At 42.5% G+C, this 134,415-nt stretch overlaps 3 protein-coding genes across 3 annotated transcripts; 1 reads left to right on the forward strand and 2 right to left on the reverse strand.

Moving 5' to 3' along the window:
• The first annotated feature begins 10,163 nt into the window (after positions 1-10,163).
• Positions 10,164-84,339, forward strand: EPAS1 (endothelial PAS domain protein 1). The gene is made up of 16 exons (XM_061367212.1): positions 10,164-10,486; positions 51,527-51,717; positions 60,979-61,130; positions 61,726-61,810; positions 62,314-62,432; positions 62,540-62,742; positions 71,322-71,428; positions 76,279-76,426; positions 77,184-77,392; positions 77,721-77,908; positions 78,785-78,895; positions 80,517-81,001; positions 82,109-82,232; positions 82,321-82,438; positions 82,969-83,145; positions 83,863-84,339. Exons 1-16 carry the CDS (start codon positions 10,461-10,463, stop codon positions 84,012-84,014), a joined length of 2,595 nt encoding a protein of 864 aa, XP_061223196.1. The 5' UTR covers positions 10,164-10,460; the 3' UTR covers positions 84,015-84,339.
• Positions 84,340-124,713: 40,374 nt separating this feature from the next.
• LOC133219741 (transmembrane protein 247-like) lies at positions 124,714-128,001 on the reverse strand. The gene is made up of 3 exons (XM_061367250.1): positions 127,521-128,001; positions 126,701-127,003; positions 124,714-125,163 (listed from the first exon to the last, which is right to left on the reverse strand). Exons 1-3 carry the CDS (start codon positions 127,596-127,598, stop codon positions 124,954-124,956), a joined length of 591 nt encoding a protein of 196 aa, XP_061223234.1. The 5' UTR covers positions 127,599-128,001; the 3' UTR covers positions 124,714-124,953.
• Positions 128,002-129,924: 1,923 nt separating this feature from the next.
• LOC133219742 (transmembrane protein 247-like) lies at positions 129,925-133,205 on the reverse strand. The gene is made up of 3 exons (XM_061367251.1): positions 132,725-133,205; positions 131,913-132,215; positions 129,925-130,375 (listed from the first exon to the last, which is right to left on the reverse strand). The coding sequence occupies exons 1-3, from the start codon at positions 132,800-132,802 to the stop codon at positions 130,166-130,168; spliced, it is 591 nt and encodes a 196-aa protein (XP_061223235.1). The 5' UTR covers positions 132,803-133,205; the 3' UTR covers positions 129,925-130,165.
• Between the last annotated feature and the right edge of the window lie 1,210 nt (positions 133,206-134,415).

A 134,415-nucleotide genomic window follows, 5' to 3' on the forward strand; every position in this document is an offset into this window, starting at 1 on the left:
TGAATGGATGTCTTGGATACTGATTTCTTCCATAAATAGCTATTTGAAACCATGGAAAAGATAGAGATTTGACCCAGAATTTAACATTTTAGCAGCAGTTTTAGAAGAATTATAGCTGTATTCTGGGGAAGATAATGGAACAATTAATATGAAACCTTCTAAAGAATGAACTTAGCAACACACAATAGTACTGTGGTGTAAAATACACACCACAAACCAAAATCTATTTAAGTAATGGGTTCTGCTTCCTGTATAACATTTCAACTGATGTCATACACTGTTTAAATTGGAAACTTGAGTGAGTTGATTTAGCAGAAGATCCTGAGTACTAAACTGGATGTTGAGTGTAGTAAAACTACATGACTGACAGGTCTCAAAATGTAACAGGGACAGGGAGCTTTATAGAAAGGTTTGGCAAAGCTTAGTTCTTCACCCAACTTTAATTACTTTTAACACATAAATTGCTCATAGTGGAGTAACAAAAAACTAGCCAACAAGCCTGTGCAAAGGCTGAGGAAGCACAAGGTGATGGAGACTTGCAGCACCTGAAGGAAGGACACTGCCAAGCTTAGTCTTGCTAAGTAGTTACACAGTGAAGTGAACATGGAGTCTGTTTGCCAGGTGCAGTCCTGGAGCAGTGCAGTGCATTAACCTGGAGTTTAATGACTTTGGTTAAGTTCCTGAACCTCAGTACCTAGTATGTTTGTAACTCTAAGTACTAATGTGGTCCTTAAATTTGTGAACTGAAGAATTCCAGCCAATGTTACAAAGCAAACCTATTCTTGCCTTGTATTTTACAGGGCAGATGCTTTTATGGTGTTTTCCAGTTATTCCAATACACAAATTTCAGGAGATCTATCTAGGAATAATTAAAAGAGCAGAAAACCACTTGTAGAAGGACACAGGGAAGAAAAACCTGCCTGAGGAGTCAAGAAGCAGGATGGAAGATGAGGCAAAGGGGAATGAAGTTGATAAAACTTCTTATTAATTGTGAAAAGCCTATCACATTTTATATGTAGTAGCAGTTCAGGCTGTTTCACATTTAGTGTAGGTTTTCAACTGGGAGGATAAAACATGAGAGTATTTATCAAGAGTTGTGATGGATTCTTGCCAAGAATTATCTAAAAGATACCAATAAGCTTCTCTGTGATATGCTGTTTTATTGGCTTATATCTATGGCTTTATGACAACTGTATTTAACGAGTCTTTAAATGGAGCATTTTGAGTGAAAGTGATCTGTCAGTTTGAGAAAGAGATGGAGTGACCTGGGGAAAGAGCTGTAAAGGGGGAGTCCGGGATAGGTCTGTTGGCAAAGATGGAAAAGGAGGTAAGGATTCAAAGGACAGTAAGGATCTGGCATTTCATCAGCAGACTCCTGCAAGACAAAAACTAGTTAAGAAACAACACTGACAGTGTCATATGGCAGACAAAAACATGGGAGCCTTTATATTCCACTGAAGAGTGCTTTGCTTCTTTCCAGCTTAGGTACAACCTCAAACTGTTGGAAATCCCACTTGTCTCTTCTGGAGTAACGGGAAAAACATGTTAGAGACTTCCCAGAATGGCAGAACTACCTTTTTTAAAGAATATTTTTACGAACATCTTCTAAAGCATGAAGATTAAAAAGAACTTTGCAAAAAAAAGGAGAAATTCAAAGAGAAAAATAACCCAAACCCCATTTACAAGGCATGGATTGTTTTGATAAATCAGAATAGTACTTTGTGGACCTCTCTCTTTTTTTTCTTTCCCCCCATCATCACCCCTGTGGCTGAAGTTTCCATATCACAAAAGGGGTATTTCACAGCCCTTGCAGCAGCTAATAGGAACTAACAATCTATATTATTTACAGACCGAAAATCTCAGCTAGAAAGTGAGAAGTCATCCCACGTAAGTGCAGGAGGAGAACACATGCTAACCCCTCAGCTCAGTACTTACCAGCCCTGCTTTGTTTCTGGTACTTGCCAGTAACACCCCATGCTTCACGCCAGAAGCTGAGCAGTACAGCTTCCAACCTCAGTGCTTTCATCTCAATACTTCATAATCTGTCTGTTATTTATTAAATAAATGTAAAAACTTCGACATAAATTACTTATTTATTCATCTCTTGGGAGATTCTCTCATTTGTTTGCCAGGTTTTACTGGAAAAGAATTCAAAGTTGCCTGACAGAACAGATAGTTCAGGCTTGTCTTTCTGTTTTCATTATTTTAGGTTGGGTGATAGGGATGTTGGGTATTTTCGGGTCAAAATAACTCTGAAAAGTATTCAGAATTTTTAATAAGAACTAGCTTTTAATTTAAATACAAGATTCTTCTGAAGTTGCATACACTCAGACTGCAAAAATTCCTGTTTCCATCAAAAAGCATTTGTTTGCAAGCATCTTCCCTTCCAGAATGTTTTTAAGAGACAAAACTATAGGACATCACCATAGAAATGAAAACTACCTAAAATATGGATTTAGATACCAAGTAAAAGTGGTGGTAATAATGTGAACACTGAGTTAATTCAGCTTATTAAAGAGCTCTGCTGAAGTCATCTTTGTGCCTGTAACTATGGAAATACGCCAGCACCCTGTGTTGAGCCAAATAATGAGTATCCAGCCAATGAAGGACTTAAAACTTCTTTAATGTGTTCAGATCAAATCATGGTTTAATTAACTAGGACATTGATTCGTGGCTGTTACCTTGCCTTTGGACATAGCTACAAATCATTAATGTCCTCTCATTTTTCAGACCGTGAGGGATGTGCATGTTTTCTGGTGTTTTTCTGAGGCTCAGATGCATTGCTTGAATGACTTTTAATGAAGCATGCATCTGTGTAACCAGAAGAAGCTCTGTGCAATCAGTGTTTGGAACCATGTCGGTTTAGGGAAAAGCTTTGATACCCAAGGTTGCTTTGAGCTGAATTGTTGTGATAATAAGAGTAGATGCTGTGATTTCAAAATCCTGCTGGTTTTATTGGAAACTGGTGTCAGTGGACATTTTAGAACATCCCACCAGTGATCATACAGCAGAATGAAAGCAGCTTGTGCAGATGGTGGGAAATGTCTCCAACTGCCTGATCCACGTGCCGTTAATGTTGGTTAATAGTTGAGAAGCAGGAGGCCCTGTTTTCAGTTTCATCATTTACATGGATGTTCTGTAGGATTCTTGCAGCAAAACTTCCTTCTGTGCCTTTGAAAACTTGAGAGTGGTGTTCACGTGTTGCTCGTTGTTCACTCCTGATGCAAGGCATGCCTGGGACTCTGCTGTACTTGGCTTGGAGTTGGTGACACAGCTCAGGCAGAAAACCTGCTGAGCCTGTCAGGCTGGCCAAGATTTTGGGCCCTACTGGCCTAACATGCTCCACTATTTGAAAAATGTAATTGGAGGTTTTGCCTACGTTCCCAAAGCCGTGCTGTCTGAAGAGAAAAATAGTTCTAAACATTGCTCTTTCCTTGGGCTGCTGCACTTAACCTCGTCTGCAGGGCATATCATATAAAATCAATAAGTCAACAACTCCCATAGCTTGAGCAAACACTTTTGTTGCAACTGCTCTGAAGCAGAGGGTAGATGTAGAGCTCTGATAAACTTACTGGAGATGGAGATTCAGAGGTTTTAGCACTTTCTGAAAGACCTTTTGAAAGGCAGTGTGAATCTCTGAACCAGTTGCTTTGTCACTGGTAAAGAAAGAAAGAAAACCTGTATAATAGTGTCTCAGATTCCGAATGGGATTTTTTCAGGTATTTGAAATCTGACTGCAGCCATCTGTAGCAATCTAAATGAAGGGTAACCTGGAGTCAGTGTCTACATAAGGGTATTCACATGGTTCCCAACTTTGGCTTTGTGCAATTATGAGTACATACCCTTGTGAGTGGTGTTGCTGCTTAATGTTTTGGGTATGAAAAAAAGAGATGATAAACTCTTATTTGAATGTATGTGCTGTGACCAAACTCACTACTAACTTTAATTATCTTGGGTTCATCATTAATGCTAATTTGCAGCAAGGTGTAGTGGTGGTTCTTGGTTTAATTCTAATAACTGCTGAAACCAAAGGGTTAAGGGTTTGGAGAATGTTGAAGCATTCGTTTACCAAAGCAACTTGCAATGCAATTAAATTTATTTCCCCACAGAAATAAATGACTTGGGATATACTTGCAGTTTTCCCCTAATCTCATTCTTTTCTTTCTCAGTAGAAATGGCATATGTTAGCATAAATTATATATTACAGTGTAATGAAGAGGAATGTCTTATAGTATGCACAGCCAGGGTCATTATTGATAACAGGTACCTCACACAAAGCATGCAGCACATAGATGTGGAAGAAAAATACAAAGCACAGAGATGGCTTTGGGGATAAATGGGGACAACTCTCCAACTCCTTATCTGTATATGAATCACTTGTATTGATACCATTTTCTTATGTTATCTCTCCTTAAGAGCCTATAAATATTTCCAGGAGCAGATTTACTTGAGAAACAGATGTCAGGCCCCGTGCCTGGAGCGGTTCTCCAAAATAGAACAAGTTTCAGGGCAAAGGGGAAAAAGGCAAACTTGACCAGTATTTTAAATAGTCAGGTTGCTGTAATCTTGTGGTTATTGAGGCAACTCGTGAGTAGTTTGGCTGTCTGGGCAGTTGGGGTGTGCAAGGTAGGTGAAGGCTGTCCCAGATGTCTCCAAGACCTGAGTTATACTCTTGCTCCAGGTTACATCCTCATGGAAGTTGTTTTCATCACTGGCTTAGAGCTAGGGAAGACTTGGTTATGGTCATCCACTGTGAGTATCAGTGATGGCCTCGGGTCAGTTAAGGTTTTAGAGTACCCAGGATACACGTGGGAGTTGTACAGCAGTACCTTTGGGCTGGGATTTCAATTACCAAGAACCTTGTTCACTAAGAACTAGCCTTTCTTTAGGACAAAAGAAAAAGATCTAGGTGTCTGAGAACAATACCATGTTATCCTTCCACAGGATGCAATGGTAAGGAACTGATCTTTTTATGGCAGTTTTCTGCTTCCAGAAAAGGTACTATTTTTTTTGGCAGGGATTTGGCATTTAGTATTGCAGTGCCTGAAGAAATAGGATTTTTTCTGTAGTTTTACAGTAATTTGTCACTTACTTTAAGTGACAAGTGTCTGCAGGGTTAATATGTTCAGTGGCCTTGTTAAATAGCAGTAATTTATGAAGGACTGTTTTAAACACTTTTCAAGATCTTCATTAAAGTAAATTAGTCTTTGGTGGGAAAAAAACAAACCCCAAATCTGTTTATCTGGATTAAGGCTAAATCAGCATTTAGTGCTGGCATTAAGAGAGCTCATTGCTTCAGTTTCATTCTAACCTGAGTTTTCATTGGGAATTTTACTGCTATAGAGAAAGTCATTGTATGCTTGAGCATCACCCATGTGCCATGCAAACCATCTAGAGGAACTGCTAGAGATTAAAAGATTTAAGAGCTGCATTTCCTGTGGTATGAATGTTCCTTTAATAAAATGAGAAATATATATATTCCAGAAACATTGCATTGTTTCAGGCTTTATTTTCATTACATTGGACTATAATATATATATATATATAATATATACCAAAAAAGCATACAGTAGCAAACTATGTTCCTAGATTAAGCTCACCCCTCTCCAGTAGTGTTTTAAATATACTGGAGTCTCACACGGTGCCCTAAGTCTTTAAGCTTCTGAGTGGTTGCCCTGGCTGTTGCGCAGTTGTTTGTATTCTAGATGATGAATCAGGTTCCTGCTTAGCAAATGCGTTCAGGCTTTACTCTCCACAGGCCAATACAATAAAAAAGTAACTGTGAATAATGTGTTTCTAGATTCTAAGCTATTGAAGGTCAAGGGGAAAACCTGAAACAAAAGACCTCATGTAACAAGCTGTTTGCTCCTTGGTTTCTTGGTTGAGCTCTCCCTACATTTTAAAGCGAGTTTCCAGCATCATATCAGGAGTGTTTCTATGTACTTATTCATCATCTGTTTTCTCTCTACATGGATTCTATTGCAACACATTGCTATGTTAATTAGACTTCTTTTGGTTTACCACCTGTCCTTGGGATAGGCCTAAGACATCCCTAGTATGTCATTTTGAAAAAGGCTAAAAGATAAGCTCAGTAATTTTAAGCCTTCTAATACTTACAGGTACATTCTCAACATTTTGGCCATCATGTCTTTTCTTTTTCTTGGGAGTGTGATGGCTGAAAGGTCTGGAATGTGTCTAACTAATCAATGGCTCAAAATGCTAGAGCTTATCCGAGAGCCTTGCTTACAGGTGTGCGCTCAGTGTTTGGAGCCTCTCAAAGACATCTTAATGTAGTTCTTCAAAATTACAGTTTAAACTGGCTGGTCCAGTGTTGCATATAGTGTCTGTTGCTTTCTGCCTAGGGTAAGAGGGAGAATGCTGTTCTATCTGTTCTTGTGTAAAAGCAGTATCGTGCTCTTGTGTAAGAATTCTCTTTCTAGTGTGAATCTGTAGCAAGAGGCAGAGGAGTCCTAAAGAGTCCACAGGTGTGCTAGCTGAGGTGCTGTTTCCTACCCTGGCAAGTGGTTGGTGCCAGTGTGTATAAAGGGCTTGGCTCCTGATTTTGCAGAAGGTACATTTATGCTAAGGTACAGGCACACACCTGTAATTAGGAATGAAGGTGTGAATGAATGGAAGTGACTGGTTGCACAAGGAACAGGACTTCCTTTTTAACGTATTCTCTTCACCATGTTTCAGGCATTGTTTTTTCTATGTCCATCTGAGCATCTCTGCTTTGTCCCATTGACCTTTTCACACAAAGTTTTGTGTTTTTTCTGTCTTATTTGCTGTCGTGTGTAATAACTGCTCTGTGGCTGTAGCTTTTTGGTCTAAGTGGAGAATCCTCTTTCCTTCAAAGGATCAGCAGTGTTGCACTAGCAGGGCTCTCCTTTCTCCCCTGCTCTTTCCTGTAATATTATCTGGTTTTGCAAGCATCAACTTTTTGCTGTCATATTTTCTCACAGTATTGAGGAGCCAGGAAAAGAAAGAAACCAACCAGGGGTTATTAATGAATCTGGAACACTTTGTCTTCTCAACTATCTGTTTTTTAATAGCTGCTTTTAATTTTAATAAGGATGCCTCCCCTGCAAGGGATGCAGTATTCATGTTTTCTTCTGACTACTCTGGAGCTTTAATTGCTGAACAGCATTGAACTCGTGTTTTACCAGTACTCTTCAGTCAACACAGGTGCCAGTAACATGCATGCGCAAACCAGAGTACTAGAACTGCTTTCACTTCACTCACGATAGCTATGTGCATTCAAACTGGTGTAAGCACTGATTTAGAGGGTTGATTACATATAGATGCATATCTGGTCCTAAATCAGTAGTGTGTTTCAGAATAAATGGCAGTGATCAGAAGCTTCCCTGTATCTTGCTTGGGTGATGGGGTGCTCCTGTCCAGGAACCCCAGGAGGGTGAGCTGAGCACCAGGGGCTCAGTCACTATTGGTGTGTATTTCCTAATTTGCCAGTGTAGTTTAGACTCGAGGTTGGGTTGTAAAAATTGCTCACACACCACTGTTTTAATGACTCTTTTCAAATACCTCACCTGAAGGTTGCTTTTAGGAAATCAAAGTCTTTCTGTTACGATAACATCTCTGGAATAATTCATATAGGAGCAATGTGGGTCATCTGTAATTCCCAGAACAGAGCAGATGCTATAACAGCTTGTGTTATCTCTAACCACCAGAAGCAAGGAGCCCTGTTTGGAAACCTTGCTGGATAGGGTAGTAGGAATAGAAGCCAACTGCTGCTAAGGTCAGCTCATGAGTTTCCTTAAGTACTTTTTCCCCTTTCACAAGCTTTTCTCTGAGCTATACCTACTAAGCTAAGTGTAGCAAATGCAAGATGAAATGTGAGGAGTAACATGGGAATAAAAAACAGAAAGAGCGTTTACAATGGTGGTAGTAATTGAGAGGACAAACTGTGCTTACTGTGCGTTTGAGGTTTTTCTTGCCTTTCCTGGCAGTTGTCATCTCCTGCAGGGTAAATCATGCATGTTCATAGAGCAAATGCATTCACAGTGTGGCTCCTATGGGAACTTCTGAATAGTCTAAGATTAGAGAAAGTCCACCTTAGTGTGGATGCTGCTGTTAATAAATATTGACTGACCATAAAGGAGATCAAAGCAGTCATGAAGTGCATTTAAGAATAAAATTATGTGGTTCTCTTTTTTTCTTTTTTTCTTCTTGGTGAAGAACAGTACTTTCTGCTGTGGGGGTCCTTATTGTCGCAGAATGTGTTCAATAGAATGGCAGAGATATAGTTGATCTTTTCCTCCCTGAATAGTCATAGGAATAAAGGGGAATTAACAACTGAAGTCAGCTCCGGAAGACAGGCCATTTGTTTTCATCATGGTCAAGATGGGGAGCTCTGCTGCAGGAAGCAGTAGTATGGACAACTTCAGGAGCTGGAGTTGGAAGGGAGCTGTAAGAATCACTTGTTCTTGCTTGCATCACCTCCCAGTGCAGCAGCAAAGTTCTGGTTTTGTAGGGCATTGAAGCTTACCAGTTGCTCCCCATGGAGGAGGGCAGGTGGTGGTGGTTCTTGAGTGACACTTGGATGTGAATTCTCCTGTTGTCAAAGCACCTTGAGGCCTTGCTGGTCAACAGTTTCCCTCTGTTTAGACTGTTAATCAACTAACTACATCCCTGTAGGCAAAGCCAACAAGAGTCAGGCCAATGGACTAGATGTGCAATATCTGAAATTTACCAAGTGGTTTAGGTTTAGTTGATTCGAATGCTTTCCTTGTCTGATGCTTGAAGGCAAGTTGTTTATCCAAGTGAAGTGCTTTAAGATACAGCAAGAAGCATTGACATAGCAGAGATCAATGAAGGATGAAGAGGCCTATTTAATCTAGGAAATGAGTGACTTGGCTCTTTGATCCTGTTGCATTCTTGTATTCCCAGAAGGTTAAATTTAGTCCTGCATACACAAATTCTGTTTGACTGAGTTTACTTGGGTTTTAAATAGTTGTGGGTTTCTTTTGTTTGGGTTCTCTTGTATAACAAGAAAAAACCCCCAAGTGTTACCACATAATTAGGCTGTTGCTGTGTAAGCATGTGTAGCTCTTTTTAGACTCGAGAGCAGAATATGCAAATCCAAACCCAAATGCATTTCTTCAAACATTCATATTGTGTAAAAGAAGAAAAAAACCCACACTCTCTGACCCATTGTACACAAACCAGCCTACGAAAGGGCCTGGGGAAATCGCTCACATTTGGATAAGCAAGAAATAAATCTAGTTTGGCTCATTTTGCCTGCAGTAATACCATTTTTCCACAAATACAGGACACCTGGTGCAGTGTAATGCAGAGGTGTGCATTTTGGTTTGAGATGCAAAGCCGTAAGGTAAGCCTTAAAACATGAGGATAGGACTAGTTTCTACAGTGATGAAAGATATTATCAGGAAAACCGTGTCTGCTTTAGTGTAAAACAAATGAAAATCAAAGTCGAGGGTTCCTTATTTACTGTTATTATTTACATTGATCTTAACCAGCCAACTACAGCAGATGCTGGCGTGAGATGAGCTCTGGCACTTCTTGCCCCTGTGAGTTCACTGTGCGTCGCCAACTACGGCTCTTAAAAGCGCAGGAGTTGAAATACGCGGTGTGACATCGAAAATGAAGCTGAAAAACCAGGCAGAGGAAGGACGTCCCATCAGGGAGGCAGCAGCGCAGCCGCTGCGCTCCTTCGCGCATCCCTCCTCCGCGGCCCTGCACACGGAGCTCGCTCCGGCGCGGCCGGTACTGCGGGTGCCGGTAGCGCTTGGGGTGACCGGGATGGCTCAGGGGGGTATCCCCTTTCCCCGAGCGGAGCTCCGCGCAGGGGCCGCCTCTGCCCGAGCAGCTCCGCAGGCGCGGTGCAGGTGCCGCGGTGCTCCTGCCGCTGTGTGGTGGAGAAAAAAGTACAGAAAGTTGTCAAACAACCAAAACCGGGACAATTCAACCCAAAGCGGCGCCGGCGGACACCGCGTCCCGGCGTCCCCGCAGGCCGCTGCCCGTGGGGCAGGAGCGGCCCCGCTGCCCCCCGCGGTGCCGCCGGGCAGGCCGGGGGCGGGGAGGCTGGGGCGCGGCGGCGGCGCCCGGCTGCCCCCATTGGCGGTGGCGGCGGGGCCGGGCCGGGCCCGGGCCGGGGCGGAGGGGGCCGGGCCTGCCCCCGCGGCCGGCGGCGGCCCGAGGTTTAAAGTGAGAACTTTCCGCGGGCGGTGCCGAGCCGCACAGCCGCCGCCGCGCTCTCCTGCCCCGCAGCAGCCGCGGCCGCCGCCTCCCCCGGGCGGGCCGTACAATCCTCGGCAGTGTCCTGAGACTGTACGCCCGCCTCGGGGGCGACCCGGCACAACCGGATCGCCGACCCCCGACCGCTCGCTCGCCTCCGCCGCCCGCGGAGCCCCCGAGTCCCGCGGGCAGGTGCTGAGCCCGCCCCGGCCCGAGAGGCGGCGCAGGAGTCGGCAGCCGCCGCGATGACAGCTGACAAGGAGAAGAAAAGGTGAGGGGGCCGCCGGAGAGGCTCCGGGCCGCTTCGTCTTCTTCCTCCTCCTCCTCCGCCGGCTCCCCCCTCCGCCCGCGGCAGGGCCGTCCTGGTCGGGGCTTTGCGAGGGCTCGAAGCCTTTGCGCGGACCAGCGGCAAGAGTTCGCCCAGCCCGGGCTGCGGCTGGAGGGGAGAGGAGCGGGGGAGCAGCGCCCTGTCCGGTCCTTGGGGCCGCCGGGCGGCACCGCGGGCAGCAGCGCCCTGCGAGGAAGCAGCCGCGGGTCCCGGCTGTGCCCGGTGGGCGGCGGGCAGGTGCGGGTCCGCCGCGCTGCAGAGTGGCTCTGGTGCGCGGTGTGGCAGGGCTTAGCCGCCTGGTATGTTAGGACCTTGTTGTTAGGAAAACATCTGTCCCTTGAGGACGGGGGTTTGACGGGTAGCACCCTTAGCAAAACGCGTTTCAGGGTTAAAACCTTATGGATGTAACTGCCCGCTTGTATAAACCCGTGCTGATTGCTATAAAACTGACACACTGGCACAGATCCTCGCTCCAGCCCAAGAAGCTGGAGGTCGCATCAGATGTGCGGCTCGCGGAGTTCCTCAAGTGCCGGCGAGCTTTCCTAGACGGCTGGCAGCTCGGGAGCGCAGGGCGCTGCGCCGTGCCAAGGCCTGCCGCCTGGCCGGGATGCAGCGCTGGGCATTGCCATGGGGGTCATAAGGAACTTTCCGAAGGGAGGAGAAGTGACTCGCTAGTTTTGTGTCGCTGCCTCAGTGCGTTTTCCTGTTGGTTCTTGGGATTGAACGTCAAAATAAAACTGAAGGATCCCTAACGCAGAAGTTACAGGTGGAGATTAATAAATCTCCAGTCGTGGCTTCAAGCCTGTAAGCATTTCCTGCAGATGAGCGAGGGCACTGGCACGGTGGAGGCTTAGCAAGCGAATAAAGGTCCACCAAGGCTCATAACAGGGTATTTGTTGTGTCTGTTTTATACAGCAGGCACTCACAAGGCTGAATCTATTATTGGCTCAGGTTGCCGGTCTGACTACAGATCGTGTTCATAAACGATGTGATTTACCGGCTAAGAATTTTATCTTGTTATTTGTCGTGTACTTTGCAGTTGATGGTGCACTAAACTTTAAACACTGTGTTTTGGTTTGTATAATAGCTTTTTTTTATTGAGTCACCCTATGACAGTGTAATGGGGGAAGTGTTGCAGTATAAACCATGCATTTTCCATGTAGTTCCCTCAGTTTATCAAGCACTAATGTGTTAAGGTTAAATAATTGCCTCAAGTATATTTTGTTCTAGGCATTCATCCTCTGTGCAGGCTATAGAATAGGGAAGAGGTTTGTGTCCTCTTATGTTGAACAAGGGAGTAAAAAATTATAGCACCGTATAATATAGTTATGAAAATGAATTATAGGAAGGAGAAGAACGAAATAGTGTGCATGTTTAAAAAAACACTGTTTGTGATATAGCCTTTTTTAACGGGGTGCTCTTAACCTCTTCACTTTTAACCTCTTATTTTCAAGCACAGTGAGGGGTTGGTTGAGTGCTGTCTAATCTTGCAGGACAACATGCTGGAGTACTTTGTGGAAATGCTCTTCTGTTGCAACATAGAAGCTTCACCGGGCTGGTTTGAACACTAATCCCGACCCTGTCACTGATTTTACATCAGTCTCGTGACAGTCTTGTGATGGTGTTCCCCTGACCGTTTTCTACCTCTTTGAGGAGCAGGGGAATGGTTATCTGGCTCTTGGGATTGTTGTGTAAATTAATGTTTGTGGAAGAACTGGGGGAGTAGCAGAGGGGGGATTTAAGATACCGTGCTTGTGTCTCCCTGTCTGTGAGCATATGTACGTCCCGAATGGGCACTTACCCTGTGTAGCTAGTGAAGCAGGGTTATTTATTTATGGGGTTTTAGATTTTCCAGTACTATTACAGGATAGATTTATTGCCTTGAGTTCACCAGTTGTCGTATTATTTGCTTGATCTTTATCCAGATACGCAGCTATGAAATCTAACCTGACTCACTAATAGCATTTATAAATCAATTTTGAGGAGAAAAGGTGGTGGGGGTAATCTGGTTTACCAGCTTTCCAGGCAGCTCTGGAACATATGTTTAGAGGAGCAGTTCTTTTACTGTTAAACAGATGCACTGTGGAAGTTAATATTTGATTCTTTTAATGGTCCATTTAAGTTGAGGAGCATCCTCAGGTTCTCATTTGAAGTGCTGTCAATAGAAAAGAGCAGTTGCCTTCTTTGGAACAAATGTTATAGCACTTTGGATAGGCTGTTTTCCCACATTTAAAGTCAGTGCAAGACACTGACCTGCGATTAATATGGTTATTTTAACTCTAAAAAAATCATTATCTGCACAGTGTTAGATACAAAGTCTGTTTCTTAGAGTGCTAATAAATAGAAACTGCAAAAAGCAGGAGTAAAAGGGTAAAACACGCTAGCAAAATAATAAAAGCTTAGGGAACAGTATCTGTGGTTAATGTGCAGTACAGCAGCTAGTGGATAGGTCCCAATTGGGGCAGGTTTGTAGAATATCTTGATGTGGTTTTGAATTATTTAGTCATCATGTGTTTTTGAGTTATTTGAGGGATGTAGTTATTTTGTTAGGAATGGATGGTGTGTCAAATGGACTGTTCTAGGTGGACAGTGTGTGTTTGAGAAGTCTGAAACCAGGCTCAGGACAAATCAGATACCACTGAATATGATTTACTGTTTGGCTTCACCTTTTCAGTTGTGGTGTTTGAGGATTCGTATGTTTGTTGCCCAGTTGTATGAAAAGCCAGATCTGCAGCTCAGGCAGGTTCTCTGCTAGTCCCCATATAATTATACCAGGTTTGACCCCAACGGTGTAATGCTATATGGGCTTGTTTAACTTCTCGTCCAGATAGAAACAAATGGGAGTCCCCCCAGTTGTTGACTAGCTAAATGACTGCTTTCAGTTACCCTTCACTTGGGGCTTTATTAGAAGTTGTGCCCCTCTGAGCAGATGCTCTGTGCCTCAGTTTCCACTCACCTCTACTTCAGGAGAGGGATCTGCCAAGCTGGGGTCACTCTTGTCAGCTCCTCCTCTGGGCGAGGAAACAGCCCTGATGGCACCGCTCTCCAGAGCTCAGAGTAGTCAGTTGCTCTCTCTTAATGGGTGCAATTTGGGTGCCTGGAAATGCAAGCATTTGGATGTGCCAAGGTGTTGAACTGCAGATTGCAGGAAACTCACTACAGGTCTGCGTTGTTCTACCCAGTGACATGTAAAGAATGTCACTATTGTCAGGTGTACTATCTTGTTCTGCGATAGTGGTGAATTACACGACCTTGTCCCTCCACTTGCCAATGTATGTTGTTCCTAATATTCTTGCAAGCCTCGCTTTATGTACTTCAAACCATGGAGCTTTGAATACTTTCCTTTGTGGACTATTGCAAAGGTTATTTGACTTCATAGAAAAATAGATCAAGTGTTGTTACTGCTGAGCATCTCCCCGCGCACAGCCCACATGTTTAATGTAATCCTATTTGCCTCTGTGTTAACATCTGCCCTTACAATTTTTCTTATTTGGAGTTGGCAAAAAGAAATGTAATCTCTTGAATTCATGTTGAAATTGATTGGTTAGCACACTGCTGTGGTACGGTAACATCAAGCAGCTTGGACTTGCATTTCAGCACCAAAAATGCAGGCGCTTCACAGCTTGCTGGGCTTCGTGAATGACTCTGGTCACTTCCTCCAGTCATACATTGGTTTTGCCCCTTCTGGGTTCTGCACTCACTGCCCTTTCTGTATTTCTGCAGATGTGGAAAGGGCTTTTGTAGATAGGCTACGTGAGTGCCTTGATGTTTCCCTTTCACTGCAATAGCACATAGCAGAGGTTGGGCTGAGCTCTGATTTGGTGTTCTGGCCTGCTTGGAACAGCTTGACTTCCATGGCTCAGCTGCTGTGGTTTCACCTCTGTGGAGCTAAAGCATTTGAGCTTAATTTGATCAGTGTGCAATACGAATGCTTTCTGCAAGTGCCATCCTCCCAAACTTACCTGAGCTTCTGAGGATTTGTGCTTTGCAGGGATGCTGCAAGGGCTGGATTGGCTCTGCTTTGTTTAGCACTTAGATTTTTAGCTGCTCTTGAGCTACCCCCCCTTAGTATACAGCACCTTTCTGTGTCATGTCCCTTTCACTTCTGATGTTGATCATCTCCTGTCATATTTATCCTCTGTGCTTCATTGGGAATATCTTGCATATCAGAGGTAGTCTGCAAATAGGAGTTTTGGGATTATGCTCCTAATTTAGGAGACGCATCACAAGTGTCAGAAATTGATATCTCTGCCTTCCTATAGTGTTGTTTGTTATGGTGGATTCGTAAACGTTAAGTATGTTTGTTTTCAGGTTCCAAGGAGGAGCTGCTGTTAGCTGTGGTAGAAACAGAACTTTTAGAGCATTGAACCTTTTCCCATTATTTTCAAATGGGATAGCCTTGTTAAAACTGAGAATTAGGGTAAGCATTAGGATAAGGGAATGAGCAATACAAAGGCAGGTTTTATTTACAAATAATAAATACATATAGAATGGTTTTAGTCCTCTAAAGCTATTTGTGAAATGCTATTCTGTTAACTACTCCAACATTGAGAATGTCTTGTATACCTTAGTAATTATGAATACCTTGGTGCCTATGTGCTGGCACAAGGTTGACAGAACCCTTCTCTTAAACTAAGGGGAAGAGCAAGTGTGGTTATAGTGCAGCTGGTGGGATTTTTTTCTCATGTATTGTTCTTGTGCTCCGTTTGCTTAAAAGGCAATACAATGAAGTAGTTATGTGCTGAGGATAAAATCTGGACTGCTTATATAAGAAAAAAGTAACTGTTTTCTTGAATTTACAAGGCTACCTTTAATGGATAATCTTTCTGAAGTATGTAAAAAGGGAAAGAGTCTTTTACTGTGTGCTTGGAAAGTAGATTAATGGAGTAGGCCAATTGGCTGATAAATAACTAATGTTCCAAAGTAACTCTCATTTAATCATGCTATTTACTTCTTGAGCTGAAATCTAATTCTGATTTTGGTTCTTTCCTCTGGGACTTTCTTCAGGTCTAGGAAATCTAGCTGAAACAAAACCTACCATAATAAACTCTGATATACATGGGCATCTTTAGGCCTTAAAACAGTTAGGCTTGTAATTTAATTTACTTGACTGTTATTACAAAGAGTTTGGTGTTGGATAATGTATCCACTGTGCTTCTCTGTCAGTTGCATTGTGTGACACAACAAATAGTCTATATTCCATTCTACAGAAACTCATCAAATGTGTTGCCAGACAAGAAGTGAAGTAGCTTTAGCTGAATTTTTATATCTGAGCTTCAGTCAAAGAGATGCTCTGGTCTTGACCCTTCCTCTGTGTACGAATATGTGGAATCAGCAGTTTTCTTGGATTAGGGGAATGTTTAGGGTGTTGCCTCCAAAAAGATGGTCTGAAAAAATCAGGAACTTTAAAGTTTTATGTTAGCGTGTGGTTGTGCAGTTAATATTGGCTTATTGCAGCTTTATGGACAAGTTCTGTGCATCTGGGCAGGAGGGCAAACCACTTTCTTACTTTGTTTCTGCTCTCAAGTGGGGAAAAAACCCAGGATAATACAGCTCCATAGCTTCTTTTGCTCCTCATACAAAACCATTGAGCCATCCCCCAAGTTACAAATGCTTCTTCGTTCTGCTGTGTGTGTATTCATACAGTGATCTCTTTCAAGCAAGCGTTAAGTAGCGTATGTTTTAATCTCAGGAATTTGTGGAGTATCTGTAGAACCAAACTGACAGTTTTCCAAAAGCATCTCAACAAGTCATTGGTGTTTCCAGCAAGGATACAGGAGAACCCAACACATCTCTGAAAGTGCGTCTTGCCTGCGCCTGACTTACCCCTCCAGACCCTGTTTATTCAGACCAGTCCCTAAATCCCAGCTGAGACCTACATGAATGAAAACCCAAGGCTATAATGATTCTGATGGGCTGTAAAGCAGGATTGGGGTGGAGAGACAGCAGGGATGTGGCCATTTACGGGATTTGGCTGGGGTTTGTTTGTTGGGGATTTTTTTTGTTGGTTGGTTTGTTTTTTTACTATATCATCAGTAAGCTTAAGAGGGATTTTATCTCGCAGCTACTATTATGTCTCCTCAGCTATTTTTAATCCCAACTAGTTGTTGTGGTGATTAGGTCACCATTTACTCTGTAAACACAGTGCTGATTTAACAGTGCACCAAGATGAAGGTGAGGTTCAGAGAATTATGATTGCCCCCTGAGTATACACTTCAGTCCTTCAGAGCTGTAAAATGAAGGCTGTATTTATTAAATAGGTGGTGGACAGAAGATGCTTTTTCTTACTGATCTGGGCTTGTGTCAAACCTGCCGCAAGTGCTGGGAGGGTGATATATCTGACCAATATCTATATTATTATATATGTTAATATTATATATACTACTATATGCTGTTTCTCACCTTCCATGCTGTCATGTCCGCAACCTGTTTAACATTTTAGCTGTCCTCTTCTTTTTTTGCCTGGGGGCTGTCCCTGGAAGCTGAGGCCATCGTGATGGGGGACATGGTGTGATGGTGCATGCCTGGCTTAGGGTCCTATGCTCTAGAGGGTTACCCTTTTATTGTTTTCCTGCAGAAAATCCGTGAGTGCCAAGTCTTACAGTGCACATTGATGCCTGCCTCAGCTATTCTGGTTTTTATTCCAAGAATAACTCATTGCCTTTTGCTTTCACCTCCTTCCCTGCAACCCCAGCAGAACAGGAGGCTGGACCACTTTATATTTGGATATGAAATACTGTGTTTGTTTGGCTACTTTCACAACTTAACATTTTGGTGCTAGAGGAGCGAGAGCAATCTGACCCTCTCATTTTGTTTCGGGAAATTGTCTTATCTAAGGAGAGGCTAAAATTAGAAGGGATATGAGGAGGGTTGTGTGTGTTGGTTTTATGGTTGGATGTTTCGTTGTGTTTTTAAACTGAAAAACTTTTCTAGCACATGAATCATGTGGGTGTAACTTATGGCGCTTGATAGCAAGCAGCCTGTCTGAAGGTGTATGTGAAATAAGATTACTAGGATAATTTAGAGGCTATTTGGAACTACTGAAATGTGAACTTAATCTATTGTAAATATTTGTTACTCATTATCGAATATACCAAAATACATTTGGTTAGAGTTAGGCAAATGACGGGAAGATACAAGGTGCAGGTTTTGAAGAATGGGTTAATGAGCAGTGGAAGAGCTGCAGATGCAGTTGATAGAACAAGCATTTTCTGTAAGAATAAGTACTTCATTGGAAAAGAATCCTTCCAGAGCACCAGTGAGACACAGACCAGTGTAAGACCAAAGTGAAGGGATGGGATTGAGAAATGGTAAAAACGTTTGGAGGTTGCTGAAGCATTTGGACTCCTGTGTTGCACATTGTTAATCTAAACCTGGATGGGTTTCCTTTGGATGAGACTTAAGTAATCTTTTGTCTCCTTTTAATTAAAAGATTTATTTTTTTTCCTCTGGTGTTTGACTCAGTGAGTGATTTGCTTTCCTCCAGATCTTTTTTTGTTTTACCAAAAGCTATGAGACACATACATGAATCTGGTTTGGTGGCTTGACCTCAATCAAGTTCCTGTCTTCCTTTCAGGGAGACTCTTATATGTTTATCTGCTAAACGAAAATATCAGGCATTTCTTTCACATTACTCATGAAACCCTCATCACTTAAGGCCTTGAGCTGAGAGCAGTCCCAGTCTTTCATGAAATGGAGTTGCTTAAACAAGTTACCAGGTCCGATGAAAGTGTTTTGTCATCTTTGGATTGGTTAGGGCAGGAAGTGTGATTTGGCAATAACAAAGGTCTCCTCTAGTTCTGGCTATGTGAGCAGCTTTTTAAAGACCATAGTGTAACTGAAAACTCAGCAATACCCTCCTGACCCCTGGTCAACATCACTGGCCTCTGATGGGATGAACAAAGTCAAAATGTGGGAGAGATGAGAGCAGCCTGTTGCAGAATTTCTTACTTGGTTGTTCTCAAAGGACTGGTAATTTCAGAGTCATGTTCCTGAAAACCTGCCTACGTATGGTGAGAGATAGAAATGTTTGCCTTTCCCAGGAAAGCCATTGCTTTAAATAACAGAGATAATATATCATGAAATATAGTGATCCCAAGTGATACCCACCTTTGGCCTAGTACATGCGTTTTCTTTAGGTAGTCAGCTTCCGATTCCTTTAGTATGTATTGTTTAATACAGAGTAGGTGATTTGCTGAATGAATGAAGAAATCAGTACAAGGGTCTGAATAAGCTGCATACAACCTAAAAAATGTTCCCTATTGCTCGCTAGTTTATAGCATCAAGAGGCCTTACTAACTTGCCTAAATCTTTGCATGGGAAAAGGCCATTAAGAGCTGAAAATTTTGGTGCAAGTTGTTTAATAGTGTTCAGAAGTTACTGCATAGTGTTCTTCCTTTAAGATACACACGTGCTTGTAAGAGAAATACTTGTTTAGGTAGTAAGCTGAAGGAAGTATGAAGTGGGATGGTTATTATGCAGTTTTTATAAAGGTGGTAGAAGTAAGCTTTAAAGAACATCCCTTGTATTTTGTTTTAGCCATTAGCATATCTAAGGACTTTACTGCAATAAAAAGGTACTTCAACTCTTGGTATCCCAGTTGTGGTTCGCACTTGCATTTGTATGATAAACTACAAAGCAGCCCCATTCAGTCATTTGGTTTAGGACATTCTTGTGGCTGGTGCTGGTCTTTGAGCCCTGTCCATTGATTCACAATTGTATCGCCCTCTGTGCCGGTAAATTCCTGGTGTTATTGGGTACTTGTTGTCACAATACTTCAAAGATCTTTTGTGACGTTAGCACAAGCTAAAAATCCCCCACCCCTCTGCATTTCTACATTTGTAAATATGGAATGCTGCTAGGAGGTTGCTAAACCTTAAGCTGTCGTGCAATTTGTATCCAAAATTTGTTGCAAATACCAGAGCGTCTTCTGAGATCGGATGTGTTGCTGTGCTTGGTTAGATTTTTGTATGCTATTGTGATGTAGTAACATACTCACCAGCTGATGGCAATGACAGTATCTTTATGCTCTTAGGTAATTATGGAGAGCCTTGACTGAAGCTGATATGAAGCTTGCTTAGAATAAACATGTTTTTTGAATGAGCTATGGTCCTCTTTATTGCTTAATGCAGCACTTTTACATGTGTCATTTGAAGAAAGGTTTCTTTGACTGACGGAATGTAGCCTGGTTCAGCTGTGGGTAGGCTGTTTATGTGCTGCAGCTGTAAGGTTATCGGTTACTGTTAGCAATTCCAGTTCTTGGTTTTTCCCCTGAAAATTATTTGAAGGATGTGTTTATTGCCATTACTGATCAGAGGGGCATTTTTATGGGAACACCCTTTTCAAGCTCAAGTTGTCTTCACACTGCTACTGGGTTTTACATAACAGCAAAGTCATATTTATGTTCCCAGTGATTCACAAAAGGGTACTATCCCATTCGCTTCGGCTTGTGCTGGCTTGAAAATGAGATAGAAGCAAGATATTTTGAGGGATGCTTACTGCTGGTGTTTTGAAACACCCATTATTTCCCATTTAAGAAAACAAACCCCCCAACCCCACTTCTGTTTGTTAACTGTGTGGCCGGCCCAGGTAAAGCCTCTTTGGTGTGGAGACCCATGCCAAAGCATGGTGAAGCTGAATAAAATCATAGCTTAGGTTCTGTCTCTTGAGTTTGTACATTGCTCTCAGTAGAGCTGGCTGATGAACAGCTTCAGCAAGTGATTCTGGCCTCTGCAATTGCTTCTCCCATTGCCTTTACTCTCCATACCCTCTCCAAAAGCCCTTCTCACTCGGTCCCAGATCTTTGTTCTGCTTGGGACGGGGTGCACTGGGTTGGTAACATAGCCTAGACAGGGTGGCTGATCTCTGTCATTATCCTTGCTCCCCAGTCTGGAAAACTGGGATGGTAATATATCCTTCCTTCCACCCTTTGTGTGTCTTATTTATTTAGACTGTAAACTTTTTAAAGTAGGGACTTTCTATGCTTCAAACAATGCTGTAGCGATGTTGGCAAGAAGCTTGTATGATAAACCTAACTTAAAAAGTGCTTGAACAGGGGGTTGTCAAGTGGAAGGAGTCTGGTTATCTCTCGCTCTTCTTACATCACTGGTTAATGGCTTTCTTTATAGTACCACTTCATATTATCCCTCGGTATGTAGCTTACACCCATGGGTGACCTTGCTTCACCATTGAATTTGGCCTTCCTGTTATGTAAGATCCATGTGTCATTTAGGCACCTTGAGCAACTGAGAAATGGGATGATGGTGGCGGGGGATTGGCAATGTCCTGAAAGTCTCAGGGAGATCATAAAATGCAGTATTCTGTCAGATTTCATCACAAAGCAGGCAGGTGAGCAGCCAATTGGGCAATAAAAAAGAAAAGGAGGGTCTGACCATGGCACCAAAACCAGTTTTGTCAGCAGATGGAGAGTTCATTAGGGTTCCAGTTGGCAATGATTTGCTCTCAGTTGCTTTAAACTGAGTGCTGTAAGAAAGGAAAGCGGTGCTGAATTACAGGGTTAATTTGACATGGGTTTAGCAAGCTCCTTCACATAGACCACATAGACTGAAACCCGTGCATCTTCGTTTGCATTGAGGCTCCTCCTGTATACAGGTGGCAGGGCAGGCCTGAAGAGGGAGCAGGCATGTTCTTCTGTGTGAAGACAAGACATTGAGAAAAGCCTAACCATTTATGCAGGCTATAAAAGCCTAGCATTTTTTGCTGGCAGCTTTGCATACTGTATACACAGGCCCTAAGAAGATAATGCGAGAAGCGGTGTTATCTGTATAGCACCGTGCCTTTTTCCCTTTGCCTGCCACATCTTAGGACAACATTCCCCACCCCCCCCAAACCTAAACACCACCATAAACACAGAGTAACTAAATTCCAGCCTCTCCACACGCAATCATGAAGCAGCAAACAACAGTAACCAGCACTGCTGCTTTCTGACTGCTTCCTTTTATATTTATTTTAAAGGAAGCATCTGACCACAAATGGTGCTTATTTTCAGCACCACAAAAAGTGCCTTTTCAGTGCTCTTCCAACCTGGTGAATAAAATGAGCAGGGAGCAAAGTCTGTGCTGCAGGTCACAATAAGGATTTCAGGTGCAGTGATTGGCATCTAAAGATAGCTGAAAGAAGGGTACCTGGTGCCTGACCTGTTAAAACCTTCAAGAAGAAATCATGTCAACATGAAGTCATTATAGAACATCCCTTCAGAGGGAGTTGATGTGATGAACACAGTGCACACATAAGGTTGTTTCATGTTGGATTGTGTTTTGAGTAGGTTACAGCTCTGAATGTGCCTACAGAATCACTTGTACATTGAGCTATGTGCTGCTGTTGGTTGGGTTTCTTATTTTCTATCTGTACCTTATTTAGATTAAGTGCTTTGGCTTTTGTGCCAAAGTAACTCCAGCTCCGGAATCTTTCAAGTCTAATAATGTATTTAGAACTTTTATCATATTGGGGTTCAGTTATAAACTGTGTGTAATGTGAACTTTTATCCTTCTTAGAAGGGAATTTCATAATCATTCTACTCAGGTTCTGCTGCTGTTAGCCGATAGATTAAGCAAATAAAATGTTCCAACAGTAAGGCATAAGGAAAGCAGAGTAAGCATCTGTTCTTATACTATCACATGTGTAGGGAGTCAGTTCTGATTAACAGAGTTCTAAGAAGGAAATATTTGGTGGCTGAATCTATTTCCTTATACTCTATTTTGAAAGTGTTTAGTTTGCTTACCTATCAGGAGTAGGACATATACTGCAGAATATGGAGCTACTGTACTGAAGGAAAATAAAGAAAAGGCCTCAACCTAGTGATGCACTAGCTGTTGAGAGTCAGAACATCCCTTTTCACCCCAGAGAAAGCAAATGCTTTATTGCTTGTGATGGTATATTATGGTTTTCTGTAGCTGAATGTGACTTGCATACAGGAAATTTGGAGCAGGATTTTGGCTGGGTGAAATACTGAGAAATGCAGTCATCAAATCTTAATACAAGATTTATTTTTCATAAAAGGTGAGACTGATTTCAACAACTATCCTCCTCTAGCTTATTTTCCTAAGGAATCAAGACTTACACTGTTACGCTGTGTTTCTGTCCCCATTCCTGACAGAGCTGTAAAGATCTCAAGGATATTAGATGCTTGGGAATAGGGGTTCAGAAGCAGTGTTGAGTGCTTCAGGGAAGGGCTACAGCACAAGTGCATCCACCTGTAGAGTCCAGGGACTTCCTATGGCTGAAGAAGTCACAGGGACAGTAATTCCAGCCAGGTCCATGCTTGCAGCTCGCTGCACCACAGGTACCAGGGTCCAGCAGGAATCTGCAGAGCCTGGGGAAATGCAGTTTGGGTAGTGCCCTTGTTTGCACAACTCCTGGCTTTTGTGGCATTGTTCAGTAGTTAACCTGTGTGGCATTTTAAATACTCGTCGTGAGATATTTGGTAGAAATAGATACAGATAAAACGGCTTTCCTTACTCTGGGCATTTCAGTGTGTTTAGACCTTACTGGTTTTGGATGAAGAAACTGCTGTGCAGCTATGATAATGCTAATGCTTGATATTGCAAGGTGTATTAGACTGGCCACATTAAGATCACCAGTGGGTGATCTCTGGCCCTAAGAAGTGCATCTGGACTTCTTTCAGGAAGATAGGCATTGCTGTCTTCAAATGGAAAAACAGCTGCACTCCTGAACAGCCATAACTCTGGATCCAGCTGTAGAAAGGTCTGTTTTGGTTGGAGAGGCCCAACTTGTGTGGGTTTGGTGTTGGTTGTCAGGTTCGTGATTAATCTGGGGCATTGTCATACCAGTGGTAACAATGAAGGCATTGTCACCACTGACTTTTTCACTTTCCTGTGTTGCTGTGGTATTCGTTTAATTATTTTTGCAAAAGCAGTAGGTTATGGGAACCTTCATATGTGCAAAACGTGGGGAAGATGGGAATCTCTTGTTTCGAATTTGTTGTTCCCGTAAATGATGGTCATGATGAAAACTTGACTCATTGGTGCTGATAGTTGGTATCTACTGGAGATCTATTATACTTCTCAGAATCACTTCCCCCAGGCAAGGCAGTACTGCTGTTTGGTTTTTGTTTGTAGCGTGTATTTGCTGGAAGGAGAGCACTATTGTGTGTGTTTTAAGGGCGATTACAAACATAAAATAGATTCTCTTGAGAACGCTTTGTCTACGCGCATCACAATTGGTAATTGTTTTGTGTTGTGTAAGACTTTGCATGCTGTGCTTCTTACTTGGCTGCGTCTGTGTGAACCTCAAAACGGATTCCCACCTCCAACCTTTGATCATTAATGTTTTAAAGGTGAATGAATCCTAGAACAAAGCATGAGACTTACCTGAACTCATGTGTCGCCAGATAACGAATTTTTGCCATCTTGAGGCCCATTTTTTCAGCCATTTTGGAAACAAAGTTGTCTGCAACTTAATGGGTGTCTTCTCCACATAGAACCTCAATGAGGTAGCTCTCAAAAATGAGGAGAAAAACCTCAAACCCCCAAACAAAAACCCAACGTCCAAACCAATTATTTTCCGCATGTAAGCGGATTAAAATAGTGTATTTGTATGCGAAGTGGGTGTCATCTTTTTGTGCCAAGTCCACTTGCCGTGGTCATTCCAAAATGCCAAGGGAAAAGGAATCCATAACCCTCACATATCTTATTAGCAGAGTGCCTTGAGGTAGAGATGGGCAAGACGCGTGGAAAAAATGAGGCTTCTGCCAAGTACTTTCTTTGTAGGTCACTCATTGTAGTTGAAATTACAGGGAGCACAAGAGCAAGCGGTCTATTAGCAAAGCCACGCAAACAAACCATTCGCCACTTCTAACAAACGCTGAACCAAAAATACGCCTCGTGTTTTAAAAATAAGCCAAGACTTGGCGAAAAATAAGACCCGGGTTTATCTGCATTTCATCAGGTACATGGCGTCCTGGAGCCTAGCCCACTGGCAGAAACATGGGGAGTGTTATCCTTTGCAGCACTGGGAATGTTCTCTGCTGAATTTGGCGCCCATGACCGAGCTTTGCTTGTTAGCTGAAGTTCACACAGACTCCTTGCCAGGCCTGCCCAGAATGCTGTCTCCTCTGACTTCCTGTGCTCTTGCATAATATTTCCTTGCCGCTTGTGTAACTGCGGCTTGCTCTGGTCACTGCCCGGTTTGTACGGTTCACTTTTTAAAAGGCCAGTCCCGCAAACGTGCGGCTGAGCCATGTCGGAGGCGGGAGGTGTCCCGGTGGTGACGCCGATGGAAGCGCCTTTCCAACGGGGAAGCTGCCGGCGATGGAGGGGGGTGTGGATGGAGATGCCAAAATGTCTGAAGGCAATAAGGTTGCCTGCCGCAGCCCTGTGACCAGATAAGCGAGCGGCATGACTTCAGATCAACTGTGCTTTTGTAATATGCACTACTGTGCTCTGAGGTTAAAACTTAAACGGGGGAAGTTTAGATTGGATATAAGGAAGAAGTTCTGTACTGCTAGGGTGGTGAGGCACTGGAATGGGTTGCCCAGGGAAGTTGTGAATGCTCCATCCCTGGCGGTGTTCAAGGCCAGGTTGGACAGAGCCTTGGGTAACATGGTTTAGTGTGAGGTGTCCCTGCCCATGGCAGGGGGGTTGGAACTGGATTATGTTTAGGTCCTTTCCAACCCTAACTATTCTATGATTCTATTTCTGTAACAAATATAAGTGTTAATTAGTGTGTGTGAGCACCATGGGCTTTGTATCAGTGAGAGAGCATGTTTTCAGAGCACTATGAAGTTCTGATTATTGCTAGTAGTCACTCAGTTAAGAGTCCTTACATTTGCCTTAAAAACATGCTCCAGGTATCTGGAGTACTTATTACAGCAAGTCAAGGCATTTAAGGAAATAGTGGTTTCTTTCTGCTGGTTTTAATGCTTTCACACAAGGTGCTTCTGCAGTCATCTATGTTAAAATAAGCATCAGTTTTGTGTTACTGTTGAAGCAAGTGTATGTGCTGAAGCTTACCATTGATTACCCTGGATTATTTGTATATATGTTTTGGAAGTGAATTTCATAGCAGTTTGTGCCATCTAACTGCATTTACACTGATTGTTTTTCAGATACTTGTATTTGCCCCTGTACTTATACATAAAACACTGCACATAATCCCAGCTTTGTCAGTAACTCATTTTCAGAAGGACTCTCATCTACCATGACACTTTCTGGAACCACCTTTTAAATGCAGTTTTCGAGCTGTTACTCTTGTTCTTTGGCAACCCTGTTCCTGGCATGGCTTTGAAAAGCTGAAGAGGAGGGATTACAGATAGTTGCTTCCGTATGTTTGTAAACTTTACCCTATAGACTGTACTGGTTTGTGTGTTAGAGTTCTCAGATCCTGTATGTTCTTCCAGTTAAATGCTCCTTATCTGCTGTGAAGAAACAAAAGAATCATTTTAAAGGACAAGCATTAGCATTGACTTAGTCATCAGTTGTGCGAGATTTGTTTAAATCATCATACCATAATCTCTTCCATGAATCCAGGTTTCCAGTTGTCATAGTAACTTTGACATCAAAAAGTTCATGCTGCCTACACATGACTTCTTGCAACACTGTATTAATCTGATTAATTTAACGGAAAGTACACTTTTACTGGTTAATGTGTGTTTATGAGGCAGGTTTTCTGGTCATTTAAAAGTGGTTTATTACCTTGTGTTCCTCAGATCAACCTTTTAATGACTGCAGTCTAGCTAACACAGTGTTTGGAAAATTGTCCAAGTTATATAGTGGCGATACTACTGACACCTAGCAAACTGTTTTATAGTATTGTGAGTACTGGAGCTTCTGGGGGGCATGCATTAAATATACTGCATTTGACAGATGCAAAGCCAGAGTTCCTAGAGTGGCTTGACCATGCAGCTCTAGCAACAGAGATGCCAAATAAACCAGGTTCACCTCAACATGTTTTTGCCGGTGATGGAGGATCCACTTTATGTGCCAGCATCAAGCTTGCTTCTCACTGATGGGTTTGGAGTCTTGGATAAGCCATACAAATATGAATTGCATGATAGAAATAGAGTGGTGCTAGGTTGGCCCTAACATGAAGCAAAAAGCGTGAGTATTACAGAAGGTGTTGGGCTGAGCATTGCTTAGCCATCTAGAGAGCACAGTTCGCAATCGTAGAAGAGAGATTTCCCCTCTAAATGGAAGCAGACATAAATATTAGGACCCAGCATTCAGCTTCTTTTAAGAGTCTTTGTCCCTCCCATGTAAATAATCTGTGAGCAATTTTAACAGATTTCAGGGAAAAAAAAAAAGCATTGTCTTATAAAGACAGGGAGCTGGGAGTTTGCAATTTACTCAGCACATAGAGTAATGAGGTTGAGAAACTCTTGTTCAGAATAGATAGGATGAGTCGCTGTATGGGTATCGGCAGTGGTAGAGGCATACATGTTCTCTGAATCCAAAGGTAGCAACTGTTGAAGAGGTCCACAGTCACATACATGGGCATGTTCTTCTTGCTCTTCTCTTTTACTTTACTTAGGAATGTGAAAATGGGCCCTGCAGAAGGGTTAGGGGGTTAATCCTCAGCTGCACAAGCAGGCACATACCCACTGCATTCAGTGGGGTTTTGTCTGAACTAAACAGCTTGGGATTATGCACTTGTACACATGTCTAAATACAAATCTCTGTCAAGTAAACAAGGGTGTAGCTGTATGCAGTAATCTGCTTTCCAGGCTGCAGAACACCCTGTGTAGCTTGCGTAGCTGAGTACAAGGCCACGTCTTGAGCTCCATTTGAGCTCACGGTAAGGGCACTGATCACCAATCCACATGCGTCTCGCTGCAGGAGGGGAGCGATAGGTATCTCGGAGGGGTACAGCAGCCTCCGTCACTCGGCTTGTGGTGGGGTGAGATACCGCTGTCCTTTGAAGGACATGTTAGGGGCAGATACACGCTTTCAAAATGCCTGTGCTCCCAGATAAAGGCAGAAGGGAGCAGCTTGCCTAATGCTGGATGTTTTCAGCCCTATATGCCTGCTCCTTCCTCATGCTGAAGAACTTCTCTGTGTTTCTCAGGCTGAACTTTTACAGGAGCAAGAATAAACCTCTTATCTGAGGAAGAGACTGTGTAAAGGCTAACTAGAGCCACCAGAAACAGGGTTATGCTTACAGTGCCAAAGAGCATTTGTCATGAGCTGCGTTCTGGAGCTGACAGAAACATCTGTAAGCGTCTTCATAGGTCTTGTGTAGGGGGGAATGGGAAATATGCCTGCCTTTATTTGCGTACTCCTCATATAGCTATCACAGTTGAGAGTGCTGGTATTTGTTTTATTTTGTTTTCTTCTTGTAATGTGAAGTTGTTCAATGAAAGCTGCCCAGAGGCTGTAGCCTGGCAGGAGGGAAAGCCAGACTTGTGATGTCGCCACAAAACGCGCCATGTCTCACGCAATATTGTGACTTGTGTGCTATAATTAGGGAGCTGTGCACATGAGGCAGTGCTGTAGGTGTGTAATAACAACTTTATTGTCTGCTGTAAAACCCAGTCTTGCTGAGTACTGAGGACCTCAGGAGTTTTGGAACAGCTTCTCCTACTGTCTGAAGTAGTAATCCAGCATGCTTAGCTTCTTAGAGGATAGGTCTAGTAACAGTTGGTACATTTGTGTTTGCTTAAAAAGCTTTAATGGATGTAGTTTGAAAAAGTGAAATGAAAGAATGGTAAAATTAACATTAAACCCCAGCATATGCTGTGGTGAGGAAGTGTAGTCTTAGTTGTGCTACAAGAAATAGAGATCTGAAAAGCTCTCTGGTTGTCAGATCTGCCAGACCAAGCAGAAGTGGGTATTAAATGTTACCGTTGCTTATGGTGTGTTGGGTTTTGTTTGCATTTTTCAAAGCGTTAGGGAATTATGGGGTGTGTGTGCTTAAAAACAGTGACATTTCCAAAAGCTGCATTTTCATATGAAACAGAGGATGAGAAGGATGCTTTTCTTTTGCTGGTGCCAGTGCTCCTGCAAGCTTGGTGAGCTTGTCTTTTGGGTGGAGGTGGTGTATGCAGCACCAGTGCTGCCTGGAGGCTGGGGAGGAACAAGGGGGCTCTGCCCTTTCTTCAGAGCCCTGTTTACCAGCATTAATTTCTCCTGAGGAGGCTGCTGTAGGTTACCTGCTATACATGGAAGGGCTGGCAGGACAGGACTATGGGCTGTGAAGGAAGCTGATGAGCAGTTTCAGCTCTGAGTGTCCTGGCCTACCTCAGCATGTATTTTCAAAGGGGTTTGTTGAGGGTTGAGTATATGCTAGACTTTAGTCATCAAAAGCAGCTTTAGCCGCTAGAACAGACTAGGGCATTGCAGAGATAAGATGCTAGCCGTGGCTAGCATCAGTTCCTGATCACCTGGAGCATCAGTAGGTTGCAGACTTACAGCCCTGGAAGGCAGAGAAAACAGCATTTAGAGCTCTTTGAAAGTCTTGGGGATTGAACAGCAATCACAAGCAAACAGGTTTTTGCAAGGATGACGGGGACCCTCTTGTTAATCCTTGCAGTAATGATTGAACTGTTTTCTTATTGCTTAAAAATCGGTGCTCTCATTTGTTTGTCACTATTCAATCAGTGAATAAAATACTTTATAACAAATTGCAGCACAGGGAAATAGTCTATTTCAGGCAACATATGAATACTGGAAACGCAGGCAAAATGAAAGGTGAAGGTTAATGATTTAATAACAAGGTCCTGGGACTGTGCAGTGTATATAGAAAGCAGCAATTTGCATTTGCTTCCTGTAGGGTGACTTTACTGAAGAACTGAGGACATTTAGCATATGCTGATGCTGAGACTCTTCTATACATCTCTTGTTATTTGGAAAGTGCAAAATCTGTGCTAGGGACTTGCAAGATGCTGCAGGAGGAGTGAGGCACTGACAGACTGGAGAGCACTGGTGTAGGCAGAGTGTGATGAGGAGAGGAGATGCTTATAGGCACTCCATAAAGCTGGGTGAGGTACTGAGTGCTTAACGATGGCAAATAAGCTCTGTTTGGGAAAGGGGTGTTTATGTGCTACATAGAATTGCATATACAGCAAACAGCCTTAAATATGTTTTGCGGTTACCACTACCTATATACAAAGCAAAACCATAATTACAACGCAGTTCTTGCTTCTGAAACATCATCGTGTGCCAAACAAGTTGTGGATACTTGTAGGGCACAGTAATGTAAAAGATCTCCTGAGTGTGAAGAGGATAGGTTTACTGGTGCCAGTGATGCTCACAAAGCCAGCTGAAGCTGAATTCTCATTCGCATCATACTGTGAAGACTTTGACTTTCAGGTGTTTGACGATGGCTTCTGCAGCACCTGCATGCCCACAGCAGATGTTACAGGTGGTGGGTGGCTGGAGGTGGGGCAGCTGGTGGAGCAAGAGGCTTGCTCTTCCCTGAGCCTAGTAGGGCTGTGCAGTACCTGCGATAGCATCGTTAATGCCCCTTTGTTCTCCCCCAATGCTGTGTCAATAGCTGGGGGCACAAAAATCTCCATTTAAGGGAAGTTTTAAGAGTTTGCTACTGATGACAATGTCTCAGTAGTTTCTCTTTGCTTTTTTGACCATGCTGGTGGTTCTTTCTGGAACAATCTGCAGTATATTGGCTCCTTTATTTTTAATTTTAAGCATTTCCAGAAGTTTTAAGGAAAATATTTTTTCATGTATATTTGTATTTTTATTTTATTGGTCAAATTGAGACAGTTTTAGAAGAGTCAGAACTTCAGTTGGACAGACGATTTCCTAGAGAGTTCAGGATGCTTGTTCAACGGCCTTCTCCCTCCTACCAATGTCCCTGCTGTTGTTTAATGATAAATTACAGACATGAAATAGCATACAGGTCAAATGCCTAATGTCAGAGCCAAAGGCTTCAACTTTGGCAGAGCGGCCACACTCCCACTGACTGTATGTCCCCAGGTTAGCCATAGGGTATTGAAATTGCTCCATTTACTCAAATTATTCATTGGACTTTTACTCAAAACAGAAAAAGTGAGCATTCCCAAGCCCCTTTGTAGTGCTTAATAATAGATCACTATCATTTAAATGCGTTAGAAAAAAATCCACTGTTTATGACAGTGTGTCCACAGTGAAGGTTTTGTTTTGTCATCCTTTCACAGCATTAAAGAGTGTAAGAAGCACTAGCTTTTGCAGGCACCAGTAAAGAAACTAACTGAAAATATGGAGAATTCATGCTTTTGCCTGCCCTGCTTGTGCCCTGTTCAATACTAATGGGACTCTATGGGATGTAGATGGCCACAGGACTTTTGCTGTTATATATAAACCCAATTTGGGGAACTTTTAGTGTCTGTTATGTACAGTGAACCTCTGGGAAAGCTTCAGCCTTTGACCTCTGTAGTGGGTTATGACAGGGAAGAATCGTAAGAGCTTGATTTAGACTCATCTGTGGAAAGCTGGTTAAAAATACTCAACTACCATGTTCTTCCTCCTCCCCCATCCCGGTACAGGACCTCTGAAAATACATTCCCTGTGACTTCATTTTTATCATGACTTTGGGAGTCCTGTAGCCAAGCCTGCTTGTAAGGAAATGATTACATTATGTTCATGTTTGTGCTTTGGAATCGCCTTGGTGGTAGTCCAAGAAGTATTTTCTTGCTCTTCCAAATTTCCATGTGCTTTAATATTAATCTATTTTCATCAGTGTGACCTGCCCCAGCAGTAAAACTTGTTTGTTGGTGGTCATGAACTGATTGCTGAAGGGACATATAAATCGGACTACATTTATTTTGGGCTTTTAAGAAACTTAGTTGAAGACAAATAAGCTTTTATTAGAAAATGAAATGGCATTTGACAGTATCAGTGGGCAATTTGTCACTAAACTGGATGGTCATTAAGGAAATTGTGGTAGCAGAGCTCTTTAATTTTGCTTTCACAAACCAGAATATTCTCTCTTTGAAATACTTTGTCACTAGCCTTTAATTTTGCATTATATGTTAATAAATGTTTATGCTGGGGTTGTGGTGGCAGTTTCAGACTGAGCAACCAGTAATGACATTATTTGTTGCCTTTGAGAAAGAACCCTTTTATGTGGTCTTTGTATCACAAATGGAGACTTTCCCAAATATCTAGAATTATAGAATTCCTTCTTTTCAATGATATCACAGGCTGTCTTCGGAGCAAGCCAGAACATCTGGCTGTCAGTTCAGACTGAAATTCTGGCTTGCTGATGCTTTTTTGTTAAGTAAAGGTGAAAGAACATTTCATGCAAGAGCAGAAGTGCTTTTATTACTGAGTGGAATGGCTGTTACTAATGACTATTAGGTGCATTTTAGAGGAGTCAATATTTTGTTGGTTTTCTTGCAAAATAGATTGTAATCGAAGCCATTATACTATCGCTTCAATGGCAAGGCCACTGTTTTCCCAGAACAGCTGTGTAGTTAGATTAGCTTCTGTAAAGAAGTTTATTATTTTAGGTGAAAGTTATAAAGCAATCTGTTTACCTCTACTGGAGTAAGCAGAATAGCTGAAAATATGCCTTAAAAAAAGGATGAAGAGGAGAGTTGGAACAACATCCTCCAAGGGTTCTTTATGCATAGTTAATCAAACACAACTTCTTTGTGGTTTTGTGGTCTTAAGAAAAGTGGATGGAAGGAAAGTGGTATTTCACTCTTCAGCTGACTGAAATGTAGTGATTTCCTTGTTTAAAATACTCATTCTCCCCAGTTGCCCCGAGATGTTTTTGGAGGCAGATAGAACCAAATGGGGGAAAATTAAATACAAAAATACAAAAACTTCCATTAACGGTGTGGAGAAAATAAAAGCATTAGCATGCATTCTGTTCTCCTTTAGAAACAAATAGTGGTGAGATACAGGGGGTTCAGTACCATGTATGCTGAAAATGTGGTCTAAGAGCTTTAATTTACCTTTGTCTGTCAATGTTAATGGACAGAGCAAGTGCTGGAGCTGCTGTAAAACAAATCTGTTTTCCTTTTGTCTGCTGTGCCAGATAATGAAATAAAAGCTAAATTATCACTGATAAAAGTAATTTGCAGAAAAGCAATGATAAAAATATAACAGCAGAGCCTTGCCATTAGCAGTTTAAATGGATAATGTTTGCTAGTGTTTGTTAACCTACTTCTGTCCTCTGGTTTCTGTTGTCTTCCTCCCCTTCCCATGCTAGCAAGGACCTTTTCATAGGGGTTTAAAATCATAGGTATGATAAATCCTGGCAGGGTAACTATGAGAGATATCTGCTGTTTTTCTTTTCCTTCTTCTGTACTACAACATTGCCAAGTCAAAGCATGTACACAGTTTCAAGTGCAGTTATCAGTATAATTTTATCTATCCCAACTTGAGGAATGTATCTACTAATGATGAAAACCGAGAAAGTGGTTTATCTCATTGCAGCCCTGGTAACTCCTATCATGAGTTATATGATATTTACTGTGAAAGCTTTAGTTCTCTTGAGTTGTGTTTAGGTGAGACTCATATTTTCCTTTCTGTCTTCTTTTTATGGTGGTTTTAAACTTTTGACATACAGAAATTTGAAGTCATGTCCCAGTTGCTCACAAAAACTCAGAAATGGGAAGGCAAATGTACAGCTTCTGAGCCCTGTGTGTTGGCGTGTGTGCATGTATAAATGTACACACACATGCACAAACATTTAAACTTTATAATTTCCTTGTCAACCAGCCTTATCTCTCTTAAAATTGAGTCATTCCTTTTTTTTTTAAATGCTTGGAATTCAGATAACTTTTATGCTGGGGAAGCCAGTGTCCAGGCCACAAAATGTTGGCCATAGAGTACTTTGAATGGTAATGGTTTCTTGTAAGAGGTGGACAAGCTCATTGGTACCTTTGTAGCTTGTGAAAGTATTTATTTAAAGACCTTTAGCTGTGAATGACTACATGGGGAGCAACTGCTAAACTGTAGCTGCAGTACCTAAAAGTATTTGATGTTTGCAGCCCGAACGCTGCTGTACAGTGCTTGCCAGTTTGCAAATGTCAAGGGCAGTTGCCCTCTCACATTCCTAAATGGTTTGCCTCTGACCATCCTTCAGAAAACTTGCCCTTTCTCTGGCACTCTTGTCCAGCTACTGCTGCCAACTGCTGCTTTGTTGTGCAGCTGCAGTGGTTGTATTCCTTGGGAAAGCTGGGATCTGTTGGTCCAAGCAGTCTGGGAAGGCACATGAACTCCCTCTCCTTACCCCCAAAAACTAAACAACAACAGCACATTGAAAGCTGGGGAAACTCTTTTTGTCTGTGTAGCTATGCAGAGTATTGGCTAGAGCACAGTCTTGTTGCTGCTGGTTGGACAATTCCCTGTAGGCCCATGCTTACATGATGTGCAAAGGTACTGTTACTTTAATATTTTATTGTGCATGAATATCTTGGGGTTTTCTTTCATGTGTAACACGGGAGAAAATATCACATGTATGAACTTTGTAAAGTACTTTTATCTGACAAAAACCTTTTGTGTTAATCTTGTAAGTGATACGGGTCGGTATTGTTCTGAAGTGCTCTAATATTTATTGTGCCCGAGCAGTGTTGTTCCGAGTTTATAATATTATAATACTTTGAGCTTTGCTTCTGTATTATGTCTGTTCTTTGTGTCCTGCTTTATTCCCTCTGCAGCTTCAAAGTGCTTAGGAAAAATAAGTGTGCTATTAAAAGTATGTTTATGGCAGAACAGATAATTAAGCTGGTCTTTTGCAATACTGTTCAAATGGCTCCAAATGGCCTTCAATGATGCTTTTAGTGGCATAATAATTAGGTATTAATAGAATGTAATAATAATAATGCCATATTGGAAGAAAGTCTAAACTGTAGTTTGCTATAAATTTGGGATCATATCAGCAATAACCTGCAAGCATGGTGGCAGAGGTCTGCTTGCCAGTGTAGAGTAGCAGTTGTACTCTGGCTTTTAACAGGCAGGCAAGCCATGATGCACAAGTTGATTCTGTTCATGGCATGTTAAACACAACTTCACTGAAGTAAAACCTTAGTGAGTAACGTCAAGTCTATATCACCATTACTGGATGGCAGAGCAGTGTAATGTGTTGGCACCATGTTTATGTACTGGTTAACAAACATCAGTGAATAAAATGGAGTAGCAAAACAGATGCTTGCATAGAAATGGCCAGAGTGTGAATGGCAATGGACAAGTTGATGTACAGGTAGCTCTGCTGTTTCTTGTATTTATGTATGTATTTGTGATCTTGTGGGTGCAAATGGATGTTGGACAAACTTCACTGCAGAAAATGGTCCTCTATTCCCTTCTGAGAGTGAAATAGAGGTGGACCACAAAACTACTGAAAACATGCATGAAAAATTACAAGCTTTAGGAAAATGTTGTGTCTGCTGAAAACTGAGTGTAAAAATACACATGGAGATGCCCACGACTGCAGAATTAAATCCTGTGGATGGCTGGTCCTCAACTAAGCTCGTTTGAACTTTCAGTCTGCCTCCAGGGGGTAAGTTGCAAGTGCTTAACACCTCTTGGCCTGCAATGTGAGTGTCAGAAGCATGCTAGAAAGTGAGCCATTTTAGGTAAGTTAGGTGAGCAGTCAGACCCAAAATGTTTGGGCAGCCAGCCATGAAAAGAAGTTGGTTGAGGCCAGAACTGGAAAAGACAGTGCAGAAGGCGTTTTGGTAAATGAAGTTGTCTGTGCTTCAAGGGAGAGTTGTCCTCATCAGGAGAGTTATCTACCTTTCTGAGAAGGGCTGGGAGTGGTCTTGCATGTGCAAGTGCTAAAATGTGGGTAACTAAGCAAACAGTGATGGTAGTTTCAGGTGAGGGAGGATGGTACAAGCTGGTGGGCAGCGGCATGGGGAAAATATTTGAGCAAACAGAAAATAGATCCTGATGTAAGGTTTATTCTTAGAGGGTTTTTTTAAGGACTGAGTTGTATCTGCACAGCCATAGTCACGTATGTTGGTATGAAGGTGCTGCTTAATAGAAGGTTCTTACCCGTTCTATAAAGCTTTTATGCAGGAACTTCTCTTTTTCCCAGTATCCTTGTGGGCAGGAGGAGTGGCTCCTTTAAGACTATTTCTGATGCACTAAGTCTTGGTACATCAGGCTGATCAAGCTACTGGCAGGCTGGGCCCTTTTGTTCTTGAGAGCGTTATTCATGGAGTTAAACAGAATTAATCTTTGTCCTTGTGACTGCTCTCAAAGCTTGGTTAATTAAGATGATCGGCGCTTGCATAACATTAACAGAGCCCAGATGTTCCTGTATTTCAGCTGCACTTGCACCTTTTACCCCGTGTGAAGCAAGACACGTAGGGTGAGAAGTTCTCCACTTCTCTCTTTATCTAATTCTAGGTCTGCACTTGGAAATATTTTCCATGCTCTTAAAGTCTTTCTACACCCAAAGGAATTTTTTTGGTTGTCTGCTTTCCCTTTCCTCTCCCTAAATCTGCTGACGGCACTCCCAAATCTTTCTCCCATTTTCTGAATTGTGTTATCTACTTCCTGCAGAGATGGTTTGATAAAAATCTGGTTTCCAGTTCTCTCCATGCTTTTGGGCCTCTGTGTGGTAGAGAACATAATTTAGTGAAGCTATGTTAGTGGCCCTTCTTGCTTTCATGGTACCCATTTCAAATGCTCCTCAATAATTGTATTAATTGTTTTATAATGAAATAGAACTATATTGACGCATGAGAAATTCTATATCATAGACTAGCAAGACATTCATTCTTTCTTGGCTTACTGAGTTCTGTGACACTTCCATTTTCTACAGGTCTCTTACATCAGAGTTACTTTTTCTGTGCAGACCGCTTGTCTTGTTTTAACTTCCCCTGAAACTGTTGTTTTTACCTGTTTTCTTCTTTAAAGTTTTACCCTTCTCTCTTGGTAGCCCTTATGTTCCTTCCCATGCCAAACAGTCACTGCCTACTAGTAGCTGGTCTCGTGTGATATGTCCCAGGAGAATCTGAGAGCAAAGTATTTCCTGTTTATTGGCATTGACATAAGGAAACATAAAATAGAACTTACTTTGAAGAGCTGTGTTCTGATCTCCCATCATGCAAGTCAGGGTAAATCCATTTAGGTTAATGTGGTGAGGTGAGGATTCATACCAGGGACAGGTGTGATGTGGTTCCCCTAGAGGAGGACTTGGGGAGAGAAAACTTTGTCTTTGTCCTGGACTAGCTGTGTCCCCACTGTCCTCCCTTTTGTACCATAAGCACCATTGTTTGGATGGTGTTTCACATGTTTTTTTGATGTCTTTCATGTGCTTGGGTTCCCTGTTTGAGTTTATGGATGAGTGTCAGTACTGGATCCTTGAGTTGGGCCAAACACACGGCATCCCACTCCCCAGGTCAAAGATGTTTTTCCCATCTATTTAGTTGCCCTTTTGGTTTTAATTCTAGAATGAAGAAGTGAAAACTTTACCATCTCAAGATAATAACTTAAATATCTGCAACACCCAAAACCATGGGAAAGACACGTTTTGAGACTGGCTTTGCAAAACTTTAGTCAACCTAAATTGGAGGGCATGCTCCATGGCATTCAGCCCTTCCCATGTAAAAAATAGGGGAAGGTCACACAGCAGCAGACTTTGCAGCTGCTGCCTGTAGCCATTCTTTTGATTTTTACTGTCCAGAGCAACTTATCTGTAGAGGTGTTCATGCACAGCAAAGTCGTGTGAGGGCGAGTACTAGTGAGTGAACAGTGTGATTCTGAAGGCACTCAAGGGATGACTTGCTGTGCCTGGTATGTATGTAAGGGAGGAGGAGAAATGACACTCACAAGAGTAGACCCAAACACTATTTTCTGGGAAGTGGGGTGTGTGTTGTGTGTGGAGTTTCTTCTCCCCAGACCCCATAGCTTATCTTGTTTGTTTCTCTTGTCTTTCCTCTCCCATCTGGCCAGCCTCCAGTTTGTAACTCTGCATTCTTTCCTGCTCAGCTTAAAGTTTTCTCCTGTTAAATGCTTGGTTTGAGTTTGCACTTTGGTTTTGCACAGAATTTATCAGTGATGCAAGACTTGCTGGCTAGGGGATTTTCTAGAGTAGAAAATACAAGCTGAAAATTTAGTGGTGTTGGGTTGGCACATTTATGTGCCCCAAATAACTTCAGACCTTTAAAAAGAGGTAGTAAGAAATAAATTCTTATGGACAAAAAGACAAAATAGGTGCAAATGTTTTGATAATAAAGGTGATTGATCAGTAGAACAACCCACTGAATGTTACAATGGGTTGGTTCTCCATCCCTGAAAGATGACTGGCCAGTAGAACAACCCATTAAATGTTACAATGGGTTGGTTCTCCATCCCTGAAAGATGACTGGCCAGTAGAACAACCCATTAAATGTTACAATGGGTTGGTTCTCCATCCCTGAAAGATGACTGGCCAGTAGAACAATCCATTAAATGTTACAGTGCATTGGCTCTCCATCCCTGAAAGATGACTGGCCAGTAGAACAACCCATTAAATGTTATAGTGTGTTGGTTCTCCATCCCTGAAAGCTGCTTAAATTGACTGGAGTATTCTTTTAAAGAAATGCTCAGATTCAAATTGTATTATTCCAGGTGAATCCTGCAACCTCTGATCTACAGGTTAGGCAGGTTGGTGGCATTCTTCCTTTCTGGACTGATGAGGTTGGATGCTGTCATCCATCCTTCTCTTAGAGCTGTTAGTAATCCAGGCCTTTGGGGAAACATGTCTTTATTCAGGATTTAAATAAAACATGCTGTAATCCTAGTGAATAATCCCTGTGTCTGCAGAGCACAGGCCTACACCCTACCTGCACTCTGACTTGAAACCTAATTGGAAATACAGCACATCAGTGGGGTTTGCTGTTTCTTGTCTCATTGTGGATGAGTTTTACTCGGCTTTCAGGAAGTTTTTATCCAGCTTTTGTTGGTGAAAATGAAGCAACCTCCTCAGCTGGAGCAAACATGTATTGGTAGTTTTATTTATTGGTAGATAAAGCTTTATTGAGTATTATTAATGAAAATTGCCTCTTTGAGTCCTAGTTAATGATCTGAGGTATTGGACCCCTTTAAGTGGAGAAACTGCAGCTGAAATGCTTGCTCATGTGGGTTTGTTCTGCTGATGACTGTTGTTTCTTTAGAGTCCTTGGAGATTATTTTTTTCCCCAGTGTTTTCAAGTTTTCTTCAGACTCATGGCAGGGTCAGCAATGGTGGAAGTCCATTACTTGTATGAGGAAGTGAGAGCAAAACCGAGGGTGAATATTGATACTGGCGACACTTTCATCCAACTGTAAGATTTTGCTTTTTAAAAACATCAGGAATAAAAAATAGGATGCATATAAAGTGGGTGTATTCATCTGTCTTGTGTTAGCGTTGAATCGTATTGGTGCAATTTAGGACTCCACTTGCTGTGCTGTGCCTTGCTCTTTTATTATTACTGTTGTTTTCCATCTGCGTTGCATTATAAAGGTTCCTTGGTATTTCACATCAGTGTACAGCTGTTCAGTAAGAGAGTTAAATATTTATCCCTGTGCTGTATTCTGCATGAAAGTACTTTGCCTGTTTTCCTTTTTTCTTTCCCTGTCTGTGAAGGGATAAAAATCCTTTTTATGCCTACTCTTGGCCATAGCAGCATGATTTGTACAAACATAGCCAGCTGTGCTGGCATACAAATACAATTCAAAAGAACGCAACAAGAGATGTTACCTTTTGGATTCAGGTTTTATCAGCAGCAGGTACATGGTGCTCTCTGTGCCTGCTTCATCCCTCTTCTGCGCCAGAGTTTAGGGTAGGGCTGTGGTGTGGTTGTTTCTCAGTGTACCTCATCTTTGGCCTCCGTACCCATCCCAGTTGTGTTTTCTAATAACAAAGTCATCAGGTTTGGCAGTGATTGCATCTTCTTTTCTTTTCTCCCTTTTCTTTCTGCTTCTCCTGAGAAAGCCATCATTTTTCTGAACAATTGTGCAGTTTGGCTGATTAAGTTATTTAATTTAGCAAAGGACAGGAAGAATAAAAATTGTGTTTTCCAAGAACTGCTGTAGAAAGGCACAAGGTGTCCTTGCAAAACAGCGTTGGTAGTTCCTGAGACTTTCGGCTCTAAGTGGCTGAGAGCAACCTTGCCCCTGCCTTGGGAAGTACCATCTGGTTTTTGTAACTCTTGTAACCCCTTGTGCATGTACTGACACAGTTGCTTGCATTTCAGCATGTGTACTGTGGGCTTTCTTGTCAGAACTTTGGCCGTTATACAGCTAGAATCAAAACAGTGAAATATTGAGGTACCACACCCTGACAGATGCAAAGTTCCAATAGATGGCCAAGATCTTCGTGATTGTAATGTGTTTCTTGTTAAATAAGCTTCACAAGCTTGTGAATTGTATCAAGTTAAGCGAAAAACTCTGGAAGAACTGAGTTTCACCTACCTACCTTTGTCATGAACAGAATTTATTACAGTTATTAGTCTTTCGCCTGCTGCCTTCCTGGGGTGATGGGGACATGATGGGAGCATGAGAATCAGGCCCAATATATGGCTATGTGCCTTGTTTGCTTAATTTTAGGGAGAATAAAAGCTCTAGCAGGAAATATGGCAAAATACTGATAAGTTCATTCACAGTTCTGAAGTAAAACCCTGAAAATACAAAGAAATGTGGCCATGAGATTTTGACTTTGTACACAGAGTGCTTCCAAGCGTTGCTGCTTCTCATTTATCATTGTCTTCTGTCTAGAGTAACCATCCTTCGGTTGTAGATACGTAGGAGTTGAAGGAGCGAGTAGGCAGTAGCAGGACAGGAAACAAGAAACACCAAAAGAGAAAGACTGCCTCCAGTGAATTTGTATTACACCACAGGCTGCCCTTATGCTAGTTCCCTTTGAAAGGTTGTGTTTCGCAAGTAATTACTCAGGTGATGTCAGAAGAACTGGCGGCCATTTCCCAACAGAACCAAGCCTTCATTTTTAGAATACTTGAAATACTGCAGTTGAGTGTGGAGAGGCCACGACTGTTTCCTCCTCAAGCACCGGAGTTTTGATGTCCCTCTGGCTTCTGCCACAGCAGCGGGTGCAGACGGGCAGGGCAGCAGCAAGAAGGCTCCTCAGGGTTTTGCTAGGAGCTGAAGGTAGGAGACTGGGGGTGGACAGAGAAGGCAGTGATTTCCCCAAGTTACATCACTCAAGCCTCTGATTTTAGCTGTAAATGTAGAGGGATTGCCTAACTTTGCTGCAGTGACTGCTGGTTTTCTGGGTAGGCGGCTGAAGCACCCTGACCATTTGCTTCAATCCTTTCCCTCGTAAAAGCAGAATACAATTTACCCCAGTTTATGCTATAAACATTCAATTTTTCATTGACCTAAGCTAGTGACAAACTTGAATGTTACTGGGAACTTGGAATCGCAGCATGCAAAGTTATCGCTATTCCAGTTTAGCCAGTAAGTTAATTAAAGGGAGACAGACAGTTCAAAAGCTACTGTATAAAATAGCAGCCCCTTGAAAAGAAAGGAGGAACTAAGAATGAGCTATGTCCACGGATATTTGCACAGACAAAACTCGCACCCCAGAGGGCAAGAAATGTAGCCTGACTCTCATGGTCTGCACTTGGTCGTTGTTGCAGGAAGCGGAGGAAACTGTCTTACATGGAATGATCAAAATTTAGAGTGTCTGTGTTGTTATTGTCAAGAATTATTCCCTGCTTGCCAAAGAAACGGCTGTTTAATCTGTCTTTCTTTCTGCATATCCTCCTTCTTGCTGTGAATGGCTACAAGTCACCAAGAGATGGAGATGGAGAAACCATAAACTTCCATTATAACCAAGCGCACATTAAAATGATTGAGGTCCAAAAAGTAAACCAGGGTCAACATTATTTCATAAAGCCTTTATTTATCGCAAGGGCTGTTTTCTTAACTGTATTATTAGAAGATCTGGCACTTTGGGAGGACAAGGCTTGGGTTATTAACAGGCAGCAGCACAAAGTAATTTTAGTGATTGTTTTGAACATTCTCTAAAGGTGACAAACGGTTAGAGTTGATGAGTGCTGCCACTGCAGTCTTTAGAGCATCCAGCAGAGGCCCTGTGCTTGAAACAGAGTGGCACGAAGTGGCTGTATTTCCTTTGTAGATGCTCTGCTGTCCATATACTGAACTTGGTGGCTAAGGGCATCATCACAGAGCAGCCCACAGCCTTAGGAGAAGGAGCTCTCTTTGTGTTCCCAAGGCTGGCGGGAAGGTTACCTGCTCAGTTTCGATCTGTTGGTAAGCTTGCTGGTTGTGATGGAGACAAGCCTGGGTGAAGGTATGGCCTCCATGCCTTCAAAGACTGGCCCTCCACTCTTCAACTGTTTGCTGATACCAGAGACCCATTTCATTATGGATTGTCTTTATTGCTCTTTTTCCTCTGGCAGCTGTTGTGTATTAAATATTTTATTAATTCTAGCTAGTGTTTTAATTGGCAGAATTAGGAAAAAAAACCCAAACAAACACACAGCTGAAATGCACTGTGGAGGACTGTTGCTCTATATAGCAACTTGTTTAATTGTGACATTATGTTTCCTTTATGATCCCTATAAATACTCATTATCATGTATGTATCAGCCAATACAGTTTTAGTTTTTGATGAAGTTATCCAACTGAGTCAGCTGGAAATGCATGCGAGAAGAAAGGTGGTGATGGAGGTTTCAGTGGATGCATGCAGATGTCTTATATGGTCTGTTTGGTGAAGACTGCGGCTGCTTTATGGCTTGCTGATGTTTTCGTGGGGGTTGAAGAACCTACAACACATTGAAGGGTGGGCTGTTTGTTTTCCCTGTGTTGTTTTTATGTACTGAAACATTGTAGTGAAAACAACTGGGTGGGGTGTAATGAATGTTTTCAAAGACCTTCCTTTGAAAGAGGCTTTTTTCCAACCCTTGGTGGTCACCACCCATTTTCCTGTGCTGGTGCGCGCCTCTCTCATTGTTCCTTACCCACAAAGGCCCCTTGTGTGAACCTGTCAGCAAATGTGCCAGTGCCACAAGATGAAATATCCCGGGATATTGGTCCAAGCCTGGCTGAGCATGGGGGCTTTCACCTGCAGGTATTGGTGGGTATTGCCTAAGGTGTAGCATAACCTTAAACTGTAAAACTCTGGGTTTGTCAGCAGTGTTCAACGTGACTCTTTCAACTGTTTACAGCTGAGTGGGCTTGAGGCTGAAGCGTAGGTGTGCATACCACTGATAGTGAAGTCGTGTGATGGCAGCTTTTGTCCCTTAGGCTTGAAATAAAGCTTAATTGAAAAATGGTCCTCGTTTACCTGCAGTTGTGCCATGCTGATAAATGATAAATGGTTGTGGTTTGGTGTGGGCTGGGCTGTGGTTGCTGCCCCATCTGAAAAATGGGGCTGCTTTTGAGGTTAATTTCTGCGCTTCCCCCCCACCCCACCCTGGCCTGCAAATTACACTTGGTTCACCTTTAGCTTTAACCCGCTGGTGAAGAGATAAAGCACATCCTTTGGTATGTGTTTTTTAGAGTGGGTAAATAGTTGGGTTATCGGAAAGCAGATCTTAGCCATACCTGCTGAGCTCCTGAGCAACAATATGTAGGGATCTCTAGATTAGCTGTCAAAACTGACTGATTGCTACAAGTAATGCCGCAAGATAAGGATCTCTCAAACACAAATCATTGATAGAGATCTCAGGTTGTGCATTGTCATAACCTTATCCCCACTTCTGTGGTGCTATTTTAGCTCTGGCTGTACTGCAGGGACTCCTGGATGTGTAAGTGGAAACTGTGGAGAAAATCAGAGGGGTACATTTATCACCCCCAAAAAAGTGCTGATTTGAGAGCAAGTTCAGTTTTGTCCAACACTGAAACAATCCTGTTGTATTGTTTAGTGGGTTTGGTGATGGGCTTTTTTTAGTCTACAGGTTATCTCTGAAGGTTGCGGTATCTTGGCTAGTATCAAAGAGTCAATTGCTGCAGAGAAGGAATCCATCATCCTGTGTCTTGATAGAGTAGAGCAGTGCAAAACCAGTCTGGGAGGGAAGGCTTGAGTTAGATGACTTTGTGCTCCTCTGAGACTTAACTGTCTGCTGGGCTGCTTGTTTATCTCCAAATGTCCTCATTATTTGAGAAGATGGAGGGGACGTTTTGCTGGTCTGTTTTAAGTATGGGCTGCAGCAGCTTTACAAGGGTGATCCAGAGCTGTCCTGACCCTTTCTGTGACCAGCACTGGGGCTTGCTGGGCATGCCTTGAGGCAGGAAACTGCTCTGCCTGAAAATGAAGAGATGAGAAGTCACTCAACCATCTATCCCTAATGCAGGGAATGGGTTGAAAAGGCAAAAAGGCAATGCCTCTATCTGCTCCAACTGCTGATCAAAGAGCAGGCTGGCACCTCTGCACACTGTGAGCCTCATGCGGTTCCACAGGGCTGTGCCTTGCCCTGAGAGCAGCATGTTTGGCACGTCTTTCCAGGTACCAGGCTCGTGCTGGCGTGGTGACTGCAGGACAGGCTGCACTCACAGCATCGTAAAATAATCCAGGACCAGATTAATGGCTGCTGAAATCCTAATACTTATCTTTCTGGTTCAAGGTACTCATAAAACTAGAGGAAAAAAATGGTAGAACATAAATCCTGTAGATGCTGTTTTGCTTACTGTGATTAAATTTATCAGGCTCTGGTGACATACTGTGAACCTAAATGCTTTAAAAAAAATAAAGCACTCCTACAACCTCTGCAAGGTTTTCAACATTGAACTCCCCAAGTACTATTTAGTTGCTGTGACAACTTTAGTATTCACAATGATACTTTAAATTACAGGTGCAAAGTGGGTTTCTTATAGCAGCTACATTAAATGCAGCTAGTGGTATAAAAAAGATGCTAGTGGTACAAGCATTTCAAAACTATATAGTTTTATATGATGCTTTTTGTCTCAGCACCACCTTCTTTAAGAAGTAAATGCCAGGAATGTTCTTGAAAAGAAATAAGATACAAATCCAGTACAGCTTAATTAAGACAAAAGGTACATCAGAGCTTCAGACATTGGAGAAGTTAGTCTTACATGTGGTTTTAAAGTTCTCATGGAATTTACCCTAACGAGCTTATGTGTTTCCTACTCAAGAAAACATATTCCTGACTGTTTACCACCAGCTGTGGTGATCCTAGGGTGATGTGGACTTAGTGAATTATAAATATGCCCGAAGACACCACAAGTTTGGTATTCACTTAGGCCTCATATCTTGATACTCTAATTGTACTAGCCAAGTCCATTATCGTTGTGCCAAACATTCTTTGAAGAGGCCTAATAAGAATAGAACTGAGTTTCTTGCCCTTAAACAAGAAATCTTCCCTCATCTGTCTCGGAGATGCTCCTATTCCTCATTTTCCTGCCTCTTGTCCAGCCTTTGGTTTTAAACCTGGAGGAAAGAATCGCATCACACGTTGATATGGCAGGAGATGCCACGCTTCATTACCCTAGCAGTGATTTGTTATTTAGTTGGTATGTACAGAAACACAAGAAATCCCCAAATCAAACCAAGGAGTTGGTGGGGAGTTACAGTAAGTTAGGGCAGCGTTAAAGGAAGGGTGGAAGGTATTTCATTTCCTTATTTTTGTAATAGCCCTTTCTGTTAGTAGCTTTTCTTGTTACCTTCGAACTCTCATTTCCTCTATTAGCAAATTCCCCATTTAGGCGTCGTTTGTATTTTGTCTGTGTACTGGGTACCATATCCCAACATTCTCAGCTTTCATAGTTTGGCCCAAGTTCCTGATGAGTGAGTAAATTGCTGTTTCTAGCACTTTATTTACCGATGGTCACTTCTGTTCCTTGAACGGAGGGGGCTTTCAAAAGCGCAGCGTGCCATCCAGAATAAACTGCTCGTCAGGTACAACAGTTACAAATGATTTTTAAAGGAATCTTAAGGCTAAGTAAGCATCACTGCTGGCTGCTTGGTGTCTGTGCAAGCACATCCCTGGGGGCCATTAGGCAGTGTGGTTCTGAGATAGCTATGGAGTGCCTCACAGGCAGCAAAGCTCCTTTTCAGTTATCGTCCTGGTTCAAATCAGCAAGGCATTTGCTGAGCAGAAAGTGGAGCAAAATGTAAACATGCAGCAAAAAAAGCATTTGCTAGGTTGAAATAAATCTTTCTTTGTTGTTATCCAAGATAGTGCTGCCTGTAAAAATATTTTTATTGAGTTTTTACAGGCTTGAATTGGAAAATGTTTTTTCTGCTGAGCATCTGATTTTCTTTTTTTTTCCATTTACTTGTACTGTAAAGTATTTTCTTATCTTTGCCTCCTTAGAATGTATTTTTCTTGTCCTGCAATGTAGCATTTGAATCTTTACCTGTTAAACCATTGAAAGTGAGCATTCACTAGGAGTGAATGAGAAATTTCATGTGGCAGCTGAATTAATTATGGATTCTTGACTTTCAAAGTGCCAGAGCTAGAAACATTTAATAACGAGCCGCTGGATATCAAGTAATGCGCTGGTTGTTTTACTAGCTTGCATACATGGCAGTTTGAAGCAAAGTCCAAGGGTCACCGGAATAGTGAAGTAAACTCAAGCGAGTCAATCTGAGCTGTGTATTTCAAAGTGTACGGATGCGTTGTGCAGTACATACATACGAGTGAGGGCTACCAGGTTACACAGAGGGTGTTTTTATGCAAGGTGTGGATTAGGATTCCTCTAAAAGCTTCTGTGATCTGGAGCCTGCAAGGTGGGAGTGTAATTCAGTGCAATTACTGTGCTGCCTAGTCTTAAACAAGCAAGTGTGTGTGTACACAACCAAGGCATCGATCCACATGGACTTGTTGAGAGCAGCGAAACCCAGAGCAGAAGATTGCTGTCTTGGCAAGCTTAAAGGAGGCCCACGATGTCCTCAACGGAAGAGAGGATTGCTGAAGCTGACCGCTCGGTACCAAGGGCTTTGATGGGGTAATGTGTGTGGGAAGGACCAGGGAGATGTATGGGTGGAGGTGGCGGGCAGGGATTTGTGATGGTAATGAAGTACTGGCGGGGTTACGATTGCAGAGAGTATGGTCATAGTTGGTGGAAACTGGACTGAGACCTCAAGTCAGTCCCTGTCTGCTGCACCAAGAAGGGTTATATGAGTGCCTGACTGTATTCCAGACCAGTGAGTGATGCCATGGGTTAGGGTGGTCTCTTCACCCCAGTGTTTGTGGGGCTGATCCCTGCTGTGTCTGGGTCATGGGTGCCCAGGCAGCACAGTCCCCGGTCTGGCCTGGCTGCCTCAGCATATCTCCCAGCTGCCAGAGTCTGAAGCTATCGCAGCAACGAGGACTATAGACAACCCCTATGCTGTCATGATAGCTTTGCAAGGTTGTTTAAGCCAGATCAGTTATGTGGGGCCTCAAGGTTTGCCAGTAAGTTGCTGTGCCTGGAGTTCCCAGTCCTTCAGTAAGAGAGGCTTCAGAAAGCCAGATTATGATCTTCACCCCAGGTGTGCCAGACCTTCCTCTTCAGGCATTCCTGCCTATTTCAGTGGAGCTGTGTCGCAAGGGGCTGTTGGAGATGAGCAAGGGGATAGGAGTCTGACTTCTTGGATCCATGCAGGACATTCCAACATACCTTTGGATGCTCCCGGCAGATAGGATTGCGTCCTCTGTTCCTGTTATTGTTGTTGGGACCAGTTTGTTGTTTGGGTTCTTGGGTATGTTGTGGAGGGCTTTTGCTCCTGAACTTTTGTGAGCTTCACCTGAGAGGGCAGATACTTGCCTGTTGTTTGTCATCTTTGCTCACATGTGTTGGCCCGTGAATTCTATTTTCAGAGCGCAAATTAAACATGCCAGGAGGGAGTGGGAAATCATGTAAACAGCTGTCCTGGAGGTACAGTGCCATACTTGTGTTCTGTGGTGGCCAAGTGCCTGCACTGTCTTAACTCTTCCATTCCCTATAGCCTTCATGTGTGTAAACACTGTGGCCTTGGAGCATTATCCAGCAGCCCTCAGAGTTCTTGCTGGGAATTGGCATCTTCCTTTTCGTTCTCCTTGAGCTTCCCAACTACCCTGTGCATAGCCCAGTCCTGGATGGAGTCCCCAGTCTCATTTCTTAGCTCGATCTCGCCTTTTTCATGGATATTTGAGCTTTTCTGTTTCTTTCTTGTGGTTTTATTGGGAAGGGTCATGCTGTGATTGCAATGTAAGGGTGCATTTGTGGCCAAGTGGGGTCTTACCCTGCCAGATCACAGAATGGTTTGGCTTGAAAGGGACCTCAAAGATCATCCAGTTCTAACCCCCCTGCCCCAGGCAGGGACACCTTCCACTAGAGCAGGTTGCTCCAAGCCCCATCCAGCCTTGCCTTGAACGCTGCCAGGGATGGGGCACCCTGTGCCAGAGCCTCGGCACCCTCATAGTAAAGAATTTCTTCCTTATATCTAGTCCAAATCTACCATCTTTCAGTTTAAACCTGTTCCCCCTTGCCCTGTCCCTGTGGGCCCTTGTGAAAAGCCCCTCTCCAGACTTCTTGTCAGCCCCTTTAGGCACTGGAGGTGCTTTAAGGTCTCCCCTTATGGAGCTTTCTCTTTTCCAGGCTGAACAGGCCCAGCTCTTTCAGCCTGGCTTCATAGCAGGGGTGTTGCAGCCCTCTTGTTGGGATATTTGGATTGGGGCTTGATCCCAGGACTCCTGAAGGAACGAGTGTTGGGGAGCTCCCAGGAGGATTCCCCTGCACCACCTCCGAGCCTCACACCAGCATGCAGGTGGCTTTCTCATGTCTCTCCCGTCTGACCCAAGTTTGGGTGAGTGAGGTTTCTGCTTCTGCTTGCATCACTTTCCCTGAGCAGTGACGCACATGTGTGCTCTTTTTTGCCACGTAAGTGGGTGGTTTATGTGCTGGGAGGGAATGATTCATGAATTAGCTGGAACCTGGGCCTTTTCTCTGTTGCCCTAATGATGTGTGGAGTCAGTATCCTTCTTTCTTCCTGGCCTTCAAGAGGGCAGCTCATAGTTACGTTTTCATGCTATAGCTGTGGGTTAATCCTGTAGCTACAGTAGGGGCAACTGCAGAGAGTTAATGGCCTGCAATATGAAAATACTGCTTTTAGCAGATTTCTGTCATTTGATTCCAATTTCTGGAGGCTCTTGCAACCAGGATGAGTAAGCACAGAACAACTATCTTGGACACGGGTGTCCTGGGAAGGAGAGCAAGCAAGCGTAGATGTCTTCTGACTGTGGCAGGGGGGAGAAACTGTGTGGGGCAGTCCCTCCTTGTGCTTGTACTAGGCTGGCTACACTAACAACGTGACCTGAGGGTGTGCTGAGTGAGGAAAGGCTGGGAGGGAAACTGAGGTGCAGGAAGCCACGGGGGAAATACTTAACAAGCAAATTGTTTGTTTGCTTTGGACGATAATGGGTGAGCAAGAAAGTCCTTTGAAAGCCACTGGGCAGCCTGATTCCTCCCCTTGTTTTCTGATGTGAGAAAGCTCTTGTGTGGTATGGTATGTAATGAAGGATGCTGTCTCTCTGCAGAGAAACTGAGCATGGCAGTCAGGAGTGAGTGGAAGCATCTGCAGCATGGGGGGGAAAGCCATTCTCTACTCCTATCATCAGTTATTAGAAACCTTGAGCATCCCATGGTTAATGAAACCAGCTTGTCTCATCAGCCGCACTTCAAAATTACATCTACAGAGTTTAGCAAAACCAAGTATTCTTCTTTGTGGCTGGAGTGGTGTTATGAGACCTTGTCTTATATAGCCCGTTTTTACTGCATGAGTTGTGGCATGTCTTTGGCCTTGGTAACCCAGGTGTTGTATTTAAATGAGGAGGGATTGGATCTTGTTCTGTCCAGGTTGGTTCTAATGTGAAAATTGTGGGCTCCAGATTTAGAGCAGAGCTTGAATGTTCATGGGTCAGGTTAAATTTTCCAAGCTGCAATAGGGGTTTCCTGCAAATCTTGCCATCTAGGTTTTGTTCTGTTTGGTTTGGTTTTGTTCCTACTCTTTTATCTCCTCAGTAGAATTAGAAACTGAGAAGATTGGGAGGGCATGGGGCATTTTCTCTTGTACCTTCTCAGACAGCTGTATGAGGGGACTTCTTTTTTACATGGATGTAGTATGACTTTCTCAGCAAAGAGAGAAGTAAGGTGTTAGAGTCACCTTGTAATACCTGCTCCATTAGATTCAAGCTTGGGTGGGTTGGTGCCTACTCCAGCAATGCCCCTGAAGTCATTATCGAAGTTGGATCCTGCTGTTATGTCCTGAAGTGTGTGTAGGTCTCCTCATGTGCATGCCTCCTGTAACAGATGCAGTGTTAGAAAATATCCACCTCAGGCAAAATCATTGTGAAAGAGGTCGCTGAGGGCAGACCATGGATCTTGAGGAGATACTATAAGCATTTATGAGGCCCTTTGCCCTGTTAGCACACCCTCTGGTGAGCACCTATCTGATCCCTGTGCATATGCCAAGCTTCACGTGTTTTGCAGCGTGAGGGCCCTACTGATGTGTAGTGTGCACATTCCTGCTTTGGATGATGATGTTGAATGCTCAGCCTCACTTGGGCCCAGCAAACATTGTACTGAAACTTTACTCTTGGCATTCAGCACACACCCTGGATATTTTCCCTTATTCCTAATTTATGAAGGCACCCATGGTTTCAATGCTAGAAGCTTTTGAAGGCAGTCTAACTCTTCTAGAAATGGTGATCTTGCTCAGAGTACATTGCTATGTATTAGTACTCTTCTTCTATCTTATGCAGAATGAGACCAGTCATGATTGGAACAGTTTCTAGTAATGTGATGTTTTCTTCATCATCTTCACACACAAGAGTATATTTATTGAAATACCCTGTTTTGATAGGACTTTGTTGTTGATTTGTTTTTAGTTTATAGGCTCTTTTTTTATATACTGACATTGAAAAAAAGCAGGTTATAAACTGCTTCAATTTTAGGCAGCCTTGAGAAGGGAGAGATGCTGCTGGTGATTTCTGCAAATGAATGTGCAGCCCCAACAGCAAAACCAGCAGGGCTGATCTATTCCACACCCTGTTCTGTGCTCATTCTGTTCGCATTGGTACAATATTGCAGGAGTCTGCCTGAAAAGAAATATATTCTGTGTTGACATAACTAAGATGCAAAACCGCAGCTCATGCAAGTGAAGGACACTTGTATTGGCAGAGCTGCATGGGTTTGATATAGCTGATGGTTTTGAATGGATTCAGGTTCTTCATGTTCTGAAATAAGAATTGTACTTGATAAAAGAACCTTAAAGTCAGTGAAGCACCCTCTTAAAACAGTCCTGTCCCAGATCCATTATAAATGTATCCCTTGTGTATCTTGCATGTTAAATTTAGCTGTATGTCTCTCAGTGGCTTAATATTGCGTGCTTGCTTTGTAAAATGTCTTCCCCTTCATTATTTTCTGCTCTTATGTCTTCTGTGGACTTTCAAGACTGCTGGCTCTATTGGTCACATTATTTTACTCAAGAAGGAACCTATTTTCATAGACAGTGGAGAGCAGACGATTTAATCAGAATATCCTTCTACAGAGGAGGGGTTTCTTGCGAGTAGTAGGATTTTCTCTCCCACTTGGTATCCTTCATGGTCAAGAAAATGTTTTTCCAGAGCAGTGTTGGATTAATTGCTGAGAGAGTTGTATATACAGACACAGCTTGATACCCTGTTATTACCTTGATTTTAATGTGGGGTATAGCCATTGAAACTCTCTGACACTGAAATAACTATGACACATCCACATGTATTGTAATTGTTCCAGCTCTAAAATGGATTGTTATCTCATCCCAGAAGATTTGTCAAGTAAATTAATTTAGATTAAACAAACAAAACTTTTATTTTTAATATTTCCTGAATTCTAGGAGTAATACGATGCTATTTCACATTGAAGCTCTCACCTAAAGCAGATCTTGATCCTGTTACACTCAATGGTGATTCAGGGAATCCAAAGGCTGACCTGTGTAGAATTGGAGCCCTTTGCAGCTGTGGCTGTCCTCTGCTAATTCCCATTTTTAAAGGATCAAATAGATATTAAAGTCTGGTCCATTTATTTAAATCACTTGACATAATGGATTCATTCATTGCTGAGATTTACTCTTGTAAATTCCTCTCTTAAGTCATGAATTGCACTTGAAGAAACGCTTTTTCCTCTCTTCTTTACCTACCAGGAGCAGTTCTGAGCGGAGGAAGGAGAAATCAAGAGATGCAGCAAGATGCAGAAGAAGCAAAGAGACGGAAGTTTTCTATGAACTGGCACATGAACTGCCCCTGCCCCACAACATCAGTTCCCACCTGGACAAGGCATCCATCATGCGCCTGGCAATCAGTTTCCTGCGCACTCACAAGCTGCTGTCTTCAGGTAAGATCTGGCCATAAGAAGTTATTATTGCTAGCTGATGGCAGCCTGGTAAGATTGTGTATGTTTTTCTCTCAGTACAGGGTCCTAAGGTGAGAATAGGACATAACTGCTTGTGTTGTAAGAAAACAACTGGATTTAAAGATAGGTTGGTGGGGTTTTTTTTTCAACAAAATTATGCGTATTTTAATTGGGTTAGAAAATCATAGAATGGTTTGGGTTGGAAGGGACCTTAAAGCTCATCCAGTTCCAACCCCTCTCCCATGGGCAGGGACACCTTCCACTAGACCAAGTTGCTCCAAGCCTTGTCCAGCCTGGCTTTGAACACTGCCAGGTTTCTAAGCTTCTCTGGGCAACCTGTTCCAGGGCCTCATCGCCGTCATAGTAAAGAATTTCTTCCTTATTTCTAATCTAAATCTCTCCTCTGACAGTTTAAAGCCATCCTCCCTGGTCCTGTCACTACATGCTCTTGTAAAAAATCCCTCTCCACATTTCTTGTCAGCCCCTTTAGGTACTGGAAGCTGCCCTAATGTCTCCCCTTAAGGAGCCTTCTCTTTTCCAGGCTGAACCAGCCCACCTTTCTCAGCCTGTCTCCAAGCAGAGGTGCTCCAGCCTTGGAGCATATTCTTGGTCCTCCTCTGGACTCACTCCAGCAGGTCCAAAACATCAGTGATATCAGTCATATAAGATCTTCATTACCAAAATAACAACTAGTGCAGTTTTGTCTCTCTAAAATAAAACCTGTCAAAACTCTTGAATGTGGTTTATTAAGCTCAATTACAGGATTTTAAGCTTTTAAGTTTATTCAGAATTCAAACATATGCCTTAAGCTTCAATGCTGAAACAAGTAAAGTTTGATTTGGTGTGGCAAGCGTGTTTGTGCCAGCACATTCAAAAGGCAGCTGGGAAGTTCTGAAGGTCCAATACTTTCTTTAAAAGAACTAATTGTTCTTGTTATATGCTGGCAATGAGTAGTAGGTGCTTATGACATAAGGTAACTAAAGCAAACAACTTTTAAAGACTCAACGTGAATGGGTACCATGTAATCAGAATCTTGCTCATGTTGGACTAGTAAGAAACATGAACCAGGGAACCAGCATCATTTTCATGTGAAAACTGGCAAAATTAACAATATTCTTATTTTGCACCTGTATTTGAATAATCACTTTGATGGAAATCTATGGTTTGAGTAGCCTGTAAGATCAATGAAAGCAACTGGTGTTTCTGGCAGAACTTTGACACAGTAAGTATCAAGAATACGTTAGCCAAACAATGCCTGCATTGTTTGAGGAAGGTAACCCCCAAATTTCATCTTTTCCTTAATTAATGGCAAAACTCCCAATAAGGTTATGATTGCACTTCCTTTCTTTAGAAAAGTTGAGTCATAACATAACAATTACTGTCATAAGTGTTATTAGGAAGTGTGTCATTTTGTGGACAGCTATGCTGTTGGTTTGTTGCTGGTTAGTCTGTAAGATGTGACAAACTCAATCCTCTTTCTGAGTGCTCCATAGTTTTTGTAGTTTTTTTAGCTTCTGCTAAAACTATTGTATAAAATGTGTGTGTTTCCATCTTAGCTTATAGAATGTGGCTTTTTAACATTTCCTTCTGTGGAAAGAAAAGTTTATTTGCTGAGCAGTGCTTGGAAATCATCTTTGATTTCATCATGTCATTAATACTTGAAGAAGTTGCGTAAAGAGGTGAATGTTGTTGAAAGTGCTGTACACCAAGCCAATGTGTTGTTAACGTTCTCAGAAAAACACAGCTTTGGCTCTTCAAATATTTATATGGTATGAATTAGGGACTGACAAAGCCCAGGAAAAGCAAATTTATGAAGGGCTGTAAAAAAAAAATGTATATAAATGTGTGTATATATACATATACTAGTTTGATGCTGTCATCATTGGGAAAATATAATTGCTCACCTGCAAACTGCTAAGATTAAAGTGAACTTTTCATCTACATGTGTATTAGTGAGGAAAAATATCTACAAATAGAACATTTGTTTTAGTGCTTCTGCAGTGGCTTAGGGTCATATCATTTAATAGTAATGACAACTCAGGATATGTATATAATATGCACATAGTTACATGATTTTTCTGTGGCAGTGATTGAAGAACAATGTGATTCATGTAGCTGATTTATATTTTTTTGGAAGTACCACCAAAAGTTATTTCCTCAGATGTAAATCTGATGCACTTCCTCAGCCTGAATATTAATGTGGAGTAAGTCCTCTCATTAAAAGTTGTGGAGTTAAACAAATGCAGATTTGTCCATGGGTACATGGGGATGTAGATAAGGGTTTCAAAATCTTCAGCGCTTTTATTCCAAGGAATTGAACTTAAGGTACTTTAAAGGGATTGATTATTCTGGATGATTTTGGTATTATTTGCTCATGAGAATACACAGAGATGAAAGAACTCAAGCCAGAAAACCTCATCTGCTATTTGTGTTTTTCTCATTTAAATTAGATTCCATATCTCTGATTGTGGGCTTCTGAATTATGTTGGCCTTTAAGGACACTGGCTTTCACTACAAGGCTATCTGATTTAATTTAAGGGGATAGGTTTTCAATACAGCTTTAGTCTCACAGATGAAGGTGTTTTGCTGCCCATGCATTTTGAGGAGAGTGTGGAGCAATATGGGAACTCTGCTTGTGTGATGCCTGTCCATGCAATTCTTGCTCTTGCTCCTTTCTAAGCCCCAAGCAAAGCTGCCCCCCATTCCACTTGCAAGTTTAGTAGACTACAATCTGGCCATTAATTCACTGTTGCATTTGAGGAGCCTCATTTGACTGGTGAGGACCACAGGGGGTTACTGTGTCATCTCTGACAGGTGAACTGGGAAATGGGAGGTGGAGGATTGTAATGTGCATGGGAAGCAAATGTCTGCCTCAGCCTGCAGACCCCCTCTTTGCTTTATGTTGTCTTCGTGGAAATGGTTTTGGTTTATTTGGGCTACGTACTTGGTGTAAACTGGAGTTAAGTGGGGGTATTTATCATGTCATTAATTAGGACATTAAAATAACATCTTCTATGTTTGTATGTGTATATGTACAATGTCATTAAATAAGCTTGCAGTACAGCTTGGAAAATGCTTTGAAGAGTAGTAAAGAAAAAGGTTACTCCTTGATTAGCACTTTCCTCATGTGTTATTTACGCTATCAAAACCTACTGGTAAACCAGGTTTTATTTTATAGCACTGTTTGGCCATGATTCTCAAATGTGAGCGCATCTCTTCGTTTCATGGCAGTTTTGCTTGCAGTGGAGAGGGCAAGGCCCTTCCCAGGACTGCATCCTCATCTTTCTGCAAGCTGATGCTCCAGATGGGATTTCAGAGATGGCCGTAGGCAAGGTGCCAGCCTCAGTGCACTGGCATTGAGTGTCTCATGCCCCTTCCTATTATTCCCTGACTCGGAATAGGGCTTTTCAGTTGTGTAGCTCAGGCTGTTTTACTAGCTGTGTCTGCATAATGATTATTTATCTGTCAGGAAGCCAAGACCTAGGGAAATCTATGCCCACATTCTTCCAGCAGGTGAATGGCAGAGCCTGTGAATCTGAGCCTTCATTGAGAGCTCTCCTGCTACGTGCCTCTGAAAATCTCAGCTTCAGGGTTGCAGGGTGCACGTCTCCTGCAGGCATTGCAGGGCCTGAGCTTGGCCCTTGTATCCTATCATAATAGGAAATAGCTGGTTGTATATCTCAGAGTTCAAAAGGGTAAAAAATACCAGGTTTTGCTTTATAAAAGTTGTTGCTTTACTTAGTAACACGTTTCCCTTTGATTTTCACAGTAGGCAATTCTGTGTGGGAATGTTGGAGAGGAAGCCTTTAACATTTAGAAATGCAGGCTGTTCGTCTGACGGCCTGATTGAGATTAGTATCGCAGGAAGCAAACTGAAACAATAGCTTTATAATACTGTTTCCATGTTGTGCACAGAACAGTACATGGTACAATTGGAATGCGAAGTAGAAATATCACTTAATTATGCTCATCTTAAATATTTTTCAAGATGTCCTCTAATTCTGTTGGCATAATACATTTTTGCCATCATGACATTCAAATGTTCGGGATAAATTTAGAACTGATCTTTGTTTCAAGGAAAGGTTTTGATCCCATAAAGTTGCTGCTGAAAATAGGCAGTTTGATGCTTATCGCTAGTGGACCTTTTGAATCTTATGTCCTTTAGTATAGTCAGAAGAGCTGATAGCAGTACTTGTTGCCTGTTAGTCTGTAGTCTAGCTAGTAAATTAGCCTAATGCTTTTTGGGGGGATTAATGGGAAGAGAGAAATAACTGTCTTTTGCTGAAGCTGTCTTAGTTAACAGCTAACATCATGATGGTTGTTAAGGCTGCCTCAGGTAGTCTCTTTTTGTCTGGATATGAGGAAGAGAATTCACTTTACGAAGCCTGTATGGGCATTAGCATGTGGTGCCCATAATTTGAAGCGTTCCTTTGGACCACATTGATGCTGAAGGCATTACAGGAACCAGAACCCTTTGGTACCAGTGAGTTTCTGTGTGCAAGCACTGCAGCCTTTTTTAGTCAAGCTAATCAGGCAAACATAATTTTATCAGCTCTCTTTCATCCATCCCAGTTGTGTGGTCACCAGGGTGTCTTTTCTGTGCAGAGGTCCAGCAAAGGAAACTGGATGGGAGTTGCTCCTGTGCAGGCAGACAGCAGCAGAAATGGGGAGGGAACAGGGAAGCAGACGGGAAGTTGTTTGGGAGAAGGGAGGCCATGAGGAAGCCACTGTGAAGTTGTTTCAAGGGAGGGAGACAACAGAGCCGGAAAGCCAGCAGGGAGCAGAAGGGAAAAAATAGCTTTTCTCCAGGCTTTTAAGGGAGAGGACAAGCTACAGGGAGAAGTGCTGTGGGCATTGTTTTTGAATGTCTGGACAAGCTGCATCTAATCTCAGACCATTGTGGCATAAAACAGTGCTTTAAAAATAGCATGGCTACTTGTTTGCTTTTATTAAATTGGAAAAATAGCTTTGTGCCAACCGTGCTGCCAGGAATGGGAGTGGAGCTGGGTGCTGAGTGCTTCGGCTGCTTAAAGTGATGTCCCTTCTTTGGGAAGCTGTGCCAGAAGTTCCCACAAGGTGCGGGAAGCCTGGTCTGATGGGGTGCTGTGTCTTGCCGTTCAACACCGAAGGCTGCAGGACTCAAAGCAGGTTCCCGGGAGCAGCATCTGAATGATTTGGCTAGATATAAACTCTGCAATTAAAACAACACTAACATAAGTGTTTTCTTTATCAAAGTTGCTTGTGCACTTGGAGATAAGAGCTCTTCAGGAAGCTTCAAGTTTAAGAGTAGCTTTTTCTTGATGTATCTAAACTGAAAGCTGTTATTGAACACATTGAAAATATCCCCTTGAACAGGATGTACTGCCCTGTCAAGACAAGAAGAGAAAGGAAAAAAAAATCAGTCGCTATCCTTTGATGGAAAACAAGGAACCAGGAAGAGACAAGTCTGGCTCAAGGCTGCTCTCTGGGGCAGGATGGAGCTGCTGTTAGATATTCCCTAACTTTTGCCTGCCGGCATCAGGCAGTGTTTACAGCCCTCTGTGGAATGGCAGCCGTAGCCTGGTGTCTTTTATGCACAAAACATAAGGAACTTTCTGGTATTTGTAGGATCCAGGGTGAGAGACAAAGCTATGAGAATACTGCGGATGAGATGATGTGACCTCCAGTAGAAACCTTTTTTATCACTCTTTACCTGTGAACTGACCAGAAGAGGCCCCTTTGAGTCAGATCAAAGGTGTTGAGGGGAGTATAAGCTGTTTGCTAGAGGCTGTTTGTACCTGAGCAGTTATTCCTTGTAAGGAGAGCCTGAGTTTTGAGCCGCCAGGCTCCTTCCAAGAGGTTGGACTGAAGGAAATGAGCAAGCATCTACGGAAAAAGTGTTCTTAAACTTGGGAACAGTGCACATCCTGACAGTGGGAATTAATCAAAGCTTGTTTACAAGAGCTATTTTTAGCATAAAAGGTTATCATAAACACTGCAATAAGCATTTGCCATTGCAGTTCAAAGTTTCTTGATGCTGAATAAATTCCACTTCGGGGGTTAGAAAATTTCTCAAAGTGGAATTTACCAAAAAATACCAAAATTTAATACAGGCAGGGACATGGACTGAAAAATACTGCATCAGAGCTTGATGCAGACTAAGAAATGCTGCCTTGGGGCAGTATGAGTAGCAGGATGACCCATCAGGCTGGGACATGGGCACAGTTGCTCTGTTCTTGGTTCTGCTGTAGCTCTGGCAGTCGCCCCAGGGAGGCCAATGCACTTGTGTGAGGTTCTCTGGCGTGTTTCAGCATCTCCTGAGCTCACCTGGGCGGAGATTCTTCCTCCTTTATAGGCTTCCCAGTACTACATGAGCACAGTCTTGGCCAGGATCCATAAATGTAACTATAACATGAACAGTAATATCACAGCACTTCATTCTGCTGAATGTGCTATTAATATAGAGTTAAACTGGCATATTTGAAGTCCGGTCTCCCTGCTGTGCTGTTATGGTGCCTGCACTGAGATATTCCTATTAATAGAGGAGCGATGGAAAAAGTTGTAGGGAAAAAAAGAAGAAACATGTTTTTATTTCAAAATTTAGTTAGCAGCTATTGGGAAAAGCAGTGCTGACAAAAGTGAAAAATAAAAATGAGGGTAAACAGAATCTACAGTTATCTTCCTTTAAGACCTGGAAAATTCCAAGCAGTCTACATGGGGTGCTGTTATCTGCCCTCAGACCTACTGGAAGACTAAAGTTCTGCCCCTACCTCCTCATCCTGACCTGCTTCCGTTTGGTCCCAGCTTTCTCAAATGTTTTCCCTTTGAAGCCAGATTTTCTTGTGCTAGCGCTGCAGTTCAGCTCCGAGGTGAATTAATGAAGAAAATTGAAAGCAGTGAAAGACAATAGGGATTTTTGGGAGCAGCCTGCATTTGTTTTTTATGCCTTTATTTGTTTTTCTTCTGTGAAATAGGTTCTTTCTAAAGCAAACTAGGCTTTTGTGAGTGGCAATGACTGATGCGTATCGGTCTCCTAATGTGCATATATCCTCTATGTATTTAGTAGCTAGTGATTTTCACAGCAAGGGGACAAGCTATAATGCTGTAACTGCAGCCATATAAAAGGTTCTTAGTATAATTATAGTAATATAAATAATAAATAAGTTACCTGACACAGGGCGTTCTAGGGCTGCCATGGTGATGCCCAGCATAGTTCTGTGCTGTGGACTAAAGATCTTGAGGTAGCTAATACGCTTTAAGGGTTTAGCACGGATGATACCTTATGGGACTGAGTTTTTGCAACCACCACAAAGAACCTGGACGCAGCAGAAGCTGTGAGCACTTCTGGTGCATCCCCCAGTGCTTGAGCATCCCTGGGCAGGCTGTGGAGAGATGCCGATGAGGGCCAGGCAGGGAATGGATGGGCAGCAACAGCACAGTGGTCCCTGGAGGTACTTGTCTTCTACCTTCATGTGCCTGATAGTGCCTACAGTTTCCTCAGTGCAGCTGCACTGTAATAATAGAGCATCATCTACGAAGTACTACAAGAAACCTTATCTGCCAGCTCCCATTGCCTGATGCAGATGGGGATGCTGAAGGGGATGCAGTGGGGTTACCAGTGAAGCTGGAGGGTGTCTGCAAAACCTTGGGTGTTCTTTGGGGTTATGCAAGGGGGGTGCACAGCAGAACAAAACCTCTTCCCTCCCTCCTCCCAGTTCACATTATACATAACTCTAGCTGGACAAAGGTAATCTTAATGGAAACAAGTTGAACTCTGATCCCACAGAACCCTATAACCCTGTGCTTTAAAGCTGGCTGTATCTTTAAGTGCTGTGCTCAGCTAGGACATTAAGGGTTTGAACCTGCAGCCCTGATGTGAGTGATCCTATGTCCTCTGCCTGTATTTGTGTAAGTAATATAATTTATATGCATGGAAAAGCAAACTTTATCATCTGATAATACAAGTAAAGTGTTTGTCTTTCACTGTTGGAGGCATTGAAGAATACAAATGCTTTCAATAGCCTTCCTGCCTTTGAATGGTCATGTTTTGTTAATGCGAGCTTAATGAGCTGGGGGGAAAAATGAAAAGGAGGGTCTGGGGTTAGAGCTGAAAAGTCATTTTTTTTCTTTGAACCCACACTTGGCTGATTGTCTTGGGCTACAGCCATGATCCCTGCTGAATAAACCATTTGTTTGCTTCCGGAAAAGTAAAAAAAGACCCTTGACATTCTTTACACAGCAGAAACAAGCTTGGGAGCAGATGGTCACTTACCTTCTTTTTTTTTCCTCCTTCCCTAAATGTCATTATGGTCAAAGTGCGTACTATTCAGATATATTATTGTGTATTTTCTGCATTTTAAATGCTAGCTCTGATGTAATTTCCTGGAGTCAGTTGCTTTGTACTGAGGAGGAACTGGCTGTTGCGTTTGTAGTTAGAAGTGCAGCGCAGGGACACGAAATGATAAATCCCCAGCCTGTGGTGGCCATCCCCAGAGAGCATCTTCTCTTCCCTGCTAGAAAACAGTTGCATTGAGAAGCAAAAGGTGGTAAAACAAGTGCTCCCAGTGGCGCTGGGGCTGAGTCCATTTCTGCTGCTGGGGAGGAATGTTGAGATGCAGGGTGAGGATGCAGCAGCAGGCAGCATCATTTGTCACTGCTCATCTTTTCCAAACAGCGGCTTGGTGGGTTCTGCACTGCAAGTGCTCATCCCTCTGCATTTACTCACTGCCCATCCTTAAGTACTAGCAGATGGAATTCCAGGAGGTTTCTAGATTGAGCTCACCTTTTAATCATAATTCATTAATACTTCAAAGGAAGAACTGCGTTTGTTTGGCTCAGCCTCTTCCCTACCCCAAAAAATACCAACCCCAAACCACTTCTAATAACGTTTTACAAAACAATACCCCATTCCTTGTTCTAGGCTTCTTCCAAAACAAGTATTTCAACAAGGAACATGAAGGGAAACGATGAACGTATGGCCAAAAGAATGTGCACAAAAGGTTTGCTTCTATATTTAGGTATCTAAGTGTTACGTACTGAAAACAAGTCTTGCAGAAAGACACTAAAGATGAATAGAGGGTCTGTTGTACTTGCCAGAGTTCAGAAAGGTATTTCCTGCCTTGCTAGTGATAAAGGCATCCCTTTTGTACAGTGTTCAGAAGGGGGTTGTCTTGTCTTGGTTGCCTTGTACCTGGACGTGTTTGTGTTGAAAAAGGCTGGCTATGGTGCTGAAGACTTTACATGCTTTTTTTTTTCCCCCCTCAGTATGTGCTGACAACGAGAATGAATTAGAGGCAGACCAGCAGATGGACAACTTGTACCTGAAAGCTTTGGAGGGATTTATTGCCGTGGTGACACAGGATGGAGACATGATCTTTTTGTCAGAGAATGTCAACAAATACATGGGTCTTACCCAGGTAACTTGTTCCGTGACACTTTCCTGTCTTTGTAATGCAATTCCTAGAAACGAGTCCTATGCCTAAATGCAGAAAGCCAGCTGTGTCTCATTGCAAAAAGAGACTGGAAATAGAATGTCTCATTTCTCAGCAGGTACCATGTACACCAGACAACGGTGGGGGGGTGTCCCTCTCCCTTTCTATCAAAGTCATACTGTCATTGGCAACTGCAGACTTGCCTTCCTAGATATTACCATGGAGAGGAGAATGGGAGTTTATTCAACTTCTGCTTTAGACCCTGAGTCATGGGGATTGAGCTGCTCTTTTATGTACCCCCCTTTTCTGCTTTGTGGATTGGGGGGGGGGGTTCTCCTTCTGTGTTGAAAGCAACCAGTGGTGTTGGCTGTTAACTGCACTTGCACATGCAAAGATAAGGAATTGTTCTGGGGAGAAAATGAAGTTATGCATGGGATAAACAAAGGGAGGGTCACAGGATTTGTGTCTGTGAGCATTCTGGTTCTAATGACCAGTTTTATCTGAATACGTGGTATTTAACACGAGGTAAATATCATCAATTGTTTTTATTTGGCTAAGTGTAGTTCTTACTTCTGCACAGGTGGAATTAACTGGACACAGCATTTTTGACTTCACTCATCCGTGTGACCACGAAGAAATTCGAGAGAATCTAAGCCTGAAAAATGGTAATAACAAAAATACAAGAGTCACTGTTTGCTTTTTAAGTAACCAAATGAGGCAACTGGCTAGCAGTAGAGATGTTGGTCATGGTAAAGGGGATTTTCATTCCATTCCTAGAGTAATCATTAACTGTTATTCACTGCTTTGCAGATTTCTTTTGTTTTGATAAGTATTGCTTAAAAATGATAGCACCAAGAACTGTTTGTTCAGTGTTTTCTTTTCATCAAGTTAAGGCAGGCATAACGTTTTCACTTGTAACGCTTGGCAAAGATTTATGTGCTAAACCTAAAGATAGGTTTAAATGCACAAAGTCCTACTGAAGTTCCACTTTAAGTTTTAGGTCTGAGCTCTATAAACTGCTCTTCAATGGTCCATGCATCTTTGATGGTCTCTGCAGGTAAATGATCTGAGAATTAGTCTGTTTTTTCTATTGAATCCTTCCTGCTTGTGAATAGAAGAAATCAAGAAGCAAAACTGAGAAAATCTATTTGCTATTTTCCTTATACAGGTCCAGGCTTTGGGAAGAAAAGCAAAGAGATGTCAACTGAGCGTGACTTCTTCATGAGGATGAAATGCACTGTTACCAACAGAGGCAGAACTGTTAACCTCAAGTCTGCCACATGGAAGGTACCATATTTGAGCCATAATAAGTGGTTTTGATTTGAAAAAACATATTCTCATATGGAGAAAGAACATTCTTAAGTTTGTTTCTCATTCAAAAATCATTATTTCAGGTTTTGCACTGCACTGGACAAGTTAAAGTATATAACACTTGCCCTCCTCACACTCTGTGTGGGTATAAAGAGCCTCTTCTCACCTGCCTTATAATAATGTGTGAGCCTATTCAGCATCCTTCAAACATCGATATCCCCCTGGACAGCAAGACCTTCCTGAGTCGCCACAGCATGGACATGAAATTCACCTACTGTGATGACAGGTAAACTCCACTGACTTTCTGCTTTCCATGTGTTTCCTTTTGCTTTCCATGGGTGTTTCTATGTTTTTGACGAAAATAAGTAGTCCTTCCAAATGTCCTCCTGCGTGGACCTGGTAAGCAAAGAGTAGGAGAAAGGACAGTCTGTTACCAAGGCAGCTATTCAGTGGCTCACTTAATCCATCTCAAATCTCAGTTTAGGCAAAACGGTATTCCTGTTTGTTTCCTTCTCGTGCTGGGTGAAGAATTCAAGTTCACTTGCAGAAGACGAGGCAACTTAAAACCATAAGCATTAGCTTCTTGGGCTTTAGCAAACTGAAGGATACACAGGATTTCTGTTGTTGTTTTTTTAGGGAATGTCTGAAACGACAGCCTTATACAAGGACTGTTTTACAGTTGGTTTGGTCCAGGATGCTGTTAGCGGTTAGCTGGGAAGTACTTTATGCTCTAGATTATCTGAGGATTGCGAAGGCATCCGGAGCATCTGCAGCTCTGGAATGGGCTTGGAGCCTCTTGCTCAATGAAAGCAAACAACCTTTGCTGGTTATCTGCTCCGTTTAGTGGCGAAATGAAGGGGGGAGGAGGAGGATCTTGGATCAAGCAAGGGGCTGTGTGTCTGTACTCCTTGTGGGTTTGGTGTTTGCTGGTTATTTTTTTTTAAGTTTGAGGTCATTTCTGAACGTAGTATGCAGTTTCCATTTAATGAAACTGGTTTCCTGAAGTTCAGAGCTGCTCACAACCACGGAGGTCTGCAGGGTTATCAGTGGGATTATACGTACGCTGCATCTTATGCAAAACCTCACAGGATTGAGATCTTGGTTGGTTTTTTATCCTTCAAAGTTTTGGTTTTTAAACTTGTGGTAAGCAAGATTTATGATTTCAGAGAGTGATGAAGCAATTGTATCAACTAGCAGTGTATAAACTAGCAGTGTTAGCAGCTGTGGATGGAAACAAGATGACAAGTGTGAAGCTTGACTGACCTTCTGGCCTTGTTGAGAATACAGCCACGAGTGTGCTGTAACTAGAAATGCCCTCTGATGTAACTGCAATAAAACAGACTGTTTTTTTCTTGTTAATACTTTAAGGTGAAAGTATTAACACATCCTATATAAATATATAGTATATATTAATATTTACTAATATTTATTAATTGTATATACTGTAATACTAAGCAAATCCCATATAAATAGGATTTGCTGCTGGAGGAAAGGAAAGCAACAATGTGGTAGTAAGTTGTTATTAAAGGCAGTGTACCTCTGAATTATTAGGGCTATTCAATGGCAGGCTAGAGGATTTTGTTGCATGGCAGCATTCACATGCATAAGCAATTATAAATGAGAATTAGAGGAACTGAGGCTATCCCATTAAAGATACACGTGCTTATTTTAAGAAGAATGACATATTATGCCCTGGCTTAAATAGTGGGAGTTGATTTACAGGGAAAGCGTTTCACATGGTGGAGATACACAACAGCTTCCTCTGGAGGATTTAGCTTGAAGGGAATTTCAGAGATTCTTCTTTAAAAGCAGGCATCAGAGCAGTACATCTTTGACTAAATAGTTTTGGTTGGATGGTTGGTTCATGTTTTATTGAGATTATGATAAAGCTGTAAACAGCCAGCCAGACTGGAGAAGGAAGAGACCTCAGAAACCTTCCAGGTTCTTCCCAGCAGATCCTCCTGGCTCTTGCTTCCCTCCCAGAGGGATGTTGATTTCTCTCCAAAATGTGACACATCAGCAGACACATAAAAATGCAAACACTCAGCTGTTATTATCAAGTTTGGTGCTGCTAGACAGATTGCATCGAAGGAGCAGTTAGTGCCAAGAACGTAAGTCCAGGCTGAGGAGAAGCAGCATGTGCCAGTCAGATGCCTAAACCCTTTTTGACATACTCTAGCCTTTCCGCAGCGAGACGGCAGGGCTGTCACAGCTTGGTTCTTCACGAGGGACTGTGTCTTTCCAGTTCAAAGCTCATATCGTTTGGGGCTGTGTGCCTTCGCTACACGGCTTCTGCAGCAATCTGAGTGTCCTCTTTGCAGTTCATCTGGTGTGGACAGGTCTGCTTCCAAGGGGCATTAAGTTCTTATTGCTGAAGCATTCAGGTAAAGAAACTTTAGGATTTCTGAGGAAGTACCTTAACAAATGGCAGCCATATGAGATCTTGCTAATGGAAGCACCCGCTTTCAGTGTGAAGCTGAAGTTGGGTACAAAGGAGAGCTGCCCTTGTACATGAAGCTGAAATTTATCCTTGCAGAAAATGAGGATCCCATCTGTCATCTCTTTAGGAAAGCTCAGTAGTCTGTCACAGTGCAAGATGCAAAATATAAGCTGGCTACCTTTCAACACTTCATAAGGGAAGCTAGTTGGCTGGCATGAAGGGCCTTGATTCCCTTGGCTTTGCCTCAGGAGCATGCAGAACAGATTCGACATGGAGTGGGCAAGTCTGGCATCCCTCATTTTAAATGTGCAAGACGTTACCACCATATATTTTGCCTTCCAGAAATAACTGGTATATGGGGGCCCATGACTTGCCAGTGGTTAGGTAGGATATGCTTGTATTCTTAAAACAGCTTTTGCAAGGCGATGAGCCTGTAAAGAAGGGTTTGTGAGGTATAAACAATGAAAATAGGTTGCTCTGTTAAATGCATGCTTCATCCATTACTGGAGAGTGGTTTAAAAATGTTCCCTTGTTCCACTTATCTTGGCTGAGTGGTTTACAGGATTATTTTAGCTGTAATACAGAAGTGCTGATCAGTGGTACAGTGCAGTAATCCAAGTGAGGGTTTAGTTTAGCTGCACAATGCTTTTGTGTTGGGAAATATCACCAGTGAGGGTGTTCTAGTCAGAAAAAAAGGCAAGTATTTGTATGAAGGCAACTTTGTTAACTGGGTGGCATAGCTCATTCTATGGGGTCATGGGGCTGATGAGTAGATAGAAACAGTGGCTCTAGGGTCCTGTGGTGGAAAAATCCACAAAACAAAAGCGAAAACTGTATATGAATTGGATAGAAAGCCCCAAAACTACTTCAGCATATTAAGTCTTGGCCTTCATGGTTCATACATAACAAAACAAACCCATATGTGGTGTTTTGTAGGGGACCAGTGTATTGAAAAAACAGTGAAGGGAACATGCCATTGTAGGTGACAGTGACTTTTCACCTTCATCCCTGTGACCTCTTAGGGAGGGTGGGGAAAGGAGAGGGATTTGCTCTTTGCTCACAATTGCTGTGGGTAGCATGAATCAGGTGAGGGAAGGATAAGGGAACAAATCTGTTCTGCATGGGGGAAGATGTGCAGGCGGCAGCTCTGGAGGCTGCGTCACATACCAGCACGCTGGCACCGGCACACTGAGAAGCGTATGTTCCCCATTACTTTGAAGGCATGACTTGCTTTGGGGAATTGTATGTTCCTGGTTACAAGAAGCCAAATTAGTTATACTCTTTATTGTTTTTTCTTGAGTGGAACTTTTTAATGGAAGAGATGAAGCAGAAAAAGGCGTGATGGAGGATGTACGGTGATTCAGAATAGGGTGGTGCAGGAAGATCACAGAATGGTTAGGGTTGGAAAGGACTTGAAGATTATCTAGTTCCAACCCCCCTGCCATGGCCAGGGACACAACCTGCAATGTCCATCCCTTGCAAAGATGCAGTGCCAATACTGTTGGTCCCAGTTAGATTTCTCCTAATATGAGTGTGTTACATGTGGTATCCAGGCTGTGACCAACTGAGCGGAAACTGAGTTATGTCCCTGTAAAACAGAAATGTGCAGGCCTCAGAACTTCGGTGTGGATTTAAGTCAGTTTGTCATTTGACTTGTATTTAGGGAATATTTTTAAATCAGGTGAGAATGCCAAATAAGCATCTGAAAGGACCCTCCTGTCCCTCCATCCCTGCTCAGGGGGGAAATGCAGTATGGAGACAACATCTGAAACCAACGAACTGCATTGACAAAACTGGCTTTTGGTTTATGTCCTATTTAAGAACAAAACATGACCAGCTTCTTTTGTTAATAATGAAATTTAGCTAGACCAAATGAGTAAGAAAGATAGAGTCCTGGTGAAGTTTTTCATGTACCTATCTAGGCTTTTGCCTAGCAGGGCAGCTACACCTGATGGGCCAGCTCTCCCTCTAAGGAGTGGATGGGGTCCCAGCATTCTGCATTTTCTTCTTTGTTGCTCTGGGTTATAATAGAAGCAGCCATGAATACTTCCAAGAGGAAATGTGGGTACTTGGCAGGACGGCTTTACCCCTAGCACAGTGGCTGTGTTGGGCTTTATGTTTTCTTTTTCTTTCTCCTTTTTTTTTTAACTCATTCTGCTTTAAGTATAACTCGGTTTGTTTGTTCCCGTCAAGACCAGTTTAACTTCAATAACCTGGTAGCAGTTTGAATACAGAAAGACTTTGTTAAAAGATCCACACCCTCACACACACAGTCCACATGCAGCCCAATGGGTATACACCCAGCTATTTTTTCATGAGCAGTAAACATTACAGCGGTCTTTCACAAAGAGCCTGACTTCTCATTCCTGATGGTTCTCGTGATGCTATTTTAACTCAAGAAATGGTACACAATAAAAAGCTTTGTGTTCCTATGAAGAGACAGAAAAACACCATTTTAAGAAAAAAAAACCCAAGCAGAATACTTGAAATAGCTGGTTTCATTAGGAGATGTAGCCTTCCAAGGAGCGAGCTTTCTTTGCTTTGCCATGTCTCAAAGAGGTAAGATGGGGCAAAATTGTACAAATCTAGAAATAGGATTCAGATCGCTCGCTCCTCCATTGTGTACCTTAAGCACAAACTCTGCCTCTACTCCACATCCCAAGAAATGGGTATATTGAGAGAAACTGAGGTAGTCTCAAAAAGCATTGAAGTAGCAGTAGCTGGGCCAGATCTGCTGGTAACATGGAGAGCTATGCCCACCTCTGCTGTGTTCTCTGGGATTCTGACCTTGGTGTGCATCACGGTGACAAGTATAGCTCAGAAGGCTGAAGTGCCAGTCCGGCAAAAGGAAGATATCCCCCCCCCAAAGGTGTTTTCGGAAACGAGTGGTTAACAGAGGACAGACAGCCTCTCAGGCACCTGCCATCTTCAACGAAAAACAGTATTATCCTTCTAATTAGCTTTTACAAATGCAAGAGGAACACAAAGCCTGCCATCGCAGGAGCGCCATCCAAAACCACCATACAGTTTGGTTTCCAATTTTGTCATTCCCCAGCTTGCACAAAGACCAATTTTCTGTCTGGTGTCTAAGCAAAGTAGAGGTCTTCTGTTCTGGACTCAGTTTTGCAAATGACCCTTTGGTCCCACAGGGCATATGTGTTTCTGTGTCTCTTTTAGTTATGTATTCCTTCTCCTTATAGCTCTGTAGGATGCTTTTTCCTTTGCACTTAGTCCTCCGTGTCCTCTGTTAGCGTTTTGTATTGCTGAGAGGCTCCTGTGGAAAGCATGTAGAATTTGGAGTGTGCACCTCCCTGGTGAACCTCAAACTGACGCTCAGGTGAGGTCAGTGCAGGGACCTTTGCTGAAGCATGTGCTGCCTCTTGGCACCTCTGGGTGCTGTTCAAGCTCTTGGCTGTGGTCAGTCTTCCGCAAGCATCTCAAGATCGTTGCAGGACAGGGGTGATGGAGGTGGAGATAGCTGGACCCTCATCCGTAGTGTGTAATGTGGCATGGAAGTGGCTGACCTGGTTTCTAGCCCTGCAATGTCCTTAGCCTGCAAGATCAAGCTTCTCGGAGTCAGCAGCAGCAGAGGAGGAATAAAGGAGGTTGTGATCTGCCAATTCATGCACCCCAAACCAATACTGCTAACAATTCTTGGAGAAGAGGGTATTTGTTATAAAATAATGGTCTTTTAAAATATACTGAGCAAGTTTTAGGGTTTTTTGGGATGGGAGAAAGAAACATTCTATATTTTTAAATAAATAGGTAAATACAAAATCAATTCACTCCCAGGAGTGTTTAAAGAGAAATGTAATCAGTCTGAATAGTGGTAACAGATTAACGGGTTAGTGAAGAAGGGCATAGAAGCTGTTTAGCCATGTCTTTTTTAAAACAGCTGCTCCTCACTAGCAGAATGTGCCCAGTGCTGTGGGCTTTGTGGGTAATTCTTTGATCTCTTTATCTTTCTATGTACTTTTTAGTTGGTTGTATTAAAAAGATATCAAATTGCCACTTGATAATGCTCATCCAAGGTTGTTACATCTAATTAAATGTGACGTTGTCACAGCTGGGTCGCACTACAAGTGGTTCTGTGCTATGGAATAAGGAAAAGAGTAATTTTATAGTGAGGGTGCTTGTTATGAGCAGCGAGGAGCGGTTTCAAAGAGGAATTACAGGACTGGAATAGACAATTTTGCATAGAGATTGCAGTTCCTATATGATAAGAGTTAAGAGTCCTTCAGCCTGCCATAATGCGTATTTTTTGCTTGCCATCTGAGTTTCGCTGTTGATACCCTTGAAGGCTGTAATGTGGTTTTGGATTTGCATTGGTGCTGCTGGGTACATGATGCTGCTTTTTTTTTTCCATTATCCTTTATTTCCTTTTCCTTCTCCCTGCTCAACCCTCACTTGGCTCTCAGCTCCAAACGACTGGATTAAGAGTAAATCCTCAACTTCCTGAATTTTAAAAGCCTTCCCCTTGTGATGAGCTCCAGACTAACCAGGATGGTTTTATGGTACTATGCCATTATATAACCAAAGGCCATAGTTTCTGTTTTTTAAGGACTGTATATTTACACTGGTCCTGGCAAAAGCCGCAGGCTACTTATCCCAGTGTGTGCCAGCTGACTGCGTAAAGGCAAGCAGCAACTGTATTTTGGGAGCCTTACTTTTATTAGGGCTTCTTTTGTATTTGTTCTTTTTCTCGTTGTGGTTCAGCTCTGATGACCGACTCGTTATGAGAGTTACTGTTTTTATTAAAACAGAAAAAGCCACTGCGGTTTCAGAGAAAAGTTGCAGATTTGGCTGGGGAGCATTCTAAAGTTGCTGGTCAGTGAAGGAGAGTCCAAAAAAACAGCTCTTTGAAACCTGATTCTGTGATTTCCCCTTTGGGAGGTTAACTGTAGGCATAAATGAAACTGTAAATATAAACAGGAGAGCAAGTCTTCGGGGGGAACCTGGTAGAATTACAGAAGAGTTAGGGTTGGAAAGGACCTTAAGATCATCAAGTTCCAACCCCCCTGCCATGGGCAGGGACACCTCGCTCTAAACCATACCAGCCACCTACAGTCTTTGTTCAGCTAACCCATTATAAATCCAGGTTTGTTTTGTGGAAATGAAGACACAGTAGTTTTTGGAGTGACAAAACCAAGGTGTCCCAGGGGTATGAACGATACAGTTCTGTGGAGGCGAGGGAAAAGCTGACTCAGTGCCTTGGCGTTCAAACCATACACAAAATAGCTCCATCTTCTGTGTCTTCCTTGCTGGAGGGCGATCCGGGAGATGAATGCCATGTTCTTGCTCTGTTTGCTTTACAGTATTTACATGTCTGTCTTGTAAAGACATGCTTGTGTCTGGAGGGCTGGGCCAAGGCTGTCCTTCCAGGGAGTACACAAGCCTGAGGATGTGTCTCTTAAAATGCCACTGATCAAATGTGGTGGTGGCAGATAAACCCTTTCAAGGGAGTCATGAGGCATAAAACTTAGGCACCACCATTGACGACAGTGACGTGCTGCAGGCTGTGGTTGTTCCTTGCAAACCTCCTGCCTTTCCAAGGTTTGTGACAGCTTAGCAGTCGGTTTGTAGTTGTTTCTGCTATTGCTCTCTGCTACATTACAGGTCGTATTGCCCTTGAGAAGCTAGGAAAAGGCATCCAAGAGGGTTGTTGACTTGGAAAACAGTCATGTTTCCTTTTTTCCCAGAAAAAAATGATCTTTTTGCTTTTGAATGTAATTTTATTTTCACTGTGTTTCCTGTAAAGTTCTGTGTGATGGTTTTTCAAATTGGATTTAGGAAAAAAGAAGCTTTTTCCTCCACCCCTCATTAGAGGAAATCATCTGCAGTTTGATGACCTATTTTCATTTATTCAAGAACTTGTGAGAAATTCTACCTTGCCTGAGTACTCGGAAAGGCTCTGAAAAACAGTCTGGTTTTTGAGATCATGGCTCTCTTTGTGTAAAATCATACTCAGTTTGTGGATTAGTCACCCAAGTAACCTAATCCATGTGCTGAAGTTCTCATATAATTGAGAAACACTAAGTAGAAGAGCTGGTTCAGGTTTTTTACTTTTAACTGCCCTTTATTTCCTCACCTTGCATTTTTATGTTATTAAATGCAGTACCCAGTGATTTAACCCTTTGATGTATGTTTTTTAAACGTACACATACTTTTAAACCTGATGGTGCCAACCACTACCCTCCTCACGTGTATTTGATTTTGAATGGTGGTATTTGGGAGATTCTGCATGTAGCAGATGACTTGAGGACTTTGTCAGTGAGGGTTTTTCCAGCGCAGACCTTCTGTAAGGTCTGGTTTAATTCTGTTAGGCTAAGGGCTACAGCTGATGGTTGCCTTGCATGGGTTAGCATAAGGCTAAGGTGACCTGCATTTTAAAAGTCTGTTTTGTTGCTTCTTTTTTCTTAACCAAGAATAACAGAGTTAATTGGATACCATCCAGAGGAGCTGCTGGGCCGTTCAGCATATGAGTTCTACCATGCCTTGGACTCGGAGAGTATGACCAAGAGTCACCAGAACTGTAAGTCATATACTTACTTGTCTTCATAGTTTGCGCATAAAGCACAGCTTACAGGTACCTCAGTAAGCAGTTGGAGATACAAATGTGTGCCAGTATTCTCTGAGAACAGTATTTACACTTGGTGACAAAACTCGCATGTCACTTTGCTTGTCTTGCTGAAACCTGCTGCTAATCTTTGCAAAGGGCCTGATTTTTGCCCTAGTTTAAACTTTGATGGTAGAGAGGAGAATCGCTGAAAAGCTGAGTTAGGCAGTACTGGCTTGGTGAGAAGGCTATTTACTGATGGAGTTATCTTTCTAGTGTGGCGTTGGGCTCAGCAGGAAAGAGCAGCTGTAAAGGGTAATAGGAAGGACTTGTTGCAGTGTAATTCTGAATGTCTGCCTTCTGCTACCAAATAACAACTGTCCTCCCCACCCAAAACAGATGTGCAAGGAGCCTCTCTAAAAGGGATATTCATTATACAAATAATATATACTGCCAGGAACAGCTGCTGCTTGTTATTATTATGCCTATGGGAACTGCCAGTTTTAGTTGGTTTTAATGATGGTTAGTGATGGGTTTACCTGAATTATTCTGGGAGCAGAAATGGGATCCAAGTTCTGCTCCCTCTTTTCAGCAGGCCATGCAGTGTCTCTTGCTCACAGAAGAGTTCTTTGAATTAGTCAAGTTTTCAGTGTCTGTCCTTAGTGTTGGTGCTATGGCTGGAGACAACACGGTGTGTTAATGTACAAATGACATTCCCACCCCTGGCTGTTTCAGCCATTGAGTAGTTACTGTATGCAAGAGTTCTCAGCAACAGATCACTAGAATGTCTGCTGCCACTTTCTGATAGAAAACAAAGCTCCTAGACTGGAGTCCACACGCTAAAAAATCCCTATCTTGTAGTTACTATGATCAAGATCTGTCCTCAGGAAAAAGCCCATAACTTAGGTCACGTCTATAGGGAATCATCCACCAAATAGACTTACAGAAAGTATTTCTCTGTTTCCCAGAGAAAAGTGGTAGCAAAGAATAACTGTGTGACCTTTAGGGGGAAAGGGAATATGCGTTAACTCCAATGGCAAGGATTCAGGACAATGCTGAGTTGAAACGTTGCTTGAAAGAACGTTTGGCAGTGATTAAAGTTGTGTGCTGTAAAACAGTGTTGGTATGAATCATCCTGTTTCCAGAGCTGCCTAAAAGAAAAAAAGAAATCAAACCGTACTTGCAGAGAGTTGTCTGGGAATGTGTTTGTTAAAATGGTTTCTTAGGTAATGTGTTTGTGTTTATAACAGTGAAAAGGAATTAGTGGTGTTCGTAGACGGGATGTCTGTATCCTGTGCTGGGCTATCTAGAGTCGTCCAGAGGAATCAGGGTGTGCTGCACTGTTGCTTTTGACTTGTTGAGTTGCATTTCTAAGAATGGGACAATGCCAGGGAAGGAATGACATGAGAGCTGGCAATCTCTTTGGTAACAGGAGAGAGATACCTTCATGGTTATCCCTATCTAGTTAATGAAGTGGGACCGCTGAGTTGGGACTTGTCCATCTTGTCCAGGAGTTGACTGAGGTTGCTCCTCCCTCAAGCCATTTAACTTGCCTCATATAGTGCAAAACATACGTCTATATGCCATTTGTGCTTACAGCCATGTCCTACAAGGTTTTGCTGTTGGGCATGAGGGCTGACTGAGAATCAGGATGAAAGCAAGAGAAAGTCTAGAGGGGCGAGTTATAGCAGCAGAAGTGCTCCAGGCACTGTGCACTGCACAGGTTATAAATATTTAGGATCAAACTGTGCCACAGTGTTTATGACAGCGCAGAGTCTTTGCTGTTGGAAGCACAGGACCAAAGTCTGTGCTCTGATAAATGCTGTTGCTGACAAGAGCCAGCAAATTTGACCCTTTTAGTTCTAAGATAAATACTTTACATGTCTTCTGGGTTGGTCAGGCTTCTTACCAACTCGGAGAACAACCACAAAGGCAAAGTGACAGCAAGCTGTGACTTGAGAAAGCACACATAAGCCCTCAGAATAAGAAATCCCTAGGTTTTGTAATGTGTGCTGTTTGAGAGCTTGTAACCAGGGTAACCAAGCAGGTGTGTAACTTACAGAGAGCTTCCTATAGCATGTAGCTATACAGAACTTCAGTTCTTCCTAACCATGGCCATTTATACATGGAAATATCCACTTCAAAGTTTGTGTTCAGCACACTTGTACTTATTAAACGATAACTTTTATTAGAAATATTAGAAATATGCCATGTATAGGGTATATATTCATTCAGTAACTCAGTCATCAATTCTGACAGTGCCAACCACTTAGTGTTGTAAAGATGCACAGGAAATAGAGGGAGGAGCCTGAAGTTTGAAGAGGGGGAAAGAGAAAAACCTCAAATGAGTCTCTTGGTTAGAAGCAGAAAGCCTTCCCTTTCCTTCCTTCCAATTTAGTGATAAATCATGCTGATTGCAATTTTATTACAATGCAGAGTTGTTATTTATTATGTTTATTATAGATTATATAAAATATATACATTATCATTTATTATATGAGGTGAAATAACCTCTTCAAGCAAGCAGCAATAAGATTTGTGTTCCTGGCTGGAAGTATAGTTGCATATAGAGTACCAGAGTCTTAATTAGTCACCATCAAATGGGAAGACTGTAGAGTGCATTTGGCAGTATTTATTTATCATACCCAGTTTTTCGTACGTTATGCAAACAAGATGAAAATCTGTCTTGTTACATAAATATACACCAAAGATTCACTGTAGAGCTATATTTTCCAATTCAGCAATTAATAATCTATAGTTACTTCCATTTAAGAGTGGTCTTGTTGCCATTAAAGCCAATGGGAATTTTGCTGTTGACTTCAGTGGGGAGCTGTATGTCACCATCTGGGCCTGCCACTTGGTAGCACTTAGCAGAAGTTTGCCAAGCCTTCCATGTGAATCATATTTTACACGTGTCTTGGCAATTGAAAACCAAGTTTTTGTTTTCCATTAAATTCATCCCTGCCTTTCCCCTTTTTCCACCCAAAGATAAGGAATATAATTGGAGCCTATTTCATTGAGACGTAATAATAAGAGTTCTGTAAAGATACAGACAAGGTAGGATTAAAAACAACCAAGAGAGAAGAGTGAGAAGTTCACTCTGAAGGCAGAACCTTAAATGCAGCATTGATACTAATATACTCATAACTGCTGACTTTGTTAATTTATGAGATTACCCCATGGAGAGATTCTGCTGTACTTTATTATATCAGAACATGACATGCTTTGAATAACAATAATAAAAAAGATTAAAGCAGTAAAAAGCTTCTTTGTAATATAACAGGCGCCTACACTGTGACTCTTATTGATGAGCTGACGATTAGGAAGCAGCGTAATTATGTTTCACAAGCAGAGCAGAACAGTCCAGTCACTAAAACACTCTGAAATGAAAGCCTTTTGATTTTGTTCCACCAGAAGTATTTAATCAATAAAAGTAATGTTCTACTTTGTCTAAATAAATTAAATGAAGGGTGATTAAATACTCCTAGGAAGAAAACAAACTTCAGAGATAGAAGGATAAACACAGCAACAGTTATCTACAAAACAGTTGTATTTCATGGGCCTGGGTTTGTACATTTGCATGGTGGCAATGTAGGAGAGACTGGCAATAAATAGTTTCCTTTAAAGGCCACATTCACAGGAAACTTTTCTGTATAAAGCCTGCAGAATTGAATTTCCAGCCCTACCAAGTCAAACTGGGTGTTAGTTTGATGGTGTAAAACCTGTTTAAAAGGAAAGATTGCTAATGTGGTCAGAGGTTTAGTTGAGCCAGTTCCCACTTTTGCTATTCAATATAACTGCCTCTTCTCACAAATGCAAATTCTTCTTAGTTACGAGTACTGCTTCCATATTCCAGCCTTGATTATATTGCCATTGATGAACAGTGTTTTTCCTCAGCTGACACATTGCCACAGTCAGGACGTCATAAAACTTCACATCTCGAAATTCCAAAGCTCCAGTGTCTTCAGATATTACAAAATATTGGAAGGGAGGTGGGATCCAGATCAAGCACATAGAGAATACAGTAATTCAGCTCTTTTACTGTGCTAGGCAAAACTGTCCCATTTACCATTCTTAAAAACATATGGAACTTAAGCATAATAGTATTTCTTCAGCCTCTTTAAGACCAACGCTGTGCTAGTGACACCTCCACTTTGCTTGTGATGTTGATGTCTCCATCTCTTAGCATTAAGGTATAAAAGAGACCTAAATCTATATAAAATATAAATTTATATAAAATATAGATGTATATATTTATAAAATATATCTATTTGTATCTATATATAAAATATAAATTTTTATATTTATATAAAATATAGATTTAAACCATAAGATTTTTTAAATTTTTTTGAGTGTAGCTTTTAAATCATTCTGACTCTTGGGCTTATCCAGCACCTAAATAAGAAAGGTATTAAATAATTGCCTAAATAAATTCACCTTCTTACAGGTCAACTTGGGAGCCCAAACTGAGGCACGCACTTCTAGAACAGGGACTCTCAGGAAACATGCAACCAGTGGGCATTATTGGGGGGGGGCAGTTGGGGTTGTACCTTAGATGTTTTAAATCCCACCCTCTGCTCTGAAGACTCAAGCTATCTCAGGAATTCAAATGCCAGAACTTGAATTTCCAACTTTGAGTGGAAATCTCAAATGAACAGCCCCTTTGGTATTCAAGATGGCTGAATCTTCCCCAAGTTGAGCATCCTTGATGACAAATATGATATGCAAAATTAAAACTCTGGAGCGGGTTTATTTAAAACAAGTGTTACTCATGGTATGTTCCTGTCCTGCTGAGTTATTTATATCTCTATGCTTCCTTTTCTCAGTGTGTACAAAAGGTCAAGTAGTGACAGGCCAGTACCGTATGCTTGCCAAGCATGGTGGATACGTATGGCTGGAGACACAAGGAACAGTGATTTACAATACACGCAACCTACAGCCTCAGTGTATCGTCTGTGTCAACTATGTGCTGAGGTAAGCTGTGCAGGCCACAAAAACCACATATGGAATCACGTGCTGGAAGAAATGCAGTAATCAGGAGAACTTTTGAAGGGTCTGTTTATTCAGTGTTGTTATTCTGAAATCAGTTTAGTCATGTTGGTTCAGTCTTGTTTACTGATGTTAGACATCGATGAAGAATGTAGCATGTCTGTTCCCATGCATGCTGTTGAAATGCACCACAGCCATTCTCTTCTTCAGAGTGGCTGCTGTGCTGGTATGAAAGTATAAAGCCTGGGCTGAAGATTGTGTTGTGTAAAACGACTGCTAACGTGTTCTGGTTTTGTAATGCTGTGTTAGAGAAAATTAAGTAGTAATTGCATTTTATATTCCTAGGAGAAACTGTTTACCGCCTCAAAAATCAGGACCAATCAGGAGTTTTGCCTCTTTTGCCAAACTCAAGTAGTTTTGGTCCTAGATGGGGCCAAAATAGGAAATACTTATTCGAGTGATAGTCTGGGTCACTATAGCCTCTACTACATCCCTTTAAAAAGCAGTGCAACAAAGCCCTGAGTATTCCCACAGAACTACTGACCACAGTCTCTGCATCACCCGAGATGGTGGTGCTCAGCAACGCTGGAACTGTGCCTCGCCTGCTGGGAGCCTGGCATGCCACCCAGAGAGGCCAAAATGCTTGTACGGGCCCCAGCTTTAGAAAGCACGTGCTGCCTATGTTACGTGCATCTTCTTGTTTTTTAGAGTGCAAAATGCTTAAAACCTGTTTTCTTGTCAGTGAAATCGAGAAGAACGATGTCGTGTTCTCCATGGACCAGACGGAATCGCTCTTCAAGCCTCACCTGCTGACGATGAACACCGCCTACGAGAGCAGCATCCCCGCAACAGAGAAGAGTGACTTCTTGTTTACTAAGCTAAAGGAGGAACCAGAGGAACTGGCTCAGCTGGCACCAACACCCGGCGATGCCATTATTTCCCTGGATTTTGGTTAGTGTTTGTATAAATAATTTTTGCACAACAAAGAACTGTGTGTGAGCCTACATTTATAGAAACTTTATAATAGGCAAGGTCTGTTTGCTGTGTGCACAAACTGGGAGTAGTGTCTATAAGAGCCCACATGCTCACACCAGTGGAAAATTTCTGTGAATGGGAGCAGATTCAGGCTTTCTTGCTGACTAAACAACATGCATTAAGTCAATGCCAACTTATTGTCATGGCAACTAGGAGCAGTGTTTACTTTTAATGAATAGCTGCAATTATATCATAACATAGACAAGCTAAAAGCGTTCATTAATATTGTTAAAACTCCATCCAGGGACACAGAAGTTTGAGGAAGCCCCTGCCTTCCCCACTGCTGTACTGACACCAAACAAAGCATGGCCAGTGGAAGTGAAAAACCACGCTGCTCAAGGTGAAACACTGACAATACCATCCTTTACAATGCCTCAGATTGCACCTGGCAACAGTACTCCAAGTGCAAGCAGTAACAGTAGCTGTTCCACGGTAAGAGGAGCTATAAAAATAGATGCATGTTATATTGTGTATATAAGTCCCATCACTATATGTAGATGATGTTTTCATCTTAGCAGTCCTGTGTCATTGCTTATTAACAAGGACCAGTGTATCTATATCCCTCCTGTACTGTGTGTATCTTCAGCACCAGAAGCAAAAACATCGGATGGGAACTACACCCTGCCTTTACATTGCAATCCCCTTTTTCTTTCAGCTGTTCCTCAGTAATTACTGTAACTTATAAGACAAGTTATAACAACATGCTACCTTTCATGAGTTAGCCTTAAACAAAAAGCCATTGTAAAATTGTGTTGTCACTAGCACCACTGTTCCAGACCCCTCCTCTTTCTGTTTGTTAAGTAGAAGCTATAGTCTTTGGAAAGCTTACCCAGCTCAGGCTTTTGAGAGCAGCTCCACTGCATTCCCCACTGAAAGAATGAATGTGTTTTCAGGGCATTGCCCCCCAGGTCTGGAGCCACTCTTAGCTGGCCTTTACTAAAGGATGTCCAGTGATGATAAAGGCATGGAGGTATTGCTGTGCATCTCCCTTCTTGACAAAAACATTTATAATGTACATTTCATGTTTCTGGTCTGAGTTGCCAAAACAAAACCCAAACCATTTAAACCAAGAAGACAATTAGGTTCCTGTATTGGGTGCCTGTGTTTTGTAGTGACCAGTACTGTGTTGGGGAAAACAATACAATAGAAGCAGACAGTTTTGGGTTCTGAGGACACTATGCATACAGTCTGCTCATTTCCTTTTCATAGGGAAGATCCATTACTGAACAGTACAGTGTATACAGCATGATGCTAAACCAATACTATGGTTGTCTTGCTTGCTTATGGCAAATTCTTATCTCTGTGCAGCCAAGCAGCCCAGGAGATTATTACAGTTCTGTGGATGAAGATCTGAAGATTGAAGTGATTGAAAAACTTTTTGCCATGGACACAGAATCAAAAAGCCAGTGCACCTCACAGGTAAGGAATTAATGTCTCTTCCAACAGCTGTAAAGATCAGTCCTCTGCTAGTAGGTGGTACAGACATAGTGATATTACACACCAACTGTACTTGCACATATACATCAAAGCTTTGATGCACAACACTAAAATTCATTCACTTTCAAAAGCTGGGGTGTAAATTTCTATCCCTAGCTCTGAAGCAGGTGGTTTAGGCTGTCACTGTGGTGGCACTGATAAAGCTCTCTGCTGACTGTTTTTTTTCCCCTTAAAAATCTGGAAGCTTCTGTAGACTGGATAAGGAAAACAAGCAGCAACAACTTCTTTTAACCTAGCTTAATGACGAGGGTAACAAGTAAACATCCTAGAACAAAATATAAATAAACTAATTCTTGCAAAACATTACAATGAGAAAGGAATGTCCCTCCATAGCATGTATCTCCTTTAACTACAAAATGCAAACTGGCATTTTGGATATATTGTTCTTGTTTTACCTCTTGAAAGATTTCAGAGCCATGTGACAATTCCTTGCATGTAAAATAAGGTATAGTCTTCATCTCCTGTATTCTATCAGGGTGTAAGTGTGGAAATTCCCTCTACAAATGAATTATAACATTGCATCAAGTGAGCTAGTGAATAGAAGGCATAGGCCTGATTTGGCCCATCTAGCTTTAGATACTTAATTAAAATGCCTTTGTTAAGAGCTTATACTTTTTTATAAACAAATTGGCTCTTCTCCTTCTATTAATCCTATGGAAAGTTTGGGTGCTGGGGCCCAAATGAGGTGCCTCCCTTTGTCAGTGCAATTGCCAGACTTTGGTAGGCTGTAGTCCATGTCCTGAAGAAATTTCATCTAATGGACATAAACAGAAATGAAAGCTGTTTCAGTAATAGAAAGAGTGGACAGAGAGGGGGGGGAAATGTGGATCATGATTAAACTGAGTGCAAGACGTGACACTGGAAACTTGAGTTTTGTCAGGTTCAGCATCTGCTTGCTCACGTGTGTGTCCCATCACATCAGCAGCTTTGGTGGGAAAAATGAGCATTAGAAGCATGCACCTGTCATGAGCTGACTGGTGAGCCAACATTGATTTCCCTCTCTGTTCAAAGGCCAAGAGGAATGCATTTAAATGTGACTAGTTCTCCAGGGGAAAAAAAATACATGGATTTAAGTGCAATAGTGCCTTCTGACTAAGTTTTTTTAAAACATTTGCATTTTTTAGATGCATTTTTTCCTGTAGCTGGATTATGAGGAAGCTCCGTTTTCTATTTTAGCATGAAAAAGCCTGAGGTTGAACTGCACACCACATGTTGTGGAGTCTTGGCAGACAAATTATTCAAAACACACTGAAACACAAGATCTACCTCAGATCATGCTGGTGCTGCAGGCTGCATACAAGATGCTTTAGCAAATACTGCCTAGCTGGGAGGGGTTTCTTCTTCAGGTTGTTGTCTTCGCTACTGATGCCACGAAGAACACGTATACTAGTCACAGAATTAAGACATGTTCAAGGAGGAGTTGGCCAGTTTCATATGGGTAAATTTGGCATCAGTGATTGTTCTGCTTCACATCTACGTGTATTCCTCATCACACGAGCTGCCACAACCATTATAAACTTTTATGAACTTTATTTTTGTGCAGACTGACTTCAATGAACTGGACCTTGAAACCTTGGCTCCTTACATTCCTATGGATGGAGAAGATTTCCAGCTCAGCCCAATCTGCCAAGAAGACCGTCCTCTCTCTGAAAGTGCACAAAATACCCAGCAGAGTCTAAGTAGCATGAGTACCATCTTTCAACCCCTTGCTTCTGCTTCACAGAATCAGTTTCTCCCAGAGAAATATTGCCCACAGCTATCAAATAAAAAAGTGAATCCTGGTCGTGGGTCCCTGTCATCAGTGTTCTTCAACAATATGAGCAGGTCATCACTGCCACCGTACCATGACCAAGCCAGCACTCCCTTGTCTTCGATGGGAGGAAGACCAAACACACAATGGCCACCTGATCCCCCATTAGAATACATCCCTTCTAAATGGAGACTCATGGATAAATACTCAGGATCCCTATCAAGTTCCCCCTCAGGACCACCAATACATTCTCCAAATATGCCCATATATAAAAAAAGGTAAGAGTTTTTGTGGTATATCTATTTATTTTACTAAGATAAATGTGGGAGGGGAGATGAGAAGGATCATAATCTTAATTCTTTTTCTCAACTCAGCTGGAATAGCTGTTTTGCTAGGCATCAGACTGTGTCTCTGGGGAAGTTAGTGTGGTGCTCTCCCAGTAGCAATCAGTCTGGTAGAAGCAGAAGTGGGCTAGTTTTTCATTGCCTATAAGGACACACAAATGAACTTTCTGCTGGGCCCAGTAAGCATTACCCCAATAATTCTGCACAACCTCCTTTATGCAGTTTAAGAGAAGTACTGAAAAGGCTTTACTGTGCCAGCAGTAAGTTGTGACTCATGCATACTTTCTTACCTTGCCTATTTTTTTTTGCACAACAGAAAATAGGGGAGAGGAAGATATGACAGTACACTTAGTGCTGGTTTATGGAAATGCTACAACTAAGATTTAAAATGACAGGCTTTCTTTCTACAGCCCTTCCTTACCTTGTTCACTTTCTTAGGGAGTTGAACAGTACATGATGAGATGTAGATCAGAGGCCACAGTCCTAAAAGCTTCTATGATAGCAGGTAGTTTCGCTGTAGCTCTTGGGTCCTCAGTGTTGAACCAGGCAGGAAGTACGTCAAATGGCAGTCATCACTTTAAAACGTGAAGCTGTGCAGTTTGCCTGGTTTGCATTCTGGGATTTCTTGTTGGCAGAAATACCAGTATCTGAATATGCATCTGTAAAGAGAGGGTTTGTCCCCAAACAGCAGCCTGCATGTTTGTATTTAGTATGTAAAGCAAGGGGACAGGTGTGGCTCTCAAAATCCTCACCTTAAAAATCACGTGACTTTCTTTTCCACAGCATCTTTGTGTCTGCCTGGAGCTCCCTAGAGGCTGTTTATGTTAGACTTCCATTAGTCCTTGATCCCAAGAGTCAGAAGCTTCCAAAGCTTGTAGGATGACTAACAAAAAGAAGTAAAAACATTTGGGATTTGAGGTCTGTCCACTGCCATGTGTCTAAAGACACCTTAAATGTCTTTAAATGAAAGAATGTGTAGAAGTGAACAAGACAGTATAGATTTGCCTCCTGCTCACTCACCCAGACATCTCTACTCCACAGGCCTTTGGATGCTTTTGGGCAGCGAGGCATAGATGTAAACCCAGCAAGAATTGCTCTGGCTAACAGTTTGAAATTGAAGCGGCAACTGGATTATGAAGAACAAGCATTACAACAGCTGAGTGGGGTAATAAGAAATACATCTCCTTCACAAGCTTTGGACTCACCATAGTCATCGGTTTTGATTATTTGCTTTGCTTTTCTTCATGTTCTAGGGAGATCCATCTGTCATTAATTCATCTCACCTAATGTGGAAGAGAATGAAATTTCTGAAAGGGGAAAACTGTTCCTTGGTTACAGAAAAGAAATCTCTCAGCACAAGTGTTCTTACTGGTAAGACAAAAGAAAGTGGTTTTGCCATGTTAAGTATTGAAACACAATTTTAAGACAGGCTTATAGGAAATTAAGCTCTTTCAGAAGGAAATGTAAATAAGCTGTGTAAATATTACATTAAGCTAAAATTAAAGATCAAGTTGTATCACTAAGAGTTGAATAATTTAAGGTACATTTAATAAATACCAGGTAGATGGTTTCATTCATGTTCACATCCTTGCTGTGGATGTAACAGAGATCAGCTTAATGGAGATGGTCTGGCTTCATGCTGATTGGAGATGCAGACATCTCAGAGCTAAAACTGATACTTTACAACATTGTGTTTCCTTACACACAACCCTATCTTGTATAGTAGGTCTATTACAGAACTGTACAGCTAGTGCTGTTTGTGGACTTCTTTTGTGACAAGCTGTAGGTGTGCCCACACTGTGTGACCATCACAGCAAGGATCACTTTGATCTGAATTAATATTATCTATTAATTATTACACTGGCTTAACTTTTTTCTTCCTCCCCTATTGTGTAAATCAGATGAATTTGTCTGTAATTCGAGAGGCCTGAGCCAACCAATGAATCAACTACAGCAGCAGCAGCAGCAACCAACCTGTGGCAGTCCTGGCGAGAATTTGAAAGCAGGAGCCTTTCCCCCTCCGTTTTACAGTTCCCATTGTCAGGACTATGCTGTCCAGCCAGCTCATAAAGTGTCAGGTAAGAGCTGTCAAATACAGAAGTTGGAAAATGTTAGTACTTAGTTCCAATGTTGATTTTATGGAAAAACACACTTAAACAATAATAGAGGAGGCTGATAAACTAAGAATCAAAAATGTGTTGTTTCATAGCATGAGAAAATAGTTTTGTTTAGTGTGAAACTGTAGGGATTACATTTGTTATATATGAGGAAAAGACGTTTTGGCACTTCATTTCAGTTAAACTTAACTTTTTACCTTCAAGGTTGAGTCATCCTCCATCCATACTCTCATCATGTGATACAATTGATTAAACTGTACTAAGCAACTTAACTGGAGCATTGATACAGGATTTTTGTAGATTAGTCTTGACAGTCATATAAAAGTTGAAATAAGTAGTTAAAGGGGACATACATACATGTCCCTTTTAATATATAAGGGGAGTGAGTGTCAAATTTATAAACCGTGTATTTACCACAGCTTTCCTCATCTGCACCAGTGTAATTTTTACCAGAGCAATGTAAATTGGGGGTAGAAATGAAAACCTCCATGTGTCCCATGTTACATGCTTGCAACAGTTAAAGGCAGAGCCATGCATAGGCTTGCTCTGAAACTTCTAACTGCTGGTGATTTGAGGCATATTGATATATAAACAAAATGAAATGAGAACTGGTATAAACAGAAGAAGGATGAGAGGAAATGTCTCAGCACCATGCCTTACTTCTCCGATCTCTTCCAGGTATGACCAGTCGTCTGCTGGGGCCTTCCTTTGAACCCTACTTGTTGCCTGAGTTGACAAGATATGACTGTGAGGTGAACGTCCCTGTTTTGGGCAGCTCTACGCTTCTGCAGGGCAGTGAACTGCTCAGAGCGCTGGACCAGGCAACCTGAGCGATCCTGCAGTATTCCGTGGCCTATACTGTTCAAAACAGCTTCAGTTTTTAAATATATTTTTGCAAGTAGACAATTTCTAATACAAATACACTTTTACAGGATTTTACTTAGATATTGAACCTGTCCACATTACCAAATAGTGGCCTTTTGAAGTTACTCACTTTATTATTCATATTAAAGAAATACATCTACTGTATTTTCTCTATTGCAATTAAAGTGTTGTTTAGAGAGTGATTACCCTCCCCCTTGTCTCATGACCTGTAATTTATATGCTGAAATTTGCTGCAAATTTCATGCTAATAAAAAGCTGTGGTAGAAATGCCTCATCCTGCGATGTACTTTGGCTGCAGCAGTGCAAAGATTTCTTTTTATTGCCAAAGATGATTGAAACAAGTTTGATCTCCAACCACAGCTTTTTGTTGATCTGCCAAATTGAAATCTTCTGAGTCTGTTTTCCAGCATTTATTGTATTGTAACTTTAATAACGTTTGGAAAAGCATACTAAGGAAAAATCCCAGCCTTCTGCCCTTCTCCCCCTTCCTTTTGTTTTTATACTTCTTGTTGAAAGAAATGTGAATGGTGAACTGCAATGTTTGTGGGTATCTGTGAAAGTTGCACGTTGTAAGCTTTTTTTTCCTCAGAAGCAAGCCACATTCTCAGCTGCCTTAACCACCTGGCTTAGCTCTACAGCCGAGGGAGTCCTACAGATTTACCCCAGTGGAGGATTTAGACCTGTGATTTCATTTGTTTGGGGTTTGGGTTTTTTTGCTTTGTTGTTTCCTTTTCCTTTTAATTTCTCTCTGGGTCAGTTGTTGATCATCTCTTGGTACTTTTGCTGTATCTAGGACACTTTAAGAGCTGTTTCTGATAAAAATAGTAGTATTTGTTATGGTGTTGCTGATATTTCAGGAATCTGACCAGCGGCCAGTACTAACACCTCTGATTAATGTTACACTTATGCCATCTTATATGCTAGCTAGCAATATAATTGCAGTATTGAATCATTAAAACTAAGTAATATTTCCCAGGCTATTAGGCTAACTCAGTTATAATTGAGGATTGTATAGCGAGATTGAACAGCTGGCAGGCAGGTTTGTATCATTTTTACTTGCCTTACATTAATCAGTAGTTGAAATGTCATTAAAAGGTAGCCAGACATTTCGGAGCTCTTTTCCAACTACCATTTGTTATGCATGTATTTAAAAAAAAATAAGGCTTTGAATGCATTCAAAGGCATTTTGAAGTTTGAATTACAACATATTTAAAACAGCAAAAAACCTCTTTTAAAGGCAGGTGAGCAGTTCTGACTTTAAAATACATACAGACCTAGATCAATGTTGGCATATACCACCTTGTTTCCTCCACTGGTATAAATCATTGTAGCTTCATCGAAGAAATGGAGCAGTGGCAATGTACAAAAGGTAAAAATCTGGCCTAGAACCTTAGAACAAAGATAGATATTGAGACTTCCGACTGCGCTGAAGCCTGGTTTATAAAATTGCTTTGTATCATGCACTGATGCTTGCAGAGAGGGAGCCTTGGGTTCATAGAGCACTTCAGAGTTCACTGTGTTAAGCGAGTCTTAACCACACATACTTAAAATCTTAACTTAAAATCATAGCTTAAAATCTTTTGCTATTGGTACATAATATAAAAAAATCTGGTAGTCCTTATTGTAGGCAATGTTTTGAGAGTTTATTACCAAAAATAACCTGCTCCTAAAGTGACATTATTACCATGTGGGAGAATATATTGTAGGCATCAAAACCTGATGAAAATTGGCAAGCCAGCTTTGACAAAGTTGTAGTGGCAAGGACTTCATGCTTCAAGGATTAAAGACACTTGAATCGCGCTCTTCTGTTTCTTATTTGTGTAGTTTCAGCATTAAAAATGTTATACCCTAACAGTTTACTAAAACACTCTGAAAAAATATTCCATGTCTTAATATTAATCATACTTTTTATCATAATTATTTCATAATCTATATTGCTGAATTCTTATTGACAATATTATAACTGTATGGGAACTTTAACTTGATAAGGAAATGTATTTTGACACTGATACCTTATTAAAGTATACTGATCCTAAATTCTTTGTGACTCGTTTGCTATGAATTTGTTATTTGTTGTATCATTGTAAAACAAAAGTATTTATTAAATTATTTATAGAAAATAAAGGTTTGCATTGATCTTTGAAGAATGAAAGAATGAACAAAAGTTACCTGTGTTTGAGAGCTGGGAAGTACCACCAAGCTGGTTGAAGAGTTTGCTCAGCTTTCCTCAAATGGAGAACTAATGCCCTGCAGGCCACCCTTCTGAAACACATCCTGTGGTCCAGACTGCTGCTTCCATTTCCTAGGTGTGTTTCTGTCTGAGGACTTGCAGGTGCCTCTTGCATGTTACCCTTAAAAGAAAAAAAATGGACAAAAATTCCATTTTAGAGGCTGAATTGCCACAGTTCCCTACTTCAGTTCCTGTGTCATAACCTATCCTATTCTGGCAATCCTCAAGCCCTATTTAAGGCCTCTGCTTCACACCCCCCCATCACTTTATTCCAATACTGCTGCTAAACATGCCAATCCTTTTCTCTACAGAAATTACCACTTTTGCCTATAGAATCATAAAATAATTTGGGTTGGAAGGGGCTTTAAGGATCATATAGTTCCAACACCTTCCACTAGACCAGGCTGCTCAAAGCTCACCTTCTCTGGGCAGCTTGTGCCAGCATCTTGCCACCCTCACAGGAAGCAACTTCTTCCTAATTTAAACCTACCCTGTTTCACACTAACACCACTGTTCACACTGTAGGAGGACAGACACATCAAGAAATTCATCTCCAAACATACATGCACTTAAATTCAGACTGGACTCTGCAGCAGCTGTTGGTGCTTGACCCTTCTGATAACTGCCTTTGAGACATGCAGTGCCCGTAAAGACACCACTGAGCTGCTCAACAGCAGTGAATCTTCTGAATGAGCTGCATTAAGTGGCTATCATCCCCTCCTTTTCTACACGGGATGCTCAGTAGGAAGAGAAAGAAACCGCTTGCTTCTAAATCTGTTGTAATTAACAGTAGTCACAACACCCATCAGTGAAGAGTGAATAGCCGGTGTGCCTCTTAATCTCCTTTTTAAAGCATCCCATTGATCTTCAGGGCACTTGGACAAAGACGAACTCAGCATGCCAGATCCTAATCCAACTGAGGGTTAAAACAATGACAACCAGCCCATCTCTTAAGCAGAGATTAACCTGTTCAGACCACTTTCAGCCTTTTACAGGTTGTAATCACTAAACTGCTAAATATAAAACAATGCTGCAAGGCATTATTTTTGGGGGTACCCAAACATAGCTTATTGCTAACACTCATGCTGAAGAGCTTCCGGCTCCCCAACTTCAAATTGCTTAAGGAACACACTAGTCATGCCTTCAGCCGTGATGTTTTTTTCCCCTGTCTACAGCTCAATATTTCTCACATCAGTGCATTTTAGTGTGCTTTTTCCCTTACACATCTGGACATGGCAATTTACATATTTCAAAGAGCCAAACCCTGGCCAGAAACATAATACATAGATTCTATCAACAACCAGGTTTTGTTCTGCTGAACAGGGATTTATTACATTTTTCTAAAAACTGATTTCCCCTCCCAGTAGACCAGAAGTGCTTAAAATTAAGCATACATCATCTTTCACTGCCTAGAAGCACCATTTCTTGGCATCAGACCTTGTATCTCTAACAGCACAGCACCGATCCCAACTAAGTTGTTCAACACTCATTACATTCTGCTGAAAAACCAGGCAGTTTTGCCAAGCTCTCATAGCTTGGGCTGGTCTCAGTCTCTGGCTGATCTTCAAGTCATACCATCCTTTCAAAATGATCAACACAATGCTTTTTCTAGAGCACAGATTTCAAGCAGGTAAGAGTCACGCTGTTATTGAACAAATGATTACAGCAACCAACTGTAGGAAATTCTCAGTATCCTGGTATATATTGTGATTATTAAATAAAACTACAAAGAAAACCCCAGATAAATTGAAGGGAAGTCCAGCTATCATTTCAGTCAAGACACCAGTCCCTAAGCAACACATAGATCCATGGACAGTAGGTGATTCATCACACTTGCTTGCACCAGTAGGCAGAGACATGAAAACTCTCTAACACACAACTATTCCAATTCTAGATGAAGGTTTCATGCGTTACTTCTCCCTGAGGAGCTTTATAAAGCTATTTACAGACATGCCAGATAAATAAATAAAGAGCTACAATAGAGCATGGAAATATTTACATACATTGAAATAAACAGCATTATTTTCTTCCTTCCTTTCCCTTCCAACTCTTAGTATAGGCTTCCCAAGAAAGGAACAAACAACATCTGTAAAGAAAACCGTAACTCTATTTTCTTAGGACAACAAGAATCTGTCACAAGCCCCAGTTCTGCTCCCTTAGCACAAGCCAACACACAGCACAACAGCTGCCTTTTGGTTATCTGGGGCTGTGTCCAAGCTCACCCATGCCCACAGGGACAGCAGGCTTGGATTCCTGCTTGCCCAAGCTCTGTTCATTGCTGTTGCTTTCCTTGGTCAATTCAAGCTACAAAAGCATGGCAGGAAGGCTGTAGCAGTTGGTATGTACCCCGTTTTTGGGTGTTCACATTAAAACTGGCTTCAAATTTAAAAGTGCTACTTTTTTAGCTACTCAGCTCAGAAGCACCACCACCATTCCTTTTGTCTCAAAGCCAGCCTGCGGTTCTGGCAGCTTGGGATGTGCCACAGATCTCACATGGAACATTTTCCTTGAAGAAGTCCTCAATTCCTATAATCAAGGAATTACTTAATTCTCTTCAGCCACACCTCTCAGTTAGTAATGTAGTTAAGGTGCCTCACTAGGGAACAGAAGCACATGCATAAACCTGGCTTGCAAAGACTACCTGCAAGCCAGCCGGCACCAGCTCCTATGCCTGACACTGGACAGCAACAGGGAGCTGGAGGCACCAGCAGCTGCATCCTCCCTCCTGTGCTATCATCTGCTGTGGAAACTGATGCATCTTAACTACAGTGGCTGTGCTGATGCTTGGGGCGCATCTCAGAAACACAGCTCCCCTTAGCTTCATTACAACAAGAAAAATAAGCAACTCCTCAAACTCCCTACTTTAAAAGCACGTGTTTAGACCTTGGAATTACAGGCAAAGCTGGCAAGTGAGATCCTCAAAGGCAACTGCACCAGTAAACACGGGTGAAACCCCCAGTTATAATTACATGATTTTTAAGCTAATGAGTTCTGCCTGTTGGTCTTTGAAGGGCAGGCACTGGCTGAATTCTGCATGAAAAAGCATTATACCAACAGCTCCTGTGACTGAAATTCTGTCTCCCCATAGCACTGGCAAGGGCAAACAAACAGCTATCTCTTGTGCAGAAGACATCTATCTCAAGCATTGCCTCCCCAGGCACACTGGTTTCACCCTCTAGCACATAGTTCCACAAGGCACATGGGTCCTAGAGAAACCACAGCTTGTTCATCCATTGAACATGAAAAGTCCTCTAGTGTCTTAACAGCTGAACATGCTTCTTGGCTGCATCAAGCAACCTTTATTGCCTAGTCTTCATTCCTGGCCTTTTCCTCAGCTAATAGATGTCTGTTTCCATTTGCTACTCAAAGCAAGTGATGGTGGGGTATGGATGAAAAAGGTTCTGCTGGCTCACAGACAGTACCTCTTTCATCATCCCCCTGACACTGTGCTTCGAGCAAAATCCTAACACATTTCAGACGTACATACAGTTTCTCCTGCAGTTCTGGAAAGGAGAGCAGAGTTGAGCAATTTCCCCAGACAGCTGAGCTCTGTAAAGCCAGAACCATTTCCCAGCCATAAGAGGAGCAGAGCAGTATGGGCTTGCTCTCGGAGTCATATCAGCACAATAGGGCTAACACCAGTGGGAGGGGACTCCAAATCTGTTGTTCCCCCAAACTTCTCCCTGTACAAATAACTGCATGTTCCAGACCAAAACTGAGCCTGAGATAGAGCTGCATACACTTGTTAAAGCACTTCCAGATGCTGCTTTGTGCTAGGCAGACACCAACAAGCTCACTTAGGGTGCTACTTCTGAGCACAAGCTTATCCCTTGGTATTTTCAGCCGTGGGCAAGCCTCATGCACCCATTCACAGCAGAGCTCAGCTGTTCAGAACTTGAAGAACACCAGGGTGCCCCAGAGGAGACTGACCTGCAGGGATCTCCGTCCAGTTATACCCATAAGACAGAAAACTCAAAGGTTAACACTCCTGCAGGCAAACTAAAACTCACTCATATGTCCACCAGAAACAGTGATCACAGTGCCACTTCAGCAGAGTTTTACATAGGGAGGCTATTTCTGAAGACAACAGGGATGCATCTTCCCAGTTACAACTGTTCACACAACTGATTTCTCTGGTGAAAAAGTCCAGCAGCTTTAAAGCCTTGCTGTCTATTTCTCAAGATGCTGGCAAAGGCCAGGTCTGAGATGGAAGGGAAAAGCACAAATGAAAAGCTACCCACAACTGCCAAAAACCCAGACCAAAAGCCACAGAGCTCACTGGCTTTATTCTGTACCAGAAGCTGTATAAACTTTGATGTAGCAGCCTACAAAGTGCCCTCCTATGATGAGCCTTAAGATCAATACAGATGTATGTAATTTTAGTTCCTCCCCTCCTCCACACAGCAGCACCAAAACAGTGTTACACTGGATCAAATGAAGCATAAAATCGATGTCGTCACCATCCATTTTTAGACACATTTCATGACATCTATTGGCTTTTTTCCTGGAAGAGCCAGCAACACTAATTGTGACCATCGCCTCTCTCTAACACAGTGCTGTCCTTAACTGCAGCCCCCAAAACACACTGGAGTTCACAGAGAGCAAACCAATGGAAGCTGACTGGAAAAACAGGTTGATCCCCATTATTTTCATTTCAGCTGCAAACATCAAGATGAGCTTTCCCATGCCTTGCTCAGCTAAAGAGGTGCTTGTAGTTTTTAGCATATGTACACCTTTTAACACAGGTTGCTGTTCACAACTTCAATTTGTTTAATCCTGAATCAGATTTTGAGTGCACAGTGTCACCGCTTTTAGGGTCAGTCTGATCACCACAGAAATCTCAAAGATGAAGGAGACACCAACACTGAATACTTCAATTTCTGGTCAACCTGCTCTTCCTTCTCAAAACCTCTCTTCAGTATAATCTATGTTTAATCATAGGCAACACCTTGAACAACTGTGTGCTGCGTTTGCTCTTATCTAGCACCCCTTTCTGCCTTCCCTTCCCTGCATCCACAGTAAGCATAGTCTGTGCAAAGACACCCAAGCACTCTGAAAAGTGCACAAACACCTGGGTTTTGTAACCATTAATTATATCTTAATGTACCAAATAAACTACTTAACTTGCGCATTCATATTTAGAGTGACTTCTCCAAGCTCCCCTCTTGGACATCCTTCCTCCCCTCAATGCAAAATCCAGAGGAAAGCATCTTTAGGGGGAAAAAGAAAACTGAAAGCCACTAAAACACTTGTCTGGGTAACCAGCAGAGGAACCAGGAACCAATGAAGTATCTGGAACTCATTTAAGCTCATTGGAAATACAGGAATCATTCAAGTCAACAGTGCTCTCGTTCTTTCGGCAACACAGTCCCTGCTGGGCTGGGTTTGTTTGCATTGAGGTTTTGTCTTAGAAACACACACACACACACTTAGCTGAATATGATTTTGTTTATCCAGGATTTCTTCTGTACTGTTCAGTGCACAATTCTACAAACCTGTGCTGAAAACAAACAGGGTGAAAAGCACCTGTGCCCAGCATCCAAGAACCACAACAGCAGGCTGCCATGCTGGGCATACTGCAAAGATGTATCCTGAAACCTGCTTTAAGTGGTTCTCTTCAAAACCTACCAGGAGAATCCTTTCCCCAGTGGGTATGTTGAGACTGGATCCCAAACAACACAACTCAGGAGAGCAGGAAAGTTCTCTTGTTGGGCAAGTCTCCAGGATGATTCCAAGAAAGTAGAAGGGATACTCCTATATTCCTTCCTCCCCTTTCCTGTTCCACACATTGTGCATCCTTTCCATGGAAATTGCTCAAACAGGGGTTTGATTCTTTTAGGCAAAACGGTGTCCTGACTCATGCCAAGGAAATAAATCCCATATGTCAACAAAGACTATACTACAAATCACTTGCTGAAGGGTGACCATTCCCAAGCAAGCCCAAGAAAAAGGGGTCTTGTGCACCCTGTGGAAGGAAGCCCTGCTCTCCACAGGGTGCTCCTGACCCCAGTGTGGGAGCACCCGGAGTGCTGCAGGACATGCTGCAGCTGTGCCCAGCGGTCACTGCTGTTCCTTGAGTACCTTGAGGCCAGAAGAGCAGCAATGGAATAAGCTGTTCATTTCATATGCTGTTATAGCTGACCCAACATAGGTCACCTATATGAAACCCATCTACTTAGGTTTAACGTAGATAACACACAATCACTTATATAGAATCATAGAATAGTTAGGGTTGGAAAGGACCTTCAGATCATCCAGTTCCAACCCCCCTGCCATGGGCAGGGACACCTCGCTCTAAACCATGTCACCCAAGGCTCTGTGCAACCTGGACCTGAACACGGCCAGGGATGGAGCATTCAGTATATATAGTAATATACAAGAGGGAAAATAAGCCTGCCAGTGCATTACTTCCACAATTTATGGAACATTCATCCAGAGCAACATCATTGTATGGCAAAAGCTGCTTAACAGGAAATTGCCCCAAGAAGCTTTCCAAAAAAACTGTCATTTCCACTTTCACAGTAGACCCCCAAGCTTCACTGCCCAAAGGGCAAGAGCATAGCACACCCGCTATGCCATGTCCTACCCTGCTCTTCCCAGTGAGCCAACTGTAATAGCAGCAGCATGCTAGGACCAGAAGCAGCATCCTAGGATCACTCAACCTCACTTGTGCTCAGCAGCCATCACTCACAACAGCTGATTTCAGGGCAACCAGGTACTTCCCCAATTTGCTGCACATCCCCCCCAGCCATGCCCCCCTTTTCCTCACCACCAAGATGCCAAATTCTTCTCCCAAGTGAACATCTCCAGCTCACCTTTCCACAGTGTCTATCAGCATTTAGAAATCCTTTTCCAGATGCTCTTATTGGAAATGCAGACCACACAGTTACAAAAGAAGTTCTGGGATCTTGTCTGTACCACTGTGACTCATCTTTGAAGTAGTGTTGCAGCAGCATCAAAACATACATTCAAATTATTTGCTCATTCTTTGTTTAAAGTGAGATACAGAAGGAAAAGGATGTGGACAGTCACATGCAGCACACTCTGCAGTTGAACAGGCCTGGTTTTGACAACGAGACACATGTAGAACTAAACCAGTCCATACCCAAAGAGATATGGGCTTATGGGACTAAGCTCTGTTAAGAAAACTAGGTATTCAGAACTGCATTTTAAGGACTGTACGTTGCAGCTCTGCAGCTAATGATAGGTATGGGAGATGCTATTGCACTGGCACCACACTGTGCCAGTGACTGCACTAATGCTGAAAGAATAAACTCATTCTCCTTTGGGATCTCCAGTCAAGATCCAAGCAAACAGGTACTTTTGCAATAAACAAGGAAACAGGACAGAGTGCCTTTGAAGGCACAAGTCAGCAGGGTGCAAGGAGGCCTTCTGGAAAACAATACCAACTCTTCTGTCCATGTTTTAAATGGAAACAAGTGGACTGTCCTCCATTTCTACCCAATCACGACACACTCCTGCACAACATTTCTTGCTGCTGATAATTCATTACATCTTTGGATTTTCCCATTCTATTGAAAATCACCTGACTCACTGGGATGTTTTAGCTTCTTACTGTCTCTCCTCAGCAGCTACACAAACATAATTTACAGGCTCTAAAGAATGCGCTACTTTGAAAACTTAACTTTTCAAACAGCCCAGAGAAAATGGCTGTCATCCCTTCGTTTCCAACCAGCAGTCTGTGGAGATTTTACTACAATCAATTCATGTCTATGTCATGTTTCATTTTCATGCTTCATTTTACAAGCCCACTAATCAAACTAATGAGGGTGAATGTGAAGAAACCCCTTTGTTTCAAGCTGAACAGCCTCTGAAACCACAGTTACAGTGGTCTTTCTTTGCTTATTCATTTCCTGTTTGCAAGTAATAGCAAAAAATACAGCATTACAGAATTTTCCTGCTAAACCTTAAAGGCAGAAAGCCATCTTATTACAACACCGCCTGTAGTTCACAGGAGTTCAAGCTATATATTGGTGTAAGGAGGTCACAGTGCCTTCCATGTGTGAACAAGTTTAAATGAAAACAAAATCTTATTCACTGCTTTGGAAGGGTCACAAGTATGTTCTGTATGTTCCAAATCGGTGGCTTAAGATGGTCCAGTGAGCAAATGCATGTCTGCTCATGGGAGTTTGTGCTGTGCTGACCACACTCCTGCGTGGAGGACTCTATTTCCCCTGAGCCTGAAACATGATCAGGACCTGGGTAAGGACCAGGACCTTCCTCATTCATCAGCCCAGCTAAACCATGAGCCACAGATATATAGATAATCTAAGGCAGGAGACAGAAACTAGAAGTGCAGATGGAAATTCCCACTCGGGGATTCATTACGCAGCCATCCCATGCTGCAATACAAACCCACCAGCGCTCCTCAGAGCTTTATGTCACGAGTCAATAGGAATACAGAAAGAGACACAAAGAGACTTACAAGGGAATACATGCAATTATGAGACAGTGCCACAAAGGGCAACACTGTCAGCCCACACACAATTCCAGTAAACTTGAAATCGTAATCTCTTAGAAGTCTTGGCTTGAATTCATTTGTTTAAGTATTGTTTTCTGCTTAATATCACATACAAATCTCCATCCCACCCTTGCTTTGGAAAGCAAAGTATCAGTCACAACATACACCAGTAACCAGAAAAAGGCTTGTTTCTGATCCTCTAAATACCCAAAGTAGCTGCCCAGACCATCTGTGGAACAAGTGACAATCACACTGCAGAGTTAGAAGGTCACAGAGCACTCCATCTTTACCACCAAGGTTACTATCAGTATTACTGGACTGGCTCATATGATTATATGAGTGGTTCAGAGTTGTCTGAAAGATGCTGGATACACCTGTAAAAGGGCATGAGAATGTGGAGTGAGTGAGATCCCCTTTTTTAGCATGATGACAGCACAAGCACAGTGCTATGGTTTAAATCTGGGAAAACAATGGCTCCCAGACAAAGCATAATATACTCACAGACAAAAATCCAGGCAACCATTCCCTCCTAAAGCCATAAGCCAAACATGAGAAACCCACTACTGCTACAATACATCCCAGGCTATGGCAGAAGGTTTTAGTTCTTACATGTCATCTACAGCATCCCGAATTGAAAGTTTTTGGAATATGGGGGACTAGAGGTACCAATCACTAAGTCTCCTTGTCCCAAACCAGTCTATGGAGATGGGGTGAAGTTTTATCACGCCACAGCAGGAGCCAACACTATTTCCATGTGGGCTTCACCTGGTTAACCTTCAGCACTTTCCTAGGGGAAAGGAGGAGCATCCTGCCCTTTCCCACTCCTGGAACAGACACCCATCATGAAGCAGCACCCTCCCTGTCAGCAGGAGCCTGCCTGTGGAGACAGATGTGGGATGACTATTAACTAGAGCCTATATCCACCCAGAAACCAGACTTTTGGAAGTGCTCTTGTTTCTCTTTTTCACGGGAGACAAACCCAAGCCACTCATCAGCAGCACCATGGCAGGTAAATAACTGCGAGCTGACGGATCTGAAGAGTTATGGGCAGAAAAAGTGCTTTGGCTTTCAACTATCTCAAGTAATCCTCTGATGTTTAATTAGGAATAATTAAAGAACAAGCAAAAAGCCTGAATCCTTTCATTAATACTTCATAGGGACATGCTAGTTATTTCAAACGGGAACTTGGTTCCAGGGTGGCAGATTCCCTTTGCACAGAAACAGAGGAAAAGCAAACTAATCTGTTAAAGAAATAGAGCAAAAAGGTGTCAGATTTCTTCCAAAACAGAGATATTTTTGACAACAAACTGGTTAGTAAGCTTAGACAAGATGAGTGACTAATGACAGACAGTGATCCCCCACAGTCAGCCTCAAGACACAGGTGTTATTAAAAACCAACATGTAGCTTTACTGAAGTCTTTAAACACTGTACTGCCTCCCAGACATGGGAAAAGAATAAAACTGCCTGAGCGGCTTGGCATAGAGAAAGAGAGTTCATTAAGGAATTGGGTTATTCCCAAACTGCTGTTTAAAAAGCCCCATTATACCTGCTGCACAATAGGTGGGATCCACTTACTTTCAGCAACGCTTATGTCAGATGTTAATTCAAGACTGTATCGTGTTTAACAAATACTCCCCTAAGAGAAACTACCGAAACGTGGTAAAGTCATCTCTCTGGGAGAACTGCAAGCGGGAGCTCACTAACTAGAGCATGTGGGTGAAAAGCAGGCAACACAGCAACGGATGTTCAAACAAGATAGAAGATGGAATATCGTTTAGAGTCATCAGGGATACAGGATGAGCAATGGAAGAGGATGATAGTGCTCCTCACAGCAAGGAAGCTCAGCCTTTACCATCCCACTACACCTCCCAAATTCTCTCTCATCCTTGGCGCAACGTACACTTCGCTCCTCTAGAGATGACTGTGCCCTGACCCACGGGATGCCCACTCTGTGCTGCAGGCTGCAGCTCCCGCATTCGGCAGAGCAGGGGATAGACAGTCCCCACCTCTTGAGCATCCCACAGGCACACTCCTCCTCCCATGGGGGTCACGGGAGCCAGGACAGAGCACCACAGCTGCAGGGGCAGCTGCAGGGGCAGCGAGCCACACGCAACTGGTGAATGGGCAGACACGTCCTTCCTCCAGCAGATGTGGAGGCAGCCCACGGAGGCCACCCTGTGCGAGGGCACTGGCACGGGGGCTGCCCTCACATCCTGCCCCGGCACGCCAGCTGCACAGCCCAGCTGTGCATGGTGCCAGACGGGCACCGGCACGCACTGGCACGGCAAGGAGAGAGGGCACGGTGGAGATGACCAAAAGGCAGCACGGGGAGAGCTGAGAAATGAACAACAGCACCCACCCACAACACTGACCCACTTCTTAGAAGGCCATGCCCCAGGAAGCCATGAGGACTTGCCTTCTGAACCCACAGCCACAGGAGTGTGCTGAGTGCATCAAAGGGCACCAGGGCAAGAGGCGGGAGCATCAGTTTCAGCAGGAGGACTATGAAACGGAGACCATGCCAGCCAACCCCCAGCAGTAGCTTTTGTCTCATTTTAGCACCCAACGTCTACAGGCCCTCTGGAAGGTGCCAATTGTTAATCTTGAAGCCACATTTGGAAACTGAGGGGTTGCACAGGGTTGCAGCATGTTCCTGACTGCTGACCACAGAAGAAAGGGGGCTCTGCAGCCACGCAGGAGGAACAGAAGGTGTAAAAGGAGGAAGAGGTGGCCCCCGTTTCTTCTTTGCATCACTGATTCATTTAGATAAGTTCTCTGGTTCAGGGATTTTCTCTCCCTAGCGGTTTTCAAAGTACCTCTGAGGATGGAACACTGAAGACATGCAGAAGTTCCCATAGACAGAAAAAAATACAAAGTGAGAAAGAGGAATTTTAGTCACAAGATAACAATATAGAGGAAATATTTAAATTGGCCTCTACCTCTCTAAGCAGTTACCACTCACCAGTGATGCTTTTACACTACTGCTATGCACTTCTTCCTGGCTTACCAATGTGTCACATCAGCACTACGTATGAATCCTCAAAGATACTTCTGGTCACCTCTTCACAGAATCATAGAATGGTTTGGGCTGGAAGGGACCTTAAATCTCATCCAATTCCAACCCCCTGCCACAGGCAGGGACACTTCCTAGACCAGGTTGCTCCAAGCCCCATCCAACCTGGCCTTGAACACTGCCAGAGATGGGGCAGCCACAACTTCACTACATGTCCTATTAAAAGTCCCTCTCCTGGTTTCTTGTAGGCCCCCCTTTAGGTATCAGAACGCTGCTATAAGGTCTCCCCTCAGCCTTTTCTTCTCATGCCCAGCCAATCTTCCCTTGCATCACCAAAACCAGCACTTCGTGCAAAATAATCAACAGGTCTGCTGACCAGAGCATATCTTAACTAGGAAACAAAGCATCACAGCTTCATGACAATCCTTTTCCTCGGTATTCCCAAGGGCATAGTGCTCTCCCTGTTTAACAGAGCACTTTGTCTTCAGCATTTGTGTCACTGTAGCTAGGTGACCACCGACAGCTAAGGTCTCAAATTATAGTAATAAATATCATTGGGGTAAGTCCATGAGTATCAGGTGATACATATTAATTTAAACCACACAAAGTACAGCCTGGTGCACTGACCACCCTGGACACAAGGAGCTCCAGGGCAGTTAGCATACCCCCCTCATAGCAAGCTAACAGACCTGCCCCTGTGGTGAAACAGTACTGAATTTCATCGAGAGCTCTAATCTCACACATGGTCCTTCACCATCTCCTGGCCCTGCTGCTATTCTTGCAGGTTTTAAATACTCTGGAGGAACCACCGTATCTTTCTAAAGGAAGTTCAGCTGCACAAAGGGAGCAAAGACAAACAAAACTAAGTAACAGCCCCTCAGTTCCATTTCAAAACTAACAGCCATAGGTTGCTTGGACAAGCAGAACAAATGATAGTCTACAGCCCAGCAGCTGGAAAGGTCACATTATTGCTGTGGTTATTTTTCATGCTTAACCCTTCCCATCTCATTTGCTCTTTTCTTCCATGCCCTCACATAGTGCAGCCTGATCTCAGCATGGAAGCCTGTCTCTGATCTAAATGTAGGATGGGGACCTTAAAACTTTCCTGAAATGGAAAGGGCCCAGTTTGCAACAGCCCATCAGGAAATATGAGCTACTGAACTGCTCTAGGATTTTGAGCTACAGCTGTAAAATAAATTTAAGGTCTACTCTACAAATTTTTCAAGATCTCCTGCACAGAAATTGTCAAGAAATGATGGAGCATCATGAAGGGCACACACTTAAAAACGTAAGAAAAATAGACTGAAACTCCTAAAGCACCATGTCTCTCCTCAGTTGTTTTAGTTCTAAAAGGATGGGTTTAAAGGCAGAATACTTCTGAAATGGGAAATGTGTATGTTTATATACACTTTAATGGTTATAATTGAGGGGAGGAAAGAAAGACATTTTCCAGCCCCTCCCACACATTTCAGACAAGATTTCAGACCTAAAGAAGGTTTTGCACACCCCAAAGTCTGTTAGGCTTTGGAGAGTAGAGCTTAACACAGGACTTCATGCAGTTTTACAACAACATAGTTTAACAACAACAACAAACAAGGGACATCACAATATTGTGTCATTTGTTCTCAGAGCTTTTTGTTATGTAATTCTCACCCGACCACCCTTCATACTTATTCCAGGGAAACACACAACAGCAATGTGTGTGTATTTTGCTCTACAGTCTTTCCTCAATATGACAATATTTTCTTCTTGGGTTGTTCTCATTAAATCCTAAAGGAAACATTAACATCAGCAGGTCTGATGACAGACAAAAATCTTCCTAATGGTTAGACATTGTTTATGCTTATAACCAAAATCCGTAACAGACTAAGCTGTTTGGGATGAGTAAGCAGAAAAGAACATCGAGACAGCACAAGTATCATGCCATATGCTTCTTCATTAAAGCAACTGTGCAACACTCATTCAAAGAGCTGAAGTTTTTAACTTTCTTTATGCTTCTCCAATAATAAACCGATGAAATTACCCCCCCCCCCCCCCAGCTTGCCCTTTACCAATATTCGTCTGAAGGACAGCAAACTACTACTGTTAAACTCTATTGTCCCCCCAGGATTCCTGAAACTGAAACAGTTTAGTCCTGATAAGAAGTTTTTAATGGGCTCTTCTCAGAAACATGCATATTTTCTAAGAAAATTTACCTAAGAAAAGTGAGGCAATGAAGCACACAAATGCCTGTTTCTGTAAGCCCATTCATGTGCAAACACGTGCATGAATACCAAAGGCTGATACTTGGGATCTCGTTCGAAGGTACTTCGAGTGAAAATGTCATAACTTAGTGCAGACAAGGTCTTAAAACCAGAGGTTCTGGGTGTTGGAATTTGAAACTTCTTTGGTGAGAAATCGGTCTCAGTCATGATGAAACAGTCTGTCAACATTGGGCATCTGAAAGTATCAAGTGTTTTGCATATATAAATGCTGACAATTTAGTTAACTAAATTCAAGATAATTTAGCTTTATGCATGTTTGAGGTTTACTTACAGATAGACCACACAATATGTCAACTTTTCTACTTTCGGGTCTGTATTTGTAAAAAACTGTGAATACATATTTTCTTCCCTGTGCTACTCAGTTTTCCTATGGAGTCCACAAAAAGAAAGATTTCCTAGGCAGAGTGATTTGTTTACCCTTCTCATGGGTGACAAAACACAAATGGACTCTGGTCTAGAGACAGAATTATCTGTGCAAACGTACAATTAAGACAATATGGCCTTTGAGCATACTTAGAGATGCAAACCCATCCCATTCAGATGATTTAAGCATGGTATAAAGTGCAAAGAAAACAAAAACTCATTACATTTCACTATCCATAAAGCAATGTTTCTAAAACTCGCTTCTGAATCCATTAGAGAGAACAGAGGACTAAAGCTCCTTCACAACGTTTCCCTGCATGATGTACTTATATATGGGAAACTCATCAAATCCTCATTGTGATAGCAATACAGGAGCTCCCACAAACCCCAGACTGCCTTCTGGGCTGTTTACAAAGGAAAGTCAGAGGATTTACGCAAGTACATGAGGGTTCAAGTAGTATTAGACCCAAGATTATCAAGCATTTCCCTCCAGTGTGCCAGTGGTAAAGTACCTGCGACCCTCCACTGTAACCTTATCTTTCCTTTCATCACAAAACTTGCTAGCAAAGAAATCCCAAGTACTTGAATTCTGAGTACCTGTGATGGTAGAAAAACCTCTAGGTCATATTCCCACAATTCAAAGCTAGACTGTTTGAAACAGATCCAGATGCCACTCCTAATGGCCCTTTTCTGATGAGCAGAAATCACTGACTAATGATGCCCAGGAGGTATCTTTCTACCCTCTGCAGAGCTGCAGTCATTTTCAAGATTCTCTGTTCAACACTACTGATGCACATTTCTGTCATCATAACATATTGTTGCATCTTATATTCAGTGTAATTTACCCACAATTTTATGCCCTCTTCCACTAGAAAGATGTCAAGAATCATACCATCATACCATGAAACAACTAACTTTGCGAACAGGTTGATAGCAGCTGCTCCTGAACATCTGGCTTAACCTGTTGCCAGGAGCATAATTATCCCTTAGAATGCTCAACTGCCAGAGATGCTAGGAGTCACAGTTTCTGGTATGTTCCTTTTTTACCCATATAATGAACAGCAACTACCAAAGATAAACCATAGACCAGAAAAAACCCTCCCTTCTAGACTGAAGTGGCAAGAGCTGTCTTCTCAAGAGAAGACTCTATGCGTTTTGGACACAGTACTCATAAAAAAGCCTTTCCCTAACTTTACTCTCTGAATACCAATCTTTCCCCTCGTTCACTCTACTGGCAATGATAAGAGATAGATGATTACACAGGGCTACCCAAAGCCATCACTGAACTGCCCTGAGGAAGGGCCTGCCTTTGATCTTGGTGGTATGCACAAAGACACAATAAAACCCAGTAAAACACATACAGTCATGATGAAAAAAGATGAAAGACCTCTGGACTAGCTAATTTGTTGCTAATTTCGCCTATTTTGTTTTGAAAGAAACTGAGAAGGAAAAGGACTAAGCAAACTTCTAACATGGCTAAGAAACTGCTGGACCGGTGACTACTGCTACACAGTTTAACATCTACTGGCAAATAAGCAAGCTGGAAATTATGGCCCACTTTCACATGGCTTCCTGTCCAGTAAGCAGGTTTCCATACAAGTTCTTCACATCTTTTCTGAGCATGGACTGTTCTTTATCAAAAGTGATCCTACCACCCAGGCCCAAACATCAGTCACAGTTCATTGTCAAAGGTATGCCTGTCCTGTGTTGAATTTGTGAGCATCTTGTTCCCATAAATTGTCTCTGTTTTTATTCATAAGGTCATCTACATAACCTTGTTACTGGGGGACGAGGTAAAAGCATTGCCAGAGCTATTCCTCTACCTCCTTTACACCCCACAAATCAACTCTCTCCTATGTACCCTGTGAAAAAATAAGCTCCAGGGCAGAGTTGAGACCTAGTAGCCCAACTTTAAAACTGTCTTCTTTCTATCAAGCATGAACATTAACTTCAAGTTCTACATTTCGGAGAGCTGGCAAGGGTGAATTATTCACCTCCTGTGTTTCTGGTCCCATTCAAGATTTTTTAGACTTCAATTCACAGACTAACCATGGTTTGCTGGGAATGGGAAGGACCATGCCTGAGAGTGATCTCATTCATTCCTATGCCCACTGGGGATTCTCATATCTTACAAAGTATTCCAATGCTATAAGCCACTTAGTTAATCTAGCTATTCTTCTTTTCTTTACTGATCCTAGAATGTCTTCATATGCAATGTCTTTCTGTAAGTATGTCATCAAACCATTGTGGAGACTTTGTTAGTGATCATACCTGCTTTGCTATAAGCATAGAAAACAAAAATCAAGCCAAGAATTATTCAGATCTAGTCAGAGAATCATTAAGGTATTTTTTTTACATTTAGTTCACAGCTAAAAACAAACTTAAATTTAAGATGTAAAACAGACTTCTCTTTACAAGACTGAAATTTATCCCTTACACTGACATAAAGCTTCAAGGTAGCTCAGAAAGGAAATTACACAGACTCTTTTGCCTTAGTTTGTCTGGAAGTAAAGTGAAAATAAGCATGGGTCATTACTGAATATGACAAACTAGCTAGGGACTGAAATGCTCTGTGTAATATTTCTCCTTATAAAGCATACAAATGTCCTTTCAGCTTCAGTATTCACAGTGAGCATTTAAAGGCCATGAACTTGAAGAGCACATTGTTGAACTCTTCTCCTAAACACAGCTGTCAGGGTGGAATAAGAAAAATACCTCTCGAATTGTTTTTATTGTGCATATCTACAGGACATAGGTGAACACCTATGTAACCTGCTATTGCTTTAAACACAAAAGAAGCGTGGATGGGAGAACCACACCCAGATTCCAGTTTACAAGCAAACCCTGTTATGTCTTTCCAAGTCAGGTGTTTCAGAGTGGTCTGTCTCTTTACCTATGTAATATTTCCCAATTGTCTAAAATTCTGAGCTTCCATCAGATGGCCTATGTGTTTGGAAACAAGAAATGATAAAATTGTGGAATAGCATGGGTTCAGTAGAGCACAAAGGTATTTTCCTTGTGTCAACAGAATGATAGTAACGCGCAAATGCTTTTCATACTTGGCTTCAGTATCTTATGATACATCTGTTGCTTTTAATAGTTATGTCTCAATCCTGATTCACATGCAGTGAACCAGATGAACTAGATTCATGCCTATGCAGATGCCCACATTCAGGCTCACCAGCTTTCTCATACACCTACAAGATCACCTGTCCCAGGCCTCTCGGGTCACATAAGTTGCTTAACCAAGCCGTATTGTGCACCTTGTAACAAAATATCTTCCCTCTTCCAGGAGGCCAAATACTTTGTCAGCCCATCACCATTTATATTGACTTTTCTATATTAGCATAGTGCTTCTATGGAAGATACAAGGAAGAAATTCTTTACTATGAGGGTGATGAGACACTGGAACAAGCAGCCCAAGGAAGTCACAAATGCTCCATCACTGGCAGCGCTCAAAGCCAGGTTGGATGGGGCTTGGAGCTACCTGGTCTAGTGGAAGATGTTCCTGCCCATGGCAGGGTGGGGGTAGAACTAAATGAGATTTAAGGTCCCTTCCAGCCCAAACCATTCTATGATTCTTTGTGTTAAACTAATGCAGATTTGTCCATGGATGCATCTTAATCGCTTAATCAATCACTACATCATGACTCCTTACCAACAATGTTAGTCACTTGCAGTTTGAAAATCCATGTATGACAGTTTAAAGTGGAAAACTTTTTACTGTCCTTGGGTTCTTACACCAAGGGAAATGGTTTATAATGAAAGATTGTCAGAGCTATGGCACATTACAGAACTGCTGTTCACATGCTCCCACCCTGCAAAGCAGCAGCATCAGGTAGAAGCATCAAAATCTATAGATTTGGCACTTAAGTCCAGCTTTCATATCTTCTGCCTATTCTACCTCACCACCAAGTTTTCCACTGTGATAATGAAAGGAGTAGGACAGCTGCAATTCTACTGGAAACACCAAGCAACTTCTATTTGCCATAGAGTTTCAAAGGTGTGGTCAGGAGCACAAACTGGCTAAGCATTACATTTGAACTGCAATGCAGTTCTAGGTACCAAGATCTGAGGATACACTGCAGGCCAGTTTAGCCATTAGCAGGCAGAGATCAGACAGGGATGAAGCCACTCCACCATGGCAGAAGGCAAATTTTGCTCTTCATGTCACCTTGTTCTGCTGGGGACAATGAAGATTAGCACAGTGAGAAGCCTTCTAACAGGATGATTCACTTATCTTTTTCCATTCCTGTCTGTCCTGATACAGGGTAAAATGACCTGTATCTTGTCTGCTACTGAAATACTGGTCCTGCTACACAGGCATAGGCAACCTAAGCTCTGAGAAGCACTGTCTTTGTTGTAGATAGGCAGATGTGTTTCCTGCCCTGTGAAGGATAGGTGCTGGAGAATGCTGTTTGGGATTTTTCGCTTTTGAACAGAAACATCACTATGTAGTCATATGCTCCATCATGGAACAATGAAAAATAACCCACCCCCCAAAAAATCCATAAGAGCAAAATGGTAACTTTCACAGTCAAGCAACAAGCACATCAAAATTGAGGGCAAGAAATGCTTTAGGGCACAGCTAACAGTGAATCACGAGGGTTCTCCTGCCTACAGAAATCTTGTGATGCAGAAAGCAGGCATATTTTTACTCAGCTGCTAGAGAGCTTTGAGATGGGCCCAGACTTGTAGATCTGCTAGAACAGGCAGTATAGAAGAGGGACCATCCTCATTAAAGTTGAAATCTACTCCAAAGATGTGCACGTGTGTGTTTTCCTTACAATGAAGAAGGAAATTCCTAGCCCTCAAGAAGCAAACCCAAACAGTGCCTTACATAAAGCTCCTAGAGCCAAAGGCAATCTCAGCAATAACTTGGACAGCTTCAGATTTTTCACAGTATGTTTTCAGGAGCTTTGTTTCAGCAGGTTTAGAAAGTATTTGAAAGCTGTGACCTGAAAGAGCACAGGAGTTCATAATGAATGTTGACATCTGCTTAACCTCACACCTCTATTTCTGTTCATACTACAGCTATGACTGTCACCGATTAAAATCAGTGTCACAACCTTTCGTATTAACTCTAGAACACAGAAAACCTCAACTTCCAGCTGTAAGTTGGGGGGGGGGGGGAAGGATAGGGTAAAAAATTTGAATTTCTCTATTTAATGATCAGCATGACCTGTCTTTAACCCAAACACTATGGTCAATAGGTTTCCTGTAGGCATCATGTGATTAGACAGCTCCTGCACCTGTTAGCATATTTAGGCATATATTTTTGTGTTAACGGCCAGCGTCTTTTTCTATATAAGCCACGACTCCATTTTAAATTGCTTAAGTCAACTTCCTCAAGCAACCACAGAGTGAGAGGTTCTCGTGGGAAAAAAAAAGATGCTAGGCATCAGTTTTCAGTTCAGAAAACCTCAATTAAACCTATAAGTTGTCTTATCAGAAGAAGGGAAAAGACATTAGAAACTACCTGCTCAAAATACAGGGTAATATATAGAGGGGAATAATAGGTCACAGGTGGAAAAATATCTTTATGTTTTACCTTTGCTTTGAAGCATTGTTGCATTATCCAGATTATCACAGATAACAAGTTCTCCAAGGGTAAACATCATAGTATTCATCTACAGCTGCTCATAAGAATATAATAGTATCTGTCTGGGGAGAGGACAGGTTTGTGGTGCAGGGCACCTCATAGAGTCTCTCTAACTGCTCCCTATGGGTCTGCACCCGGAAAATAATCTCAGTAAGAAAACACAAGATATTTATCAAGGAACAGCAGAGTGGTTTACACCATTCTTCACTTCTATTGTGCCTCAGAGTTGTTATTAATACGGTTTCCTTCTTCCAGGTTGCACATCAGGGCCAGGTTTCGCAACCATACTTTACTGCTCCCTCAGTAACCCATTTGACTTGATTCTCACCTCCACTCATTCCTTTTCCAGAGCTCCTTGAAGGAGCAGAGCTGAATTTCCACTCCCTGCCTGTGCAATGCACCTGGCTCCTTTTGCACCAAAGCAGAGGGCGATGACTGTGTCTGGGGTGGGTTTCACTTAAGAGCTTTGTACGTGCCGATGCCCATATACACACAAAGGGCCATCACACAAGGTCCTCCCCAAATATCAGGCAGTCACTGTGGCAGTGACAAAGCACGTTTGTTTGGGGCCATTGGTACAGTGACACGCAAATAACTTCATTGAAGTATCTTCTGCCAGCATTGTCCATGGTTTCACATACAGGAACGGATAAGAAAGATACTGTAATATAAAATACCATTAACACTCCCATACCAGTTCAACTGTATTCATGTGTTGCATAAAACACAGTTCTCTGGAATAGCTGAGACTATGCAATTTGGGTTTGTTGGGGTTTTTTGTTAGCATGGGCAAGACTGGAGATATTATCTGATTCTGTCCACACCCAGGTCCTGCATGAGCCCTTACCAACCCCTGCCCTGCGCTCAGCCCACTCAAACTGAAGCAAGGGCTTCTTCGGAATAGGCTGCTCTGTGCTGAGCAAACAAGCACCACCCAGCACTGCACTGAACAGAAAGATTCACGGTTTGTGCCTTTCTTCCAGCTTGCTTTTTTATTTGCAAAAGAAGCCATTTGTACGAAAGCCGAGGGTGCAGAGCAGACTTGTTTTCTGGCCTGACGTTTGCCCAGGCTGACAAGAAGGTTAGCAGCATGTGGAAGAATTTGGTAGCTCAATGATACAGGAGTTGAAGAAGGAATCTGCTGGCTCTCACTTTGCTACAACAACAGCCCAAAAAGCTAACAGGATAAGTAACCTAACCTGCCACAAGGACAAAACTGGGAGGTCGCTACCATCAGCAGATAAAGCCCTTCAATTTTTGCACAGAAATTGTGTTAACCTTCATAAATGCCTCCTATCTCATCTTCCCATGAAGCCATACACTTCCATATATCTTTACTGACTTTGTAACACAATAGTGACAACCAAGATGTGGTTACGCTGCCTTGGGGTTTATTGTTTGATTTCTGGTTTTGAAGTTGCTGTATCTGCTCTGCATACTAATTATGGTTTTGTACTTAAGGGTTGAAGAATGATGTTTAGAATAAAAAGCAAGCAAGAGATGAGTCATTAATACGAAAAAGTTGTTTTGCTTTAGGTTTCACTGTATGGTTTTGACAAGGGTAATGCACGTTTCTCAGGCACTAAGCATATTGGGTGGCCATGAACTAGGCAGCTACAGATTTGGGTTTTCCTACTTACTCACATTTTCCTCAGCCATTTATGAAGTTAAAAAGAAAACCTTAGGAGTTCTACAACGTGTGATAAAAATTCATCTGTGTAGGCTCAAATGAGCACAGAGAGATTGGGGCAGGAGGGGAAAACCAACTAGTACTCTGTCCTGGCTATTCCCAAGGCTATCACAGGAGCCATCAGCCCACCACAGCCTGATCCCCACAATCCCAGAGGAACACAGAAGCACAAGGGCAAGCAGAAACCCAAATTAAGGACTTGCAAGATGGGACACGCTGCCTGGGCATCTCCTGATAGTGTCCCAGCAGGGCCCCAGCCCAGGCTGAGTGTCCAGGCATGAAGACTGGTCAACACTAGAGCTCCTTTTGGATGGAGAGGAGTTACTGGTAAGGGATAGAGGACATGTTATGAGATGTGGGGGAACAGCATTTTGAGATCTCACAAGACTTAATACAGAATGTTTAGGGAAGGTATCAGAGGTGGGAAAGGGAATAGATTTAGGTTATTTGGGGATGAACAAGTGTGGGGGACATGGAGAGGTACAGGGACAAAAAAAAGATTATCACATGTAACAAATTGACTGCTTGGTACACTTGTCTGGCTGCATGCTGCCCCATCTTCTTAATAAATTAATTTCTAACTCTTTTACTGGGCAAGAGATTGTTTGCTTTGTGTGTGTGTGTGTGTGTGTGTGTGTGTATATATGGGGATCTGAGTGCAGCTACTGAAGTCTGACCATGAGTGGGACCATGGGTTCATGGAGCAAGTGGAGGCGTGCGAGGGAGGATGTATGTTTAAGCAAAGAGTGCGGTGGTGAGGAGGGGAGTCAGCCTGGAAGCCAGGGGAATCTCTAAGGGCAAGAACCACAGGGGAGCTGGCTACTGTAACCAGGATCAGAAATACACCTTTTTTTCCCACCTCTCTCTTGAGGACCTCTGTCCTGATCAGCCACATAGAGAAGGTGGATGCAGCCTTTACTAATGCCTGGGAATACATCATAAGCCTCACTGCCAGCTGGACCTGGGTACGCAGCCGCCTCATCTATCTCAGGCCACTGGGGGTATAGTTTCCCCTAATTCTTTTCCGAATTATTATTACTCACACATAAATTGTTATCACTACTCCATACTGTAAGTATGCTTCATAATGTACTGTTATCATCAAGAGACCTTTGCACGCCAAACTATTGTTTCAGCACTATATCTTCAAGACCATTATGACCTCTAAAATAATATTAATAATTCTCTGGAACTTAGATCAAGGCAATTTAACTGGGGAAAAAGTAACTTAACAGTCATGACAGAAAGAACCATCTATTTTTCACAGGAAAGAGCAGACATGTTTGCTGTTCACAGGCAAATCCCTGACTGGGATCATGATGGACCTCCCCATCTCTTCATTTACGCACTGTCAGATGTTAAGGGCCGCAGCCCTTCAGAGATGAGAAGTAGATGATCAACACCAAACAGGGTCAGAGAAAACTGCCTGGAGAGTGTGCAGGGTATGTAAACAGGAAAGGAAACACAGGCAGGGAGAGGCAGAGTGCCTTTCCCCAGGTCATGCACCAGGTCCCTGACAAAGCCAGAAATAGAGCTCGGGCTTCCTGAGCCTCCGCCACCCCACGGCACACCTGGTCTCCCATGCGGTTAGGCTGCAGACATTGCTTTTGTGTAGACACCCCTTCAGACACTGGTGCACGTGGAAAACAGACCCGCATCAACCTCACAGGAGCAGCATCTTTGCTCTTTTCAGGAACTGAAGTTTCAGCAGAAACAATTGGGCCAGGAGGTCTGCACAGCAATTATGAGATTTTACTATTCCTCACTCCAAATCAGTTGTGTATCCTTTCTGGATGGTGTTTAAGAGATTTGTTTTGCTCTACAAACTCAGTTTCTCCTCCCATGTAAGGCGCTATTTTTATCACCGGATAACATCACCGCAGAGTCTAGTTATATGCCTGCTAAGAAAAACTCCCATTTTAACCACTAATACAACAAAAAACATGGGACAAGAAGAAATCACTCTACTAGACAAACACTAAGCCAAATATACAACACTATTGTAGCCCTTTGCCTCTGAACAGTGGAGGCATTTCAGCCTGGAAGTGTTTCTTAGTTAAGGAACTGATTTCAAGTACAGAAATACTCATTCTCTACATATTCAGCGTGATGACAGCTGCAGTGTCTGTAATGAATGGTGGGGTCCCAAGCCTGTTTATCCAGACACAAAATTCATCAGGTGAGAATCAGATCTGAATTTGCTCTTCTGGGCCCTTTGGCACCAGATGCAGGGCAGCTCCTGGGTTCATTAAGTAACTCACAAAATCAGAGCTGCAGGCGGTGGTGTCTCATTCAAGAGCAGCATCTGCGTCATTCCCAGCCAGCAGCATATGTGCTCGGTGCTCCACTTCATACCTCCAGGCCGGTTTGGCCATGTTAACGCAATCATATGTAGGAGGTTTGGTTTCAGTTTTCTTATTTTTACTACAGCAAAAGGATTTGGAGGGTTTGCGTTGTAACCCAAGGAAATTATATACACAGTCTGCTCTTAAGCCTCTGGGCTGCTTCTTCTTCCAGAAGGAGCACACCTCAGCTAAACAAGAAGCGTGTTCCTCTCCACCAGGTTGGAGCTAATTACATATATGTTATTCAGCGGTCACACACTGTTACCTCTCTTTGCAGTAACAGCAATCATTCAAGTACCAAAGAGTAAAACACGTGTGAGTGCACACTGCCTTCATACATACAGACATACACCACCACATCAATGTCACTAGGAGCATGTCCTGACTCATGTGGTCCTGTGCTGCTGCTGCTCATTCCCATCCCAGGGCTGAGGTGAATTCACCTGTAAAGCCTCCAAGCTCTGGAGAAGGGAAGCCAGGGAGCAGGCTGTGCTCTCACTTGCTTCCTGTGGCATTCCAGCCCCTTCATCCTCAAGGTTTAATTGTCAAAACTGGAGCTTTTTCAAAGTGTATAGCACAAGATGATCCTATGATCCTTTCCAACCCAAACCATTCTATGAGTCTATTGTGAGAGACATTACTTTTATTTGGCAAAATCTTGCCATTCTCCTCAAACACCAGGCGATGCTGGGGCTGAAGAACAACGGGACAAATGTTTTGATGATGCACATACAGCCTGGAGTAAACCAAAGTGAATTAATCATGCTACACCTGGGCAGTTAGTGCACACGCTGCCTATTACCAGGAGGCTGCAAGCCAAATGCCATTAACCTCCAAGGCAGATCATTATTAGACCATAACACCGAACCTGTCATGTCTCATTGTTTCATTAACACAGTTCTGGAAAGCTTCTAATAAAGTCAGGGAAACTGTTGCCTCAAAATTAGCAGAGATTACAAGGTTTTCCACGTGAATACTGAGGAGAAGAAAAGGAAGGTTATTACAACCATTTTAAGGGCATCAGAGATAACTGAGATAATTCTGCTTCTGATCTAAGGCCCACTGAAGGCAGTAAACAGGCTCCTACTCTTTTCTTCTGAAACAGTGATTTTATTATTATAAATACGATTCTCCCCCACTCATTTCTTATATTAAATTAGAAGTTGCCCAGCCCAGAAGAAACCTGTAATGCATGTACCAAATATTTGCATGGCTGACAAGCTCTGTCTTTGAATCTTCATGAAAGGCATATAATTGTGTTTAATGCAATTTATTTGTCATTAAAGAAGTAAGCTTTGATCCAAACATCTTTGCAACAGAGATCCAAGGAAACTAAAACTCCAGGTCTATTTTAAAGCAATGTGCATTTAACATTCATTCCTTTCCTTATCTGATTAGGAAATTTATTCCCTAGTAGATTACAGAAATATAACAAAGAAAAAAGGTGATACTTATGTAACTTCATTAATGCCTTGCAACTTATGGCTGGGTTTTGTTGTTGTGAGTGCTTCTTGCTTGGTTTTGTTTCGTTTCATAAAGAAGGGACGGGATTATCTTCAAGGTCCCTTCCAACCCAAACCACTCTATGATTCTCATCTAATGTAAACCAAAACCCTTTGGGACAAAGGTCATTGACTGCTCCACAACTCTGGGAAGATCAGATGGCACCTAACCAAGTGGGCTTCCAGCAGTTTAATGGGTCTTGAATGCCAGCTGACAAAACCACACAGCAATCTAACTGGGAAAGAAAGAAAAGGAGAGTTTTGGAAAACCTTAGAGGAAACACTTTCATTAATGATTGTATTGTCAGGGGCAGTTTGTCTGCATTGAAGCAATTTATTGCAATGTGTGCAAGGCCAGCATGAACATTGTAGTTCTCTTCACGAGGGCTGAACAAGCTAGCTGGGTTTTGTTGCTAGTCTTTTTCTTTTTGTGCTTTAATCAAGACATGAGCAAAACAAATGCCATCAGTTACAGAAGAGAAAATAAAAATAAAATAAAAGCAAAGGAAAAAACTCTCTAAAAGAAAAAGAAGAAAAAAAAAGATGTGTTTTTTTCCTTTGCCAAATGTCTCCAGGAAACTTTCTGTGGGAGTTGGGACATTCACCTCCCAGAATCTGGCCCCCAGTGAGGAATAAGTGTGCCAAGCCAAGGAAAGAGGGAGGGTAGAAAAGAAAGGAATCAAATTCTACACCAATTGCGAAATAATCCAGATCATCAAATTTCCTATTACACATGTGAAATATTTCTTTGAAAGCAGGAGAGTTCCTCAGAAGTCGTGATTGCTTAAAAAGAAAGAGAACAAAACCCCTTGAACTCTGTACTCATTTGACTTTCAAACTGGTTCTTTTCCACATGAAAATTAGTTATTATGGCATTCAAAAATCACAACACTTGTAGTGGATGGGACCATCTTTTGGCCACATCAGTCTCTGCACCTTAGGTTAGCCTATTTCTGATACTGGCAAATACCAGATGCTTGGGGAAAAACCATGTGTAGCACAAGCCTGTGGTAACAGCTCACCAGATTACTCTGCCAGGGTCAACACAATTCACAGGTCTCCTGTGAGACTCCTTAAACCCAAAACTATTAAACCTACATGAAGTTCTAGCACATCGAGCCTCTGATGAAGTTACAAACCGCCTCCCCTTACTTTAAACCCCAAACCCCCTAAAACTTTTCACAGCCCCTGGATCTCGTAAGCAGCAGCAAACAACTAATTCCTCTTCATCTTCTCCTTCCCTGTGGTGTCAAAAGACTTGTCCGTGCTCAGTCAGTAACTTCTTTCCTAAGAAAGGAAGTCCCAAGCTTACTTACAGCTCCTGTACAGAAGCTGCTCAGTGCCTTTGACAACTCCCAGCTGCTCTGACCCCAAAGCTTCTCTAGCTCTAATCTACTCTCTGATGTGGAGCTGCTCTTAGCCTTTTTCTGTGCTGTTGGCCTTGGACTACTTATGCCATTGTGTGAAGCCTCAACGCAGGCAACAGTGGAACCAAAGGCTCTTCCAAAAATCAGTAGCAAGGCAAGCATCTGGATATTGCACCCACCAAGCGCTCAGGGTATGGGAGACAAATGCATTCTTAAACAAACTCAATGAAACAACCAATGCCACACACCAAACAAAATCCAGGTTTTCATTCTAAGTCACATCACTTTTGAGTGAAGGTAAATCAGATATTTAAGCAATTAGTATTTTCTTTTTAAAGAGAAAACAACCCTAGAATAGACTCACTGATATGAACAGCTTAGTTAAATGGAATTCCTAATGGTATCATGCTAGTTTGAATTCTTCATATGATGAACCTCTCTTCCTACCTACGTGACACGGAAATTGTCGCACTATAAAGACAAAGGTACTTTAGAATGGCTGCACAGTCAAAGCAACTCAGTCCCAGGGAATTTTTCTGTAGGACACCCTTGTTAATTTAGCCCTTAAAAAGGGCCTGAAATCTAATTGTTAGGCTCCTAAGTGCAGAAGATCCATTCCAGCAAGTCAGTTTTTCCATTTGTTTTTAAGCAACAACCAGCACATGTGTTTGAGTGCCCCAAGAGGTAAACTTGCATTTCTGTCCCCACATAGAAGTATGGAATTTGCTGCTTCTTCAGATGCTTTCCACTCCTTTGCTTTGATTCACTGAGCTCTTCATTAAGAAAAATACAGAATTAGATTAATAAATACTGTGTATTAAGGATGTGATGGGGATGGGGGAAACATCACGGTATAGAATCACAGAATAATTAGGGTTGGAAAGGATCTTAAGATCATCTAGTTCCAACCCCCCTGCTACTGGCAGGGACATCTCATACCAAACTATCTCACTCAAGGCTTCATCCAACCTGGCCTTGAACACTGCCAGAGATGGAGCATTCACAACCTCCCTGGGCAACCCATTCCAGTGCCTTACCACGCTTACGGTAAAGAATTTCTTCCTATATCCAATCTAAACTTCCCCTGTTTAAGTTTGAACCCATTACCCCTTGTCCTACCACTACAGTCCCTAATGAAGACTCCCTCCCCGGCATCACTACAGGCCCCCTTCAGATACTGGATGAACTCTATTCCCCCTCATCTCTTGAAGGCTACAGGCCAGATATTGCAGGAGAACCCACAGGCTTGTTGCTGCTATCAGACCCTGCAGCAAGCCAGGAAAACTGTCCCTGCAGACCTGTAGAGTCCGTGCAGGGAAATAAAATACAGCTCCACCAGAAAACCATCAGTAAGCAAAGAGTGCCAGCCACACAGGGCCTGAACTATGACACAGGGGCAGCTTCAGTTCCTTCAGATCTCACCCCAAACTGAACAAACACCAAAGAAGTCAGGAAGCTTTCCTTATAACTCGAGCACAGGGCCAGGCCTTTGGCACTGTGGTTAGGGAACAGTTGTAGCTGTACTTAAAAAGCTGTGGAAGCCCAGCCACAGAGATGAAGCCTTCATAGCATGCATTCTAATAATTTCTGTTTAGACAGCTTAGTTTTAGTTAGGGTTTTTTTTTTCCCCTAATTCCCTTTTCTGTGGGAATCTGCTCTGGTTTAACTCAAAGGTCATTTTAAAGTCTGTGTGCATTTACAGTGCTAGACAAATATTTGTCAAATATACGGGCTGCTGGTCTTGGTGCAAAGATAAAGGTTATGGGGGAGGAGGGAAGGAGGGGGAAAACCCCCAACCAATGCAGAACGTAGAACTGAATGAACCTGAAGGAAAAGCATCCATCAGCCAGCCAGAGACCCACTCCTGCTAGCAGAGGCTGCCACCTTTTGGGGAACGGCTGAAAAGGCGAGCAAAGAGGATGCTCCGCCTTTCCCATCAGTTTTCCAGGCCTGGCTCTGTGTTTGCATGTATGTCAGAGTCAAACGGGTTTAATTTTGCAGCTAACTTCCAGTAGAAGAGACTACTTACAAAAGGATCCCTGAGCTCCCCTAGGCTTTTAGTCCGTTTCTAAAAAAATAACGTCTATTCTTTCTGGAAACATCTCAGATAACAAAAGTCCAACTCATTTATTGAGAATCAGCAGTTGAGATGAGCTATATTCAAATTCATGCCTCATTTGGGGAGAGCAAAGGAGGAACTTTGCTAGGACACTTCTTGGCTAGAAGCAGCCGATCAGCCTGCAGTGGCTAGTGGAAGCCACATCCGTGTTAATACTCTTTCTTACCCAGACATGCAAGGGACGAAGAGGGGTCACTGGGATAGATATACCAATAGTGAAACAGATCACAAGTCAATTGGATTAAAGCATCATTGGCTGGCTCTGCTACTCTTTTTATGGCTTGCCTTGCAGACGCACAGGAACAGAGCCCCAAGGGAGAAAACTAAATGCTTTCCACTCTTTAGATGAGTTTTGTAAGGATGCTTTTATAGCATGTGGGAAATACAGCTGTTAAAGATACTGACTTAGGATTTTCAGATACATTTTACCTGAAGGCTGATATCAAAATATGTAATCAAATTAAAAACAAAACCCAAACTTAATCATGAGAAAGACTGAGCTGTTGTAAGAAAAATATTCTTACCACATCAGTTGAAGTGAAACCAGCAAATATTGTAATTTCTGTTGTCCTTGTCCCTCTTATAAGAGCGGATTTGGGCTTATTTTCCCGATTTCAATCCTATTTGACAGATATAGGGATATTGGGTTCTTGAAAGAGTCCTGACAATAGGTAGGGAAAGGGAAGTCATCCTCAATACCTCACAGAGGGCCAGGCTGCAGCCAGAGCTCATCCACATCATTAAACACAAGGGGCTGTGCAGGAATCCAGAAGTCCCATTTTGTCTCACAGCACGACCTGTAGCTGTGCCCCACTGAAACCCCTCTCCTGAGCTGCCTTGCTCTGTTTTTATAAAACATGGTGTTTACATTGACACTGATCTCCCTTCCTTGCTCTCTCAGATAGGGAACTCTCTCAAACCACAGCAGAAGTCTTCTATACAGCCCCTGGGGGCAGTGATGACAAGGGGGGGTGCTTTATGGAAGCCTTTCTATCACTGAACAGCTAAACAGCCCTGTAAGATACTCTCTTGCATCACCACAGGAGAGTGCAAGGACATTACCCTTCAGAAAGTCCAAACATGTTGCCCTGCTACTGCAAAAGGGAATAAGGCAAAATGCAAATGATGTGTCCCCCAGAGCAACATTTCACAGCAAATCTTCCATTCCACCTAGCTGCTGTCCCCACCGGGCTACTACCATCTCACCCTCTCCCTCTTGCTCCTTGTCCCCATCTGCGTTTATGTGAAATTGGATCTTGATGTGGAAGAACAGTGGAGACCGAGATATTAATGACCCCAAAGAGTTATGGGGGCTGTGAATGAAAAATGACACTAGAAGGGAGAAGGAATGAATGTAAACCAGGAGGCTTAGTGACTGAAGAGCAAGAGGAAAAAAAGTTACTTGGACAGCGTGAAAAACTTTGCTTGCAGGGGGCAAGCCTCCTTCCTTATCAGCTTATTTGAAAAGCAGGAGCCATAGCAATGTCACAGTGCAGAGGGCATTGGAGAAAGGAATTTGACAGAGCCTATCAGACCCAGTACCTTAGTAGGGCAGGTGCTAAAAGATACCTTGGTCGATTTTCCTCTCTAGCAAGAAAAGGGGGGCAAGAGAATAAGGTACTGAGACCTCACTGGTTAGAAGTCACAGCCATAGGATCTGAAAAACATCATGAGAACACCAGAAATCTATATATAAACCACTACAGGTTGCCTTAGTCTTTAAAATACAGTGAGGCATGTTAAGCAATACAGATACCTGACTAGCTAGTTATTTTCAATGCTGAAATACCATGGTAGCTACAAGCCACTGAAGCCCACATGAATTCAAAACCAAGTCAAATCTTGCAGTAGCCAGAGGTCAGGAGAACAACTGATCTTAAAAGATTTATTCCACCATAGCATGAAGGCTAAAACATTTCAGGCAAAGAAGCCATTAGAGTGGCTACATATCCAGCACCTCCGAACTAAGGTTTAGAGCCAAAATAATTTTCCACCCCTTACAGGCTCCGGAAAGAACATGCTCCTGCCATCATAGGAGAACATTCTCAGACATCAGCTTGTCCAAACAGAATAAAAGCTGGGCATTTTCTAGCTTTAATAGACAGAGGTATTGTTCACTGCACAGGAATAACACAGAAGATAACTTATCTCACCCTTGAATAGCTAGTCTTGTCAGAGGCAGAGTCAGAATATCCTTTTTTCAGTTAGACATCCTTGAAGGATGCTACAACTTTGGTGAGCCAAGAAGAGTTAATCAATTAACTTCCTTGTTCTCCTGGGAAAGAAAAAGCATTTTCTCCATTGGAATTGCTGTAGCAGAACTGACAACAGATACTGATTCAGTGAACTGAAGAACACTGTTGGGAATACGTGACAGCTGAAGGCTTGCCTGAATCCTTGTCCAGCACAGATACAGGATCATGCTGGGGTGATCCAAATTTCCAGTATTCCATTAAGAAGTGACAAATAACGTGACCCCAAACAAGCCAAAAAGGAATTTAGCCTTTTGCGGTTCTCAACCCAAAGGTAGATAGGCTCACTCTGAGAAGACATCCCTGAAAACAGGGTAAGCAAAACAAATTTAAGCTGTCATGGTCTTACCGAGCTGCTACAGCACTGCTCTGGATTGCCTCCCTTCTGCCAGCCTGTTTTCTGTCTATTGGTTTACTCTCAGTGTCAAGGGCACATTTGGCTTGGCCAAGAACATGGATCAAAGCAAGAATCTCTCCTCTGGCCTCAGGATATCCCATGGAATGGGGCAAAAGTCAGGCTCCAGGGCAGCTTTGCAGTAAAATAAGACAGATAACCTCCCAGGCCAGCAGAAATGTTCAAGTTCTCTCCTTAAAACAACCAATAAGCTACTCACCAAAATCTATCAAGACAAGCTTTAAGAGCAAGATAGGGATGTTCCATGAATCAAGCACACCGAGTTTGTCACCTCAAATCACGTGGAAGAATTCTTAACTTTGGCAGGTGAATGAAACAAACATCATCTGTTCTAGGCACCGGAATGAAGCTGGATGAACAGCTCTGCCAGCCTAACTTGCCAGTTCAGGGTTATTTCAGCCAAGACAACTTCTAGTCCACATACCTCCTTTCTACCCTGGTCACACTGAAGCATACTTAAATGCTTCAAGTAATAACAATTCAAAATCATGAAAATCTAGGAGATTTAAGACACTGCTTAGTAACACAGGGCAAGATTTCTCACGGTGTTGAGGTCTTAGATATTGAAATACCTCCAAAAATTCAGCCAGGTTTGGTCATCACGGAGCACATCATTCCTTTGGCTCCTTGGACCTCTACTCTTGCTGGATTTAAGCAAATGGCTGGAAAGGTTGTTCTATCTCTAACCTTCCCTCAACCTCCCTTCTTTCTAAAGGAAGGGGGGGGGGGGGGAGGAACCTAACCTAGAAGATGTTGTCTACCCTGGGGTGAACAGAGCAAGTGTCCTCAATTATTTTGAAGCTTTCTAGCTACTCCTCCAAAAGGATAGCCAACATTTAAAGAAGATGGAGAAGCAAAGGTCAGATAAAAAGCCAGCATGCAACGATGATTCTTCAGTGAGAAACCCCTCCGAGCCCACTGCAGCAACTGATGATCGCCGAGAGAGGGCAGTCTGAGACTAGGGACGATTCACAGGGAGTGCTGCTGTTACACCTGGGGTTTGCCCCATTTTATCGTAGGTACCTAAGAAGCTTGATGTCTAAATAGCACTGGCCATTAAAGAAATCTTGGATACATGTCAAAGCTTACAAGTTAGCCTCCTGCAAGCTTCAAATGGGAGGGAAACGTTAATTTCCTTTTACAGATGCTGTAACACAGGGAAAAGCATTCTGCAGGTGGGTTTAGTCCAACAACAAAAAAAAAAGCCTGCACTGAAACACGTGCTCATTTTTAAATACACCAGCAATTCTAAAGCAGTCGATGGCACATTTCTTTGCTTCTGAGCTCACCAGCAGCAAGATCACGGCGAGAGACAATCGCACAGATTCTGCAAGATCAGATACTAGCACAGCAAAAATAACAGCAACAAAATGGCTATTTATGTACTGGTTTCCCCCAGAGACAAGGGTCCTTCTGGGGTTTCCTTATTTAACATCACTATGAGGCAGCTGGACTGTGGCAGCCCTGCTGTCTACTCATCCCTCTTCTCTTTACTACCTAAACAAATAGGGAAAGCAAAAAAAAGCACCAGACCAGAGTTTTCTCTACCTCTCCTCAAATCCTTAATGAAGAGCACCTGGAAAAGTCAACCCCAAAATCCAGTCCAGTACCTTCTTTCTTGCCAGTGAGCAGACTGGCTTCTAGGAAGAGGCAACCCCTTCCACTAGTTCCTCCTGTTTCATCTGCTCTTACTTTACAGGTAGCAAAGCCCACAGACATGTTCACCCCAGTCAGAGGAACTGGAGGCCACCAAATTCCACCTCTTCAATCAGAATCACCCTCAGCATCTTAGAGATGCACCTCACCCTTTTTCTCCATCTTTCTCTCTCCCAAACATTCACATGAAGCCATCTTTATTCATGCTCGTGACCAATTTTGTGAGCTGGTGAAAAAGATCACACACTTAATGTTTTCCTCTAGTAAGGTTAAACCACATGGATAGCAGTTCCACAACAGCAGTTTGACTTTCTGGGGCAGAACACACAAACAAGAACATCAGGGGAGAAAATTCTTCATAGAAATTAAGTTCTTTGCTGTGATTTCAGGGCTGCAGATGAAAGCAGACACAGAACTGTTTTCTTCCTTGCCCCACTGAAGTACTCAGAAATCCCCTGAATTAACAAACACTCCACCAGCTTCTGCTGCCAACAGAGGAACACCATGGGAACATACCTGGTTAAGTTCTGTGGCTGTAACAACACTTTTACTGCTATACTATTCCATCTGCCTGGGCAGTGGCAACACTTCTGAGTACATATGCAAGCCAGAAGAGTTACCACTGAGGTTTACAGAATGCTTTTCACTGGTTTCAGTGAAAGCTGGACCAGGCTGCATCATAGAAGCTTGTCTGCATGGTGAGGTCCTTGGATGAAAGCACACAGAAAGGCTTTTAAAATTCTCTTCACAACAATAAAAGCAACAACGTACCTCAAGAGACCATGGCTTTCAAGCAACCAAATTACTGTTTCTCTAACACACATCCTAGGTAGGGTATTTCAAGTGGTCTGAAGGAATTGAGTCCATGGAGCACTAAGCAATGAGAAGGAATCCCCAAAGTGCAGAGTTAATTAACCTAACCACAGCACTGCAGACACCTTTTTGGTTTGTTAGAGAAAAGCCAAGAACACAAGTCTTCTTGCAGACACAGTACACCTCTGCAGAGAGGTAAAGTGTCTTGCTTTTAAACATACCACACATTTCAAAGCTAGCCCTATACAGCCAAACACACACACAAAGAAAAAGACAATTCAAGAACATTATTGTAATTTAAGCCACCTGGTTTGGGTCTTTAGAAAGAAAATGGAAGATGATAACGACCAGCGAGGTTCCAGGTGTGAGGCTGAGCCCACTTGTGGCTGGGATTAGCAGCATACCAAGTGCAGGCACTTAACGCAATCAGGCCTCACGTCCCACCACTGAGATGGAGGACCAGCCACTCACATACACAAACACATGCTTTTTGCACCCTGATTTTGTACAACGGGGAGTCATCCCCACAACTATATTGCAAGTGGAAGCCTCACTCATTCTGTAAAACCTACAAAGCAGCTTATAAAGCTGAAGAAAGCACCTAGCAGGACCTAAAACAGTTGTGCTCAGCAGAGCTTCTGTTAATCTAAAAGGGGTATCAGCAGACCCAATAGTCTTTTCTCCCCACTCCCTCTAAGCCCAGAGTACATACTGAAGAAGCTGGCTACTCACAACTAACAAGTAGTACTGGCCTTTAAACCAGTCCCAAAAATACTTGGAGCAAAAGCATCCAACCTATAGAACAGCAGCAACACTTCACCCAAGTAGAACTGTGCATAGCATTTTACCACAGACAAATCATTCCACAGAACAAGGAGGGCAGAGTCCCCACCTCTGCCTTTACCGACACCCTCTTTCCCCCTGCTCTGCCTGCCAGGCTCAGAGCGGCTGGGAGCCCACCTGAGCACACAGGCTACCGTGCTGCAGCTCAGCAAAAACATATTTTTCTCCTCCTATCCTTCCTCGCCCGTCGCATCAGGCAAATCGGTATTCACAAGTTATTACAGGTTTTATCTGGACAACACTTCTGGCATCACACAGATGAAAAATACATAAAATTAATATTACACACATCAGGGCGTACAAACCCAGCTGTAAGACCCCTTTCTGCTCATTAAAAGGTTTATATCACTCACCCCTGCACGGTTCCGAAGCTCTCCGAGGTTTCTTTGTCCCTTCCCAAGCAGTGATACTCCTTCCTCTGCTGTCGCTCCCCGTGCTCTGTTTGCCCTAGGAGCAGCCCACGCTGCGGTGGCCGGGGCGGGGCTCCCGGTGCTGTGTCCCGAGGCTATCCCAGGATATTCGAGCCCTCGGCAAAGCCAAAAGAGCTGCTGAGTCAGCCGACCGTTCAGCACAGAAGCGCTGCCCCGACTGCGTCTAGCCTGGCTCGACCGGGTCAGCGTGCGCAGAGGGTCCCGGTGATGTGCGTTGCTCCTTAACAAGTCTCAGCTGGGGCTCGTTTGAGCTGCTCATTGCTGGGGGTGGGAACAGTGGATGAGGGGCTGGCAAGATCTTCCTTTCTGTTGCACTGCCCTTTTTCTTGTCCCCTTTCCTTAGCCTTGCACTGCAAAGAAAGAACAGCATAAATAATTCAGAGGAAGGTTTTGAGCGGGTTTGTTAAGGCTGTGTGTAGGTAGGAGCTCAGTTTGGGCTCAGGGTGTCAGTCTGAGGTCACCAACTAACTGAAAAGCCTGTGCAAAGCTCTTGCAACAAAGCTGACCTTGCAGACTTCTAAAACCCCCAGCTCCGTGCACAGAAACACAGCTGGCTAGAGGGCCCCGGAGTGAAGTTGCTAAATAAGAAATGAGTTTCTGTTTGCTGGTGGGTTGGTGCCTTCCTTTCCCTTCCAAGCTTGCCCTTCGGTTTGGTGCAGGTGGTATCATTCTTATGGAAGAGCAATAACTAAATGCTGTGAAATGTAGCCTTGACTGTACCAGGTAAATTGGCAAACATTTTGTTTTGCCAGGATCAGTAATTCCCAACTCAGGTACTAAAAATCACAAATTAGCTGCTGAAACACATGGGAATTTGAATGTGTTATTTGTAACTCTGAAATCTGGGCTCTTCATAGTGGCTTCTTGAACTCTAGGATAACTTTATGCTGCAACCCTGAGGGTGAAAAAGCTCATGTTCTTATGGTTCTCTTGAAATCAAACCAGCTGTAAAATACTGTCCACTTTTAGGCTTAAAATAGCTGAAACCACCAGTTTCCTGTGGTTTCACAGGAAACCGTGTACTTTGTGATGAGTGTGCCTACTGTTGTAAAAGTAAGGGCACAAGGCAGAGCCAGGCAGCTCAAAGGGTGTATTTGTCACCCCCATGAAGGGCAAGAGCTGACCAAAGTGCAGAGGACCTGAAGCATTTAGGGAGGAGCTTGGGTTATTCTGTTCTTTGCTGTATGGATACTTCCCATGACTTTACCTACAATTATTTTCAGCTGCTTTTTGAGCTGTAGCTGCCAGAAGCCAGCCAGCTCCCCAGAAATTGCCACTTATATAGGAAAAACCTAATTCTCATCAATGTGGGAGGGCTGAGAGAGCACCTGTTAGGGACAGGCAAACCCATTTGCTTCCTTGATTAGGTGGGGATATGGGAATGTCTGGAATATGTGTGTATGGTGAGGCAGCTGTCTTAAGGATATTTAGTATTATCTCCTGTGTGGAGTAAATAAAATGCAAAAGACAAATAACTCTTTCTGCCTCTCCCCAAAACCTAGCATTGAAAGAGCATCCAAAATAACATTTCTGCGCAGACTGTATTGTGGAACTTATAGTGATCTCACATCTGTGACTAACTGGGTTGGAACTAGATGAGCTTTGAGGTCCTCTCCAACCCAAAACATTACGCCACAGAATCATGGAATGGTTTGGGTTAGAAGGGATGTTAAAGCTCATCTAGTTCAAACCCCCTGCTGTGGACAGGGACACCTTACACTAGACCAGGTTGCTCAAAGTGGAGTAAAGGGAGAGAGTTCTATGTTTTTATATTTGTAGCTGTAATTTGACTTAATATTAAACACAGAATCATACAACCTCTGTTGATTAAAATCCAAGAGTTACGAACAATGAAGAGAAGTATTCAAAGTCACCTTATTTATATCCAGGATATCTGCAGTGTTTTCAGATTCAACAGAAAACAAAGGACAGGCTTCTCTCCATTGTTTGTGTGACATTCTCATTATTTTAGTGAAAGAAAACTACAATTTCAAAGCAGCTTATTTACAGGTCTTACTCTTCAGTCACTTTAAAAAAATAAAGTTGAATCACTGCCTTCCACAGAAATCCTAAACTGTTGAAGGGGCCTGGGATTTCAACAAAACCTAATGGTTACTTTCGGTGAAAAAGAAGAACTGTAGCTGGGTAAAGCTTTTATACACTTATTATTGATTGCTCTAATTCTCTAAATCTGTGTATGTAGGCCTTATCTACAGAAAGCAATGTCTCACTGCCACTTTTACCAAGATTGTGCCACTACTCATTTCAGTCTTCTGCAGACCCTTCCGTGTATGTAAAGTGGACCTTCCTTGTAACCATCCACTCCTCAGAAACACAAGAAGATCCTGCACTCTGCATTCATTCTTCGCTGCTGGGAAACATCTCAGGCACCACACCTGGGTCTGAGATACTCTCTTCTCCACTGCCTTGGTTCAGTCATCCTTTACATAGCACTGGTTTTGTAAACACATTGCCAGTGCCGTGCCCAAAGAACACTATCTTGACTGAGGTCAGGTTGATCATGGATACATGATAAACCTGAGTAGGGTTAGAGTATACGCATGTCACACTGACCTGAACAGGTTTTTGCTTATCTAACCTTGACTATTAACTACTCTTGAGGTTGTTTTCCTGTTAAGAGCAGAGTGCAAAGAGAATGCAGGCTGAGCTAAGACTTATTTAAATAAAAGAGAGTAAGATGCATGGGGGTATAAGGGTGCGTTATGCTCTAACACCACTTGAAGGCTGATGAGCTTGTACTCACTCTAACCTGACATACCATATGGTAGATGACTCTTCATCTCTTCTCAGCTGGAAATATCATCTATTGTGCAACTAAAGCAGTATTAGAAGGGTCTAGTCATATTCTCACTAGACAAAATACCTTTTACTGAGGCTGTATTTGATATCTTTCCTTATCAGCATTGGAAACTTCAGAAATCACGATTCCTCAGTTCTAGAGGGTGTATGTCCTCACCAGTGCTTGCTGATCTAATGCTGAAACAAACTGTGCACAACTACAGAGGATGGCACAACGCAGAGAAGAATGTTTCTGTCCCAGAGAGGGAGAACCACTCTAATGCAAAGCACTGTGCCCATTGCGCATGGTAGCGAACAGATCATTAAATTCTCTCGAGCGTCTCCCTTCATGCTAATAAGCACAACTGTGAAACCTCTCTGTGATAATTCATGATAGGTAAGATCAAGTCACTGTGCTAATCCAAGGAGGTGAGATAAAATAGAACATGTTCCAAAATGATTTCTTCTTGTGTGTAGCTTTATTTGCATAGATGAATGCCCGTGAACGATGCTAAGCATGTTGGTGAGACAGCATGAAACCGAACGATGCCATTCAGTCACAATTTTCTTCAGGAAATCAGTTTGTTTTCCTTAATTAGGCATATAATGGTAGCTGAAACCCTGCATGTATGATGGGTGCAGTGATAATAAAAAAGCAGCAAAAATGGGGCAAAAAAGAGTAGAGATGCAGCTTTTCTTAAGGACGTTTATTGTTATTTCTGTAATCTTGGAAAGTCATCTTAAGAAGGTAGAAGAGCACTATAGTAAAACAGAACAGGCAATGGGTTTCCAAAACATAGAAGGCCAACTCCTTTAAAGTATGGATAACACAAAAGACGATGAAGCAGTAAAGGAAGAAGGCATATTTGTTCGAGGGCTGGAGGAGGTTTTGGAGTCCTTCATTGACCTGCAGAAAAAGATACACATTATGTCACACATCCACTCCATGCTTCCCTGAGCACACCTGGCCCTCTGGCATGCTCAGTTCATGAAAAGCTGCTGTGACATAAGCCAGCATGTGAATCGAAAGCGCATCAGCTTTGCTGTGTTCAGTGGCCAGTGTCACATCCCCACCAGACCCATAGCATAAGTTAAGCTTTCTCCCTTTGAAATGAAGGTGACTGACCTCATCTTTACTGGAAGAACAAGCGTGCGGGTACACAAAGCTGGTCACGTGAAGTGAGTTCACATCCATGCTAAGGCTTTAGTGCATCTGCATCTACCTCTGTGGAATAAACTGCTGCCTAGGGTTTTCCACTGTGTGGCAATTTCAGACCTTTACACATGTCCATGGGCAATCTCTCAGGTCTTAATTTAATAAGAAAATCCAGTGGTTCATTTGTTTAATGCAGATGCGTGTCAGTAATTTAGCAAAATATATATTGGCCCTGATCCTCACTGTTTTTCTCTGATACAACTTCACTGATTTCATTGGAACTGCATTTACTTCACAGAATTGTGAGATCCTATCCAGGCCTAGGGATTAGCTGTATGAATAAATAAATAAATAAATAAATGGTTATGGAAAACTTCAGGGATTATCTTGTATGTAGCTCAGTGCCGTTCTTGTGTGGGATCTGAGCTCCTATGTACAACCACAACAGGAATGCTACTGTTAGTGTGTAAAACATACCCTCCTATCCTGTCCTGATTTAGAGCACAGAATCTGCAAGAGAGGGCAAACACTGCAAGTACCTCTAAAACTTTGACGATTTAGAATCAGATACTCCTCTTACTCCCTCGGTCTAATGACAAATTGCAATAAACTGGAGGAGAGTCAAGCCCACAGACAGCCAATGTGATCAGGAAGAGCCCAGGCAACCAAGACTGGCAGCTGTGCCATTTGCTAAACTCTGCCAAATACAATGGTCTCTTCTGGGCTGGACTACTGTTAAGCACAGACTCATATGCCCCAACATACAAAAACCTCATCTACTTCTGCAAAAAACAGGCTTTCAAAATCTGACTAATTGTCTAGAAAACTTTCATTCCTTGGGCAGATTCTTTCATCTAATTCTTTAGACATGCATTTATCATCTCAAGTCCCCTAATTTCAACCCAGGAAATTGCTCCCACTGTAGAAACAGAAAACTGATCAAAGGGGTGTTCACAGCAATCCCTCTGATGGGGGGGGGAGAGAAAGTAAGGAAGAAAACATGCTCTTGCATCCTTACATCATGCTCTTCATTGTGAGTTAACTGTTCTTGAATATATTTGATAGCAATGAATGTTACCACAGTTCATGTTCTACAGAGTGGAACAACTCCATTCTCCTTAAGCATGTGTACAAGCAGTAAAGATCACCTAGGCAGGACTTTAAAAGAAGTCCCAGGACTACTCAACACTAAAATCTTACAAACTGCTTAACATACTGTCCTGGGTTCATGTCATGTGAATGTTTCAGTCTTTACTGTGTTCGTCCCTTTTTGTGTTTCCCTACTTACCGATCCTTTTCCTGCCTGCTGACGAATCTGCTCCATTTGCTCTTCATGGAGCCTTTGTTTTTCCTTATCCTCCAGTTCACATTTCAGTTTAGTCAGCACAAAATGCCACCTCAGCCTCTCAAGCTCAAGATGGATTCCTCTGAGCTGCTTGTCACGGAGCCCCTCTGTACCGCTGGACTCCTCTGAGGACAAACTGCTGGTTCCTCCTGTATCCGAAGAGCCTGCAGGACTCTCAGCATCCCTGCTCTCTGTTTCATTGTCTGAACTGCTGGACGATGTTGAAGTGCCCCTGATGGCTTTCTGCTGTACATTGGAGAGAGGGAGGATAAATTAATATTTAAGCTGAGAGTTGAAAATAGAATATGGTCATCTAAGTCAACCTGAATATTCATTCAAGTGATTATTCACACATTTGTGTAACAACTCAGGAGTTATCTAATATCCATTCTTTCCCTTTAAAAACTGTGTTCCTAAAGTTGGAAATCTTCCACTGAATGTCACCTTACAAAATATGAAATAGCCACCATACAAAAATTTTCTGATTGGAAAATGCGAAGCAAATTTTGACAACATTTAAGTAGGGCCTGGCTGGTTAAAACCAAACACCAGGGCTCTTTTGACCAAGTGAAAGGATTTTACGTTTTGTGAATTTGGTGTTGATCTCTAAAGATGGGAGCTAGGGAGGTTCTTCACCTCGGAGAAGAAACTCAAATGTCTCACAAGCCTCACTTTCCTTTGCACATTCAGTTTCCTGGCTGATCTACATCTTCCATGATGCACTGTAGTTTTACATCTGGAAGACTTTTATTTTCCACTTAACCATCTTTTCATGCTGCTGCTTCTGGGCTTTCTGGGAAGTAAGTTTTAGAGCTTTTTGATTTTCTTTAAGCTCTTCCATAACTGCTTGGAAAGAATATTCTGATTCTTCTAGACCCCTGCTTTCTTCCAAATCTCCTTGTATTTTCTGCTCTTTAGCAAACAGGGTTCCTGTCTCAAGACGGGGGCCCTCCACTGATCTCAAAGCACCACCAGGGACCTTCGAGCACAGAACATAGAATGGACATGGCTCTGCACTGACAATGAAGCAGGTGACCCTTCTAGACACAAGAAAAGGAATGACTCCGAGAATGTGGGTGCGTACACATAGGGCATACTGGAGCCTATAGGAAAGCGTCTAGGGGCTTAGCTCTCACTTGCATTCCATCATGTTCCTTGCCTAGGTATGACTGAAAAAATTCAATCGCTGGATATAGGTCTGGAGGCAGATCTGAAAATCTCACCTGTAGGCTTTTGAGGAAGAGAATTTGTTGCAGTTCCCCTCACAGTAACCTGTGGAGCTGGCTAGGGGCCCCCGAGAAGTAAGAACAGTATATCACACTTGTTTAAAACGTAACCTAATCAGGATCTTTCCGCAGCTCAGATAAGGATGGCTTTTCTTTTCTGGAAATAAAACTTGACTGAAAATCTAGCTCAGCCTGGGGAGTTTCTTACTGCCTCCAGGATCGTCAGATCAGAACTTGTAGGGTATGTCTAGTCATCAGATAGCATTTTCACTGACAACAGCTAGTTAGACATTTCAGGCTGTGAACTGAGAGTTCAGCCTCTTGCTTCCAGGCTCACAGTATTTGCTTCATTCTATAAAAGGGATAGAAGGCATAGATTTTACATCTGATAAAAGATTTATGCAAGTAAGACAAATTGGATTTTGTTGAGTTTGAGGAAGAGGCGCAGAAGAGGAAGAAAGTAAAGCAAGCTTATTACCATTACCATGATGTCCAAAGACAGAGCAGGTAGCAGGTTAAACCTAAGGCAACAGACTCCCCAAAGGATTTCCACACGTCAAATGTGAAACCAGCTGTCCCACTTCAAAGAACACGAGACACTGACTGCAGAGGTTCTGACCTTGGCAGACCTCCTAAGTGCCCTGTTGCCACAACAAACCGGTGCTCATTGTGAGCAAGGCATGTTCTACCCACTCCATTGTTTTGACTGCTGGAGCAGCAACCAGGCTGTTCAGGGTGGACTGAACTTACCTCCTCCTCTGTCACAGATCATCCTAACCTGGTCACTCTTTCCCCCCTGTAAATACATCTGTATGGTGCAGTGGAGCTTTCTGCCAGAATTTGTGGACATCTAGAACATCCCCATGCCCAACCCAATTAGCTTTTTCTGGGAAGCAGGTTTATTGGATCAGATAGTGCACCATGGATGATAGTTATCCCATTTTGGTGTTTCTGGATAGTTTCTCTTTAAGGTGTCGCGCTGAATCTCATGGGTGGTATTGACCCTGGAATTTCTGCAATTCCCTACTCCCTGCTGTAGATATGCCAGCCAATGTCTCACTGCCACTTTTAGCAAGATTGTGCCACTACTCATTTCAGTCTTCTGCAGACCCTTCCGTGTATGTAAAGTGGACCTTCCTTGTAACCTTCCACTGCTCAGAAACACAGAGGCTGCAGAAACACAAGAAGATCCTGCACTCTGCCAGATTGATCATGGATACATGATAAACCTGAGTAGGGTTAGAGTATACGCATGTCACACTGACCTGAACAGGTTTTTGCTTATCTAACCTTGACTATTAAATACACTTGAGGTTGTTTTCCTGTTAAGAGCAGAGTGCAAAGAGAACGCAGGCTAAGATTTATTTAAATAAAAGAGAGTAAGATGCATGGGGGTATAAGGGTGCGTTATGCTCTAACACCACTTGAAGGCTGATGAGCTTGTACTCACTCTAGCCTGACATACCATACGGTAGATGACTCTTCATCTCTTCTCAGCTGGAAATGTCATCTATTGTTCAACTAAAGCAGTATTAGAAGGGTCTAGTCATATTCTCATTAGACAAAATACCTTTTACTGAGGCTGTATTTGATATCTTTCCTTATCAGCATGGAAACTTCAGAAATCACGATTCCTCAATTCTAAAGGGCGTATGTCCTCACCAGTGCTTGCTGATCTAATGCTGAGACAAACTGTGCACAACTACAGAGGATGGCACAACGCAGAGAAGAATGTTTCTGTCCCAGAGATTGAGAACCACTCTAATGCAAAGCACTGTGCCCATTGCGCATGGTAGCGAACAGATCATTAAATTCTCTCGAGCGTCTCCCTTCATGCTAATAAACACAACTGTGAAACCTCTCTGTGATAATTCATGATAGGTAAGATCAAGTCACTGTGCTAATCCAAGGAGGTGAGATAAAATAGAACATGTTCCAAAATGATTTCTTCTTGTGCGTAGCTTTATTTGCATAGATGAATGCCCCTGAACGATGCTAAGCATGTTGGTGAGACAGCATGAAACCGAACGATGCCATTCAGTCACAATTTTCTTCAGGAAATCAGTTTGTTTTTCTTAATTAGGCATATAATGATAGCTGAAACCCTGCATGTATGACTGGTGTAGTGATAATAAAAAAGCAGCAAAAATGGGGCAAAAAAGAGTAGAAGATGCAGCTTTTCTTAAGGACGTTTATTGTTATTTCTGTAATCTTGGAAAGTCATCTTAAGAAGGTAGAAGAGCACTATAGCAAAACAGAAGAGGTAATGGGTTTCCAAAACATAGAAGGCCAACTCCTTTAAAGTATGGATAACACAAAAGACGATGAAGCAGTAAAGGAAGAAGGCATATTTGTTCGAGGGCTGGAGGAGGTTTTGGAGTCCTTCATTGACCTGCAGAAAAAGATACACATTATGTCACACATCCACTCCATGCTTCCCTGAGCACACCTGGCCCTCTGGCACGCTCAGTTCATGAAAAGCTGCTGTGACATAAGCCAGCATGTGAATAGAAAGCACATCAGCTTTGCTGTGTTCAGTGGCCAATGTCACATCCCCACCAGACCCATAGCATAAGTTAAGCTCTCTCCCTTTGAAATGAAGGTGACTGACCTCATCTTTACTGGAAGAACAAGCATGCAGGTACACAAAGCAGGTCAGGTGAAGTGAGTGCACAGCCATGGTAAGGCTTTAGTGCATCTGCATCTACATCTGTGGAATAAACTGCTGCCTAGGGTTTTCCACTGTGTGGCAATTTCAGACCCTTACACATGTCCATGGGCAATCTCTCAGGTCTTAATTTAATAAGAAAATCCAGTGGTTCATTTGTTTAATGCAGATGCATGTCAGTAATTTAGCAAAATATATATTGGCCCTGATCCTCACTGTTTTTCTCTGATACAACTTCACTGATTTCATTGGAACTGCATTTACTTCACAGAATTGTGAGATCCTATCCAGGCCTAGGGATTAGCTGTATGAATAAATAAATAAATAAATAAATGGTTATGGAAAACTTCAGGGATTATCTTGTATGTAGCTCAGTGCCATTCTTGTGTGGGATCTGAGCTCCTATGTACAACCACAACAGGAATGCTACTGTTAGTGTGTAAAACATACCCTCCTATCCTGTCCTGATTTAGAGCACAGAATCTGCAAGAGAGGGCAAACACTGCAAGTACCTCTAAAACTCTGACGATTTAGAATCAGATACTCCTCTTACTCCCTCGGTCTAATGACAAATTGCAATAAACTGGAGGAGAGTCAAGCCCACAGACAGCCAATGTGATCAGGAAGAGCCCAGGCAACCAAGACTGGCAGCTGTGCCATTTGCTAAACTCTGCCAAATACAATGGTCTCTTCTGGGCTGGACTACTGTTAAGCACAGACTCATATGCCCCAACATACAAAAACCTCATCTACTTCTGCAAAAAACAGGCTTTCAAAATCTGACTAATTGTCTAGAAAACTTTCATTCCTTGGGCAGATTCTTTCATCTAATTCTTTAGACATGCATTTATCATCTCAAGTCCCCTAATTTCAACCCAGGAAATTGCTCCCACTGTAGAAACAGAAAACTGATCAAAGGGGTGTTCACAGCAATCCCTCTGATGGGGGGGGGAGAGAAAGTAAGGAAGAAAACATGCTCTTGCATCCTTACATCATGCTCTTCATTGTGAGTTAACTGTTGTTGAATATATTTGATAGCAATGAATGTTACCACAGTTCATGTTCTACAGAGTGGAACAACTCCATTCTCCTTAAGCATGTGTACAAGCAGTAAAGATCACCTAGGCAGGACTTTAAAAGAAGTCCCAGGACTACTCAACACTAAAATCTTACAAACTGCTTAACATACTGTCCTGGGTTCATGTCATGTGAATGTTTCAGTCTTTACTGTGTTCGTCCCTTTTTGTGTTTCCCTACTTACCGATCCTTTTCCTGCCTGCTGACGAATCTGCTCCATTTGCTCTTCATGGAGCCTTTGTTTTTCCTTATCCTCCAGTTCACATTTCAGTTTAGTCAGCACAAAATGCCACCTCAGCCTCTCAAGCTCAAGATGGATTCCTCTGAGCTGCTTGTCACGGAGCCCCTCTGTACCGCTGGACTCCTCTGAGGACAAACTGCTGGTTCCTCCTGTATCCGAAGAGCCTGCAGGACTCTCAGCATCCCTGCTCTCTGTTTCATTGTCTGAACTGCTGGACGATGTTGAAGTGCCCCTGATGGCTTTCTGCTGTACATTGGAGAGAGGGAGGATAAATTAATATTTAAGCTGAGAGTTGAAAATAGAATATGGTCATCTAAGTCAACCTGAATATTCATTCAAGTGATTATTCACACATTTGTGTAACAACTCAGGAGTTATCTAATATCCATTCTTTCCCTTTAAAAACTGTGCTCCTAAAGTTGGAATCTTCCACTGAATGTCACCTTACAAAATATGAAATAGCCACCATACAAAAATTTTCTGATTGGAAAATGCGAAGCAAATTTTGACAACATTTAAGTAGGGCCTGGCTGGTTAAAACCAAACACCAGGGCTCTTTTGACCAAGTGAAAGGATTTTACGTTTTGTGAATTTGGTGTTGATCTCTAAAGATGGGAGCTAGGGAGGTTCTTCACCTCGGAGAAGAAACTCAAATGTCTCACAAGCCTCACTTTCCTTTGCACATTCAGTTTCCTGGCTGATCTACATCTTCCACTGTAGTTTTACATCTGGAAGACTTTTATTTTCCACTTAACCATCTTTTCATGCTGCTGCTTCTGGGCTTTCTGGGAAGTAAGTTTTAGAGCTTTTTGATTTTCTTTAAGCTCTTCCATAACTGCTTGGAAAGAATATTCTGATTCTTCTAGACCCCTGCTTTCTTCCAAATCTCCTTGTATTTTCTGCTCTTTAGCAAACAGGGTTCCTGTCTCAAGACGGGGGCCCTCCACTGATCTCAAAGCACCACCAGGGACCTTCGAGCACAGAACATAGAATGGACATGGCTCTGCACTGACAATGAAGCAGGTGACCCTTCTAGACACAAGAAAAGGAATGACTCCGAGAATGTGGGTGCGTACACATAGGGCATACTGGAGCCTATAGGAAAGCGTCTAGGGGCTTAGCTCTCACTTGCATTCCATCATGTTCCTTGCCTAGGTATGACTGAAAAAATTCAATCGCTGGATATAGGTCTGGAGGCAGATCTGAAAATCTCACCTGTAGGCTTTTGAGGAAGAGAATTTGTTGCAGTTCCCCTCACAGTAACCTGTGGAGCTGGCTAGGGGCCCCCGAGAAGTAAGAACAGTATATCACACTTGTTTAAAACGTAACCTAATCAGGATCTTTCCGCAGCTCAGATAAGGATGGCTTTTCTTTTCTGGAAATAAAACTTGACTGAAAATCTAGCTCAGCCTGGGGAGTTTCTTACTGCCTCCAGGATCGTCAGATCAGAACTTGTAGGGTATGTCTAGTCATCAGATAGCATTTTCACTGACAACAGCTAGTTAGACATTTCAGGCTGTGAACTGAGAGTTCAGCCTCTTGCTTCCAGGCTCACAGTATTTGCTTCATTCTATAAAAGGGATAGAAGGCATAGATTTTACATCTGATAAAAGATTTATGCAAGTAAGACAAATTGGGTTTTGTTGAGTTTGAGGAAGAGGCGCAGAAGAGGAAGAAAGTAAAGCAAGCTTATTACCATTACCATGATGTCCAAAGACAGAGCAGGTAGCAGGTTAAACCTAAGGCAACAGACTCCCCAAAGGATTTCCACACGTCAAATGTGAAACCAGCTGTCCCACTTCAAAGAACACGAGACACTGACTGCAGAGGTTCTGACCTTGGCAGACCTCCTAAGTGCCCTGTTGCCACAACAAACCGGTGCTCATTGTGAGCAAGGCATGTTCTACCCACTCCATTGTTTTGACTGCTGGAGCAGCATCCAGGCTGTTCAGGGTGGACTGAACTTACCTCCTCCTCTGTCACAGATCATCCTAACCTGGTCACTCTTTCCCCCCTGATAAATACATCTGTATGGTGCAGTGGAGCTTTCTGCCAGAATTTGTGGACATCTAGAACATCCCCATGCCCAACCCAATTAGCTTTTTCTGGGAAGCAGGTTTATTGGATCAGATAGTGCACCATGGATGATAGTTATCCCATTTTGGTGTTTCTGGATAGTTTCTCTTTAAGGTGTCGCGCTGAATCTCATGGGTGGTATTGACCCTGGAATTTCTGCAATCTTCCCTACTCCCTGCTGTAGATATGCCAGCCAATGTCTCACTGCCACTTTTAGCAAGATTGTGCCACTACTCATTTCAGTCTTCTGCAGACCCTTCCGTGTATGTAAAGTGGACCTTCCTTGTAACCTTCCACTGCTCAGAAACACAGAGGCTGCAGAAACACAAGAAGATCCTGCACTCTGCCAGATTGATCATGGATACATGAT

Source organism: Neopsephotus bourkii, unplaced genomic scaffold, assembly GCF_033783945.1.
Source record: "Neopsephotus bourkii isolate Nb327-2 ecotype Australia unplaced genomic scaffold, CSIRO-AGI_Nbou_v1 NB_1373, whole genome shotgun sequence".
NCBI classification, from domain to species: Eukaryota; Metazoa; Chordata; class Aves; order Psittaciformes; family Psittacidae; genus Neopsephotus; species Neopsephotus bourkii.

What these genes read in the sequence shown, in the direction of transcription:
- EPAS1 (XM_061367212.1), top strand. Translation starts at nt 10,461, where the DNA reads ATGACAGCTGACAAGGAGAAGAAAAG. An exon ending in GAATCTAAGCCTGAAAAATG is followed by an intron (nt 61,811 to 62,313) that starts GTAATAACAAAA and finishes TTCCTTATACAG; the next exon opens with GTCCAGGCTTTGGGAAGAAA. An exon ending in GCCAGCTCATAAAGTGTCAG is followed by an intron (nt 83,146 to 83,862) that starts GTAAGAGCTGTC and finishes GATCTCTTCCAG; the next exon opens with GTATGACCAGTCGTCTGCTG.
- LOC133219741 (XM_061367250.1), bottom strand. Translation starts at nt 127,598, where the DNA reads ATGGAAGAGCTTAAAGAAAATCAAAAAGCTCTAAAACTTACTTCCCAG. An exon ending in AGCAGCAGCATGAAAAGATG is followed by an intron (nt 127,004 to 127,520) that starts GTTAAGTGGAAA and finishes TCCAATGTACAG; the next exon opens with CAGAAAGCCATCAGGGGCAC. An exon ending in AGCAGGCAGGAAAAGGATCG is followed by an intron (nt 125,164 to 126,700) that starts GTAAGTAGGGAA and finishes CTTTTTCTGCAG; the next exon opens with GTCAATGAAGGACTCCAAAA.
- LOC133219742 (XM_061367251.1), bottom strand. Translation starts at nt 132,802, where the DNA reads ATGGAAGAGCTTAAAGAAAATCAAAAAGCTCTAAAACTTACTTCCCAG. An exon ending in AGCAGCAGCATGAAAAGATG is followed by an intron (nt 132,216 to 132,724) that starts GTTAAGTGGAAA and finishes TCCAATGTACAG; the next exon opens with CAGAAAGCCATCAGGGGCAC. An exon ending in AGCAGGCAGGAAAAGGATCG is followed by an intron (nt 130,376 to 131,912) that starts GTAAGTAGGGAA and finishes CTTTTTCTGCAG; the next exon opens with GTCAATGAAGGACTCCAAAA.